The 127,675-nt window shown below is 44.4% G+C and overlaps 3 protein-coding genes across 12 annotated transcripts; 1 reads left to right on the forward strand and 2 right to left on the reverse strand.

Moving 5' to 3' along the window:
- The first annotated feature begins 3,366 nt into the window (after positions 1 to 3,366).
- Positions 3,367 to 12,822, forward strand: eva1bb (eva-1 homolog Bb (C. elegans)). 3 transcript variants are annotated; one of them, XM_041967365.1, is made up of 4 exons: positions 3,367 to 3,669; positions 3,772 to 4,049; positions 10,058 to 10,158; positions 10,332 to 12,822. In XM_041967365.1, the coding sequence occupies exons 3-4, from the start codon at positions 10,092 to 10,094 to the stop codon at positions 10,742 to 10,744; spliced, it is 480 nt and encodes a 159-aa protein (XP_041823299.1). In that variant the 5' UTR covers positions 3,367 to 3,669; positions 3,772 to 4,049; positions 10,058 to 10,091; the 3' UTR covers positions 10,745 to 12,822. The 3 variants fall into 3 exon arrangements, with proteins under 3 accessions (XP_041823299.1, XP_041823300.1, XP_041823301.1); XM_041967366.1 differs by having other exon boundaries at positions 3,775 to 4,049; XM_041967367.1 differs by lacking the exon at positions 3,772 to 4,049.
- Positions 12,823 to 21,580: 8,758 nt separating this feature from the next.
- thrap3b (thyroid hormone receptor associated protein 3b) lies at positions 21,581 to 43,127 on the reverse strand. Of its 2 annotated transcripts, XM_042012036.1 has the most exons (12): positions 43,001 to 43,127; positions 42,747 to 42,874; positions 39,149 to 39,298; positions 29,271 to 30,056; positions 28,555 to 29,163; positions 27,972 to 28,138; positions 27,753 to 27,864; positions 27,601 to 27,676; positions 23,803 to 23,984; positions 23,034 to 23,265; positions 22,644 to 22,790; positions 21,581 to 22,431 (listed from the first exon to the last, which is right to left on the reverse strand). In XM_042012036.1, the coding sequence occupies exons 3-12, from the start codon at positions 39,268 to 39,270 to the stop codon at positions 22,210 to 22,212; spliced, it is 2,655 nt and encodes an 884-aa protein (XP_041867970.1). In that variant the 5' UTR covers positions 39,271 to 39,298; positions 42,747 to 42,874; positions 43,001 to 43,127; the 3' UTR covers positions 21,581 to 22,209. The 2 variants fall into 2 exon arrangements, with proteins under 2 accessions (XP_041867970.1, XP_041867971.1); XM_042012037.1 differs by lacking the exon at positions 42,747 to 42,874 and having other exon boundaries at positions 43,001 to 43,121.
- Positions 43,128 to 54,784: 11,657 nt separating this feature from the next.
- On the reverse strand, positions 54,785 to 121,390 carry LOC121656748 (MAP7 domain-containing protein 1-like). Of its 7 annotated transcripts, none has more exons than XM_042011835.1 (18): positions 120,901 to 121,390; positions 104,234 to 104,422; positions 99,659 to 99,727; positions 99,479 to 99,499; positions 96,322 to 96,485; positions 83,120 to 83,228; positions 81,394 to 81,498; positions 71,412 to 71,531; positions 65,782 to 65,927; positions 65,568 to 65,704; positions 64,762 to 65,012; positions 64,358 to 64,679; positions 62,786 to 62,966; positions 58,005 to 58,109; positions 57,882 to 57,932; positions 57,755 to 57,803; positions 56,101 to 56,328; positions 54,785 to 55,298 (listed from the first exon to the last, which is right to left on the reverse strand). In XM_042011835.1, the coding sequence occupies exons 1-18, from the start codon at positions 120,965 to 120,967 to the stop codon at positions 55,288 to 55,290; spliced, it is 2,325 nt and encodes a 774-aa protein (XP_041867769.1). In that variant the 5' UTR covers positions 120,968 to 121,390; the 3' UTR covers positions 54,785 to 55,287. The 7 variants fall into 7 exon arrangements, with proteins under 7 accessions (XP_041867769.1, XP_041867771.1, XP_041867772.1 ...); XM_042011837.1 differs by having other exon boundaries at positions 65,782 to 65,903; positions 120,901 to 121,388; XM_042011838.1 differs by lacking the exon at positions 120,901 to 121,390 and adding an exon at positions 120,707 to 120,785.
- Between the last annotated feature and the right edge of the window lie 6,285 nt (positions 121,391 to 127,675).

The following is a 127,675-nucleotide window of genomic DNA, read 5'->3' on the forward strand; positions in this document are numbered from 1 at the left end:
CCTGATGAAGAGGACGACCCGGTACTAGAAGGCGGTCCCGATGAAGAGGACGAACCGGTACTAGAAGGCGGTCTTGATGAAGAGGACGGACCGGTACTAGAAGGCGGTCCTGATGAAGAGGACGACCCGGTACTAGAAGGTGGACCTGATGAAGAGGACGACCCGGTACTAGAAGGTGGACCTGATGAAGAGGACGACCCGGTACTAGAAGGCGGTCCTGATGAAGAGGACGACCCGGTACTAGAAGGCGGACCCGATGAAGAGGACGAACCGGTACTAGAAGGCGGACCCGATGAAGAGGACGACCCGGTACTAGAAGGCGGTCCTGATGAAGAGGACGACCCGGTACTAGAAGGCGGACCTGAAGAAGAGGACGACCCGGTACTAGAAGGTGGACCCGATGAAGAGGACGACCCGGTACTAGAAGGCGGTCCCGATGAAGAGGACGAACCGGTACTAGAAGGCGGTCCTGATGAAGAGGACGACCCGGTACTAGAAGGCGGTCCTGATGAAGAGGACGACCCGGTACTAGAAGGCGGACCTGAAGAAGAGGACGACCCGGGTACTAGAAGGTGGACCCGATGAAGAGGACGACCCGGTACTAGAAGGCGGTCCCGATGAAGAGGACGAACCGGTACTAGAAGGTGGACCTGATGAAGAGGACGACCCGGTACTAGAAGGTGGACCCGATGAAGAGGACGACCCGGTACTAGAAGGCGGTCCCGATGAAGAGGACGAACCGGTACTAGAAGGTGGACCTGATGAAGAGGACGACCCGGTACTAGAAGGTGGACCCGATGAAGAGGACGACCCGGTACTAAAAGGCGGTCCTGATGAAGAGGACGAACCGGTACTAGAAGGCGGTCCTGATGAAGAGGACGGACCGGTACTAGAAGGCGGTCTTGATGAAGAGGACGGACCGGTACTAGAAGGTGGACCCGATGAAGAGGACGACCCGGTACTAGAAGGTGGACCCGATGAAGAGGACGACCCGGTACTAGAAGGCGGTCCCGATGAAGAGGACGACCCGGTACTAGAAGGCGGTCCTGATGAAGAGGACGACCCGGTACTAGAAGGTGGACCCGATGAAGAGGACGACCCGGTACTAGAAGGTGGACCCGATGAAGAGGACGACCCGGTACTAGAAGGTGGACCCGATGAAGAGGACGACCCGGTACTAGAAGGCGGTCCTGATGAAGAGGACGGACCGGTACTAGAAGGCGGTCTTGATGAAGAGGACGGACCGGTACTAGAAGGCGGTCTTGATGAAGAGGACGACCCGGTACTAGAAGGCGGTCTTGATGAAGAGGACGACCCGGTACTAGAAGGTGGACCTGATGAAGAGGACGACCCGGTACTAGAAGGTGGACCCGATGAAGAGGACGACCCGGTACTAGAAGGCGGTCCCGATGAAGAGGACGACCCGGTACTAGAAGGCGGTCCTGATGAAGAGGACGACCCGGTACTAGAAGGTGGACCCGATGAAGAGGACGACCCGGTACTAGAAGGTGGACCCGATGAAGAGGACGACCCGGTACTAGAAGGTGGACCCGATGAAGAGGACGACCCGGTACTAGAAGGCGGTCCTGATGAAGAGGACGAACCGGTACTAGAAGGCGGTCTTGATGAAGAGGACGGACCGGTACTAGAAGGCGGTCTTGATGAAGAGGACGACCCGGTACTAGAAGGCGGTCTTGATGAAGAGGACGACCCGGTACTAGAAGGTGGACCTGATGAAGAGGACGACCCGGTACTAGAAGGTGGACCCGATGAAGAGGACGACCCGGTACTAGAAGGTGGACCTGGACTCTGTTTGGTGGGATCAGCTGACAGGAAGGGTGTTTTTAGCAACATGAACCATCTGTGTGTTAGGAACGGCTTATCCGCAGGAAAACACTCATCATGACGGTGGAGGGAAAAACAAGCTGACGTGTTTCCACAGCTTCAACCTCCCAAACAGCTCAGCATCAGCACTCCGCCCTGATTGGTGGAGAAACATCCGGCCGAGCAGCAGCCGTTCAGCCAATGGGAGTGAGCAGAGAGTCTGAAAGGAAGTGAGTGTTTAGTTTGGAAGTGTGCTGTTCCACACACACGGTTGGGAATGTGAGGCATTTAACCAGCGTGTTATTCCAGTGTAGGAAGAGGACGAGCCTGGCAGGCTGCAGATAGACGGGCGTGTGTCCACCAGCAGACGGATTTAACTGAAAACCACTGCAGGAATGTCCCTCGGCTGAGCATCATTGTTTGTCCTCTCCTTGTTTTCCTTCTGAATGACGGCAGCCACATAATGAGCGGTTGGTGCTCGGCTAAAAACATCTCAGAGCCACATCAACACTGCAGCCAGAATAACTGCTCACAGAACCAAACCCTCCGGATGAGTCACAGGCCCGGACGAGACCTGATACCGGATCAATAAAGGTCTTCATCCGAGTTAAAAAACTGATCAGATGTGCTGAAAATCTCTTGTTCCCAGCAGGTGATCATCCAGCAGATCAGCTGATCAATATCAATATAAAAATCACCTCAATGACCGGTTCTCCTCCCAGGACCGGTCCTCCTCCCAGGACCGATTCTCCTGCCAGGACCGGTTCTCCTCCCAGGACCGGTTCTTATCCAGATCTTGTCTCAGAACTATGGTTCCCCCTCACAGTGGGACTCCTACAGATGTTCCAAAACCCGACAGCGTCTGCTGCTCCAGCAACCGAAGGGTCACATGACCTCCACTGGCCACCAAGGTTCTGACCTGAATGAGAGAAAATAAATGTAAAATGTCGGCAGATTTAATTCAACCTTCTCCTCACCTGGAAACCAGGTTCCTTTAAACGTCTGAAGTAACAAAAACAAAAAAAACTCCTGAAATCTTTTTTTTTCATGAACATTTTCTCTGAAGTTCTGCAGGAAGAAGTGAGGTGAAAAAATCTGTAATGAAATGTTAAATGTTTGTAGAATCTAGATGTAAATGTTGGAGAACTGACTGGAACCAGCAGGTGGAGAAGGTGGATGCTTTGGTTCCACATGTGACGTATTTATCTGTGTAGATGTTTGTTCTCAGCTGACGGCGGGGGAGGAGGCTTAGGTTCAAGTCCCTGGCATGCCAACAGAGGTGAACCACTGTGAGCCCTTGAGCAAGGCGCAGAACTCCCCCAGGTGCTGAAACATGGCCGCCCGGCTCTCTGGGACAGCCAGAGATGGAACAAATGCAGAGCTGAATCTCCCAACTGAGACCGATACAGCTGAAATTATTTGTCTTATTATTTTGGCTGCATCTAATGAGGATCCAAATAAAAATAAACTAAAACTTTCCTCCTGCAGCTCAGAGCTGCCCCTTCCCCGAGGCTCAGATTAAAACACAAAGAGCTCCGTTAATCCAGGACCCCGTGGCAGCCGCCCAGCTATTTCCTGTTCCACCCTGCAGCTGAACTGCCCTCAGTGTTGGAGCCTTCATGACGGAGCTGGGCTCCTTCTGCTGGGACGGACCAGGACTCAGCTCCAGTTCCAGGTTTTCATTCTGAAGCCAGATGATGCGGGACTGAGGAGGGAGGAGGATGATCACAGCAGACGAGCTGACCAGCTCTCACATGGACTCTTTTCTCCCAGAACTGCTGACAGACCAGGTCCAAGCCGGGATCTAAAGCTTTCCAAGCAGAGCAGGTCTCATCCAGGACGGAGGTGGGTGAAGGAAATCTTTTTGTGCTGATCCAGCTCTTCTTCCAGACTGAAACCTGGACTGTCCAGAACTCATCACATCTCTGTCTCTGCTTGTGTTGACAGCAGCTTCTTTCTGTAAAAGTCGGTCTCAGGTTTCCTCTTCAGACTTTACAGAACTTTGTGAGGCGGTTCTGGGTTTTATGGACCTCACATAAACAGCCGCTGGCTCAGAGGTTATTGGACTGGTCTGGAAATGTGAGGTGTCAAATCCGTCTGCTGCTGGTGTTTGTGTTCGGCTTCCCCACAAACCCGGAGCGTGGGGAGGAAAACGGAGCTGTGATCTGCCTGGAATTACATCCTAAAATCTCTCAGGGTTTAATTCCACAGCTGAAACTAGAGAGGTGAGTTTTGAAATCTTTTTTCATGTCAACAGGCGGATCACATTTCCTGAATCTGAAGCTCACTTTGAGGCTTTGCAGTAATTAGAGGGAACCAAAGATGATCCAGCAGCTCTCTAACCCAGCTGACATGTCCACTCTGATAAACAGGAATCTAATCAGAGCTAAAATATTTCTTCTGGTTGTAATTTGAAGTCATCGTAAAGTGATTAACAGCTGATTCCGAGACCTGAACATCTGATTGTTTGGATTAACAGTTGAATTTACAGTTTCCTTGAAGCCCCTTTACTGAACTTTGGCAGATTTTCTCAGTGAGTTTCCTCCCAACGACGACTAATTCAGCATCCATCTTCACTCCGTCTCTCTGCGCTCGCTCCAGCCGGTGATGGTGCATTCCCACCAGGGTAGTCCGGCCCACTCGGTTTGTTTTCACACTATACTTTACACAAACGGACCTAACCACCTGGACAATGTCAGGAAATTACAACAACTGATCACTAGGGGGCGATGTCCCCCCGAAACGACCACTAACCAAGAGAAAGATGAAGAAAATCCAGCTCAGTGATTGGGCAGGACTGAAAACGTCTCGTTCACCACAAGTAAACAACGGAGCAACTACAAGTTTCTGCAGTCTGGTTTCTGGTTTAACTTTGGTGTTCAGACCAGGAGGCGTAGTCGTCCTCCACCATTTGCACGAGGCATAGTCGTCCTCCACCGTTTGCAAGGGACGTAGTCGTCCTCCACCGTCCACAGGAGGCGTAGTCATCCTCCACCGTCCACAGGAGGCGTAGTCGTCCTCCACCGTCCGTAGGAGGCGTAGTTGTCCTCCACCGTCCGCAGGGGACGTAGTCGTCCTCCACCGTCCACAGGAGGCGTAGTCGTCCTCCAACGTCTGCAGGGGGCGTAGTCGTCCTCCACCGTTTGCAGGGGGTGTAGTTGTCCTCCACTGTCCACAGGAGGTGTAGTCGTCCTCCACCGTCCACGGGAGGCGTAGTCGTCCTCCGCCATTTGCAGGAGGCGCAGTCGTCCTCCGCCATTTGCAGGGGGCGTAGTCATCCTCCGCCGTTTGCAAGGGACGTAGTTGTCCTCCACTGTCCGCAGGGGGCATAGTCGTCCTCCACCATTTGCAGGGGGCGTAGTCGTCCTCCGCCGTTTGCAAGGGACATAGTCGTCCTCCACCATCCACAGGAGGCGTAGTCGTCCTCCACCGTCCGTAGGAGGCGTAGTCGTCTTTCTGAAAACAACTATATGAAGCAGCCTAAACATCTGAAGGTAAACATGGACCTTATCTTCTTCAGTGTCTTACAGAGAGGAAGTCACGTATGATATTTGAACCAAAAGACAGTATTAACATTTTTGGACAGTATTATAATTGTTAACAGGAACATTTACAAAACCAGTAAACTCTAACTCCCTTTGGTGGCGTTTCCATTTCTCATGGAATGAGGAACATGATCAATAATGCCGATAGATCACTGATGTGTTGCTCCTAGAAATGTTGACCGTAGCGTAGCTAAGATTATTTGTACCTGTCTGGCAGACGTGTCTTAGTTCTTCCAACATAAAAAAAAAAAAAATCCTAGACACTGACCTAGAAATGACAATGTCTGTCTGAAAGCATTTTATGAGGAGCAGAGGCTCCTTGGTGCCCCCTCTTTCCTGTGCCCCTGTTCTTTGGTGAAATCTGCTGATAAATGCTACAAGCTTGATAAATGGTCTGAGTCTGTGGGGGGTGGGGTGGGGGGTGAACGACTTCAACTGGACTAAAAATGTAATTGCCCACTTACGTTGTTCAGGTCTGGGTGCAGCAAATTGAGTCTGTAGGCTGAATCTAACTTCTTCATTGGTTAAAAGTTGAGCAGGGGGAATTCTGGTCACTGGTTCCCATCACAGTCCCCCCCCCCCCCCCCCCCCCCCCCATACAACCCCCGCCCCCAAAACTACAACTATAAGAGCCCTAATATAATCAAAGAGAAAGCCTCTGAGAGGGTTCAGGGTCTGCCAGGAGTCATAGGGATAAAGATCAGGGTGGGAGAGATGCCCTGGCCTCCAATGGCAGCAGCTGGGGGGCTTATGCGTCCTCCCTGGGGAGACGGCAGCAGAAAGAAAAACATTCAGTTCCCACGCACATTTGTTGTTATAATGACAGCGAATGTGAGGGGGTGGGAAATCTCAGCTATCATGTTTTTATAGAGCTTTACTGGAACTGTGGGGCCATCTGGGACGGAGGTTCAGAACAAATCTGACTCTTAAAGGCTTCCTTCATCCAAATAACAAAACATTTCACATATTTTGTAGAAAATAGTTCCAGAGCCGTCAGTCATCACCGCCTTCCTGTTTGTGTCTGGACGGTTTTCATAGGAAAACCCAGAATCATGTGATGAGATTAAAGTCATCAGAAAACCAGAAAAATCACTGAACTGATGAAGATCAATGTTTTCCTCCTAAAAATCTGAACAAAACCTTTGGTTTAAAAAAGCATTACAAAACACATTCCCCGTCTTCCTCACCGGGTCTGCCTTCTAGTTCTGGGTCGTCCTCTTCATCGGGTCCGCCTTCTAGTACCGGGTCCTCCTCTTCATCAGGTCCGCCTTCTAGTACCGGGTCGTCCTCTTCATCGGGACCGCCTTCTAGTACCGGGTCGTCCTCTTCATCAGGTCCGCCTTCTAGTACCGGGTCCTCCTCTTCATCAGGTCCACCTTCTAGTACCGGGTCGTCCTCTTCATCAGGACCGCCTTCTAGTACCGGGTCCTCCTCTTCATCAGGTCCACCTTCTAGTACCGGGTCGTCCTCTTCATCAGGACCGCCTTCTAGTACCGGGTCGTCCTCTTCATCAGGACCGCCTTCTACTACCGGGTCGTCCTCTTCATCAGGACCGCCTTCTAGTACCGGGTGGTCCTCTTCATCAGGACCACCTTCTAGTACCGGGTCGTCCTCTTCATCAGGTCCACCTTCTAGTACCGGGTCGTCCTCTTCATCAGGTCCACCTTCTAGTACCGGGTCGTCCTCTTCATCAGGACCGCCTTCTAGTACCGGGTCGTCCTCTTCATCAGGACCGCCTTCTAGTACCGGGTCGTCCTCTTCATCAGGTCCACCTTCTAGTACCGGATCGTCCTCTTCATCAGGACCGCCTTCTAGTACCGGATCGTCCTCTTCATCGGGTCCACCTTCTAGTACCGGGTCGTCCTCTTCATCGGGTCCACCTTCTAGTACCGGGTCGGAGCTTTTTAATCCTGGTGTGATAGATGAAGCAGGTGGAGGAAACCTTCCTCAGAGGTTTTCTCCATATTAACATGACAGCATCACACAGTTGCTGCAGGTTTGTCGGCTGCATCCATGATGAGAATCTCCCGTTCCACCACATCCCAAAGCTGCTCTACTGGACTGAGATCTGGTGACTGTGGAGGCCGTTGGAGTCCAGTGAACTCATCGTCATGTTCTAGAAAGCAGGTGGAGATGATCTGAGCTTTGTGACATGGTGCATTATCCTGCTGGAAGTAGCATCAGAAGATGCTCCACTGTGGTCATAAAGGGATGGACATGGTCAGCAACAATACTCAGGTAGGCTGTGCTGGTTAAACCAGGCCACGTTGGTACTAAGGGGTCCAAAGTGGGCCAAGAAAATCTTCCCCCACCATTACACCAGCAGCAGCCTGAAGCGTTGATCCAAGGCAGGATGGATCCATGTTTTCATGATGTTTCCAGCAGATTCTGAGCCGAGCATCTGAATGTGGAGCTGAAATGGAGACTCATCAGACCAGCAACGTTTCTCCATCTTCTATTGTCCAGTGTTGGTGAGTGTGTGTGAATTGTAGCCTCAGTTTCCTGTTCTTAGCTGGCAGGAGGCACCCGGTGTGTCTTCTGCTGCATCCTGATCCAGACAACTGCTGCTCTGGATATTTTCTCTTCTTCAGACCATCTCTGGAAACCCTGGAGATGGTTGTGGGTGCAGATCCCAGTAAATACTCAGACCAGCAAACATGCCACGTTCAAAATCTCTTAAATCCTCTTTCTTCCTCATTCAGCTTGAACTTCAGCAGGTCGTCTTTACCACGTCTACATGACCACATGCTGCAATAATAATAAATTTTATTTAAAAGCACCTTTAAAAAATGTAAGGACATTGTACAGCAGGAAGATAAAAAAAAATGAATAAAATCAGCATAAAATAAGAAATGGAGGACAGTGTGCATGGACTTAAAGTCAATAGGCAAGCTTAAACAGACGAGCGAGTCTGGATTTAAAGATGGGGAGAGTGTTGGGTGGTAAGGACAATGTTTGGGCGCAGAGCAGCTGAAAGCTCTGGTCCCCACGGTGCTGAGGCGGGTGGAGGCACGGTGAAGTGGACGGAGGATCTGAGGATGGGCTGGAATGGCGATCTGGACAAGGTCAAAGAGATATGAAGGGGTGAGGTTGTGGATGGCCCTAATGGTGAACAAGAGGAGTTTGTAGTTTATTGTTTGGGTAACTGGGACCTAGCGGAGCTGTTGTAGGACAGGGGAGATGTGATGGGATGATGGGGTTCTTGTAATGATCCGGGCAGCAGAGATATGGACCAGCTAGAGGTTGTGGAGGGACTTCTGAGGGAGACCAAAGAGGAAGGAGTTACAGTAATCAAGGTGTGAGGTGACAAGACTACGGACAAGGATGGAGGCAGAGTGGACAGTGAGGGAGGAGCGCAGGCGTTTGATGCTGTGAAGGTGGAAATTGTCGACCAGGCAACGTTACTGATGTGAGACAGTGTGCCACTGAGGATGACACCCAAACGCCTCACCTGAGGGGAGACTGGTAAGAGAGAAGCTGTCCACTGTGGATAATAATGATTCATGCCAGTAAGGAGGAGCGCGGTTTTTTCACAGAAGTTTTAAGAAGTTTGAGGTGAACCAGGATTTGACTGCGGATTATTAACTCACTTTTAACTATGATCTGATTCTATATTTACAGATAAAAACTTTAAAGCTGAGTATTGACTGCAAACAGATGTATATATGAACTCCCACACTGCACCAAACAGCATGAACATCAAGTAAAAGACTCTGAACTCATCAATGTAGAGAAACATGAAGCATTGAAGATGTAAATAATCTGTACAGGTTTTTTATTTAAAAGGAAGAAATCTCCACCTGTGTTTTGGTGAACTGCTGTTCAGTTTCTGTGGGTGAACATGTGACAACCGATGCTTCACTTCTACTGAATGAAAAACAGCAGCTTGTTTGTGTCGTCAATATAAACATCCTTCTCAAAATGAGAGGCCTCACACAGCTGAGAGGAACAAGGAGTCCTCCAGCCAAGACCTCTGATGGACGTCAGAAAGTGGACTGATGACCTGGACAGGAACTCGGGTCTGGACTTGTTTAAACCTGGACAGGAACTCGGGTCTGGACTTGTTTAAACCTGGACAGGAACTCGGGTCTGGACTTGTTTAAACCTGGACAGGAACTCGGGTTTGAACTTGTTTAAACCTGGACAGGAACTCGGGTCTGGACTTGTTTAAACCTGGACAGGAACTCGGGTCTGGACTTGCTTAAACCTGGACGGGAACTCGGGTTTGGACTTGCTTAAACCTGGACGGGAACTCGGGTTTGAACTTGTTTAAACCTGGACGGGAACTCGGGTTTGGACTTGTTTAAACCTGGACGGGAACTCGGGTTTGGACTTGCTTAAACCTGGACGGGAACTCGGGTTTGAACTTGTTTAAACCTGGACGGGAACTCGGGTCTGGACTTGTTTAAACCTGGACAGGAACTCAGGTTTGGACTTGCTTAAACCTGGACGGGAACTCGGGTTTGGACTTGTTTAAACCTGGACAGGAACTCGGGTCTGGACTTGTTTAAACCTGGACAGGAACTCGGGTTTGGACTTGCTTAAACCTGGACGGGAACTCGGGTCTGAACTTGTTTAAACCTGGACGGGAACTCGGGTTTGGACTTGTTTAAACCTGGACGGGAACTCGGGTTTGGACGGGTTTGTCCTGCAATGCTTGACGTTGCCGTCTCCATGTTTTCCTGCAGGATCTGCAGCTGAAGGTGTCACCTGTGAGACAGAATGGAGCCTGTGAAAAGAGACATGGAGCTGCTCAGTAACGGCATGGCGACCTATGCCCACATCAAAGGTCAGTATCTTCAGCGTTGGGCTTGGGACCCCTGAGCAGGTGAAGCCACGAGTGGAAACGGTGTCCAGCTCTGAACTGATGGTTTTATATTGAATAAGACAGATAGTAAATAAAAGATGGCAGAATCTCCACGGCAACACCAGATAAATACTTTTTTATTCCATGTTTTTCAGCCAATCCGGAGAGCTTTGCCCTCTACTTCATGATGGGGGTCTGCTTCGGGCTGCTCATGGCGCTCTGCCTCCTGGTGGCCGGCATCGCATGCAGGACTCGCCGCCACAGCAGACCTCCTCCATCCCCAGAGAGGAGACAGCTCAAAGACTCCAGTGAGGAGGAGAGTGTTGGGGAGGAGGATGATGATGAAGAGGCAGAGGTTGCCAACGTGACTTTGGGGCCCCTGAGCAACCACAGCAGCCAATCGAACGGCACTCTGAGGAGTGTGAACGTGTTTGCTTCAGCGGAGGAGCTGGAGAAGGCGAGGCGGTTGGAGGAGCGTGAGCGAATCGTCAGGGAGATCTGGAGGAACGGGCAGCCGGACATCCTGGTGTCGGGGACGGGGACGATCGGACGAGTGCATTACCACTAACAGCGAGCCTAAATATTTCAACGTTGACTGTGAGGAGGTGCAAAGACGTCGCCATAGAAACAGAGTAACCGGATCTGTTCATCTCAGCCGGTTTCAGTTAATAAAACTAGCAGGTTTAAAATGAAAGCTGCAGCATCAGGACCAGGTGTTGGTGCAGATCCTCGGCTCCCTCCAGATTTAGTAGCAGTGTTCCTGAACTCATTGTTCCTCATTGAGGAAATTTCCAGGACAGAATATTTCCAACACGGCAGAGTTATGGGCCGACTGCTCTGAGATACAACATTCTACTGAAATCTGAATCATCTTTTTCAGCAGTTTTCACCCAAACTTTCAACTTTTAGATCACAACAAAACGTTAAGGAAGGAAAGTGGTTTTTAAAATCAAATACTATAAAATATTAAATATAACCAGCAGCCACAACATTAAAAACACTAAAATAGTTATGTGATTTTAAACTTTTTCATCATTTACATTTCATATAGTGGATTTATAAATATAAATATAACATTTAGATTTAGATTAGGACATCTAAAGTCAGTTCAGCTTGTGATTTATTTATTCAAATAATGGCTGATGGATCAAGTTGGGGGAAAAAAAGTTAGTAAAACAAACAAATTACAGAGAAGCAGAGAAAATACAAAAGATCGTTTAAATAAATAAATCACAAGCTGCATAAGCTCAGGTGGCTTCTTGCTGTAAATAAAATAAAAATATTTAGGCGAGAAAGATCTGCAGCTGCAAGAGGAGATTTAAATCATTCAGATTTCCAAATACATCGCTGAGATGGACCAGTTTGACCATTAACTGCTCGTCAGACATGCAGTCCTCCTCCAGACACACCTGAAGTTCCTCTCAAAGCACAAACACACCTGATAATGCATCACCTGGCCAGCATCACAGAGCTGAACCGGGAAAAGCCCAGCAAGTGTCAGAAAGGTCAGAAGCCAGTCCAGCTTTCAGGAGGCTAAACCCTGTTCTTACATTATATAATAAACCTTGTCTCACAAAGCTGCATCTTCAACCACCGATTCCTCCACTTTCCTCTGTCTGAACTGCTGTAGGAACCAGTGATGTGATCATACCCAGTCTTCATTAACAAACTGCACAGAAATGGCTAAAAATCTTCAGTTTCTGAGAAATAAATAATTTTTCTGGATGTTGCCACGTTACCGGATGTTGCCACGTTACCGGATGTTGCCACGTTACCGGATGTTACCACGTTACCGGATGTCATCACGTTACCGGATGTTACCACGTTACCGGATGTCACCACGTTACCGGATGTTATCACGTTACCGGATGTTATCACGTTACCGGATGTCATTACGTTACCCGATGTTACCACGTTACCGGATGTTATCACGTTACCGGATGTCATTACGTTACCGGATGTTACCACGTTACCAGATGTCATTACGTTACCGGATGTCATTACGTTACCGGATGTTACCACGTTACCGGATGTTATCACGTTACCGGATGTTACCACGTTACCGGATGTTGCCACGTTACCGGATGTTAGCACATTACCGGATGTCATTACGTTACCGGATGTTACCACGTTACCGGATGTTGCCACGTTACCGGATGTTACCACGTTACCGGATGTTAGCACGTTACCGGATGTTGCCACGTTACCGGATGTTGCCACGTTACCGGATGTTAGCACGTTACCGGATGTTGCCACGTTACCGGATGTTAGCACGTTACCGGATGTTAGCACGTTACCGGATGTTAGCACGTTACCGGATGTTGCCACGTTACCGGATGTTGCCACGTTACCGGATGTTAGCACGTTACCGGATGTTGCCACGTTACCGGATGTTAGCACGTTACCGGATGTTGCCACGTTACCGGATGTTAGCACGTTACCGGATGTTGCCACCTTACCGGATGTTACCACGTTACCGGATGTTGCCACGTTACCGGATGTTACCACGTTACCGGATGTTGCCACGTTACCGGATGTTAGCACGTTACCGGATGTTAGCACGTTACCGGATGTTAGCACGTTACCTGATGTTGCCACGTTACCGGATGTTAGCACGTTACCGGATGTTACCACGTTACCAGATGTCATTATCACACAAACTAAGGTTCTGAAATCAAAGATGGAAAGAAAAACAATTAAAGAAATAACTTTTAATGTTATTAGAAAATTAAAAACATTAAAATGGTTCCCTGAAAGAAATGCACAAATGATCATAACAATATACGATGTAAGAAACTGAATTATCTTGCAGGATTATATTATTGTTTATATACATAGTTTTTTCCGATTTTTATGAGCTATAATTTATTGAATAGTGGACGCATGTTTTAATTTGGGTCTGACAGAATATTCACCTTCATTAAACTGATGTTTGAATAATAAAACCACTTTTTAAATCATCAGATTTCCGATCATCATGAGGAACGAAGATGATCGCTGATGGATCAATTCTTTATTTTAATCATATTAATAAAAAAGACATGAAGTAAAGAAATGCCTTATTAATGTGATAAACAAACCATGTCAGTAAAACTTCAACCAACATCTCATTAACAAAAATTTACAGTAGGAGCATTTCAGAGAGGAAGAGTCTCTCAGATGGAAAGATGGACAGAGGTTCACCAATCTGAGACAAACTGGATCTAAAACTGGAACAATTTCAGAAAAATGTTCCTCAAACTTTGAAGATCCACCATCTACAGTGTAGAACATCAGAAGAGTCAGAGAATCAGAAGGAATCTCTGTATGCATGGCACAAGGCTGGATGCTGGTGATCATCTGCATTAAAAGCAGACATGATTCTCTACTGGAAACCACTGCATGGACTCAGGAAGACTTCCAGAAACCACTGTCTGTGAACACAGTTCACCCTGAAACCCACAAATGCAGGTTAAAGCTCCATCATGCAGAGTAGAAGCCAGATATGAACAGGATCCAGAATCAGCTTCCTCCGTCTTCTCTGGACCAAAGCTCATTTAAAATGGTCTGAGGCAAAGTGGAAACCTGGATGAAGATGTGAACTAGTTTGTGGAAAGCATGGACGGCGTGTCCTGCAGACTAAAGAGGAGAGGGAGCATCCAGCTTGTTATCAGTGGACAGGTGAAAAGCTGCATCTCTGATGGGATGGGGCTGCATTAGTGCCTATGGCGTGGGCAGCTTCCACATCTGTGAAGCTCCATCAATGCTGAAAAGTACATGGAGGTTTTAGAGCAACATCTGCTCCCATCCAGACAACGTCTCTTTCAGGGAAGACCTTGCAGATTTCAGCAAGACGATGCTGAACCACATCCTGCATCCAGCACAGCAGCATGGCTTCACAGGAGAAGAGTCCGGCTGCTGAACTGGTCTGCCTGCAGTCCAGACCTTTCACCAATACACAACATCTGGAGCATCATGGAAGCAGGAATCCAGCAACCAAGGTCCAGAACTGTGGAGCAGCTAGAATCCTGCATCAGACCAGAATGGGACAACATTCCTCTCCTAAAACTCCAGCAACTGGTCTCCTCACTTCCCAGATGTTTCCAGACATGTTAGAAGAAGAGATGCTACACCATGCTGAACACCACCCTGGAACTACGTTTTACACCATGCTGAACACCACCCTGGAACTACTTTTTACACCATGCTGAACATCACCCTGGAACTACGTTTTACACCATGCTGAACACCACCCTGGAACTACTTTTTACACCATGCTGAACATCACCCTGGAACTACGTTTTACACCATGCTGAACATCACCCTGGAACTACTTTTTACACCGTGCTGAACATCACCCTGGAACTACTTTTTACACCATGCCGAACATCACCCTGGAACTACTTTTTACACCATGCTGAACACCACCCTGGAACTACTTTTTACACCATGCTGAACACCACCCTGGAACTACTTTTTACACCGTGCTGAACATCACCCTGGAACTACTTTTTACACCGTGCTGAACATCACCCTGGAACTACTTTTTACACCGTGCTGAACATCACCCTGGAACTACTTTTTACACCACGCTGAACATCACCCTGGAACTACGTTTTACACCGTGCTGAACATCACCCTGGAACTACTTTTTACACCACGCTGAACATCACCCTGGAACTACTTTTTACACTGTGCCGAACATCGCCCTGGAACTACGTTTTACACCGTGCTGAACATCACCCTGGAACTACTTTTTACACCATGCTGAACATCACCCTGGAACTACTTTTTACACCATGCTGAACATCACCCTGGAACTACTTTTTACACCGTGCTGAACGTCACCCTGGAACTACTTTTTACACCGTGCTGAACGTCACCCTGGAACTACTTTTTACACCGTGCTGAACATCACCCTGGAACTACTTTTTACACCATGCTGAACACCACTGTGATGGAACTGGGTTCCGGGTTCCACCCTGTGCCTGCTTCCACAGACACAGTGCAGTGGGCCGAGGCTCTGTCACCAGATGAAAGAAAACGGTGGTCGAAGGCTTGCGTTTACTTGGAGCTTTATTGTGGTGATTGCTCCTTAGGATGCGGTGAAGTGAACCAGCGCTGGTGATATTTACAACGATATTCACACTATTTACAAGTCGACTATGATGTCGTCCGCTCCTCATTCACTGTTTTCACTTTCCCCAGTTTTCACTGTACAATCCATCTAATTCACCACCATCGGCATCATTCTCATCCTTCATCCAACAATCTTCATCCCTTCATTTATATATAACCAAAAAAATCCCTTCAGCCCCCCCTCTTTAAAGGGTGCTTCCCGGGTACAAAAAGGGGTGTGTCTGGCAGGACAACCAATCACATCACATCTCTACTCATGACATTCAGCTGAACACAATCTACTCATCAGGTAAGTAATCACATCAATTACATCATTCCCAAAAACTCACAGGTAGGTGAAAAGGTAAAATACAAAACAAATAGAAACAAAAACCATTCCCCTCCAAACAGGTAGGTATGTTTGTGTGTGTGCCGTAGGTGATTGGAACTACCACTATGGTGACAGCTGACCCTGTCACAACCACCCTGGAACTACTTTTTACACCATGCTGAACATCACCCTGGAACTACGTTTTACACCATGCTGAACACCACCCTGGAACTACTTTTTACACCGTGCTGAACATCACCCTGGAACTACGTTTTACACCATGCTGAACACCACCCTGGAACTACTTTTTACACCATGCTGAACATCACCCTGGAACTACTTTTTACACCGTGCTGAACATCACCCTGGAACTACTTTTTACACCATGCTGAACACCACCCTGGAACTACTTTTTACACCGTGCTGAACATCACCCTGGAACTACGTTTTACACCATGCTGAACATCACCCTGGAACTACGTTTTACACCATGCTGAACATCACCCTGGAACTACTTTTTTACACCGTGCTGAACAGCACCCTGGAACTACTTTTTACACCATGCTGAACATCACCCTGGAACTACTTTTTACACCATGCTGAACATCACCCTGGAACTACTTTTTACACCATGCTGAACACCACCCTGGAACTACTTTTTACACCGTGCTGAACATCACCCTGGAACTACGTTTTACACCATGCTGAACATCACCCTGGAACTACGTTTTACACCATGCTGAACATCACCCTGGAACTACTTTTTACACCATGCTGAACATCACCCTGGAACTACTTTTTACACCATGCTGAACACCACCCTGGAACTACGTTTTACACCATGCTGAACATCACCCTGGAACTACTTTTTACACCGTGCTGAACATCACCCAGGAACTACGTTTTACACCATGCTGAACATCACCCTGGAACTACTTTTTACACCGTGCTGAACGTCACCCTGGAACTACTTTTTACACCGTGCTGAACGTCACCCTGGAACTACTTTTTACACCGTGCTGAACGTCACCCTGGAACTACTTTTTACACCGTGCTGAACGTCACCCTGGAACTACTTTTTACACCGTGCTGGACGTCACCCTGGAACTACTTTTTACACTGTGCTGAACATCACCCTGGAACTACGTTTTACACCGTGCTGAACATCACCCTGGAACTACTTTTTACACCATGCTGAACATCACCCTGGAACTACTTTTTAAACCATGCTGAACATCACCCTGGAACTACTTTTTACACCGTGCTGAACGTCACCCTGGAACTACTTTTTACACCGAGCTGAACATCACCCTGGAACTACTTTTTACAGACGTGTTGCTGCATCAAATAATCAGAACAATGGTCAGCGTCTACCATTGACTGATCTCAGGTCAGTTTTCAGTCTTCATTCTTCTCCCAGATTGTCTTTCACCTGATCACTTCCTGGTTCCCAGCTCCTCCCCTCCCCTGAAGATGTTTGGTTTTACCTGCACATGCTGCAGACAGGACCAACGCTGAGCCCCCTGGACTGGATGAGTGATGCCCCAGGAGACGGCTCACTTTCCGAAAGCTGACTTTTACTCCTGCATCCATGAAAAGAGCGATTGTTCGGAGTCAGGATCCAGCTCGGTGTTGTCAGAGCTGGAAGAAAGTGAGCGTGGAGAGCCAACACTCACAGCCTCAAAGTAAAAATGACCGCAGGAAGAATATTTATTTCTTTACAGATGAAACTTTAGTACTGGTCTGGAAGCTGTGATCACTTCTTTCATCACCCAGGGTTGTGGAATATTTGCAGGAAGGATAAAAGTTGAAATAAACGAGGAGGTTCTCTTCCTATGGTCCAGGTTTGTGGAACCTTTCTGAAACCAGAGGACAGCAGGACGCATCGTTTCCATTAAAAACCCCATTTTACCTCGATGTTTGTTTACATTGATAAGTATTTTAATCAGTGTTTGATTCTGTTTTTAGTTTTATTTTATGCTTCCATTTTTCACTTCATTAATAATTATTTTTACTTTCTCATCTTTAGTTTTCTCTTCCTCAGTTCAGTTCGGGCTGCCGGTGAAGGAGTGGTGGAGGAGATGGGTGGAGGGTGGGAGGGGTTGATGGGCTATTCTTTTTAATGCTTTCTAAAATCTGTAAAGCACTTTGTGCAACATTTTATTATATGAAAAGTGCTTCATAAATAAAGGTTGATTGATTTGAAAGTGCTGTATAAATAACATTGATTACTAAGTGAGGGTGTTGATCTGCCAGGTTTTACACTAGAAGCGACATCTAAAGTAAAACTAAAAAACTGTCTTACAACCCTATATTCAGCTGAGAAGCCTCTATTATCTTGTTTTAAAACTTGTATTAAACTTGTTTCCTGACCTGCCTTCACTCTGCAGCAATGAGCTCTCTGAGGAAAAATACTTGGTGAGATTTCCTGAAATCAGAAAAAATGTGAAACATCTTAAAACAAGTTGTGAATAACTTATTTCATTTATGTCCTTTAAGAAAAGAAAAACATCACAACCAGCCTGTCAATGCTTTTCAGTGTTTGAACGAAAAGATCCTGCCTTGGATCAACGCTTCAGGCTGCTGCTGGTGTAATGGTGGGGGAAGATTTTCTTGGTCCACTTTGGGCCCCTTAGTACCAACATGGCCTGGTTTAACCAGCACAGCCTACCTGAGTATTGTTGCTGACCATGTCCATCCCTTTATGACCACAGTGGAGCATCTTCTGATGCTACTTCCAGCAGGATAATGCACCATGTCACAAAGCTCAGATCATCTCCACCTGCTTTCTAGAACATGACGATGAGTTCACTGTACTCCAACGGCCTCCACAGCCACCAGATCTCAGTCCAGTAGAGCAGCTTTGGGATGTGGTGGAACGGGAGATTCTCATCATGGATGCAGCCGACAAACCTGCAGCAACTGTGTGATGCTGTCATGTTAATATGGAGAAAACCTCCGAGGAAGGTTTCCACCACCTGCTTCATCTATCACACCAGGATTAAAAAGCTCCGACCCGGTACTAGAAGGTGGACCCGATGAAGAGGACGACCCGGTACTAGAAGGTGGACCCGATGAAGAGGACGATCCGGTACTAGAAGGTGGACCTGATGAAGAGGACGACCCGGTACTAGAAGGCGGTCCTGATGAAGAGGACGATCCGGTACTAGAAGGTGGACCTGATGAAGAGGACGACCCGGTACTAGAAGGAGGACCTGATGAAGAGGACGACCCGGTAGTAGAAGGCGGTCCTGATGAAGAGGACGACCCGGTACTAGAAGGTGGACCTGATGAAGAGGACGACCCGGTACTAGAAGGTGGACCTGATGAAGAGGACGACCCGGTACTAGAAGGTGGACCTGATGAAGAGGACCACCCGGTACTAGAAGGCGGTCCTGATGAAGAGGACCACCCGGTACTAGAAGGCGGTCCTGATGAAGAGGACGACCCGGTACTAGAAGGCGGTCCTGATGAAGAGGACGACCCGGTACTAGAAGGCGGTCCTGATGAAGAGGACGACCCGGTACTAGAAGGCGGTCCTGATGAAGAGGACGACCCGGTAGTAGAAGGCGGGCCTGATGAAGAGGACGACCCGGTACTAGAAGGTGGTCCTGGTGAAGAGGACGACCCGGTACTAGAAGGTGGTCCTGGTGAAGAGGACGACCCGGTAGTAGAAGGCGGGCCTGATGAAGAGGACGACCCGGTAGTAGAAGGTGGACCTGATGAAGAGGACGACCCGGTACTAGAAGGCGGTCCTGATGAAGAGGACGACCCGGTACTAGAAGGCGGTCCTGATGAAGAGGACGACCCGGTACTAGAAGGCGGTCCTGATGAAGAGGACGACCCGGTACTAGAAGGCGGTCCTGGTGAAGAGGACGACCCGGTACTAGAAGGCGGTCCTGGTGAAGAGGACGACCCGGTACTAGAAGGCGGACCTGATGAAGAGGACGACCCGGTACTAGAAGGCGGACCTGATGAAGAGGACGACCCGGTAGTAGAAGGTGGGCCTGATGAAGAGGACGACCCGGTACTAGAAGGCGGACCTGGTGAAGAGGACGACCCGGTAGTAGAAGGCGGGCCTGATGAAGAGGACGACCCGGTACTAGAAGGTGGGCCTGATGAAGAGGACGACCCGGTAGTAGAAGGCGGTCCTGATGAAGAGGACGACCCGGTAGTAGAAGGCGGGCCTGATGAAGAGGACGACCCGGTACTAGAAGGCGGACCCGATGAAGAGGACGACCCGGTAGTAGAAGGCGGACCCGATGAAGAGGACGACCCGGTACTAGAAGGTGGTCCTGATGAAGAGGACGACCCGGTAGTAGAAGGTGGGCCTGATGAAGAGGACGACCCGGTACTAGAAGGCGGTCCTGATGAAGAGGACGACCCGGTAGTAGAAGGCGGTCCTGATGAAGAGGACGACCCGGTACTAGAAGGTGGGCCTGATGAAGAGGACGACCCGGTACTAGAAGGTGGGCCTGATGAAGAGGACGACCCGGTACTAGAAGGTGGGCCTGATGAAGAGGACGACCCGGTACTAGAAGGTGGGCCTGATGAAGAGGACGACCCGGTACTAGAAGGTGGACCCGATGAAGAGGACGACCCGGTAGTAGAAGGTGGTCCCGATGAAGAGGACGACCCGGTACTAGAAGGTGGGCCCGATGAAGAGGACGACCCGGATAATAGAAGGTGGACCAGATGAAGAGGACGACCCGGTACTAGAAGGCGGTCCTGGTGAAGAGGACGACCCGGTACTAGAAGGTGGGCCTGATGAAGAGGACGACCCAGTAGTAGAAGGTGGACCTGATGAAGAGGACGACCCGGTAGTAGAAGGCGGTCCTGATGAAGAGGACGACCCGGTACTAGAAGGTGGGCCTGATGAAGAGGACGACCCGGTACTAGAAGGTGGGCCTGATGAAGAGGACGACCCGGTACTAGAAGGTGGGCCCGATGAAGAGGACGACCCGGTACTAGAAGGTGGGCCCGATGAAGAGGACGACCCGGTAGTAGAAGGTGGTCCCGATGAAGAGGACGACCCGGTACTAGAAGGTGGGCCCGATGAAGAGGACGACCCGGTAGTAGAAGGTGGGCCTGATGAAGAGGACGACCCGGTAGTAGAAGGCGGTCCTGATGAAGAGGACGACCCGGTAGTAGAAGGTGGGCCTGATGAAGAGGACGACCCGGTATTAGAAGGTGGGCCTGATGAAGAGGACGACCCGGTAGTAGAAGGTGGACCCGATGAAGAGGACGACCCGGTAGTAGAAGGTGGACCCGATGAAGAGGACGACCCGGTACTAGAAGGCGGTCCTGGTGAAGAGGACGACCCGGTAGTAGAAGGTGGGCCTGATGAAGAGGACGACCCAGTAGTAGAAGGTGGACCTGATGAAGAGGACGACCCGGTAGTAGAAGGTGGACCTGATGAAGAGGACGTAAACTCAACATTTCAATCTTTCAGAAACTAATTTGAACCTTCAGGTCTGTTCTGGCCTCTTCACCCATATTTTTTCTGTAATTTTGGTTGTTCTTACCTTAAGTTGATGATATTCATCATAAATTTGCATGCTGACAAAGAACACTGATCGTTCGTGTCGGTGTGTGATGTGGGTGAACTACAGATGAAAGTTGACTGAGTTAGTGATGACACCGATCTTCCTGGTGCATTGTGGGATACTCCACTGTACAGTCATTCAGACCAGTTTAAATGATTTTTGACAGCATGTTTTCAGAGTGGAACATGTGCCAGGTTTAGTTCTGGTCTAGGTTTTCCCCAATTACATGGTCTTTAAAAACTTTTAGCAGCTTTACCAGCTGAATCAGGCATTCCAGTACCACAGCTTCCTGGTCTCCTTCTGATGTGCAGCCGAGGAGAAATTCCTGCTGTAGCTGCTGGAAACAGGAGTTTTAGTTCCAACCAGCAGTTTGAACAAAGCCACGTGAAAATAAAACAAGTTATGAACTAATGAACTTAGAGAAAATTCCTGAATCAAAGAAAATTTATTGAAAATGAAGACAGGAAGTTGAAAACAGTAAAAAATTTTCAGCTTCAAACAGAAAAACTTCTGACATGCAGTGACGAAGCAGCACGGATTCAAACCGTCAACTCCTCGTACCGACTCATTCCAGCTCTGACCCGATTTGAACTCTAAGTCAACACAAGGAGCTTTTTTTTTCTTCTTCTACAGTTTATTTTTTTTATTGTGGAATTCTGAGCCAGAAATCTGCTGTTGAAGATTTTAAACTGGATTAAAAAGAACACACACACACAAAGACACACTGACGCACACAGGTGAGGTGGCGTTACGTGAACGGCGTACAGGTCGGGTCGTGGCTGCTGATTGGTCCCATGGAGCGAGGTGTGTGTGAATGAGATGAAGGAAAACCAGGAAGACATGCTTCCACGTGACTGTTTCAGCGTTTCTAAGGCACAGATGCTTTTTATTTTAGATTTTGCACAAGTTGAACCTTTGAACCGTTTCTCCTTAAAAAGACATAAAACATAAAAACGCAGGAACAGCTGCTCATCCGATCGCAGCACGTTGAACCATTAAATGATGCAGACACACGTAACCCTTCATCGCCATGGTGACCGTACGCCTCCGTGACGAAGCTCACTGCTTGGAGGCGTCTCCGGCATTCTTGCCGTCTTTGTGCTCCACCTCCATGCCGTCGTCACCCAGCTCGCCCTCCTCCCCTCCCTGGAACATGTCGTGGGTCCACTTCGGGCTGCTGCCCCCCCTCCGGTACAGGAAGCGCCCACGGCGAGTCGGGAACGAGCCCCGCCCCCGACCTCGGTTGTCGATCCAGGTTTTCTCCCCGTCACGATCGTCGTGCTAAAAGGAAATTCAGAATGAGGAGGAGGGGGATGAAGAGGAGGAAGGAGGCAGAAGAAGAGGAGTATGAAGATGAGAAGGTGGAGGAAGTATGAAGAGCAGAATGAAGATGAGGAAGGAGAGGAAGATCCAGCTCAGGTGGGACGATTGTTGTGTCTCTGCCGCCCCCTGCTGGTGGCAGCCGCTCTCTACAGGACTCAGTCTGGACTCACCAGGTAGTACTTCCTGCTCTTGGGGGTGTATTCGGGGTCCCACTCCTCGTCGGGGGGGCGTGCTGCAGGGTTCATGTTGGCAGGGTTCCCGTTACTGTTGCCGGGGTAATTTCCTCTGTTCCAGCCTCGTCCTCTGACTCTGGGGAACTGAAACAGAAACCGGACTCAGATGTTCAGTCGAAGGACATCATCTTCATCAATTCAGCTCAACGTAAACAAAAACACTGAGGGGAACCAGTTACCACTGACTGGAGCTACGTTACCTTCATAAAACCAGACATCATCATCATCGTTGACATTTTGTCCTTTCTCATATGGAGGAAGAACAGAGCAGAGAAGTCTACAGAGAACAGAACATGAGGGAAAACAAGCAGCAGAACAGGAACTTACAAACCCCCGGCCTCTTCCTCTCTCTGCGGCGTGGCCCTCATAATCTCGAGGACCCCTGTCCCCGGGGCCGCCATACTCCCGTGGTGGATAACGTGACTGACTGTAGCCCTCCTCTGAGTGCTCCATCCCCTCCCCCATGTACTCCTTCCCCCTGAAAGACGGAGGATATGGGGATGGAGAGGAGGAGGAGGAAGAGGAGGATGGAGAGCGATCCCTCTTCTTCTTCCCTTTCCTGCGAGCAAAAAGGAAGCATCATCAAAATGGAGGAGAACTTCAGGTGTATGAAAGCTGTTGTCATGGTTACAGGAAAGACGCTGTCACCACAAACTCCTTAAAGATGAGACAACACGTCAAGCTGAGGTTGATCTTCAGGTTTCTGTTGACGCTAATGCAGCAAAACAGACTGATCACATGACCAATCAGCTGTTTCTGTTGCGAGATAAACGGTTATCGATACTCGCTGGTTAGGAACGTCACCATTGCTTGTTTCACAGTAAAAAGAATTAAACGTCATGATCCTGAAGATCCTGACTCTCCATATTGATCACGTGTGAATCATGTGAGGAGGTCAGAACGAATTTAAGTCCAGATATGTGGTCTTATGTCCACAGGAAGAAACGAACTCAGGGATATTAAACCTGGGTCACAGGACTCGGATGGAAACAGCTGATGGGTCACGGATGTGCTTCCTGCTGATGAGCATCAAGTCGTCCTCAGTCAGAAACACCTGGAGGAGAGCAGCATTCTGTGAACGGGGAGGTTGACCTACTTTGACTTCTTGTGGTGCTTTCCAGGTTTCTCTGAGGACCTCTCCCTGCTGGGTCCTCGGGAGCCTCCGGGGCTCCTGCCCCCGTCTCGCTTGTAGTCTCGCTCCCTCCCAGCAAATCTCTTACGCCTTTCAATATCCAGGCGGAGGTCCATCACGTCACCTTTGAACTTTTTACTGGGATCCTGCAGAGACGTGTTTTAGTTAGGACTTGAAACACAAGCAGAGAACAAATGATCAATAAGCAGATCAATAACCTGAAATTTCTGCTGCCAGCAATTACAGGAAAATCAGCAGCCGCCATTTAACCCTTAAAACTCCGCCTGTTTATTTCCTAATCTAAACCAGTGTGTAGCAGCTTTTAATCCCAGTATAAACCAGTCTGTAACAGTTTTTAATCCCAGTATAAACCAGTCTGTAACAGTTTTTAATCCCAGTATAAACCAGTGTGTAACAGTTTCTAATCCCAGTATAAACCAGTCTGTAACAGTTTTTAATCCCAGTATAAACCAGTCTGTAACAGTTTTTAATCCCAGTATAAACCAGTGTGTAGCAGCTTTTAATCCCAGTATAAACCAGTCTGTAACAGTTTTTAATCCCAGTATAAACCAGTGTGTAACAGTTTCTAATCCCAGTATAAACCAGTCTGTAACAGCTTTTAATCCCAGTATAAACCAGTGTGTAACAGTTTTTAATCCCAGTATAAACCAGTGTGTAGCAGCTTTTAATCCCAGTATAAACCAGTCTGTAACAGTTTTTAATCCCAGTATAAACCAGTGTGTAGCAGCTTTTAATCCCAGTATAAACCAGTCTGTAGCAGCTTTTAATCCCAGTATAAACCAGTCTGTAACAGTTTTTAATCCCAGTATAAACCAGTGTGTAACAGTTTCTAATCCCAGTATAAACCAGTCTGTAACAGTTTTTAATCCCAGTATAAACCAGTGTGTAACAGTTTCTAATCCCAGTATAAACCAGTCTGTAACAGTTTTTAATCCCAGTATAAACCAGTCTGTAACAGTTTTTAATCCCAGTATAAACCAGTCTGTAACAGTTTTTAATCCCAGTATAAACCAGTGTGTAACAGTTTCTAATCCCAGTATAAACCAGTCTGTAACAGTTTTTAATCCCAGTATAAACCAGTCTAACAGTTTTTAATCCCAGTATAAACCAGTGTGTAACAGTTTCTAATCCCAGTATAAACCAGTCTGTAACAGTTTTTAATCCCAGTATAAACCAGTCTGTAACAGCTTTTAATCCCAGTATAAACCAGTGTGTAACAGCTTTTAATCCCAGTATAAACCAGTCTGTAACAGCTTTTAATCCCAGGATAAACCAGTCTGTAACAGCTTTTAATCCCAGGATAAACCAGTCTGTAACAGCTTTTAATCCCAGTATAAACCAGTCTGTAACAGCTTTTAATCCCAGGATAAACCAGTCTGTAACAGCTTTTAATCCCAGGATAAACCAGTCTGTAGCTGTTTTTAATCCCAGTATAAACCAGTCTGTAACAGCTTTTAATCCCAGTATAAACCAGTCTGTAACAGCTTTTAATCCCAGTATAAACCAGTCTGTAGCAGCTTTTAATCCCAGTATAAACCAGTCTGTAGCAGCTTTTAATCCCAGTATAAACCAGTCTGTAACAGCTTTTAATCCCAGTATAAACCAGTCTGTAGCAGCTTTTAATCCCAGTATAAACCAGTCTGTAGCAGCTTTTAATCCCAGTATAAACCAGTCTGTAGCAGCTTTTAATCCCAGTATAAACCAGTCTGTAACAGCTTTTAATCCCAGTATAAACCAGTCTGTAACAGCTTTTAATCCCAGTATAAACCAGTCTGTAACAGCTTTTAATCCCAGTATAAACCAGTCTGTAACAGCTTTTAATCCCAGGATAAACCAGTCTGTAACAGCTTTTAATCCCAGTATAAACCAGTGTGTAGCAGCTTTTAATCCCAGTATAAACCAGTCTGTAACAGCTTTTAATCCCAGTATAAACCAGTCTGTAACAGCTTTTAATCCCAGTATAAACCAGTCTGTAACAGCTTTTAATCCCAGGATAAACCAGTCTGTAACAGCTTTTAATCCCAGTATAAACCAGTCTGTAACAGCTTTTAATCCCAGTATAAACCAGTCTGTAACAGCTTTTAATCCCAGTATAAACCAGTCTGTAGCAGCTTTTAATCCCAGTATAAACCAGTCTGTAACAGCTTTTAATCCCAGTATAAACCAGTCTGCAGCTGTTTTTAATCCCAGTATAAACCAGTGTGTAGCAGCTTTTAATCCCAGTATAAACCAGTCTGTAACAGCTTTTAATCCCAGTATAAACCAGTCTGTAACAGCTTTTAATCCCAGGATAAACCAGTCTGTAACAGCTTTTAATCCCAGTATAAACCAGTGTGTAGCAGCTTTTAATCCCAGTATAAACCAGTCTGTAGCAGCTTTTAATCCCAGTATAAACCAGTCTGTAACAGCTTTTAATCCCAGGATAAACCAGTCTGTAACAGCTTTTAATCCCAGTATAAACCAGTGTGTAGCAGCTTTTAATCCCAGTATAAACCAGTCTGTAACAGCTTTTAATCCCAGTATAAACCAGTGTGTAGTAGCTGTCAGACTGGGAGGTAAAATGATGTAAAATGAATGTATGAATAGATGTAGCAGCATAAAGGTCGACCAGAAGAAGAAAACAGAATTTATTACTAACAGAACTTTGTAGAAATAACACACAGACCAACAGTGACCAAACCTTTTCTCATCTCATCGTTCTCTCAAGTCTTTCAGGAGAAAAAATATTGTTATTGAAACAAACACACAACAGAAACTATTTCCATGTTTCCACTTTTTCCTCATTTCCAGTTATTCCTGCTACTATTTACCTGCTATCCTCACTAAACCAACTCCAGCTCAGCTGCTTTGTGGCGCCACCGTGCATCAGAAACGTCTTCTTGGCTTTATTCCAGCCATAGAGGAGCATTATTTTTCTTCTTTTCACACACACATAGAACTTTCTGCTCACTGGTTGATCTTTGGCTGCTCCTGATTGGACGTTACCGTCAATCTAAGCTCTCTGATTGGTGGAAAGTCTGACAGGAAGTGGCTTCATCATCATGTCCAGGTCTAAATAGAGGTCTCTTAGCAACATAGTAGTGATGGTGATGTTTTTATGGTGAAATGTGATAAATAATGCTGTTATCATGGATCATTGTGGATTTACCAGATAGAGTCTCTGAATAAAACTACATTTAGTGGCTGGATTGTAAACCTCCTGGACGGGATAGAAATGCTGGAAAACTTCCGTAGATCAGCTAAAGGGTTAAATATCCATCACATTTACCCCACAGAGATACACACCACCGCTCCTGGTGGAGGAGGTGGACCTCTGGGAGATCTGCTGGAGGTTTAAGGGTTAAATGACGACATATGACAGATAAACTACAGAACATCAGTGTCAAGTGTTCGTGGAAACATGCATGTAGCTCATCAACATAAACTGACGTTCACAGTTTTGTGGCTTGATGGTTTTCTGGTCAGGAAAAATACTTACAAGGTAAAGTCACTGATAAGCGTCCCTTGAGAGGCTTGGACTCTGGATCTTAATTCACTTCCTTTAAGCCTTTGCATGGGTTCGTACATACCCAATCAATAACCATATCTCATAGGCTGGGGCTTGCTTGGCACTTACAAAACACAATTGGGCTCTTTTGATTTAGAAATATGCATCCTTTGAAAGAAAAGCACAAAGCTGAACACTGCTGCTCGGGATTGTCTCAGACTCCAAATACGTCAAATTTCAAAACTGCTCGTCACCTTGTAGCTCGTCTCCTCCAAATCCTCAAACAGGTGAGAGTGCCTCTTAAAGGCACTGGGGGAAACGTCGATTCTCCTGCAGAGGAGGAGAAAGTGTGAGTGTCGAGGAGAAGAGCAGCGTGGGGCGGGATGTGTTGGCGTGATGAGCTTACCTGTGGATTTCTGGGCTCTTCCTTGGCTTCATCATTTCTGCCTCTGCAGCTTTTCTTTGGTACATGGCAAACCGCTCACTTAGAGTCATGTCTGAGGAGTGGAAGTGATGAGCTGCAAACACACAACAGGAGTTATCGCACACACACCAGCTGCTGATGTACAGAATCACAGCGTCGTCCGGTCGTCCTCCACGGTCGGCGGCTCGGCTCAAACTCTACCTTTGATGTAATGAACGATGGAGACGATGTGCTGGGCGAACAGCTCGGACGGGCTGCGGCGAAGCTGCGCCGACTGAATGTGCTGGAAAATGGAGCGAAACTCCGGATCTTTCTTGGAGGAGTTCAGCAGGTCGCGATGCGTGAGGTGATCTTTGGACAGAGAGGAACTGAGAGAGCAGAGCGAAGAGCAGTGATGAAAGCGAGCATGGCAACCTCACAGAGACAACCTAACATCAGAGATGAGCATCAGTGCTGGGATCCTTCCTGGACGGCGTCTCGGACGACAACCACATCCCACACACTGTGTTTCTTGTGAATTTTTTATCTTTTTTCCTTTCTATCCTCTTTTGTCCTGTTTTTTTTTTTCACCTGCACAGATTCACTGTAAAGTCTCACAATTAGGAGAAAAAAGGGAAAGAGGCATTTTCTGTTTGTCAGGTCATCAGTGAATCTGATCAAGTAACCAATATCAGATCGAAACATCAAAATAATGCAGAGAAAACAAACTCCTCCCATCTGATTCTGGAGGAACAAGATTTGAAACAGGAAAGCATCACCTGTGACCAGGTGTGCGTCCACATACCCAGGCAGGTCATCTAAAGAACCGATTTTGAGCTCGAAGTCTTCTCTGGAGGCAGACAGACGGGCAGGCGATGGTTCTCGGGGGGGGTAAGCTCCCGGGAACAGCGGCCGATCCTTCTCTTTGGACATGGAGGGGGGAGACAGGCTCCTCCTGGCCTTCTCCCGCTCTTTCTTCTCCTTCTTCTTGGACTTCTCCTCTTTCTTTGAGTGTTTGCGGCCTCGGTACAGCTCCTCCGGCATGTGATCTTCAGGCTCCTCCTCCTCGGCATCTCTGCGGCTCTTCTCCTTGACGGGCGGGTAAACCGTGGAGTAGCTCGGCTCGTCACCCCACTTCCCGAACATGTCTCGCGCTGTGAGGTTGTGTTTGCCATCGGCGGTGTCCTCCATGTCCCGCTCCTTCAGCCCTTGCGACTTGAGGAACTCCTCTTCGGCATCATCGAAGAAGGGCAGGACCTTGTCTTCCTTGGGCTCGTACGAAGGGGAGGAGATGCTGAAGAGGTCTGCAGACTTGGAGGTTTTCTCCACGTCCCGGTCTGTGGAGACCTGCTCCTTCTCACGGCTGGTCTCCTTCTCAGCTGTCTGCTTTTTGTTTTTATTTTCGGCCAGGAACCTGAAACAGAGAACGGAGGTGACCATCGCAGCACATTTCCAGGTGTACCTGCAGACATGTTTGAACCAGAATCAGGGACAAGGTTGAGGAAAAAGAGGTGGACGTACTTTCTGAAGGCGGCAGAGATCCCCGTCTTATCTTCATCTTTAACATCTTCCTTTGAGAAGAAGCCGAAGCCGCTGAACGAGGCCGTTTGACCAGACTTGGTGGGACTCTTCGGTGGCGGGGTCGTCGAGCCGATGGTTTTCCACATAGGGCCTCCGCTGCCGGGCCCTTTGCTCTCGGCGGCAGAGGGCGGGTCCTCCTTCTTGATATCGGGCGTGCTTCGTTTGGGACTGGCCTCATAGTCAATCCATTTACCTCCAGAAGTTTTCTCGATGACGCCACCGTCTGCAGCCGGTCCCGACTTCTCCGCCTGACTCTCTGATGTCTTGTCTTTAGCATCCTTGGAGGGGGGCCGACCTTTGCTGCTACGACGTCGTGATGAGGACCGGGAACGAGACCGGGATGAGTAGCTGGAACGCCTGGAGCGCCGGGATCGGCCCGAAGATGAACGATCAGAGTAGTGGGAGCGGCTCCGGCTACCTGAGCGCTTCTTGGGGGTTCGGGAGCGGGAGCGCCCCCTCCTAGGACTGTGGTGGTCCTGGTCATGGTGGCGATCGTGCCAACCCCCTCCACCACCCTGCCAGTTAGACTTATAGCCGTAGCCCCCCCCTCCTCCTCCTCTGTTCTGGTAATGGCCGCGGGGATGATACCCCCGACCCCGGCCTCGGTAGTGGTACGGCCGGCGGTAGCCTCGGTTGTAGCCTCTGAAGCCACCTCGGTTGCTCTGATAGTCCCGGGATGGATAGTTTCTGTAGGACGGAGAGTGGGAACGGGACCGGGACCTGGAGCTGGATAAAGGGAGAGAGGAGACAGAGAGAAAAGGGTGTGATGGGAATGTGGAGGGACTGATGGGAATCAAACCGTCTCAGACACGGTAACAGTTACAGATGCTACATGATCACCAGAGATGAGGCTTGAAACCAATCAATTAATCTTCACATTACACCTGATCCAGGTTTCAACCAGCAGCATCTTCTCCTCCAGTCATGTAAACATCATATGACACTCGGCTGTGAAGTCACGTCTTACACCTCATCACGGACTGAGTTTCAATAAATGCCCAGAAAACCATGGAGGACAGGAAACTGTCCAACTGATAAAAATGTCCTGAAGAACTGAATAAAGACATTTTACTGAGCGGAGTCGCTCTAAATCTTCTTAAAGTCCACTTCTCAGATAACGTGTTGACGCTGTTAAAACCTACAGAGAATATTTGTTTTCCAGCCGGCTGGATGCCTTCGAGCATGCGGTGAATCAGCGCAGCTCCACGGACGGGAGGCAGGAGGAGGCAACCAGGAGCAACCTCCACCTTAATTTCCTGACTTCACTGATCATTGACCACACGTTTAAGCCTTCATCTACACACACATCTGAGGTTCAGACGTACTGGAAGTTCATTCATGCAGTAAACTCGACTGCAGGGATTCTAACCAACGACTTATTGCTCTGCAGAGCAAAGAAACGCCAGAAACATGTCAATGTTTCTGCACAGAGAAATGATTTCTGACCACACGGACTTTAAAAGAGACTAAAACATCCATCCTGCAGGCTCCAGACTGGCTTCCTGCACTGGTTGCACTGGGTCGTCTAATGACTGATGTTGTTCCTCAGATTTCCAGGACAGCCTCCAGCTGCAGCTCAAACACTTGGGCTGAGTCTGATGGAGGCTGGTTTCCACTATCTTGTATGTCCTCAGACGAGCATGGTGTCCAGCTGTGGATCAGAGCCAATCAGAGGAGAAGACCCACCTCTTCTTTGACTTTGATTGGCTTTTTATCACAGCGTCATTCCCTGAACTCTGAACCAGAGTACCCAGACAGACGTTCAGGGAGGAAAAGGTTTGGTGCACCAGAGACTGAAAAGTCCATTTTTTGGTCACGATTATTTGATTTGCAAACAAAACAAAGACAATTAAATCTGCAAGCAGCGATGAAGGCCCTCGCACCTCTGGCGCCGCTCCGGCCTATTGCACCACCCCATCAGCCGGCAACCTCCCTCCCCCAGCATGCTTGTTCTCGCTCACAGCCGTATGCCCACTCGTCCCCAGGTTTTCTGCCTTGGGTGGTAATCGTCTCCCTCTGAGGATCCCCTGGTACATCAATGGGCCCAACGATGTATCAGTAGTGTTCATGACCATGTTCTGACCAATCGTGTGAAAGAAATACAAACAAAAGCATGGTTTTAATATCCGCAGATATCAACATGGCCAGTAGGCAGTGCTATAGTGTTTTTCCATGTACTAACATGTTTAGGTTGGGACTTTAATAACAACTGCCAAATATCAGATGCTTTGGTCAAGCAAGTCCAGAGTTATAGCCACTTCCTGTTTGATGGCGAGGAACTGAAACCTCCCAGGCAGCCATTTGAATCATGATGGTGTAAGAAGATTGTTATAGGTGGCGGCTGTAGCTCAGGAAGAAGAGTCTTTCGACCGGAAGGTAGGCGGATCGATTCCAGCCTTCCACTGACTATATGCCAAAGTGTCCTTGGGCAAGACATTTAACCCCACGTTGCCTCCCGATGTGCCTATCGGGGACTGAATGTGTGTGTGAATGGGTGAATGTGATAAGTAGCGTAAAGCGCTTTGAGTGGTCAAACTGACTGGAAAAGCGCTACATAAGTACAAGTACATTTACCATTACCATTTACATTCAATCATGAGTTCATCAAGGATGATATTGATGAGTTTGAGTAGATTTTTATGGTTATGAATGGTAAAAAATGTGGTACTTCCTGTTTCCAGGGGGCGGGGCTATGGCGTTGACAACATCTGGACATGTAGATGAGCTCAGCATGAAAATGACATCATACATGGCCATTTTGGTTGAGATATGTGGTTTTATATGTGAGTTATATCAATTTCGTCTGTCATGGCAAGATATCAAACGTTGAGGCCACGCCCCCACCATGCCCTTTCTCCTTTGAGTAAGTTTTTGATAACTTTTGATCACACATGCGTCTGGAAGCTTCAGAGTGATTTTGAGGTAAATATGATAAAATCTGTAGGAGGAGCTCGTTCAAATGCAAGGCAAAGAAATTTGCAAAAATGACTATAAAAATGACACTTTTTTCAAAATGGCTGACTTCCTGTTGAAATTAGCCTATAGGTCCAATGGGCAATTTTGTACATCCTGGCATGGTAAATCAATGTGGCGAATTTCATGCATGTCGGTCAACGTAGTGGGCGGGGCTGGTCGATTAAATTATTGTAGGGGGCGCTATAGAGCCATTATTAAACTATTTGAGCATATGTCAATTTCACTCAGGTCCACGTCTGACTACGATCCTTCCTGCTGAGATTGGTGAAGATCAATGGTACAACAGGTGAGTGACAAGTACTTCCTGTTTGATGGGGTCGGACCAATATTCGCCATGGTTACGTTTTGCGAAGAAACTTGAGATATTTATTGTGGTATCATGAAAGGGTTTGACCTGTTGTGAACCACTTTCAAGTGTCTGGGGTTCATGCCTGAGGAGAAGGACCCCGGCATCTGAAAAAAAGCACTTCCTGTTGAAAGTGGGCGGGGCTTAGGGCTAGACCAGAAGTGGTCATGTGGGTCTGTTCGTGACCGGACCATGACTAATCCCTGTGAGTTTGACGGTGATTGGGTGAAAATTGAGGGAGTTGTATTGATTTATGATGTCATGGAGTCTTATCGAAGTTCGTCATGGTGACACAGTCTTGCCTTGCAGCATAGAGCAACAGTTTTCACCGGATATCATCACCAACTTGTTTTCAGGTGTTTGACTCAGTTTGACCTCGGTTGTGTTCAAAACGTCAGAGAATTGGGTCTTCGAGTAAAAAACATGACTTCCTGTCGCCAGGAGGCGTGGCCTATTCATAATCCAATAATTAACATGTAGATGTGTTGAGGATGGGACTAGTATCATACGTGGCCATTTTGGTTCAGATATGTTGTTTTATGTGGGAGTTATATCAATTTCATCTTTCATGGCGAGACATCAAAGTTTAAGACCACGCCCTTCTCTACGCCGTTACTCCTTTGAGAAAGTTTTTGATAACTTTTGATCACACATGCCTTCTGAACATCCTGAGCCATTTTGGTGTCACTACGATAATATCTCTAGGAGCAGTTCGTTCAAATGCGAGGTCAGTAAAACGCCAAAATGGCCGACTTCCTGGTTTTTTTTTAGGGCAGTGCTCCAAGAGGATTTTTTGTTCGCCCGAGCATTTTGAACAAGTGTAGCAAATTTCATAAAGATTGATGACATGCAGTGGCGGGGCACCATAAATAGGTGGCGCTCTTGTGCAGGAGAAATGAAATGCATTACAATAGGCCTTCGCACCGCCTTCGGTGCTCGGGCCTAATTACACAGACTGCAGGTAAAGTTATTTATTACCTGTAATTCTGACTCAGCGTTAGGTTAACAGTAAATATTACTGAGCTTTTTCTGCCACGTCCTGGAGCTTGTTAAGAAGAAAAAGTCTACAGATTTATTTACTAAATGACTATGTGCTGTAGTTAAAACCTTCAATATGAGCAGTAAACATGATAAATCTGTGTAAATAACGTCTCCTCTGCTTGTTAAAGATGGGCCGTTCGTATACACAGAATAACTAATAACAGATCAATAAGTTTTAACAAGATTTATATTGTAAGTGCCAGAGGCACAGCTTTTATTATCATGTTAACGTCAACGATTCATGTTTATCTGATAAAAACAAATTAAGCTGCGAACTGCTTCAAATTTCACTTCCTGTTGGAATTATTGATCAGCGACTTTGACTGTCCTGAAAAAGCCTGAAGGAATTTTCTTTATCAGTTTACTCTGCCATGTTGTTTTGTTTACTTTATCCACAAACTAGGTCAAAGTAGCGTGGTTAGATGAACATTTCAACATTCAAGACACTTTGTCATTATACACACGTGCACAACGAAACTGAGGTGCACAGTCAGGATATGGAGTCTTAAAAAAATGTAATAAACAGAATAAAGACAATAAATAATTAAAGCTGCAAGCAGCGATGAAGGCCCTCGCACCTCTGGCGCTGCTCCGGCCTATTGCACCGCCGCATTAGCCCGCAACGTCCCTGCCCCAACATGCTCACTCTTGCTTGCAGCCGTATGCTCACTCGTCCCCATGTTTTCAGCCTTGAGTGGACACTGTCACCCTCTGAGGATCAACTGGTACATCACTGGGCCCAAAAATGCATCAGAAGTGTTCTTGACCATGTTCTGACCAATTGTGTGAAATAAATACAAACAACAGCATGGTTTTAATATCCGCAGATATCAACATGGCCAGTAGGTGGCGCTATAGTGTTTGATCATGTACTAACATATTGATGTCGGGACTTTAATGACAACTGAAAAATATCACATCCTTTGGTCAACCGAGTCCAGAGTTAGAGCCACTTCCTCTTTGATGGTGAGGGACAGAATCCTCCCTGACAGCCATTTTAATCATGATGGTGTAAGTAGATTGTGATATTTTTAATGATGAGGTCTGCAAGAATGATATTGATGAGTTTGATGATGTTTGTAAGGTTTTCAATGGTAAAAAATGTGGTACTTCCTGTTTCCAGGGGGCGGGGCTATGGCGTTGAAGACATCTGAATATGTAGATGTGGTCAGCATGGAAATGACATCATACGTGGCCATTTTGGTCAAGATAAGTTGTTTTATATGTAAGTTATATCAGTTTCGTCTCTCATGGCGAGATATGAAAGTTTGAGGCCACGCCCCCGCCATGCCCTTTCTCCTTTGAGAAAGTTTTTGATAACTTTTGATCACACATTCCTCTGGAAGCTTCAGAGTGATTTTGAGGTAAATACGACAAAATCTGTAGGAGGAGTTGGTTCAAATGCAATACCAAGAAATAGGCAGAAATGCCACTAAAAATGACACTTTTTTCAAAATGGCCGACTTCTTGTTGAAATTAGCCTATAGCTGTAATGGACAGTTTTGTACATCCTGGCATGGTAAATCAATGTGGTGAATTTCATGCCTGCCAGTCCACGTAGTGGGCAGGGCTGGTTGATTGAAATATTGTAGGGGGCGCTATAGAGCCCTATTGCAAGTATTCCAGCATATGTGAATTTGGCTCAGTTCCACGTCTGACTACGATCCATCCTGCCAAGTTTGGTGGAGATCGATGGTGCAATGGGTGAGTTACAAGTACTTCCTGTTTGGTGGCGTCAGACCAATATTCGCCATGTTTACGTATGGCGAAGGCAGTTGAGATTTTTATTGTGGTATCATGAAAGGGTTTGACCTGTTGTGAAGCACTTTCAAGTGTCTGGAGTTCATGCCTGGGGAAAAGGACCCTGGCAACTGCAAAAAAGCACTTCCTGTTGAAAGTGGGCGGGGCTTAAGGCTAGACCGGAAGTGGTCATATGGGTGTGTTCGGGACCGGACCATGAGCATTCCCTGTGAGTTTGATGGTGATTGGGTGAAAAATGAGGAAGTTATACTTATTTATGATGTCATGGCGTCTTATCGAAATTCGCCATGGCGCCACGGTCTTGCCTTGCAGCGTAGAGCAACAGTTTTCACCGAATATCATCACCAACTTGTTTTCAGGTGTCTGACCCAGTTTGACCCTGGTTGTCTTCAAATTGTCAGAGAAGTGGGTCTTTCAGTAAAAAACATGACTTCCTGTCGCCAGGGGGCGTGGCCTATTCATAATCCAATAATGACCACGTATATGTCTTGGGGATGGGACTAGTATCATACGTGACAGTTTTGGTTTAGAAATGTTGTTTTATGTGGGAGTTATATCAATTTTGTCTTTCATGGCGAGACATCAAACTTTGAGGCCACGCCCCCTCTACGCCCTTACTCCTTTGAGAAAGTTTTCGATAACTTTTGATCACACATGCCTTCTGAACATCCTGAGCCATTTTGGTGTCACTACGATAATATCTCTAGGAGCAGTTCGTTCAAATGCGAGGTCAGTAAAACGCCAAAATGGCGACTTTGACCCAAAATGGCCGACTTCCTGTTTTTTTTAGAGCACTACTCCAAGAGGGTTTTTTGTTTGCCCGAGCACTTGGAACAAGTGTCCTGATTTTCATGAAGATTGACGACATGCAGTGGCGGGGCACCATAAATAGGTGGCGTTCTCGTTCAATTCTGCCCGAACAGTCCCGAGCACCTTACCATATGTAAATTTACACATTCCTTTGGGGGGGTAGGCAAAATTTGGTGAGTTTTCGAGCATGGGCAGTACCCCAAAAATGCGTTTGAGTTCGGAGAAGAATAAGAATAAGAAGAAAAAACGCTTGCATTACAATAGGCCTTCGCACCGCCTTCGGTGCTCGGGCCTAACTAAACCAAGTAGATCAGAGACAACATTCTAAAGCATCACACGCTCATATCAGTACCAAACGTACCCAGACAAGTTCAATAGGACCGCCAGTCCAGAGTTCTGTGTGATTCATTGCTCAGTGTGGTTGTGGGGTAAAAGCTGTTCTGGAGTCTAGTGGTGCATGTTTGGATGGAGCTTATTCTCTAGTTATAGAGGTGTTGAGCAGGTTGGGAGGTGTCTTTAATGATGTCATGTGACTTCTGCAGGCAGCGAGAGGTGAGGATGTTGTTCAGAGCTGGTACTTGGGAGTGGGTGACATTTTGTGCAGATTTTATAATCCTCTGCAGAGCGTTTGTGTCCTCACAACACAGGACACACTCTGGACCTGGTCCTAACCTATGTTCGGTCCTCTGGTGTGTCCACTGTTGACGACCTGGCTGTGTCAGACCACTACTGTGTATTTTTTAACATCACCAGGGGGCCCCGGTGACAACTGTGAGGAAATATTATATTACTCCTGAAGTGGCTGCAAATTTTATTGATATTTTAAACCAAACTCCTGCTCACATTTTACCTGCTTTGTGTGATTTTTTTGTAGAAAATTTTAACAGGAAACTGAAGTCAGCCACTGATGCTGCAGCTCCACTTAAAACCAAAACTATACGATCCAAACTTACACCACCATGGAGAAACGAAGAAATCAGGAACCTCAAAAGAAATTCCAGGAGTGCAGAGAGTAAATGGAGGAAAACTAAATTCATTATTCATTTAGGAAAATTTAAAGAACTCAAAACCTACAATAAAACAGTCAGACAGGCCAAAACACTTCATTTTTCCTATCATATTACAGAAAACAAGAATAAACCCAAATTCCTTTTTAAGACAATATATCTTTTAATAAACATGGGGTTTTAACACGTCCTCCATGCCTGCATCAGACGCTGCATACGAGGACTTTGCAGACCACTTCAGAAGTAAAATCAACGCTATTAAATCCAGTCTTTTATCTCAACCACATGTTGATTTTAACATACATGAAGTTTTGTTTTGACCCGAGGGAACACTGGAGGGTTTGTCCTGGTCGAGTTTTCTCCCAACAACCTGCCTCTTAAACCCCATTCCCACATCACTTTAAAACATTTTATGGTTTCTTTGAGCCTGAGCTTTTAGACATGGTAAACTCCCTTCAGACAGGCGTCTTCCCATCTGCCTGTAGAACGGCGGTCTTGATAACTACCGACCTGCAGCCAACTTTCTGTTTTTAAGTAAAATTACTGAAAAACTCATCTTTATGCAATTACATGAGATTTTGAATAAACAGTATTTTAGAAAAATATCAGTCTGGTTTTAGGACAAACCACAGTATCAAGATGCCCTTTTAAAGATTATTAATGATCTTAGACAACTTAGACTCACAGAAACTTTCTGTTCTCAGACTCAGAAGTCTGGTGGGCCACTCATCTCACAGATCGACGATTTTTTTTAAGTAGGGATACATGCGCCTGAAGAATCTATGAAGTATGGGGTTCCACAAGGATCAATTTTAGGCCCCAATACTTTTTATTCTGTCCATGTTGCCTCTTGGGGATGTCATTGACATTCACAGCTATGCTGATGACACACAGCTTTACATCGCTGTGTCTACTAATGACCTGGAGCCAGTTAACGTCCTTTTAAACTGGATTTTAGATATAAAGCCATGGATGGCAGAGAACTGTACAGCTCAACCAGGACAAAACTGAAGTTTTAATTATTGGTCCTGAAGACAAGTGAGAGATCCAAATTTTACCAAAATTGCTCTGTTTGTGCATGTGTGTGTGGATGTCTGCGTGTGAGAAAGACAATAATGAATGTGGTGGTTTTTTTGTTTGCTTTCTTTTGTTTTTTAAATTACTGTTACCTAGGTGTATGAAGGCTTGTTTTTACTTTAATATGCATTAATTATTTTTACCATGTAAAGTGCTTTGTGTTGTCTTTGGCAGGAAAAGTGCCTTATGAATAAAATTAATTTGATTTGATTTTTTTGTCTGCTGCTGAGCGACTCCTGTACCATGTCAGGATGCCATGAGTCACAACACTCTTGATGGTTCAGTGGTAATAGGCCACAAGCAGGTGTTGGGACAGGATGATCTTCCTGAGTTCTCAGGAAGTACAACCGTTGCTGTGCCTTCTTTACCAGCATGTTGGTGTTGACAGTCCACTTCAGATCCTCTGTGATGTGGGTGCCCAAGAATTTGAAACTTGTCACCCTCTCCACTTCCTCCCCATTGATAAACAGTGGCGCATGTGCACCTTTCTTTTTCCGAAGTCAATTATCAGTTCTTTGGTTTTTATTATGTTCAGTGTGAGGTTATTGTCTTTGCACAATCAGGCTTTGCACTTCCTCTCTGTAGGCCAGTGGTTCTCAAACTGTTTCTACTGTGCCCCCCTTTGGAGACATAAACATTCCCAGGCTCGCACTTCTATATACAGAGCGAGGGGACTGATAAATAGAAATATACAGTACTATACCAAACTATATATAGTAAACATCAGAAACATCTGACCGTTTAATGTTTTACATGAATCAGGTCCTAATCATTGCACAGCTGCACTGGGCTGGACTCACCTGTAGCGACGTTTCCGGGATCTTGAGCGAGAGTGGCTCCTAGATCGTGATCTGGAGTAGGATCTAGATCTGGATCTGGACCTGGACCTGGGTCGTGATGGAGATTCTGGAGCCTTTGACATATTTGCACAACGACTGGCGCAGATTTTCCTTAAAGACCAAAAAAAAAAAAAAAGTTCTGTAAACATCCACTGTACACAGAGACCTTCAGTTAAGCAGAAACCGCAAGTTTTGACAGGTCCAACAGAACCCTGAACCAGAACCTAACTATGACCTGCATCCTGAACACCAACCAGGACTCGACTACAAACCAGGACCCGAACACAAACCAGGAACCGACCACAAATCAGGACCCGACCACGAATCAGAACAACCAACAACCATGAACCAGGACCTGCAGGTCCAAACCACCCTGAACTGTCAGGAGTATTAAAGGAAGCTTTATGAAACATCAACCAGGTGTTTCCAGGTCATTAAACTAAAGTTTCTTCAGAAGAGTTGACATGAAGTCCCTGAGCACGATTTCATCCTGAACTCCGGCCTCCGTTTCCTCCGCCCTGAGCGCAGTTTCATCCTGAACTCCGGCCTCCGTTTCCTCCACCCTGAGCACGGTTTCATCCTGAACTCCGGCCTCCGTTTCCTCCACCCTGAGCGCAGTTTCATCCTGAACTCCGGCCTCCGTCTCCTCCGCCCTGAGCGCAGTTTCACCCTGAACTCCGGCCTCCGTCTCCTCCGCCCTGAGCGCAGTTTCACCCTGAACTCCGGCCTCCGTCTCCTCCGCCCTGAGCACGGTTTCATCCTGAACTCCGGCCTCCGTCTCCTCCGCCCTGAGCGCAGTTTCATCCTGAACTCCGGCCTCCGTTTCCTCCACCCTGAGCGCAGTTTCATCCTGAACTCCGGCCTCCGTCTCCTCCGCCCTGAGCGCAGTTTCACCCTGAACTCCGGCCTCCGTCTCCTCCGCCCTGAGCGCGGTTTCACCCTGAACTCCGGCCTCCGTCTCCTCCGCCCTGAGCACGGTTTCATCCTGAACTCCGGCCTCCGTCTCCTCCAACCTGAGCACGGTTTCACCCTGAACTCCGGCCTCCGTCACCTTCGCCCTGAGCACGGTTTCACCCTGAACTCCGGCCTCCGTCTCCTCCGCCCTGAGCACGGTTTCATCCTGAACTCCGGCCTCCGTCTCCTCCGCCCTGAGCACGGTTTCATCCTGAACTCCGGCCTCCGTCTCCTCCGCCCTGAGCACGGTTTCATCCTGAACTCCGGCCTCCGTCTCCTCCGCCCTGAGCACGGTTTCATCCTGAACTCCGGCCTCCGTCTCCTCCGCCCTGAGCACGGTTTCATCCTGAACTCCGGCCTCCGTCTCCTCCGCCCTGAGCACGGTTTCATCCTGAACTCCGGCCTCCGTCTCCTCCGCCCTGAGCACGGTTTCATCCTGAACTCCGACCTCCATCTCCTCCGTTGTCTGCAGCTCGTCTGTAGCTCGTCTGTAACAGCCTTTACGTTTATAACTTCTTCAGCAGGTTTGCTGCTGTGCGTTTTCCTTCCCTACAGCAGGAACCAAGCAGGATGTTGAAGAGGCCGACTTCCTGCTGATAATGACATTTAACTGCTGCTTCCCTGCATCAACTCAAGACTTTTTATGGGCACCAATAAAGGATGGTCTTTTCACTGGAAGCTGTGGCTGGTTTTCTTTCAGGTCTGAATGACAACAGTTGCTGTGTGCCAAACAAATGTTATTTACCCAGAATCCCCTCTGCTTGTTCAAACACAGAGGCCACTCAGGGTAATTTAAACGTTCAAAGTAAAAAAAAAAAAAAAAAAAAAAAAAAGTCCCAATTTATCCACCAAACCTCGCATCTGTTTCTCAGGTACCTGAACTTCTGTTCCTCTCATGATGCTTCATCAGCAGCCATCTCTCGGGATCATTTAATATTGGGGCCGCTGTGGAGGCGAGTTGGAGGTTTGAACATCAACATCCACAAAGGAAATGCTTCACAGTCAGTAAGTAGGTCCTCTGATTCCAAAATTAAATCACGGTTTAAGAACAGCAAACACAGCAAAAATGATGCAACAACAGGAAGAAAAACCTGCTTATTTAAAACTCAGATCCACCAGCTGGGCAGATAAACCTCATCAAACATTAGTGGTTCAATCAAAGCAAGTGGAGGTAAGGATGTTGGTTAAATTCTGCAGGAATCCAGTGAACTAACGATAGAAAGTAGCTTTACTATAATGTTGCATATTAACTTTAATTTTTTATTTAATCTTTATTTAACCAGGGAAGTCCTGTTAAGATTACAAAATCTCTTTTTCAAGGGAGCCCTGGCCAAGACAGCAGCAGTCCAAAAAAAAATTAAGTTTATTAATCTGTGCTGTATTTAATTTAAAACAAACTGAAAAAATAAATGGAGTGTATTTTTGCAAACAGCAAAAATACAGCCAAACGTTAGACCCAGGTTCTGTAAGGCGTTCCTATCCTCTGAATAATAATCACGTTATCTACTGTGAGCCATAAACACCTTGCTCAATGCCCCAACAACCAAAAAGGAAGTGAAAATGTACATATATATATATATATTTATTTATCTATTTTCTTGCCGCTCAGTGTCTGAAAGCTTCACCAACTCCCCACTGAACTCTGAAATCTGCAGGTCAAAAAGACCTTCAGTGCCAGGAGAACAAATATAAGTCTGCAGCCTTCATCTGGGTCATCTTGTTCTGTCTGGCAGTACGGAGCTTCAACAGCCCGAGCAAACTGAAACCGCTGTCTGGTCTGTACTCGTTTCAAATATCACACAATGCATGCGCTGGTGCAGGAAATAATGCATAACTGGTTCTAGTAGTCTGGGCCAAGTAGCAGAGCTGGTTGCAATGTTTGGCTGCAGCATGCAGTCAAAGCCAGACAAACACCTACAACACCTGAAAGGACAACTCTGATCCCAGTGTTTTATAGCTCCATAAAATATCTGAGTGATCTACCGTCTCTTGGTTTCTCTGCAGGTTTTATCGCACAGGTGCAGAATCTGTAATCACACCTGAGCCTGGTGTGCTCGGCCATATAAAATCTCTGTGCACGTGTAGACTCACTTGTCCGTGGAAAGACTCAGCCTGTTCATGCCGCCTGTACTAATACTAATGTTAATATAAATATTAAATACTGAAACACATTTTTATACTTCAGACAACAACAAATATTAACCTGCAGCTTGAACCTGGTGCGCTCTGTCCTGGTAAACCCAACTGTTGCCATTCAATTTAGTCTAGACTGAAAACTATAATAAATGTGTCTCCTTTTCCTGAGATTTCTTCTTTTTCTCTAAGAAAACTCAGTTACGTTGTCACGTGTCGTTGATACATAGGTCCACGTTTCAGCAGAAAAATGTTAAAACAAACATCAACGAGCTAAACAACGTGAATAAAAACAAAAATAAAAACACAGACTCATCTGTACATAAAGAGTTCTGTTGAATGAGCAACACCACATCGTAGCCTCAACTCGGAACAAGTAAAACCGATCACAAGCATCGATAAAGCTCCACATTTCCACCGCATCCAAACGCTAACTTTAACTACATGTAGCTAGCATATAAAACCAAGTTACCTCTTCTGTTAGCACACAGGTGAACGGGCTCGGTTTGTAGGAATTAAATGTTCGGATGAGCAGTTGAGTCTTGAGGCCGAACCGCCTGCAGGTCTTCCGCCTCCTTCCTGGTTCCTCTGCACCGAAACCTGCGGATGTTAGCAGGCTAGCTTGTTAGCAGCTACACCGATAACAACATGGAGGACAAAACAGGCGCACCGCGCCTTTACAGGATCGCGTATTCCACTCTAAATCATAAATCACGACACACGTACCTGGCGAAGCTCAGTAAATCCTCTAACCGAACAAAATGTCTCTTTTAGACTGCGGCGATAAACGGTTGCTAAGATCGACGTCTTGTTAACAACGCTCACGGACGTGTCGTTCAACTCACGCGAGACTTGTGTGACCAAGCGAGGACGCGAACAGGCTCCACGATTATTTTATTTTATTTACCTTATAATTACAAAAAAGGTGAAGTTAATAAGCAAGTAAACAATAATGAGATTAAACAAAACTAGCACATTTATAAAGTCATAAAATACACAGCTTTTACATAAAAAGGGATGAAAAACTAAAACTGCACAAAAATACTTTTTCACAAATTTTCTTTTACAAAAATATTTGTTAAAAAAATCGTTTTTTCCATTAAGAAATTTATAAATGTGAACAAATTGATATTTCTGTTGATTCTGTGATTCTCAACCGTTTTAACTGAACTCTGTTTGAACTGCCTTTTTTATTTGCTATTACATTTTTAGTTGTATTTATCTTTTCAGTTAGTACTTTTTTGTCTTCCTTAAGAAGGATAGAAAAGTAAATAAAAGAAGGGTCACATATCTTTACTGCTGTATATGATGCAACCATTTCATAAAATATATAACTATTGGAAATTAACACATTTAAGGTATGTCAAGAATTTTTTTTAGCTTTCATTTAATTTAAATCTAATTTTTAGTGTTGTACAGTAGCAATTCAGGCTTTTATTGATCAAAGAAAAACATGAAATCTCATATTTTCTTTTTAACAACAGTAGATGGATCAGCTGAAGGTCCAAATGCATCTCTTGGGTCCTGGTTCAGGTCTTTGCTGGATTTGTTCCCATTTTATTCGGGACATGGCTTCAGGTTCAGTTGCTGTAGATAGCTTTTTGTCCTTTTTCTCTTTTGTCCTCTTCCTGTCCAGTTTCTGCCTCCATGCCAACAGAAGCCAAGTTTCCAGCTACCAGCTACCTTGTTGCTGCTGAAATCCTGTTTTCGTTCTGATCTTTGCTGATTTTACAGATGAAACTAAAGAAATGGAAACAAATTATGCATCTTTGGGATAAAGAGTCTAAAGATCCAGTTTAAACCGGTTCTGTTATGTGTGGCCTTAACTCTGGTTCATTGAGTTAGGAGCCTTTTTTTCTGCCTTAATCATTCATAGTTCAGAGTTAAGTGGCTTAACAAAGAAAAACATGTATTTATCTGAAACTGTTTGTGGTTTCTGGGTTTCAGGTGAACAAAGCTAAAAACTTCAACTGAGAGATTGCTGTTTGAGTCCCATCATGTAAAAAACAATGGCTAAAACGCATCACATAACGTTTCAGAGCAACAAAGACTTGCATTAAACCAAGGGAGACATGAGATCCCACCACCAAGAGGAGCAGCAACTCAGATGAGCTGAAATGTGTCAAAGCAGAGACCCAAAGCAAGACCGAGTCCCTCCGACTGTCCCAGAAACCCACCACAACACGAATACCGAATATTTTATTGGTGAAAAAATTTAACAACTGAGGAACTAATACAACAAAATGTTATGGTTATGAACAGATATTTACAGATAAATTCTAGGCATGAACAGGTACATGCAGAAAAACATGCAGTTCTTACTTATAGTGAGACTTTGAGTCAGTGAGTTAAATTCCTTTCTACCTGTTTCTATAACGGAAAAGAATTAGGTGGGAAAAATGTGTAAATTATTAAAATAAAAAAGATGCAACAACTCAGTACAGCTCAAAGAAAAAAAGACAGTTTGATTCAGTTTTTAGGGCTGAAGCTGAGCCTGACATGCTGAAATGATCCCATGATATTCCAAGATATTTAAACTGTGTTGGAGCTGGGTGAGCGTTCCAGCTGAGCCACACCGACCCCATGGCTGGGTTATCCAGCACCTGTCGAGCTCGGGGAACTCATAATCCCACATGGTGATGAGGAAAACAGACCCAAACACCCAGACAGGACCTGGTCTCTGTCCGGATTCCTTTCAGATGGTTTATTTATGAGGCTTTTAGCAAGAAGACAGCAGCCATGAGTGTTGTCCTTGTGGTATTCAGTTAGAAAAAAACGTTTAAAAAGGTTTTTAAAGAATACAACAGGAATATCTTGTAAATATGTCACCTTTAAACTGCCATACAAACTACTCTGAAGACAATATAATCATGAAAAACACATCTTTGTTTTAAGAAGACCTCTCCGCCGCTCACGGCTCAATAACTCAAAAGACTGATTGTTGAGGGGGGACTTCCTGGGGCCTCTTCTGTTAAAGTCAATGTAATTCTTTCAGCACTTTTGTGTGCAGACCCCCCTCCCCCACATTCATTAGGACCTGCTCCATCACCATAGCAACCAGTAAACAGAAACCTCTTTCCGGAAGCTATGGAGCTAAAACAGTGACGTAAGTTGTGTAACTTGTACCTGTCCATCTGTAGGCCAAACAGAGCAAACCCACAAGTACGGGTTCATTCTGCAAATCAGAAATACAAGTCAGTTTTACTAGTAAAGCATTTTTGGCACATTTTACACACTTACTTGAGAACAAGGATGTCATTTTTACAGATTTTCTTGTTACGATTATTGTCAAAGAAATAATTACCATTTTACAGTTATCAGAAATATCATCCGTTAATTAATTTCCCAACACTAAATGTGTAAAATAAAATGCTGGGATAGGCTCCAGCTTACCCATAACAAAGCAGTTCAAAGAACAAATGATGAATGAACGAATGAACAGACAAACGAATGAATGAATGAACGAATGAACGAACGAACGAACAAACAAACAAACAAATGAATGAATGAACGAATGAACAGACGAACGAATGAATGAACGAATGAACAGACGAACGAATGAATGAACGAATGAACAGACGAACGAACGAACGAACGAATGAATGTGTAAAATCACAAGATTTTTCTTTTTTTTAATGCAGGGGTCTCAAACTCCCGCCCCCGGGCCACATGCCGCCCTCCCCCTCCATCCAGCCTGTCCAGCACTACCGCGCTTGTTTTCTGAAAGGTGTGCAGGTGTCTTTGCTTAGCAGTTTGTTTTGCAGCAAAAAACAAAGAGTTTCTTCCCAAGCAGGAAAGAAAGTGAACACAGATTATTTCAGGAACGATGGATATTCCAGTATTTTTATGGAGTTCAGTGGAAGTCCAACATGCCTGAAATCCAAGAAAAAAGTTGTGGTTTTGAAGATAAACAATCTTCAATGCCAATCCTCGACTAAACACGAGGAGCAGTATCAGAAATACGCAGGAGATGAGAGGGATGAAAGCGACACACCGAGCATTAACTTCTCAAAGTCTTTTCCAGAAGACCCAGAAGGACCTGATGCTGCTGTTGATGCGAGTTGCGTGGTTAGTGAGTTAAAGGCCATATAAGTTACGGACACGCAGACGGACGGCCGGTTCGTCGGTTACACGAGTAATTCGGTATGTTTTCAAGGAGCTTAGCTATCAGTTGCTTGACACAGAAGATGGAGAAACACTACCAGAAACCACGGGAGAAGAATAGCTGACATGTGACCAGCGAAAGAAACAAACCAGAGAAGAAGAAGAGGATCAGTAAGGGAACAAAAAAGCAGAAGAATGAAGACGAGGACAACAACTGTAGAAATTGCGTGAGCTTTAGATTAAAGACTATGTGAGTGTTCAGGGCGTGTTGGGTGGTTGGAAACAACCTCATAGTGACGCGTTCCCACTGCGAAACGGTGTCTGAAACGGCCGTCAGCTCGAAGGAGTGAACTCTGAACTCAGCACTGCCCCCTGGTGGAGGAACCGACTAAACACGTATGAGGACGGCAACGTATGACAGCGTTTCTATTTACGTACATACGGGAGCAGAAATTGATTTTTTGTTATTTCATTTTTAGTGCAAGATTTTTGGCAACTTTTATTTAGTGTCAAAGCAAAGGAAAAAGCTCCTGCACAGTTCAGTATAGACTCTCTCCATGCACTTAGATGTGACTGCTGTCACTGCAGAGTTGTCTCACTCTTACTCAGGATAATGAAAACCAGGCTTATGTAGACAGACAGAGGAAGAACAATGTGTAGACATCTGAGGGCATAATTACCATCTAGCCTTTCCACCACGGAAGCATCTCACTGGGCTTTAGCTGCACTGAGACCCAGCAAAACCCCTTCAGAAACGTTTTTAGTTCCTGATGTTGTTTTTTTGTTGTGTTCAGGTGCTGCTCTGTAAGGTCGAGTTCCCTAGAAAAGGACATTTTTAATGCTTGTGTAATTGATGGCTAACACCTCTCCTCAGGAGGAGGAGGGTCCATCTCTCAGACCCGGTCTGCATTCTCACACCTCGGCCCGGTTTGCTTTGATCCACTCAGCCCTTGTTGACCTTCTACAGAGTCACGCACACGAAGCTGCGCTCTGTGGGTCAGCGTCCTCTGCAGCGCAGGTGTTGGGCTGTCAGGCGTGCAGAGGTTAAATTTAACCCCTGACAAATCCCAATGTTACGAGCTGTTTATGGAGGGCAGCTTTGACCAGGGAGCTCAGGAGATTCATGTGAAATAAAGTAAGATGAAGGATCAGAGCTCGCTGACTGCAGCGTTGACACCCAGCCAGCTGAAAAATAGACGTTTTCCCTGGAACATCTGTCTCACTTTTCCCTCCACAGATTCCAGAATCCCTCCGCGAGCATCCTCGTCTTCTTTTAACCTCGAAGCTGAATCAATTAGAAACTAGAGCTGCTTTTATAAACAGTAAAACAGACATGAGACAAGCACAGAGGACAGGGTGCAAGCATGTGAAAGTAAAACAGAGAGGAAGACTCGCAGATGAAGAAACCTCTGTGAAGGTGTGAAGAAGGAGCTCAGCCTCTTCAATGCAGCTGCCTCGCAGCCACTTGGTAAATTCACATCTGAATTATAAATAGTTTAGACTCTGGCAGCGTTTTAAATAAAGTCCTGATGATCTCAGATTTTCTCTGTTTGCCTCCAAACATCACGTCTGCTCCTGGTTGCTCCAGCAGCTGAAGAGACAGATCAGACGTGGTTTCTACGTGTTGATGAGCTCACTTCGTTGGTCGTGCAGGACCAACGTGTTGTAGCAGCTGCAGCTCAGAGAGGCCGTCAGGTCGACCTGTCTGGTCCAGCAGAACCCCAGTGTCAGCATCAGGTCTGTTTACAGGACAGAGTCCAAGCAGAACCAGTCCAGAAGTCCAGAGTCAGTGTGAGTTAGAGGACGAGCTGCCATGTTGGGAGACATGAGTCTTCAGAGAGGAAAGGTCTGGCTCTGATAGTATTTGGTAACTTAATCCACCACAATGAGAACAGTCTGGACTAAGATAGGCAAAACCAAAAGTAGACAATGTTCCTGAGAGGAACTTGGTGGTCCAGAAGGACCAGAACCTTCAGGACTGAGTTTAAACAGCTGCTGCAGAAGTCTCTCTGAGTTTGATTCAGGCAGACATGGACAGCCAGCAGAGGTCCACGAGGAGTCGAGCGTCATGTGACCTGTGGGTTGATGGAACCACCATCTGTAGGAGGTCCACTGTGAGGGAGAACCATGGTTCTGGACCAGGATCTGGAGCAGAACTGGGTCAGAGACAAACTGGATTTATTATGTTAGACAGAGACAGACGCAGCATGGACAGAGGAGGAGAACCGGTCGTCAGGAGGAGGAGAACCGGTAGTCAGGAGGAGGAGAACTGTTCGTCAGGAGGAGGAGAACCATCATCAGAAGGAGGAAAACCGGTCGTCAGGAGGAGGAGAACCATCATCAGGAGGAGGAGAACCGGTCGTCAGGAGGAGGGGGAGAACCAGTCGTCAGGAGGAGGAGAACAAGCATCATGAGGAGGAGAACCATCATCAGGAGGAGGAGAACCATCATCAGGAGGAGGAGAACAGGTCGTCAGGAGGAGGGGGAGAACCAGTCGTCAGGAGGAGGAGAACAAGCATCATGAGGAGGAGAACCATCATCAGGAGGAGGAGAACCATCATCAGGAGGAGGAGAACCGGTCGTCAGGAGGAGGGGGAGAACCAGTCGTTAGGAGGAGGAGAACCATCATCATGAGGAGGAGAACCAGTCGTCAGGAGGAGGAGAACCATCATTAGGAGGAGGAGAACCGGTTGTCAGGAGGAGGGGGAGAACCAGTCGTTAGGAGGAGGAGAACCATTATCAGGAGGAGGAGAACCAGTCGTCAGGAGGAGGGGGAGAACCAGTCGTTAGGAGGAGGAGAACCATCATCAGGAGGAGGAGAACCGGTCGTCAGGAGGAGGGGGAGAACCAGTCGTTAGGAGGAGGAGAACCATCATCAGGAGGAGGAGAACCGGTCGTCAGGAGGGGGAGAACCAGTCGTTAGGAGGAGGAGAACCATCATCAGGAGGAGGAGAACCAGTCGTCAGGAGGAGGGGGAGAACCAGTCGTTAGGAGGAGGAGAACCAGTCGTCAGGAGGAGGGGGAGAACCAGTCGTTAGGAGGAGGAGAACCATCATCAGGAGGAGGAGAACCGGTCGTCAGGAGGAGGGGGAGAACCAGTCGTTAGGAGGAGGAGAACCATCATCATGAGGAGGAGAACCAGTCGTCAGGAGGAGGAGAACCATCATCAGGAGGAGGAGAACCGGTTGTCAGGAGGAGGGGGAGAACCAGTCGTTAGGAGGAGGAGAACCATCATCAGGAGGAGGAGAACCAGTCGTCAGGAGGAGGGGGAGAACCAGTCGTTAGGAGGAGGAGAACCATCATCAGGAGGAGGAGAACCGGTCGTCAGGAGGAGGGGGAGAACCAGTCGTTAGGAGGAGGAGAACCATCATCAGGAGGAGGAGAACCGGTCGTCAGGAGGAGGGGGAGAACCAGTCGTTAGGAGGAGGAGAACCATCATCAGGAGGAGGAGAACCGGTCGTCAGGAGGAGGGGGAGAACCAGTCGTTAGGAGGAGGAGAACCATCATCAGGAGGAGGAGAACCAGTCGTCAGGAGGAGGGGGAGAACCAGTCGTTAGGAGGAGGAGAACCATCATCAGGAGGAGGAGAACCGGTCGTCAGGAGGAGGGGGAGAACCAGTCGTTAGGAGGAGGAGAACCATCATCAGGAGGAGGAGAACCGGTCGTCAGGAGGAGGGGGAGAACCAGTCGTTAGGAGGAGGAGAACAAGCATCAGGAGGAGGTGAACCAGTCATCAGGAGGAGGAGGAGAACCGGTCATCAGGAGGAGGAGAACCATCATCAGGAGGAGGAGAACCAGTCGTCAGGAGGAGGAAGAGAATCGGTCATCAGGAGGAGGAGAACCAGTCATCAGGAGGAGGAGGAAAACCAGTAGTTAGGAGGAGGAGAACCATCATCATGAGGAGGAGAACCAGTCGTCAGGAGGAGGAGGAGAACCAGTCGTTAGAAGGAGGAGAACCATCATCAGGAGGAGGAGAACCGGTCATCAGGAGGAGGAGGAGAACCGGTCGTCAGGAGGAGGAGAACCAGTCATCAGGAGGAGGAGGTGAACCGGTCATCAGGAGGAGGAGGAGAACCAGTCGTTAGGAGGAGAACCGGTCATCAGGAGGAGGAGAACCGGTCGTCAGGAGGAGGAGGAGAACCAGTCGTTAAGAGGAGAACCGGTCATCAGGAGGAGGAGAACCGGTCATCAGGAGGAGGAGGAGAACCGGTCGTCAGGAGGAGGAGAACCAGTCATCAGGAGGAGGAGGTGAACCGGTCATCAGGAGGGGGAGGAGAACCAGTCGTTAGGAGGAGAACCGGTCATCAGGAGGAGGAGAACCGGTCGTCAGGAGGAGGAGGAGAACCAGTCGTCAGGAGGAGAACTGGTTATCAGGAGGTGAGGAACTGGTCATTGGGAGGAGGAGAAAAAGAACTGGTCAGACTTTTGGGGGACTCCTGTGGAGGAGGGCATGTGGACAGATGTCCTTCGTGGTACTTTTAAAGAGCTCGGCTTCAAAGTGAGACTGGAGCTCTGTGCAGGTCTAGATGATGGGGCTCATCTCTGTGTTCTTCTGTACCAGCCGGTGTTGATATGAAACCCAGCAGGATGTTTCTGCTGCAGCGAAGCATCACGTGTTTGTCTCAGAGCTGATCTCTGAGACATCAGCAACACCCTCCCCTTGTGGGTTTTACAAAGACACCATGGCAGCAGGACTAAACTCACCTGGACTTCATACTGTTAGAAGTTTGCGCGTTTCACTCACATCAAACGCAGATGGGTTGATGCAGGATTTCCTGTGAGTTTCTTATCAGTGTTTTAATCATTAAAAGAGTTCTGGCTCATCTGGAAGTTTGTTCTCTTCTGAGTCTGAAAAACATTTTTCAACTTGTAACCTTGTAAATAAGATTAATGACTTGTGTCAGACAAAAGTTTTATTTAACGTTGGTTGAGTTATTATTAGTGAAAAAACTGCAGATGTTTTCTATTTCACAAGGCGAGTCAGTGTTTTTACTCATGTGGACATAGAGACGAGATAAAGTTGTTAAATTTACATAAAGACTCAGATGGAGCAGAGTCCAGTTTGAGTGGACAGAAACCAGTTAAATCCGGCCGTGTTTGACCAGTAGTTCAGTTCAGGTTTCACCATAGACCAGAAAAAAGGTCAGATTCAGTTACACAGTTTATTTATTTAGACCTTAACTTAACAGTTTGTATGTATTTGTATATATATATATATATATATATATACACACATACACAAACCTGTACACTGCCTGGATTGATTACCAGAAAGCCTCTGACTCAACTCAATACCACATACATGATCCTGGAATACCTGAAGCTGTACAAGATCAACAACTCTCTAAGAGCCTTTGTTGCAAACTCCCTGAGGCTGTGGCAGACCACCCTGAAGGCCAACTCTGAGCCAGTTGCACAAGTCTCCATCAAATGTGGAATATACCAAGCAGATACTCTGTCCCCACTGCTGTCCTGCATAGGCCTGAACCCCTTCAGCCAATTAATCAAGGCTGGCTATGGATACCGACTCAGGAGTGGGGCCACCATCAGTCCACCTCCTCTACATGGATGACATCAAGCTGTACGCTAAGAGTGAGTGAGACTCACTGATCCACACCACCAGGATCTACAGCAGGGACATCGGAGTGTCATTCAGACTGGAGAAATGTGGCCGGATGGTAAAAAAGAGAGGGAAGGTGGTTCACACAGAAGGCAGAATAGCAGATGTTGAGGAGAGCTACAAGGACCTTGGCGTACCACAAGCAAACAGCAACCATGAAGAAGCCACAAGGAAAGCTGCTACAGCCACATATCTGCAACGAGTCAGGCAAGTCCTGAGAAGTCAGCTCAATGGAAAGCTCAAGATCCGGGTAACTAACAGCTATGCCCTACGGCTGCAACTAATGACTATTCTGATGGTCGGTTAGTCACGACTATTAAAACGACCTGTTGACCAATCGGATTATGTATCTCATGATTATTATAAATGGATCTTATTTCACTTTCAACTTGGAAATTTTGCATGAGGTTGTTATGTAAGTCCGACGTTCCTCCTCTTTACGTGTTCGAGCATTGCAGATGTACTTCCGTGGTACACAAGGTCCGCTTTACAAACTTCACGTTTTTAATTTATTTTATAAGTTTATCGTGAAGTTATCCCAGACTTTTGACATCCTCTGCCACCGTTTTACTCCCTACTCCACCGCCATATGTTTCCCCTGGCGGACTTTATTGCGGATGTGCAACTCTCAGCAGAGATAAAAAAAAAAGAAGACGATGTCTCACTCTGTAGGTTTTTTTTTTTTGGCCGACAATAGTCGACGGCTAAATTCGTTGTGGACTATTTTTATTGTTGAGTATTGTCGACAACGTTGATTAATCGTTGCAGCCCTACTATGCCCTGCCAGTGATCAGATACCCTGCTGGGATAATAGCTGGTCAAAGGAGGAAGTTCAGACCACAGATATTAAATTACGGAAGCTGTTCACCATGCATGGAGGGTTCCACCCCAAATCCAGCATCCAGAGGCTGTACACTGAGCACAATGAGGGAGGCCGAGGACTAGTGAGCATCAGGGCCGCTATTCAAGATGAAACATCCAAGCTCCATGAATACATCAGGAAGATGGACCCAAGGGATGAAGCACTGAGTGTCTCAGGCAACGGAACCTGGAGGAGAATGAAATGGAGGAACCAACATGGAGGACAAGCCCTGCATGGGATGTACCACCGAGTGGTGGATATGAACAAGTCCTACCGATGGCTAGAGAGGACTGGACTAAAGGACAGCACAGGAGCAAGCCTTGAGTACCAGGGTAATGGAGGCCCAGGTCTACCACACCAGGCAGGACCCCAGACCTACCACACCAGGCAGGACCATGGATCTACCGCACCAGGCAGGACCCCAGACCTACCACACCAGGCAGGACTTCAGACCTACCGCACCAGGCAGGACCACGGGTCTACCACACCAGGCAGGACCACGGATCTACCGCACCAGGCAGGACCCCAGACCTACCACACCAGGCAGGACTTCAGACCTACCGCACCAGGCAGGGCCACGGGTCTACCGCACCAGGCAGGACTGTGTGAAGTAAAACAAGCGCACCCTGAAGAAGGCTGTGATGAGAGAGCAGAAGTTTTGAGAGCAGAGAAAGTGTCTGAGTGTGAGGGAAAGAGACAGAAAGGAAGAACAATATATTTACTTACTGAGTGTGAGAGCAGAGTTTTGAGAGAAAGCAAGATGATATTTGAGAGTGAAAACCAGAAATCTTGCTCTCAAAGCAAACGACTATGCTCTTGATTAAAGACAGGAAAATACCCCCATAGTAGAGGACCTGAGCTGGAGATGAACAGCCACCCAGCCGCCCTGGTGGGAGATGGAAGCCTTTTTTATGTTTTTTTTAATTGTATAAAATTTATTATTTTTCATTTAATCATAATAGTAATATGATGTAGCTTGGGGGTCAAAATATGGCAGCTGGGTAATAATAATAATAATAATTATAATTTTTAAATAAAATACAAGCCTATCGAGCATTTAGCAGGTGAGAGGCAGGTACACCTGGACAGGTAACCAGTCCATCGCAGGGCCAACACATAGAGTCAAAGAACCACACACACTCACTCCTAGGGAGACTTTAGAGTCACGAGTCAACCTAACATCGTGTCTTTGGGAAGTGGGACGAAGCCTGAGAACCCGAAGAGAACCCACACACACACGGGGAGAACATGCAAACTCCACAGAAAGGCTGCCGCCCCCCAGGTTCAAACCTCCCCCCAGCCGAGGCTCGAACCTCCCCCCAGCCGAGGATCGAGCCTCCCCCCAGCCGAGGTTCGAACCTCCCCCCAGCCGAGGCTCGAACCTCCCCCCAGCCGAGGTTCGAACCTCCCCCCAGCCGAGGTTCGAACCTCCCCCCAGCCGAGGCTCGAACCTCCCCCCAGCCGAGGATCGAGCCTCCCCCCAGCCGAGGTTCGAACCTCCCCCCAGCCGAGGATCGAGCCTCCCCCCAGCCGAGGTTCGAACCTCCCCCCAGCCGAGGCTCAAACCTCCCCCCAGCAGAGGATCGAGGCTCGAACCAGCGACCTTCTTGTTGTGAGGCTGCGGTGCGGTTATTAAATATTTATCTATAAATTTATTCCAAATGTAATACTTTATTTCATTCCAGTCTTTTTATTTTACCCCCTTATTTTCCAGGGTATTTATTTTATGTAAATAAATTGAGGCATTAAGGGGTTAATGAGCTGGATAAGTAGCAACTATAGAGGAGAAAATGGAAGTAAATCTGAGTTTTTCCCTCAGATTAGTTTCTGTGATCTGTTGCCCAGAAATATTTAGTTAGCAGATATTTGACAGTGAGGTTATTTCCTTTATGGTCAGTGAAGCCACCCGGACACAGATCCGTCCGTCCCTTTCATAAAGCTTTATTTCACAGATCTCCTGCATTTACATTAACATCCTCCGTCTGATGCTGCTGCGGTAAATAACTCAACAGTTCAAGACAAGTACAGCAAACACACACCAAGTTCAACTTAAGGAACAAGGACAACATCAGAACCACAGTAATAATAATAATAGTAAGAAGAAGAACCACGGTCACATGATGCTCCGGGTCAGAGTGGCTTCTCCACGCCTACAGTCAGTCGTCTTTAAGGTGCATCATGTGACACGTCAGTAAAACAGATGCTGCACCGTTAACACGCAGTGAGGACACAGAATACGTTTTTCATGTTTCAGATGAGTTTCCAACAGAGGTCAGCTCCTCCTCTTCCTCCTCTTCCTCCTCTGTGGATGAGTCGAGTGCAGTTGAAGGCTGGTTGTTTGGCACGCTGCAGAAGCCGCTGTGTGTGTGTGTGTGTGTGTGTGGCATCAGTCTGGTAGCAGAGATGCGAGGCGTGTCTCCATGGCAACTCAGAGGACCTCTGGAAAGACAGGAAGGCAGCGGTTAGAGAAAACATGAACCAGGAGTGGGAAGAAGAATCATCCTTCATGCACCTGAACTGAAGATGAAATACCATGACAACGGAGTTGTTTACAAAACAAAACTCTGAAAAACAAAGAGTAAAAAAAAAAAAACAAAACTCAAAGTTCATCTAATGAAGCCTGAATGTCCATATGGAGCTAAAGCAGGGACACAAGTTTTCTAAAATGGTAAATGGTCTATTTATACAGCACTTTTCTGTACCTGGAAAGATACCAAAGCGCTTTACATCACACACACATTCACACACACATTCACCCATTCATACACTGATGGCAGAAGCTGCCATGCAAGGCACACAACCACGACCCATTAGGAACAATTTAGGGTTTGGTGCCTTGCTCAGGGACACCTCAACATGAGCTCAACAGGCCAAGGATCGAACCAGCAACCCTCAGGCTACAAGACGACCACTCTACCCACTGAGCTGTACTAACAAGTACAGGTACGGATCCCACCTACGGGTAGACATTAATTCTGCAAATAAATATAAAAAATACAACTAAATTCTACAAGTACAGCCATTTGTCCCACATGAACCAATCAGATTCCTCGAGCCAGAGTGAGGCTCTCCTCACATTTCCATCCATGTCCGAACCTGAAACTATCAGACGTGTGAGGCTGAAGGTAAAAAACTGGTGGAGATTTTTGTTTGTGCATTTTTGTAATTTGTGCGTGTAGATGTATGTGTGTGACTTCTAGATATGTGGGTGTGTGTGTGTGTGGGGGGGGGGGGGTCGTACCTGCCACATGCTGAGGCTTCATGGGGCTGGTCTTCATCAGGAAAGGCTCCGCCCCCTCAAAGCCCAGCAGGGACTCTCCGACCCGCCCGCCCTGCTGGCCGCTCAGCTCCACCATCCCCTCCAGGTCTCCGTTTTGGTGCGGGGCGGGCTGCACGCCGTTCACGACCACGGCGCCGGTCTGTGAGGGGCCGAGTGGCCCTACAGCGGAGCCCTGCAGGCTCCCAGCAGCTGCACAGAGATCAGGGGACATTTTCAGAAATCTGAAACACTCACAGCTGCTCACACTCTTCACCTGGAGTCTGCTGGACCCACCTGGACCAGTTCCAGGTCTTGGGTGAGTCCAGTTTAATGGCAACTGCTGGAATTTCTGTTTTTCTGTCTCTTTCAGCTCCTTCTGTCTCTGTTTGTAACCAGAAATCTGTTTTTGTTTATTTGTCTCTGAGCTGGACTCTTTACTCTGAGGTCAGGCCAGAGTCCTGTCGGCAGGCAGATGACAAACCTGTTGCCAGGTAACCTGGTTAGTTGTCCATTGCTCCTCCAGGTGTTTCTGGTTTGTACCAGGTACTTTTCCAGCCTTTCGTTGCTCCTGGTCCAACTTTTTCCAGACGTGTTGCTGCATCAGATTCACTATCAGCTCATATTTTCATCACGTGGTGAAACGTCTCCGTTTCATCCTCTGGTGTGTTGGTGATCTGCTACGGGGAATAAAAGATGGCCTGAGGCGATTCTGGTTTTATTCACTTTTCAAACAGAGACCCAGCTTTTATGGAAATGTTGTAAATATGAGTTTGATCAAAATAATCCTGACTCATGAGGTCATGTCTCTTGTGTTTGCTGGAGGTTAAAACTCAGCTCACGTATCGGCTTTGACACCAACCAGTGGAATGTGATTATAAGGCAGGTTTTTTCCTTCTGTGACCACGGCTTTCATGCATCATGGTCAGGGCTCTGACCGGTGCTGCTCTGGTTCTAAAGGGTTTCTGGAACGTAGTGATTGTGAAAAACGGGATAATAATACATTTTCTTTAAAGTGCCTTTCAGGAAATCCAGCAAATCAAAGTAACAGAAAGCAGTCTAAGAGCAGTAGAACAGGAGAGGAATAAAGCTGGAGACACAGATGAACTGGGAAAGGGTTAAAGGCCAGTTTGAACAGGTCGGTTTCCAGAAGGTTTAAACAGACGGTGAATCAACATTATGGAGGTCGGGAGGAAGAGACTTCCAGAGTTTGGGAGAAGAGCAGCTGACAGCCCTGGTCCCCATGGTAACCAGGTGATGGAAAGGGACAGTGGGATGAAGGGAGGAAGATCTAAGGGAACGGGAGGGGATGGAAGTGTGGAGGAGGAGGAGGAGCGAGATGATGGATGGCCTTAAAAGTGAAAAGGAGGATACAAGAATGTATGGGTGGCCAGTGGTCAGGGAGGGGTGAGGGAGGGGCAACGAAAGGGTGAGGGAGGGACGAGGGACAGGCAAAGAAGGGGTGAGGAAGGAGTCAGGGAGGGGCAAAGGAGAGGTGATGGGGGTATGGGAGGGGTAAGGAAGGGGTGAGGAAGGGGCGAAGGCGGTGGATGGACGTATGCAGACCGGGTTCTGTTACTGATGTGGGCTTGTATGGAGGATGGGGGCTGTGGAGGTGTGGGTGTGTGGAGACGGTTACCCTGATGTAGCTCGGATCCGTTGACCTGCGCAGACGCTCTGACGTCCTTCTGTGATTAAAGAACAGTTTAAGTTAGCGTACGAACACCGGCGGAGCATCGGGATGGGTTTCCAGGCATCACACAGACCTTCTCTCCCGCATCGCTCTTCCTGGTCCTCTTCATGATCTCCTCCAGGCGCTGAGCAGATCAGATCAGAGCGTTAGCTGCTGATGGAGAAACTCCACACCTGAACCCTGAAACGGTCCTCACCTTCTTTCTCTCCAGGCGCTCCTGCTCCTCCTTCTGGAAGTGTTTCTCCCTCTCAATGCGCTGACGCTCCGCCTCTTCCCGAGCTTTGGCTTCAGCCTCCTCCCTCTGAAAAACAAACAGACTTCATCAGAACTGAAGACTTTATTCAAGCTGAAAATCAAGTTTTTCTTTCTGAAAGCGCCGCCCGTCAGTGGAGGTTTAAATAGTTTATCACCATCTGTTCTGTAGAAACACGAAACTAAATCCAGGATCTGAGTCAGAACCAGATCCGGTTCTAGGGATCTTAGAGTGAGTATTTGTATTCTTCATCCCAGATTGAATCCTCTTAGAGAAGCTTTCTGTCATTTCTTTCAGTCGTCTCCAGGACCTGAAGACCTGCCTTTTCTCTGTCCAGATGATCCCACACTGCTTCAGTAATGTTGAGGTCCGGGTTCTGGGGAGGATCCGTCCCTCCATCAGACCTGCTGATCTTCAGTCCAGTTCTTGGGTCATGTGACCTACCTCAGCCTTTTCTGGCTTCTTGACAGCCACGTTTCTATGGAGACCATTTCTAATGAGGCTTCAGCCAACAGTAGATGGATCAGCTGAAGGTCCAGATGCATCTCTCAGGTCCTGGTTCAGGTCTTTGGGAATCTTGCTGCTGCTAAAATCCTGTTTTCTGTCTGTCAAACTGTCTGATCTCATACTGATGAAACTAAAGAAACGGGAAGAGACGATGAGTATTTGGGACGAAGAGCCTAAAGATCCAGTTTAAACCGGTTCTTTGCTGAGTCGTCTGTTACATGTGGACACAACGCTGGTTCATGCCTCGAGTTAGGAGCCTTTTTTCAGTCTGAAGGTTTCAGAGGTCAGAGTTAAGATCCTCTGGAACTGGTCCAGTATCAGGACCAGACTGGAACTGGTCCGGCACCAGGACTGGACTGGAAATTAGGAAATAAGCAGAAAAACTCTGTAGGACCATCAGAGTAATGGGGAACTGTTGATGAAGACCTCTTAGAAGATTAAAAAAAAGTCAGACATGAAGACATGAGCACTGGATCAGGACTCTAGATCAGGACTCTGGATCTTGAACTGTATTCATGTCAAATTAAACCTAAAAGAAAGAAATCTCTAACAGTGAAAGGGCCTGCGTCGTTTCTAGTCCAGTCTCATGATGTAGTGTAGATGACCTCCAGCAGGGGGCAGCAGACACTCAGTGTCTGTTTCACTCTGCAGAAACCAAACACACGTTTGAATGTCAGCTAGGAAAAATCCTGCTGAGGAAAGTAAACACAGCACATCTAAACTCCTAAATGTTTATGTACTACGAATAAACAAACAAACAAATAAAAAAAGAATAATTCTGAAACTTGATGGAAACAGAAAACTGGAGCATCTGATGAAAAAGCTTCGATTTCAGTGGCATGTGTGCGATGCATTCAAGGATTATCAGAAAATGGAATTTCGTTATTTTCTTGCTTGTTATCGTAGCTAATGGGCAGGATGAATAGTAAAATGAAATTTTCTTTCATTCAAAGGATAAAATCTGAAAAAAGTAACATGAAAACAATCCTACGCCTCAGGATGGACTAGAAATGATTAGTCGCCATGACGATGAGCCTGATGGCAGAATTTCAGTTTCTGCAGAGCACCTGGAGGTATTTTCAGAAAAAGCTGTAAGATGTGCCGTTTTTCTGACTGTAGACCAGGGATCCTCAATCCTAGTCCTCCAGGGCCGGTGTCCTGCATGTTTTAGAAGTTTCCCTGCTGCAGCACACCTGACTCGTTCCTAGGACTACTTTACTCGTTCCTAGGACTACTTTACTCAATCCTAGGATTACGTTAGTCATTCCTAGGACTACTTTACTCGTTCCTAGGACTACTTTACTTGTTCCTAGGACTACTTTACTCGTTCCTAGGACTACTTTACTTGTTCCTAGGACTACTTTACTCGTTCCTAGGACTACTTTACTTGTTCCTAGGACTACTTTACTCATTCCTAGGATTACGTTAGTCATTCCTAGGACTACTTTACTCGTTCCTAGGACTACTTTACTCGTTCCTAGGACTACTTTACTCGTTCCTAGGACTACTTTACTTGTTCCTAGGACTACTTTACTCATTCCTAGGATTACGTTAGTCATTCCTAGGACTACTTTACTCGTTCCTAGGACTACTTTACTTGTTCCTAGGACTACTTTACTCGTTCCTAGGACTACTTTACTTGTTCCTAGGACTACTTTATTCATTCCTAGGATTACGTTAGTCATTCCTAGAACTACTTTACCCATTCCTAGGACTCCATTACTTATTCCTAGGACTACTTTACTTGTTCCTAGGACTACTTTACTTGTTCCTAGGACTACTTTACTCATTCCTAGGACTACTTTACTTGTTCCTAGGACTACTTTACTCGTTCCTAGGACTACTTTACTTGTTCCTAGGACTACTTTACTCATTCCTAGGACTACTTTACTTGTTCCTAGGACTACTTTACTTATTCCTAGGACTACTTTACTCGTTCCTAGGACTACTTTACTTGTTCCTAGGACTACTTTACTTGTTCCTAGGACTACTTTACTCATTCCTAGGATTACGTTAGTCATTCCTAGAACTACTTTACTCATTCCTAGGACTCCATTACTTATTCCTAGAACTACTTTACTCATTCCTAGGACTCCATTGCTTATTCCTAGGACTACTTTACTCGTTCCTAGGACTACTTTACTTGTTCTTAGGACTACTTTACTCATTCCTAGGACTACTTTACTTGTTCCTAGGACTACTTTACTCGTTCCTTGGACTCCATTACTTATTCCTAGGACTACTTTACTCGTTCCTAGGACTACTTTACTTGTTCCTAGGACTACTTACTCATTCCTAGGATTACGTTAGTCATTCCTAGAACTACTTTACTCATTCCCAGGATTACTTTACTCGTTGCCATGATTACTTTGCTTGTCCTTAGATGAATTGGGCTGCAATGCTCTGGTTTTCCTTTAGGAGGAGAAACCATTTCCATGTTCTACTGTGTTCCAGGTGAATTTACTCCGACTCATTCACACATATCGTGACCCGCCTGTAGTAATCTCAGGTGTCTCAGCTTTCTGTAGAGACCAGGATTACACTGCAGCCCTGGTAGTTGTAAAGATAAACTTGTTTATTTTAGGGATGTCATTTTAGACGGGAGGCAGAAATAACAGACATCGTGATGAAGAGGTTAAACTCAACATCTGATTCCTGATTCTGTCGCCATCAGGGATCAACGTTGACGTGAAAGTCCAGCATGCTGGGAGCTCCGCCGCCCCAGGGCTCATTGCTGTTATGGAGGTCACCAGCTGGCATCTGCTGGGACAGACGGGGTCTCGGACCACGCCAGCTGTAATTTGCCGTTGGGGTGTGGGGCTCAGAAGTCGGGGTTTGTCTGCTTTAATCAGGGCAGATGCTTAATGAGCTTACAGCATGTGGAATCGCTGAGACTCATGTTGTTAATGCAAACTGAAGCTGCTCATGGATTGCTTACAGTTAACCAGCAGGAGGTCGGAGCTGCTGATGCTTTCATTCCCAGATTACTGGAAATGCACTCAAAGAGTAAAAGGATCATTGCGGCTTATTTCTGCTGTGTTTCTATTGATGTGTGTCACTTCTCCACCTCTGCCTCAGCTTTTATCCCGACATCTCCAAACAAACATGAAGTCATGTCACAGTTCATCCATTTTGTGTACGGCTCAGTCCAATTCAGGGTGGAGGGGAAGCTGGAGCCTCTTAGCAGGTGATGTGAGGGTACACCTGGACTGGTCTCATGTCCATTACGAGACCAATGCACTCACTCCTAGGGAGAATTTAGAGTGACCAGTTAACCAAACATGCGTGACTTTGGATGGTGGGAGGAAGCCGACGTGCTTGAGAGAACATGCAAACTCCACACAGAAAGGCCACTGTTTGAACTCCCCCCAGCCGAGGCTCGAACCAGCGACTTTCCTGCTGTGAGGCTGCGGTGCTGACCACCACACCGCCGTGCAGACACGGTTCAGGATCAGATTTTCCTTTTTTTTTTTTTGCTCCCATTACTGAATTTTCACCACTCCATTAATTCGACAGTGTCTGAATGCATCACCAACATCCTTCTACTGTCCAGTGTTGGTGAGTGTGTGTGAATTGTAGCCTCAGTTTCCTGTTCTTAGCTGCAGGAGGCACCTGGTGTGTCTTCTGCTGCATCCTGGTCCAGACAACTGCTGCTCTGGATGTTTTCTCTTCTTCAGACCATCTCTGGAAACCCTGGAGATGGTTGTAGGTGCAAATCCCAGTAAATACTCAGACCAACAAACATGCCACGTTCAAAGTCTCTTTAATCCTCTTTCTTCCTCATTCTGATGCTCAGCTTGAATTTCAGCAGGTCGTCTTCACCACGTCTACATGACCACATGCTATCCTTTAATTGGCTGGTTAAATATTAGTGTAAACAGGAAATAGAAGAGGTGATGAAGAGGACGATGGGGGTAAATGATGAAGTATCTGATCAGTTTATATATCAGGGGAAATGAGTGATTTGTTTCCACAGCTGATGTTGGTTAGAGCCACTCTTCTCTTTGAGGGTCTGCTGTATGAAGGTGAACAAAACTGAGCTGCAGCGTCTTGATAACAGATCAGTATTTTCAGCTGCTCCATCCTCCGCTTGTTTAACATACCTGGATGCTGATGAGGCGGTTACGCCTCCCGCCTGATGTGATCAGACTTCCACAGAGCGAGAATTCAGACGGAATCCTGCAGAATAAAACAGCTCCTGGTCCGGTTCTTCTCACCTGCTTCTGCAGCCTCTCGTTCTCCTCCCGCTCGGCTTTCACTCTCTCCTCCGCCTCCTTCTCTTCTTCAGCTCGCTGGGCTTCGTCTCTCAGACGCTGCTGATCCGCCATGAAGCGAGCCTCCTCCTCTCGCTGCTTCCTCTCCTCCGCTTCACGAGCCATCGCCTCCTCCCGCAGGATCCTGAGCAAAGCGTTCACATTTTCATCATCAATAACAGTTACCAGCTCAGAGTCACATTCACCTCCAAGTGGATGATCACTGACCTTTGGCAGGTTTAACTTTAAAAATCTGAATCTTTCTTTTTCTATTTTTGGTCCAACTGTTTTTATTTCTTATGTAAAACCAGTCTGTAGCAGCTTTTAATGCCAGTATAAACCAGTCTGTAGCAGCTTTTAATGCCAGTATAAACCAGTCTGTAGCAGCTTTTAATCCCAGTATAAACCAGTCTGTAGCAGCTTTTAATCCCAGTATAAACCAGTGTGTAGCAGCTTTTAATCCCAGTATAAACCAGTCTGTAGCAGCTTTTAATCCCAGTATAAACCAGTCTGTAGCATGTTTTAATCCCAGTATAAACCAGTCTGTAACAGCTTTTAATCCCAGTATAAACCAGTCTGTAACAGCTTTTAATCCCAGTATAAACCAGTCTGTAGCAGCTTTTAATCCCAGTATAAACCAGTCTGTAGCAGCTTTTAATCCCAGTATAAACCAGTCTGTAGCAGCTTTTAATCCCAGTATAAACCAGTCTGTAGCAGCTTTTAATCCCAGTATAAACCAGTGTGTAGCAGCTTTTAATCCCAGTATAAACCAGTCTGTAGCAGCTTTTAATCCCAGTATAAACCAGTCTGTAGCATGTTTTAATCCCAGTATAAACCAGTCTGTAACAGCTTTTAATCCCAGTATAAACCAGTCTGTAACAGCTTTTAATCCCAGTATAAACCAGTCTGTAGCAGCTTTTAATCCCAGTATAAACCAGTGTGTAGCAGCTTTTAATCCCAGTATAAACCAGTCTGTAGCAGCTTTTAATCCCAGTATAAACCAGTCTGTAGCAGCTTTTAATCCCAGTATAAACCAGTCTGTAGCAGCTTTTAATCCCAGTATAAACCAGTGTGTAGCAGCTTTTAATCCCAGTATAAACCAGTCTGTAGCATGTTTTAATCCCAGTATAAACCAGTCTGTAACAGCTTTTAATCCCAGTATAAACCAGTCTGTAACAGCTTTTAATCCCAGTATAAACCAGTCTGTAGCAGCTTTTAATCCCAGTATAAACCAGTCTGTAACAGCTTTTAATCCCAGTATAAACCAGTGTGTAGCAGCTTTTAATCCCAGTATAAACCAGTCTGTAGCAGCTTTTAATCCCAGTATAAACCAGTCTGTAGCAGCTTTTAATCCCAGTATAAACCAGTGTGTAGCAGCTTTTAATCCCAGTATAAACCATAAACTTCCGTAGATCAGCTAAAGGGTAGCTTTCCATCACATTTACCCCACAGACATACACCCCACCGCTCCTGGTGGTGGAGGAGGTAGACATAGGGGAGATCTGCTGGAGTTTTAAGGGTTAAACCCAAACTGACCTGTTGCGGTGCTCTGCCACCAGACGCTCCTGCTCCTCCTTCTCCCGCTGCTCTCGGGCTTGCCTCCGTTTCTCCGCCAGGACTCGAGCCGCCTCCTCCGGATCGTTGGTGCCGGCCAACGGTTTGCTGGCTGCATTGGCAGGTGGAGCTGCAAGAGCTACAGGAGCTGCCATTGGATCCAAGCCTGGTGCAGATGGAGTCGGTCCCGATATGACCGGCGGGCTGAGAGATGGCGGAGTGACCGGAACTGACGACACCATGATGGCGGGAACGTTGCTGCAGGCTGATGGAGACTCAGAGGAGACAGGTCGGGATTCTGGTTCTGAAAAGACAGTCAGGAAGAATAAAACCGATGAAGACACATCTACTCAACATCACTGTTACTATGGTAACCTCACACTCACTCTTTTTCTCGACTGGAGCGTCGGCCTGCTGAGGCTCCTGTCTAGTTTCCACAGTGACCGCAGCAACTGCCTGAGGCTGAACTCTGGCAGGCGTCTGGGCCCGTTTGGGTCGGGTCTTGGTGGCAGTCAGACCAGGAGGAGGAGTCTTTTTACCCGTGGGGGTCTTGGAGGAGGCAGCAGGAACCAGAGGGGAGAGAGGTCTGCTTTTTGGAGCCGCAGGGGAAGGAGGTCTGTTCCTGGACCGAGGGGCGCTGAGGAGGAGCAGGAAGGAGAAACATGAGAAGGAGGAGTAGAGAGGAGGAAGAAGAGAAGAACCATCAGTAGAACCCGGCTGAACCTGGTTCTGTCTGGGAACCAACTGCCATCTGAACAGCAAATTACAGAACCAGATCAGTTGCAGTGATAAAGAACCTGAACTTCATCTTCCGCCACCGGGCCGCCACTGGGGTCAAAACTGGATCCAATACTGTGGCTGATACTGGGCCAACGCCAGCCTGATACTGGGCCAACGTTGGCTTGACACCAGGACCGACATTGGGGCAGTTGCCAGTCTGACACTGGGCCAACATCAGCCTGACAATGGGCCAACTTTGGCCTGACACCAGGGCAAACACCAGCCCAACATTGGGCCAACACTGGCATGTTACCAGGGCTGACACCGGGCCAACATCAGCCTGACATTGGGCCAACGCTGGCTTGACACCAGGGCCAACATTGGGGCAGATGCCAGTCTGACACTGGGTCAACATCAGCCTGACAATGGGCCAACGCTGGTCTGACATCGGGCTCTGTAGCTGATTCAGTACCTGGTCTCCGCCCTGGATCTGGTGGCAGTTGGTGACACCGTCTGTCTCTTTTTCTGCACCCTCTCTTTTGTCAGAGCATTCTTCTCTTTCTCATTTTCTCGCTCCTTGTCTTTCTTCTCTTTCTTCCTTTTCTCCACCTGAAAGAACCATGTGACACAGTTACAGGTGATGACATCATCATGCCAGCTGATGTTGTTGGGAACGAACGGCTCACCGGAGTGGAGTTCCGTCGGCGCTGCCGCTGCGTGATGTCTGGCGTGCTGGCGGAGGAAACCCTCCAGCGCTCAGCGGTGCTCTGGTGTTGATGGGAGCAGGCGGCGAGCGGGCTGGCCGAGGCTGAACGGGAGCAGTGGTGAGAGTCTGAGTAACACACACACATGAAAAGAGGACACACACTCACGCCATGCAGGGAGACGACACACCAGGTGGTGAACTGAAAACTATCAATCACTATCTCAACCTTAATTTAAACGGTCATGAGGACATAGAAAAAACTTTCAGCATCTTCACTGTGTTCAGAAACAATCAAGGAATCTCAATCTTTTCCCAAGATTCTGCTCTGTAGATGCGGGAAGTCCAAAGCTCTTTACTATCTGTAATTAAGAAATATCTGTTAAACTGATCATTTTGTTGATGGAGTTTCGACCAAAGTGGTGAACAAGTCCATCCTGGTTGAAAAGACGTAACATCTTGTTAATGTAGTTGTACTTATCACGTTTTCATTATTTACAGGTTATTATGATGTTTACTGCTCGGTGTTCTGGCTGTATTTATAGGTTTATCTGCTGATTTGTGCTACCCCGTCAGAAAAGAATGAATTTTTTAGTGCTGTTAAAAACTGTTAATTAGTTAGTTAGATCATTAAACTGCATATTAATAATGATTAATGTGTTTTTTTTAGTGTTGGGCACGTTAATGTGTAAATCGTGCGTTAATGCAACGATTAATTAACGCTGTTAATTTTTTAATCGCTGGGCTCTAGCTTTGAAATATTGAAATCATAGAAACATGGCGTCCATGTCTCCCTTCCCTGCTGCAGCGGTGCGTCTGATGTAATCAGGAGAGAGCGGGTTTATTAACATGAAGAGACATTTTCTATCTTAAGAAAGAAGAAGAAGAACCAACGTTTCTCTTTGTCTAAACCATGCAGATGGAAGAACATCGTAATTTTTGGATGGGAAACTTTTTATTTATTATTATTATTTTTAATAAACGTGGTTTTAATTTAGGCAAGACAGCAAAGGTAAGACATGTTTTCTGACTTTTAGAAGCGTGCAGCATAAATCAGGTCTTCTTCTGCCTCTGGTTCGGTGAATCTTGGTCATATTAAGATGAAACTTCCAGCTGTGGAATCTGTGAGATGTGAGCTTTCAGTAGAGATGCACCGGTCAATCGGCCGCCGATCAAAAAGGCCGGTTTTCTATCCAATCGGCCCAATCGGTGACCGGCCGGTCACTGTCGTCATTTCCGGTTTTTGGCCGGTCACGCTGACACGCATGCGCAGCAGCTCAACGCGGACAGCTCAAAACTGAACCAAAGTTTTTTTCCTATATTGACCTGTAAACTGGACTGAATGTTATGGTCAGTGTTCTAAATAAATCTGCTCAGGGGGCACTGTTGAAACTCACTATATCTTATTTTTGATGTTTTATTCTCAAGCCAAGTAAATATGGTGTCTATTGTATGATTATAATGATTTCTTAGATAGAAAATCGGTATCGGTAAAACCGGTTTTGGCAGGTCAGACCCCCTCAAAAACCGGAAATCGGTATCGGCCAAGAATTTTGCAATCGGTGCATCTCTAGCTTTCAGTAGAGGAGCCGTTTGTTCGTGTTCATGGGGAAACATCATCTGTGTTTATGTATTTTCAGACTTTGTGTACCTGGTCTTTGAGTTGTTTGTTGTCTTAACTGTGTTTGTTGCTGATAGAAATGACTTTGCTGAGCTGGTAGCTGAGATTCTGGACTTTCTGTGGATACCACACATTTATTGTTGCACATCTGATGTAACTAACTAACTCCAGGTAGCGGAGGCTGCAGGTGAGTCAAGCTAAGAATGAAAGTTTAGAGAATTTATAGTCCAAAAATCTGGATAATGAAGCAGTGAAGGTGCATGGATGGAAGTTATTGTGCATATTGTGAATATTTCTCTCTCCTCACCATCTAGAAGCTGTGAGATTCTCATCCTGCTTTCTGTCTGTTCACCTGATTCACTTAATATATATATTTTTAATGAAGAGCCACCATATGATATTTGTTATTTTTGAAGAACCACATTTTTATTTCCATTTTTAAGTTTTAAAATAAAGAAAAACATAAAACCCCAAGGTTCCATTCTGGGGCTTCTTCTGTTTAACATCTACATGCTCCCACTGGCACAGGTCATGAGGAAAAACAAAATTAGTTACCATAGCTACGCAGATGACACACAGGTATATATTACAATGTCACCAGGAGACCGAGGCCTCGTACAGGCTCTTGGTAAATGCATTGAGGAGATTAATGACTGGATGTGTCTGAACTTTCTCCAGTTAAACAAAAACAAAACTGAAGTGATTTTATTTGGAGCGAAAGAGAAACGATTAAAGGTCACCACAGAACTTCAGTCTATACACCTAAAAACCACCAACCAGACCAGAAATCTGGGTGTAGTGATGGACTCAGACCTTAACTTTGAGAAACACATTAAGGGAACCACAAAGTCAGCCTACTATCAGCTTAAGAACATATCAAGGGTAAAAGATGTGATGTCTCAGCAGGACCTGGAAAAACTAGTCCAGCTTCCATCTTTAGTCGGCTTGATTATTGTAACAGTGTTTTTACAGGTTCTACCTAAAACATCAGTCAGACTCCTGCAGCTGATCCAGAACTCTGCTGCTCCAGTCCTCACTAAGACCAAGAAAGTGGACCACATCAGTCCAGCTCTGAGGTTTTTACTCTGGCTGCTGGTCCGTCAGAGGATAGACTTTAAAGTTCTGCTGCTGGTCTAGAAAGCTCTGAATGGTTTAGGACCAACATACATCAGAGACCTCTTGACCCAGTATGAACCTACCAGAACCCTCAGGTCATCTGGATCCAGTTTCTTATCAGTTCCAGAGTCAGAACCAGACATGGAGAAGCTGCATTCAGCTTCTATGCTCCACATGTCTGGAACAAACTCCCAGAAAGCCTCAGATCAGCTGAAACACTCAGTTTATTTAGATTCAGGTTAAAGACCCACCTGTTCTCTGCTGCATGGACTACTTTTTATTTAGAAGTCAAAATCTACATCTGGTTCTTTTAAGCTGGAATCATGTTTTAATATTGTCTTTAACATTATTTCTTGCATTATATCTATTTTATTTTAGCATATTCATTCTGCTTTTATTTCATTAATTGCATTTCTTTTAATCTTTTTTAATGCACTTGTATTGCTTTCTGCACCCTGCTGTAATGTTTTATGTAAAAAGCACTTTGTCTTGTACATGAAATGTGCTACACAAATAAATTTGCCTTGCCTACTCCTGAAGTGGCTGCAAATTTTATTGATATTTTAAACCAAACTCCTGCTCACATTTTACCTGCTTTGTGTGATTTTTTTGTAGAAAATTTTAACAGGAAACTGAAGTCAGCCACTGATGCTGCAGCTCCACTTAAAACCAAAACTATACGATCCAAACTTACACCACCATGGAGAAACGAAGAAATCAGGAACCTCAAAAGAAATTCCAGGAGAGCAGAGAGGAAATGGAGGAAAACTAAATTCATTATTCATTTAGAAATTTTTAAGGAACAACTCAAATTTTAAAATAAAACAGTTAAACAGGCCAGAACAAGCCACTTTTGTCATTTCAGACAATAAAAATAACCCCAAGTTCCTTTTTAAGACAATATATCTTTTAATAAATGTGGGGTTTTAACACGTCCTCCATGCCTGCATGCAAGGACTTCACAGACCTGTTCAGAAATAAGATCAGTGTTATTAGATTCAGCCTTTTATCTCAACCACATGTTGATTTTAACATACATGAAGCTTTGTTTTGAGCCGAGGAAACACTGGAGAGTTTGTCTTGTTGATTGTCCTGGTTTATGTAAAGCACTGTGCTATACAAATAAATTTGCCTTGCCTTGATGCAAAGATGCTGGTTGAGTTTTCTCCCAACAACCTGCCTTTTAGACCCCATTCCCACATCACTTTAAAACATTTTATTGTTTCTTTGAGTCTGAGCTTTTAAACATGGTAAACTCTCTTCAGACGGGCGTACCAACCTGTGTCCAACTCACTGTTTTTAAGTAAACTTATAGGAAAAGTTGTTTTTATTCAGTTACACAAGTTTTTGAATAAACACAAAATTTTAGAAAATAATAATCTGGTTTTAGGACAAACCACAGTATCGAGACGCCCTTTTAAAGATGATGGTCTAAGTTAAGTCTAAAAAGACCTTAGATTTGATTTAGACTTACAGAAACCTACGGGATCTAAGCGCCACCTTTGATACAGTCGATCACCAGATTTTATTAGACAGACTCAGAAGTCTGGCGGGCCTCGCAGGTACTGTTCTTAAATGGTTTTACTTCTATCTCACACATCAATGGTTTTATGTAAGTATGGATACCTGCTCCTCAGGAATTCATTAAACAAAATGTGGGGTTCCCCAAGGACCAGATTCTAGGCCCACTTCTTTTTAAACTGTCCATGTTGCCTCTTGGGGACGTCATCAGGAGACACAGCATTGGTTTCCACAGCTATGCTGATGATACGCCGCTTTACATAGCGGTGTCTCCCGATGACCTGGAGCCAGTTAACGCCCTTTTAAACTGGACTTTAGATATTAGTCATGGATGGCAGAGAACTTCTTACAGCTCAACCAGGACCAAACGCAAGTTTTAATTATCGGTCCTGAAGACATGAGAGATCATTTTACCAGAATTACATTTAATCCCTCTCAGTGTGGGAGAAATCTGGACGTTCTTTTTGACTCTGAGCTGGATTTTATTCCACACATTAGAAATGTCACAAAGACAGGATTTTATCATCTTAAAAACATCGCCACAGTCGCCCATTCCTCTCTCTGCCAGCACGGAAGTGCTGATGCTCTTATTACAGCTCATCTAGAACAACTTTCCTTCACTCGGGCCACCCTTGTCTGCCTCTAGCCTCTGTAGAGGCGTGGTCACATCTGCAGGATCACACTCGTCTCTGATCCTCCTCATTCCTCATCCTCTGCATGCTGACTCAGCACTGAGGTGTCCGGTGGGTTTACACACTAAGAGATGCTTTGGTTCTGGTGTTTCTGGTTCTTTGGTTGTTGTTGTGATACATGTTGTTGTTGTGGTCTAGGTCATTTTTTTTAGGAACTCCTGATGATTGTCTGCTTAGTTTACCTGTAAAAGCTGTAGGAAATTCTCTGCTGTGTTTCTGTACAGGTGTAGCAGCTGCTTGTCTGCTGTTGGAAGCAACGAGCTTCAGTCCAACCTATCTGCTGGATCTTTGTCTCCTCTTCCTTTTTCTACTTTCTTTTCTACTTCCCATTATTCACTTTTTATTTCTGTCCCCTTCCGTCAGCTCCAGCAAGATTACATAAACTCCATAATTCAAAATAAATAATAATAAAAAACAAATAAACAAAAAATAAACAGATTATCAAGAGGAGCCTTATACCCATAAAGCTCCTTTTGGCAAAGCAAATTTGTTTGGCACAACACAGCAGCCAGACCATCATTCTGCCGCCACCATGCTGGACAAGACAGGGTAAAAAAAAAAAAAAAAAGAAAGCGAACAGACGTGTTCTACAGAGGATCAGACTTCCTGTTTTCACAGCTGTGCACGTTAACAGCGTGCACGTGGAAGAGGAGTCACACTCACGAGATTCGCTGTTGTTGAGGAGGGTGGCGGCGCTGCGGCTCCGGGCGAGGAAGGACAGCGTCGGCGTCATGAGCCGCTCCACGATCCGGCTCTCCCATGGGCTCAGGCGCAGGCTGCGGGCTGACACAAGAGGGCGCCATCAGCGTCGCGTCACAGCATGTTACAAACACACATGCGCACGCACACACACACACTGCATTCATGTGCTGCTGAGTCAAAACACATGAACGGACTGAAGGATGATGAAGTTGGACACCTGGTTGCCACAGTAACATCTGTAAGGCTGCAGGTACACACCGCTCTGCGTGAACATCAGCAGGCAGTAAAACTGGTGGTTTCAGAGGTTAGATGGTGTAAGCATGAACGTTGGCTTGATGTTTACGACTGAATCTCAGTAAAAATGACATGTTGACAAAGTTGTAATCATCCCCTTTCTGACAGTAAAGTGAATTTTAAAAACCCAAATCTTTCTGCTTTTTAAAGACGGTTTTTATTAAAGATCTGAGTCTGTCTTCCAAACTGCGTCCTCTTAAAGATGCAAACCTTAAAAAACAGTCTGAAATATAAATATATCTTTAGGAAAAGGATATAAGCACAAATCTGAGCACCTGTAAGGAACTATTTACAGCAGCGAATGAATACACATGTTTAGGATGCTAAGGAACTCTTATTGTTGATACTTTTAAGACAACATGGCCGACACATTTAAAGAACGCAAAGTGGATCAGAGCCAGAATTTCTCCTGTTCGTGTTTCCGGTCTCCTCTGAACTTCTGGGTTTTAAACACACACCTAAGTAAAGATCATAGACAGAATACCCAGGAGCGGGTCTAGGAAGTTTTTGATGGGGGCTGGGCACAGATCGGGAAACGAGTGGAGCATGCAGACGACCCGTGAAACCTTTAAAAAGAAAGATCTAGTTTTTAGGATTTAATTGACTGCTTAACGTGATTAGTGTTCATTTCAGGTAGAATTAAAGGCATAATACATGAAACCAGTCATCCAGTGATGCGTTTTCAGGATTATCCCGTTTGACTGGAGATACTTCACTGGTAATAGGAAAAACCAACGTTCTGAGCCCGATCAGAGGTTTTATCAGAGTTCGTTCAGCTTGCCTGGAAAATTAACCTCAAATTACAGAGCTGACTGAAGCGACAGACGCCAGATGAAGCACACTGAGGAGCTGTCCGACCCGACGCTCATCACACCGGTGCCGGCGTGGCCCTTTACAGGACCGGGCCAAGAACGCTGGTTTCTGACCAGCTCAGCATCGCTGCTGCTTCTCGGACCTGTGTGCGTGTTACCGTTAATGAGGGTCATGTGATGACAAGTCAGCACATCTGATGACAGCAGGACTCGATCCGATGAGTTAGAAGAATGAAAGACAAACATCTCAGACACCAACTCAAACCATCCACAGCAGAACAGAGAGGTTCTTCTAAACCTGAATTTTATATAGTCAAATACAACCTAAACTCTGTGTAACCCTTAAAACTTCAAGCCACTGTTTTATATTTTTGGTTCACCTGTTTATTCTATAATATATAGCAGCTGAAGCTTTTAATCCCAGTCACGGTGCAGACATGATGTTTCCAGGACAGCCTCAGTTGTCATTTCCACTTTTTCCTCATTTCCAGTTATTCCTGCTACTATTTACCTGCTATCCTCACTAAACCAACTCCAGCTCAGCTGCTTTGTGGCGCCACCGTGCATCAGAAACGTCTTCTTGGCTTTATTCCAGCCATAGAGGAGCATTATTTTTCTTCTCTTCACACACACATAGAACTTTCTGCTCACTGGTTGATCTTTGGCTGCTCCTGATTGGACGTTACCATCAATCTAAGCTCTCTGATTGGTGGAAAGTCTGACAGGAAGTGGCTTCATCATCATGTCCAGGTCTAAATAGAGGTCTCTTAGCAACATAGTAGTGATGGTGATGTTTTTATGGTGAAATGTGATAAATAATGCTGTTATCATGGATCATTGTGGATTTACCAGATAGAGTCTCTGAATAAAACTACATTTAGTGGCTGGATTGTAAACCTCCTGGACGGGATAGAAATGCTGGAAAACCTCTGTAGATCAGCTAAAGGGTAAAATATCCATCACATTTACCCCACAGAGACACACACTGAGATCCTGAGATACTGATAGAAGTGATAGAACGTGGGGGATCTGCTGGAGTTTTAAGGATCAATGATAATTTTCTGCTATCAAATAATTCCACTGAACCCTGCTGACTGAGCGCCTGTGCAAGCAGGTTGTTTAAAAAAGATCAGCCCACATCTCTGGACATCAGCTGATGGATCAGCTGTTTTCTCTGCACACACTCAGCTGGTAGATACACAATGTTCAGTTTAACTGCATCATCCTGCCTTCTCCTCTTCCTCATCCACCCACCTCCATCTGACTAATAATGAAATATCTGTAAATAGCAAAAAACACCTGAAGGAAAAAGTGGAAACATGGAAATAGTTTCTGTTGTGTGTTTGTTTCAATAACAATATTTTTTCTCCTGAAAGCCAAGACTTGAGAGAACGATGAGATGAGAAAAGGTTTGGTCACTGTTGATCTGTGTGTTATTTCTACAAAGTTCTGTTAGTAATAAATTCTGCTTTCTTCTTCTGGTCGACCTTTATGCTGCTACATCTATTCATACATTCATTTTACATTATTTTACCTCCCAGTCTGACAGCTGCTACACACTGGTTTATACTGGGATTAAAAGCTGCTACAGACTGGTTTATACTGGGATTAAAAGCTGCTACAGACTGGTTTATACTGGGATTTAAAGGTGCCACAGACTGGTTTATACTGGGATTAAAAGCTGTTACACACTGGTTTATACTGGGATTAAAAACTGTTACACACTGGTTTATACTGGGATTAAAAGCTGTTACACACTGGTTTATACTGGGATTAAAAGCTGTTACACACTGGTTTATACTGGGATTAAAAGCTGTTACACACTGGTTTATACTGGGATTAAAAGCTGTTACACACTGGTTTATACTGGGATTAAAAGCTGCTACAGACTGGTTTATACTGGGATTAAAAGCTGCTACAGACTGGTTTATACTGGGATTAAAAGATGCTACAGACTGGTTTATACTGGGATTAAAAGCTGTTACAGACTGGTTTATACTGGGATTAAAAGCTGTTACAGACTGGTTTATACTGGGATTAAAAGCTACTACACACTGGTTTATACTGGGATTAAAAGCTGTTACACACTGGTTTATACTGGGATTAAAAGCTGTTACAGACTGGTTTATACTGGGATTAAAAGCTACTACACACTGGTTTATACTGGGATTAAAAGCTGTTACACACTGGTTTATACTGGGATTAAAAGCTGTTACACACTGGTTTATACTGGGATTAAAAGCTGTTACAGACTGGTTTATACTGGGATTAAAAGCTGTTACACACTGGTTTATACTGGGATTAAAAGCTGCTACAGACTGGTTTATACTGGGATTAAAAGCTGTTACACACTGGTTTATACTGGGATTAAAAGCTGTTACACACTGGTTTATACTGGGATTAAAAGCTGCTACAGACTGGTTTATACTGGGATTAAAAGCTGCTACAGACTGGTTTATACTGGGATTAAAAGATGCTACAGACTGGTTTATACTGGGATTAAAAGCTGTTACACACTGGTTTATACTGGGATTAAAAGCTGCTACAGACTGGTTTATACTGGGATTAAAAGCTGTTACACACTGGTTTATACTGGGATTAAAAGCTGCTACAGACTGGTTTATACTGGGATTAAAAGCTGCTACAGACTGGTTTATACTGGGATTAAAAGATGCTACACACTGGTTTATACTGGGATTAGAAGCTGTTACAGACTGGTTTATACTGGGATTAAAAGCTGCTACAGACTGGTTTATACTGGGATTAAAAGCTGCTACAGACTGGTTTATACTGGGATTAAAAGATGCTACACACTGGTTTATCCTGGGATTAAAAGCTGCTACAGACTGGTTTATACTGGGATTAAAAGCTGCTACAGACTGGTTTATACTGGGATTAGAAGCTGTTACAGACTGGTTTATACTGGGATTAGAAGCTGTTACAGACTGGTTTATACTGGGATTAAAAGCTGTTACACACTGGTTTATACTGGGATTAAAAGCTGTTACACACTGGTTTATACTGGGATTAAAAGCTGCTACAGACTGGTTTATACTGGGATTAAAAGCTGTTACAGACTGGTTTATACTGGGATTAAAAGCTGTTACAGACTGGTTTATACTGGGATTAAAAGCTGTTACAGACTGGTTTATACTGGGATTAAAAGCTACTACACACTGGTTTATACTGGGATTAAAAGCTGTTACACACTGGTTTATATTGGGATTAAAAGCTGTTACACACTGGTTTATACTGGGATTAAAAGCTGTTACACACTGGTTTATACTGGGATTAAAAGCTGTTACACACTGGTTTATACTGGGATTAAAAGCTGTTACACACTGGTTTATACTGGGATTAAAAGCTGCTACAGACTGGTTTATACTGGGATTAAAAGCTGCTACAGACTGGTTTATACTGGGATTAAAAGCTGTTACAGACTGGTTTATACTGGGATTAAAAGCTGTTACAGACTGGTTTATACTGGGATTAAAAGCTGTTACACACTGGTTTATACTGGGATTAAAAGCTGCTACAGACTGGTTTATACTGGGATTAAAAGCTGTTACACACTGGTTTATACTGGGATTAAAAGCTGCTACAGACTGGTTTATACTGGGATTAAAAGCTGCTACAGACTGGTTTATACTGGGATTAAAAGATGCTACACACTGGTTTATACTGGGATTAGAAGCTGTTACAGACTGGTTTATACTGGGATTAAAAGCTGCTACACACTGGTTTATACTGGGATTAAAAGCTGCTACAGACTGGTTTATACTGGGATTAAAAGCTGCTACAGACTGGTTTATACTGGGATTAAAAGCTGCTACACACTAGTTTATACTGGGATTAAAAGCTGTTACAGACTGGTTTATACTGGGATTAAAAGCTGCTACAGACTGGTTTATACTGGGATTAAAAGCTGCTACACACTGGTTTATACTGGGATTAAAAGCTGTTACAGACTGGTTTATACTGGGATTAAAAGCTGTTACAGACTGGTTTATACTGGGATTAAAAGCTGCTACAGACTGGTTTATACTGGGATTAAAAGCTGTTACAGACTAGTTCATACTGGGATTAAAAGCTGCTACAGACTGGTTTATACTGGGATTAAAAGCTGTTACAGACTGGTTTATACTGGGATTAAAAGCTGCTACAGACTGGTTTATACTGGGATTAAAAGCTGTTACAGACTAGTTCATACTGGGATTAAAAGCTGCTACAGACTGGTTTATAATGGGATTAAAAGCTGTTACAGACTGGTTTATACTGGGATTAAAAGCTGTTACACACTGGTTTATACTGGGATTAAAAGCTGCTACAGACTGGTTTATACTGGGATTAAAAGCTGTTACAGACTAGTTCATACTGGGATTAAAAGCTGCTACAGACTGGTTTATACTGGGATTAAAAGCTGTTACAGACTGGTTTATACTGGGATTAAAAGCTGTTACACACTGGTTTATACTGGGATTAAAAGCTGCTACAGACTGGTTTATACTGGGATTAAAAGCTGTTACAGACTAGTTCATACTGGGATTAAAAGCTGCTACAGACTGGTTTATACTGGGATTAAAAGCTGTTACACACTGGTTTATACTGGGATTAAAAGCTGCTACAGACTGGTTTATACTGGGATTAAAAGCTGTTACAGACTAGTTCATACTGGGATTTAAAGCTGCTACAGACTGGTTTATACTGGGATTAAAAGCTGTTACAGACTGGTTTATACTGGGATTAAAAGCTGTTACAGACTGGTTTATACTGGGATTAAAAGCTGTTACAGACTGGTTTATACTGGGATTAAAAGCTGCTACAGACTGGTTTATACTGGGATTAAAAGCTGCTACAGACTGGTTTATACTGGGATTAAAAGCTGTTACAGACTGGTTTATACTGGGATTAAAAGCTGCTACAGACTGGTTTATACTGGGATTAAAAGCTGCTACAGACTGGTTTATACTGGGATTAAAAGCTGCTACAGACTGGTTTATACTGGGATTAAAAGCTGCTACAGACTGGTTTATACTGGGATTAAAACTGTTACAGACTGGTTTATACTGGGATTAAAAGCTGCTACAGACTGGTTTATACTGGGATTAAAAGCTGCTACAGACTGGTTTATACTGGGATTAAAAGCTGCTACAGACTGGTTTATACTGGGATTAAAAGCTGTTACACACTGGTTCATACTGGGATTAAAAGCTGTTACAGACTGGTTTATACTGGGATTAAAAGCTGCTACAGACTGGTTTATACTGGGATTAAAAGCTGCTACAGACTGGTTTATACTGGGATTAAAAGCTGTTACAGACTGGTTTATACTGGGATTAAAAGCTGCTACAGACTGGTTTATACTGGGATTAAAAGCTGCTACAGACTGGTTTATACTGTTTTTTTAAGGGTTTAAGGGTTTTTTAAGTTTTAAGGGTTAATGTCTTGTCCTGCAGAAAAGAGACGAGTGGTTGGGAGACGGCGGCACACAGATGGACATGTTGTCACTTCAACACGAGACCTCGTAAGTCGACTTTGTGTCCATCTTATAACATTGTGCATGAGCTGAGCTTCTTTTCAGGGCATCAGTCTTGATGTACACCTGGACAACATCTGCACGACACCTTCAGACACATACATCACACACTCACATGAGGACAGTGCAATCACAGGAGTGCTGCTACAAGGAGTTCTTGCTTTAACATGAAGGCAGCCACCTCAGCTGCATGCTGGCCCATCAACATGTTTTATGACTAACTGATAACCTCACTACCTCTGTTGCTAGGCAACAGTGGTTTCCCTCCTCCTCTTCCTTCTATAATGCGGCAAGACCAGGCTGAGCCTGTTCCTGCTGATGGACTGTTCACCTGGATGCAGAGTGATGCCTGTAGCTGAACACATCGGACGCCCCTGTCCCTCCTGAAAACTATTTCTAGAACACTGAGCAGAATATCTCAGAAAGACAGCAGCCCTGGCATCCAGTCTGTACGTATGTAGGGGTCCTTTCATGTGCCTGCAGCATGCCAGTATTTATAGTAGCGATGATCAAAGACAAAATCTGAATGTACATTGTAGCAGCAGCAGCAGAGTGCAAACTGCTGATTGTACCTGATGCGACAGCATCAACGGTGAGACGTCGTAAAGCAAATCTGAGATGAACATCAAGTTTCTGACGCGTGAAAGTGACAACTCAGGAGTCCGATGAATTGAGTCTGACTAAAAGTTTTATCTAAATTCACAAGGGCATTACTGCTCCCCTATCAACAACATAAACAGGTAATCTCAGTTTATTAGAAATTCAGCACGTTTATTTTTAATCTATAATTGTAATTTTCATTAACCCCCTGACCCTCCTTTAAAAATCTATTTTTATCCTCTTTTTGGTCCCTGGGTCATATGTAAAACATTTTTCCTTGGAAAAGAAATTTGGGCTTTAACTTAAGTCCTTGTCATGCATAGCAAATGCAAATTTATTTAGATCATTTTAACTATTTAAATGCCAGTTTATTTTTAGAAAGTGACTAATTATTTACACAAAAATGACTTATTTTCTGTTTCATGAATGTGAGGTGGATTTTTGTGTGTGCATGCATTATCAGTCTGTCATATGTCAAAGATAGCAAGCAACACTTGTTTTGATGAAAAATATTTTTTTTCCTGTTAAGGGTCTTTTTGGTCCCTGGGTTATATTAAAAACATAAATGAAGCTTTCTTTGCTATGTTGGCATTAACCCCAGTCCGGATCACATAGAAAATGTGAATTGATTTTCATAATTCTACAAAAGGGATTTAACAGAATTTCACATTTTTGTATTGCAGTAGCAGTATGATTTGATCATTGTTTTTACTGAACTTTTATTTAACCATGAAGGTTACACGAGAACCAGTTCTCATTTGCATTTGCAGTAGAATGAAAATAAGTGGTTTTAATGACCGAAAAGGTCCTCTGGAGGTAGAATGGGAATTTTTTTAATAGTAGAAAACACTTTTTTTCTGTGTTGATGTCTAAATTGAAAAATTATTTGTATATCTTTGTCAAATACTATTATCTTAGTAAAATATGCAGTCAAAATTACAGCAAAGGTACAAGTGAAGATACCTAAAGAGACCCAAGAAGGGCATGAGGGTTAATCACTAAAGTAGTCTATTCATTTTCTGCAAGAAACATCAATATTAAAAAAAAAAAAAATTTACTACAAAAAACAAATCATGCAAATATTTCAACTAACTAACTCCATAGCTGATGCACCTGTAGCCCAGAGAAGCATTTTGATTTTCCACTCCTACCACTATGAGCTTCATGTTTAGGCTTTTTAAAACATTTTAATTATTACTGAGTGGAATATGACACATTTCTGACAGAAAATTTGGTAATCGTGAATGAAGTGCTGAGATCATAAGAAGTATAAAATAACTCAGAATCAAGAAATGTTTGGCCCAACAGACCAGGGGAAATAACTCAGTGAATACAACAGTATTTCCACATTATCTAAGCTCTAATTTCATGTTATCAGTCTTTTTATTATTTGTATTTTCATCTTTTCCTGCAACATGAATTAACTTTGCACATAAATAAAGACTGGATTAAGTTTAGAGGTTATCTGCAGTCTAACAGTTTGCTTAATCTAACTTAACATAGCAACAACACTGATCCATTAGCTAAAGAAAAAATATTTATTTTCATATTTCAAATCAAGAATTTATACTGATGCTTGTTATTTTACATTTCTGTAACCAGGAGATATCTGACACACTGATGACATTGCCTTCTTTTCTGTAGCTAGCAGTTAAGTGGCTGACCTTAGCTAGCATTCTCATGGTTAGTTGTTGTACAGTTACCGCCAGCTACTGGTGTGCTATATAATTGAGCATTAAACATTGTTCTTAAACCAAACTCAGCTGTACTGTGTGTTTTGAGTAGTAAAAAATGTCAACATGCTCAAACATGGTGAACATGCTAAATTTCAACACGTTAGCTTGTTCATTACGGCTAGCCTGTTAGCATGCTAAGTTAGCATCTGGCTTAACACACTTTTGTGTGTACAAACAAAGCTGCTAGCATGCTGAGTTGGTTTAATTATAAACTAATGGTCATTTTATAAAGAGAGACGCTTGTTTTTTTTAACCTTTTATAAAGTTTCATGGAAATCTGTGTGATATTAGGGACTTATCCATGAAAATGCATAGATTACGGATGTGGGCAAGTAACATTAAAATTACATGTCACTAAAACTCCCTTTTTATGATGTAAAAAATATAGGATATGTTGAATATAAATAGCTAAGAGATACTGTTGTGATCTTAATAGTCTTTTTTCACAATCTAAAACATTAAAGCTTAAAAATACAGTGCTTGTACATCTTACTGTAGGCTATGCTTGATTCACTTCTAACAGTCATACTACAATATCCACCACCACAGTAGCAAACCACCAACAGTACAGTGGAGGGGGACATCCAAAAATAAGGTGTGGTGATAAGATATGAACTTATAATCCATGAAACACACACACCAAAATCATATAGGACAGACTATGGCTCAGTGATGACGAGGTGAAGGGGAGGCAGAGAAGACTGCATAGAAAACACAAATCAAAACAAACTACCAACTAAAATTAAAACCCACGATGCACACGAGGCCGAGGGCGGGACAGGAGGAGGGAGGAGGTGGTAAATGACCAGTCACCAAGCACAGGCAGGCAGGCAGGCCACCAGAGACCACAGTTATAATAATAATAACCAAACAAAACCAGATTAAGGTGTGAGGAGAGGGGGATGAAGAGGAAAGGAGAGGGAGAAGAGGAGGCCTGGTGGACACTGACGTTGGCTCGTCCTTACTTCTGTTGGGGGAGTTCCAGAGCGTGGCAGAGGACTTGGACAGCCTGTTGTTAATGACAGGGTCCACCTGTCTCGGCAAGTTGACCGTGGAGGCTGAGCATCTGCCTGCACCGGAGAGAACGCAACAGACAACAACTGTTCACAAGGCGGCCGGGGAATAGCTGGCCGGCCCGGCTGAGGCGCTGTCGACTCCCCCAGTCCGGATCATGCAGCTGTCAACAGACACTCACCACTCTCCGAGGATAAACCACTCATTCTGCACACTCTGGGGGAAAAGGAAGGAACTGAGGAAAGTATGGGAAGGATGTTGACTCTGATTGCTCCTGTTGCAAGAGTTAGGCATTTAAATACCCTACAACAGGGCCGCTGCTAGCCATTTGGGGCCACTATAAGCACAACTGCTTTGTGGGGCCCCCAACACACCCCCTCTCAAAAAGAAAAAAAAAATCCATATTTACCAGTCCACCCTCAGCCGTCAGTTTAATTTACCACCCTTCAGTTAAAAGATTCCACTTCCAAAGAAAACTACAAAACTTTACAGATTCAAACTTTTTCTGATTGTTTTCGCAAAAATTTCTAGAATGTTTTCAACCATGCTCAAACTACAACACATTCAAAGAATTTTAGGTATTTTAACCTATAAAAGACAGTTTGATGACTAGATGTCCCTACTGTTGTTTTCCTCGCTTTTTAGGACAAATTGTCACATTAAATCACATTAGTCCCAAACTTTTAAAAGCTATTATAAAACATAATTATGCATTCTATCATTTTAGGTTTTCTTTATCTAGATAAATAATAATTTTACTGTTCACCACTAAAATCAGCTCCATTAAAGGCCTCAGCATAAAATACTGCTAGAAAAATTAAAAATTGAAATATAAAATTAGTGAGGAGACTTTCTTATGAAGAATTGTTCCAAATGCACTTACATGATTACAATAACGGTCAGATTTAGAGATAAAAATGATCTCAAATGGACAAAAATGTCCATAATGATTAATGTTTTTATACAGATCAACATCACTAGCAGTTTCACTGTAAGATGAGAAAATAAAATCTTAAGATATAAAGAAACTTCTAGTTTAACAGTGCTATCAAAGAGTAAATGAATAATCAAATTTACCACCACCGTGATGAACCAGAACCATTCTAAAATTTACAGAGCGTCATTGAACATGCCAGAAGCTCAGAAATCACAAACCCGTCAATCAAAGTGAAAGATGATGCGTCTCATCTAAGATCTGTGATTGGCTGGAAGTTATGGGGGCAGTTCTGATCCGGTTTTCATTGTGTTCGTGGAAAGAGGAGGAGAGTCTTACGGAGCTGATGTTAGCAAAGCTTTGTTTGGGTTTTTTCTGGCGTGGTTGCAGACAGCAGCAGTCTCCATTCAGAAGGCTGGAACATCTAGAACTTTCACTATGACATGACTATGATGACCTTTCTCATTCTGAACATTCGTATGACCTAGAGTCGTCACATCTCTCTGAGAAACTCCTCACACCTTGAATCTAATGAAGCGTGTCCACGACACCCGCCTCTTTTTTCTGGGTTTAGATCAGGGCGGGAGTAGCGAGCTGTGGGTCATCTGCCTGGTACCCCGCCCGTGTGACAAGCTCTTTCCTGGAATTGCATCAGCTCAAGCAGTGAGTCACAGTCTGTTCAGCACAAAGACTCAAGTTACAGCCAGGATGTCATGCTTTCTGTCAGCTCTCCCTATACTCACTTTCTCTGCGTGAGGTCTGGTTGAGTCCACCAGCCCAGGACCACCTCTGCTGGCGGATCTCAGCCCAGGTCTTCTTGGTGGACCTCTTGATAGCGGCCTCATATCGCTCCTGTAGGAAAACACAGTCAATGTTTAGTTCAGAGATTCGTAAAAGAAACAAGGTAACCTTTCTGAAAGTTTTAACCATTAAAACAATAAGAAGTTTTTACTTTTTCAAATGTTTTATCAAGTAAACCAGACTGTAGCAGCTTTTATTTCCAGTATAAACCAGTCTGTAGCAGCTTTTATTTCCAGTATAAACCAGTCTGTAGCAGCTTTTATTTCCAGTATAAACCAGTCTGTAGCAGCTTTTATTTCCAGTATAAACCAGTCTGTAGCAGCTTTAATTTCCAGTTTAAACCAGTCTGTAACAGCTTATAATCCCAGTATAAACCAGTGTGTAACAGATTTTAATCCCAGTATAAACCAGTCTGTAGCAGCTTTTATTTCCAGTATAAACCAGTCTGTAGCAGCTTTTATTTCCAGTATAAACCAGTCTGTAGCAGCTTTTATTTCCAGTATAAACCAGTCTGTAGCAGCTTTTATTTCCAGTATAAACCAGTCTGTAGCAGCTTTAATTTCCAGTATAAACCAGTCTGTAGCAGCTTTTATTTCCAGTATAAACCAGTCTGTAGCAGCTTTAATTTCCAGTATAAACCAGTCTGTAGCAGCTTTTATTTCCAGTATAAACCAGTCTGTAGCAGCTTTTATTTCCAGTATAAACCAGTCTGTAACAGCTTTTAATCCCAGTATGAACCAGTGTGTAACAGATTTTAATCCCAGTATAAACCAGTCTGTAGCAGCTTTTATTTCCAGTATAAACCAGTCTGTAGCAGCTTTTATTTCCAGTATAAACCAGTCTGTAGCAGCTTTTATTTCCAGTATAAACCAGTCTGTAGCAGCTTTTATTTCCAGTATAAACCAGTCTGTAGCAGCTTTTATTTCCAATATAAACAAGTCTGTAGCAGCTTTTATTTCCAGTATAAACCAGTCTGTAACAGCTTTTAATCCCAGTATAAACCAGTCTGTAACAGCTTTTAATCCCAGTATAAACCAGTCTGTAACAGTTTTTAATCCCAGTATAAACCAGTCTGTAGCAGCTTTTATTTCCAGTATAAACCAGTCTGTAGCAGCTTTTATTTCCAGTATAAACCAGTCTGTAGCAGCTTTTATTTCCAGTATAAACCAGTCTGTAGCAGCTTTTATTTCCAGTATAAACCAGTCTGTAGCAGCTTTTATTTCCAGTATAAACCAGTCTGTAGCAGCTTTTATTTCCAGTATAAACCAGTCTGTAACAGCTTTTAATCCCAGTATAAACCAGTCTGTAACAGCTTTTAATCCCAGTATAAACCAGTCTGTAACAGCTTTTAATCCCAGTATAAACCAGTGTGTAGCAGCTTTTAATCCCAGTATAAACCAGTCTGTAGCAGCTTTTAATCCCAGTATAAACCAGTCTGTAACAGCTTTTAATCCCAGTATAAACCAGCCTGTAGCAGCTTTTAATCCCAGTATAAACCAGTATGTAGCAGCTTTTAATCCCAGTATAAACCAGTCTGTAACAGCTTTTAATCCCAGTATAAACCAGTCTGTAGCAGCTTTTAATCCCAGTATAAACCAGTCTGTAACAGCTTTTAATCCAAGTATAAACCAGTCTGTAACAGCTTTTAATCCCAGTATAAACCAGTGTGTAGCAGCTTTTAATCCCAGTATAAACCAGTCTGTAGCAGCTTTTAATCCCAGTATAAACCAGTCTGTAGCAGCTTTTAATCCCAGTATAAACCAGTCTGTAGCAGCTTTTAATCCCAGTATAAACCATTCTGTAGCAGCTTTTAATCCCAGTATAAACCAGTCTGTAGCAGCTTTTAATCCCAGTATAAACCAGTGTGTAGCAGCTTTTAATCCCAGTATAAACCAGTCTGTAGCAGCTTTTAATCCCAGTATAAACCAGTCTGTAGCAGCTTTTAATCCCAGTATAAACCAGTCTGTAGCAGCTTTTAATCCCAGTATAAACCAGTCTGTAGCAGCTTTTAATCCCAGTATAAACCAGTCTGTAGCAGCTTTTAATCCCAGTATAAACCAGTGTGTAGCAGCTTTTAATCCCAGTATAAACCAGTCTGTAGCAGCTTTTAATCCCAGTATAAACCATTCTGTAGCAGCTTTTAATCCCAGTATAAACCAGTCTGTAGCAGCTTTTATTCCCAGTATAAACCAGTCTGTAGCAGCTTTTATTTCCAGTATAAACCAGTCTGTAGCAGCTTTAATTTCCAGTATAAACCAGTCTGTAGCAGCTTTTATTTCCAGTATAAACCAGTCTGTAGCAGCTTTTATTTCCAGTATAAACCAGTCTGTAACAGCTTTTAATCCCAGTATGAACCAGTGTGTAACAGATTTTAATCCCAGTATAAACCAGTCTGTAGCAGCTTTTATTTCCAGTATAAACCAGTCTGTAGCAGCTTTAATTTCCAGTATAAACCAGTCTGTAGCAGCTTTTAATCCCAGTATAAACCAGTCTGTAGCAGCTTTTAATCCCAGTATAAACCAGTCTGTAGCAGCTTTTAATCCCAGTATAAACCACTGTGTAGCAGCTTTTAATTCCAGTATAAACCAGTCTGTAGCAGCATTTAATCCCAGTATAAACCAGTCTGTAACAGCTCTTAATCCCAGTATAAACCAGTCTGTAGCAGCTTTTAATCCCAGTATAAACCAGTCTGTAGCAGCTTTGAATCCCAGTATAAACCAGTCTGTAGCAGCTTTTAATCCCAGTATAAACCAGTCTGTAGCAGCTTTTAATCCCAGTATAAACCAGTCTGTAGCAGCTTTTAATCCCAGTATAAACCAGTCTGTAGCAGCTTTTAATCCCAGTATAAACCAGTCTGTAGCAGCTTTTAATCCCAGTATAAACCAGTCTGTAGCAGCTTTTAATCCCAGTATAAACCAGTCTGTAGCAGCTTTTAATCCCAGTATAAACCAGTGTGTAGCAGCTTTTAATCCCAGTATAAACCAGTGTGTAGCAGCTTTTAATCCCAGTATAAACCAGTCTGTAGCACCTTTAAATCCCAGTATAAACCAGTGTGTAGCAGCTTTTAATCCCAGTATAAACCAGTCTGTAGCAGCTTTTAATCCCAGTATAAACCAGTGTGTAGCAGCTTTTAATCCCAGTATAAACCAGTCTGTAGCAGCTTTTAATCCCAGTATAAACCAGTCTGTAGCAGCTTTTAATCCCAGTATAAACCAGTCTGTAGCAGCTTTTAATCCCAGTATAAACCAGTCTGTAGCAGCTTTTAATCCCAGTATAAACCAGTCTGTAGCACCTTTAAATCCCAGTATAAACCAGTGTGTAGCAGCTTTTAATCCCAGTATAAACCAGTCTGTAGCAGCTTTTAATCCCAGTATAAACCAGTCTGTAGCAGCTTTTAATCCCAGTATAAACCAGTGTGTAGCAGCTTTTAATCCCAGTATAAACCAGTCTGTAGCAGCTTTTAATCCCAGTATAAACCAGTCTGTAACAGCTTTTAATCCCAGTATAAACCAGTCTGTAGCAGCTTTTAATCCCAGTATAAACCAGTCTGTAGCAGCTTTTAATCCCAGTATAAACCAGTCTGTAGCAGCTTTTAATCCCAGTATAAACCAGTCTGTAGCAGCTTTTAATCCCAGTATAAACCAGTCTGTAGCAGCTTTTAATCCCAGTATAAACCAGTCTGTAACAGCTTTTAATCCCAGTATAAACCAGTCTGTAGCAGCTTTTATTCCCAGTATAAACCAGTCTGTAGCAGCTTTTATTTCCAGTATAAACCAGTCTGTAGCAGCTTTAATTTCCAGTATAAACCAGTCTGTAGCAGCTTTTATTTCCAGTATAAACCAGTCTGTAGCAGCTTTTATTTCCAGTATAAACCAGTCTGTAACAGCTTTTAATCCCAGTATAAACCAGTCTGTAACAGCTTTTAATCCCAGTATGAACCAGTGTGTAACAGATTTTAATCCCAGTATAAACCAGTCTGTAGCAGCTTTTATTTCCAGTATAAACCAGTCTGTAGCAGCTTTAATTTCCAGTATAAACCAGTCTGTAGCAGCTTTTAATCCCAGTATAAACCAGTCTGTAGCAGCTTTTAATCCCAGTATAAACCAGTCTGTAGCAGCTTTTAATCCCAGTATAAACAAGTCTGTAGCACCTTTAAATCCCAGTATAAACCAGTGTGTAGCAGCTTTTAATCCCAGTATAAACCAGTCTGTTGCAGCTTTTAATCCCAGTATAAACCAGTCTGTAGCAGCTTTTAATCCCAGTATAAACCAGTGTGTAGCAGCTTTTAATCCCAGTATGAACCAGTGTGTAACAGATTTTAATCCCAGTATAAACCAGTCTGTAGCAGCTTTTATTTCCAGTATAAACCAGTCTGTAGCAGCTTTAATTTCCAGTATAAACCAGTCTGTAGCAGCTTTTAATCCCAGTATAAACCAGTCTGTAGCAGCTTTTAATCCCAGTATAAACCAGTCTGTAGCAGCTTTTAATCCCAGTATAAACAAGTCTGTAGCACCTTTAAATCCCAGTATAAACCAGTGTGTAGCAGCTTTTAATCCCAGTATAAACCAGTCTGTTGCAGCTTTTAATCCCAGTATAAACCAGTCTGTAGCAGCTTTTAATCCCAGTATAAACCAGTGTGTAGCAGCTTTTAATCCCAGTATAAACCAGTCTGTAGCAGCTTTTAATCCCAGTATAAACCAGTGTGTAACAGCTTTTAATCCCAGTATAAACCAGTGTGTAACAGCTTTTAATCCCAGTATAAACCAGTCTGTAACAGCTTTTAATCCCAGTATAAACCAGTCTGTAGCAGCTTTTATTCCCAGTATAAACCAGTCTGTAGCAGCTTTTATTTCCAGTATAAACCAGTCTGTAGCAGCTTTAATTTCCAGTATAAACCAGTCTGTAGCAGCTTTTAATCCCAGTATAAACCAGTCTGTAGCAGCATTTAATCCCAGTATAAACCAGTCTGTAGCAGCTTTTAATCCCAGTATAAACCAGTGTGTAGCAGCTTTTAATCCCAGTATAAACCAGTCTGTAGCAGCTTTTAATCCCAGTATAAACCAGTCTGTAACAGCTTTTAATCCCAGTATAAACCAGTGTGTAGCAGCTTTTAATCCCAGTATAAACCAGTCTGTAGCAGCTTTTAATCCCAGTATAAACCAGTCTGTAGCAGCTTTTAATCCCAGTATAAACCAGTCTGTAGCAGCTTTTAATCCCAGTATAAACCAGTCTGTAGCAGCTTTTAATCCCAGTATAAACCAGTGTGTAGCAGCTTTTAATCCCAGTATAAACCAGTGTGTAGCAGCTTTTAATCCCAGTATAAACCAGTGTGTAGCAGCTTTTAATCCCAGTATAAACCAGTCTGTAACAGCTTTTAATCCCAGTATAAACCAGTCTGTAGCAGCTTTTATTTCCAGTATAACCAGTCTGTAACAGCTTTTATTTCCAGTATAAACCAGTCTGTAGCAGCTTTTATTTCCAGTATAAACCAGTCTGTAGCAGCTTTTATTTCCAGTATAAACCAGTCCGTAACAGCTTTTAATCCCAGTATGAACCAGTGTGTAACAGATTTTAATCCCAGTATAAACCAGTCTGTAGCAGCTTTTATTTCCAGTATAAACCAGTCTGTAGCAGCTTTTAATCCCAGTATAAACCAGTGTGTAGCAGCTTTTAATCCCAGTATAAACCAGTCTGTAGCAGCTTTTAATCCCAGTATAAACCAGTCTGTAACAGCTTTTAATCCCAGTATAAACCAGTGTGTAGCAGCTTTTAATCCCAGTATAAACCAGTCTGTAACAGCTTTTAATCCCAGTATAAACCAGTCTGTAGCAGCTTTTATTCCCAGTATAAACCAGTCTGTAGCAGCTTTTATTTCCAGTATAAACCAGTCTGTAGCAGCTTTTATTTCCAGTATAAACCAGTCTGTAGCAGCTTTTATTTCCAGTATAAACCAGTCCGTAACAGCTTTTAATCCCAGTATGAACCAGTGTGTAACAGATTTTAATCCAGTATAAACCAGTCTGTAGCAGCTTTTATTTCCAGTATAAACCAGTCTGTAGCAGCTTTTATTTCCAGTATAAACCAGTCTGTAGCAGCTTTTAATCCCAGTATAAACCAGTCTGCAGCAGCTTTTAATCCCAGTACAAACCAGTCTGCAGCAGCTTTTAATCCCAGTATAAACCAGTCTGTAGCAGCTTTTAATCCCAGTATAAACCAGTCTGTAGCACCTTTAAATCCCAGTATAAACCAGTGTGTAGCAGCTTTTAATCCCAGTATAAACCAGTCTGTAGCAGCTTTTAATCCCAGTATAAACCAGTCTGTAGCAGCTTTTAATCCCAGTATAAACCAGTGTGTAGCAGCTTTTAATCCCAGTATAAACCAGTCTGTAGCAGCTTTTAATCCAGTATAAACCAGTGTGTAGCAGCTTTTAATCCCAGTATAAACCAGTGTGTAGCAGCTTTTAATCCCAGTATAAACCAGTGTGTAGCAGCTTTTAATCCCAGTATAAACCAGTCTGTAACAGCTTTTAATCCCAGTATAAACCAGTCTGTAGCAGCTTTTATTTCCAGTATAAACCAGTCTGTAGCAGCTTTTATTTCCAGTATAAACCAGTCTGTAGCAGCTTTTATTTCCAGTATAAACCAGTCTGTAGCAGCTTTTATTTCCAGTATAAACCAGTCCGTAACAGCTTTTAATCCCAGTATGAACCAGTGTGTAACAGATTTTAATCCCAGTATAAACCAGTCTGTAGCAGCTTTTATTTCCAGTATAAACCAGTCTGTAGCAGCTTTTATTTCCAGTATAAACCAGTGTGTAGCAGCTTTTAATCCCAGTATAAACCAGTCTGTAGCAGCTTTAAATCCCAGTATAAACCAGTCTGTAGCAGCTTTTAATCCCAGTATAAACCAGTGTGTAGCAGCTTTTAATCCCAGTATAAACCAGTCTGTAGCAGCTTTTAATCCCAGTATAAACCAGTCTGTAGCACCTTTAAATCCCAGTATAAACCAGTGTGTAGCAGCTTTTAATCCCAGTATAAACCAGTCTGTAGCAGCTTTTAATCCCAGTATAAACCAGTCTGTAGCACCTTTAAATCCCAGTATAAACCAGTGTGTAGCAGCTTTTAATCCCAGTATAAACCAGTCTGTAGCAGCTTTTAATCCCAGTATAAACCAGTCTGTAGCAGCTTTTAATCCCAGTATAAACCAGTGTGTAGCAGCTTTTAATCCCAGTATAAACCAGTGTGTAGCAGTTTTTAATCCCAGTATAAACCAGTCTGTAGCAGCTTTTAATCCAGTATAAACCAGTCTGTAACAGCTTTTAATCCCAGTATAAACCAGTGTGTAGCAGCTTTTAATCCCAGTATAAACCAGTGTGTAGCAGCTTTTAATCCCAGTATAAACCAGTCTGTAGCAGCTTTTAATCCCAGTATAAACCAGTCTGTAGCAGCTTTTAATCCCAGTATAAACCAGTGTGTAGCAGCTTTTAATCCCAGTATAAACCAGTGTGTAGCAGCTTTTAATCCCAGTATAAACCAGTCTGTAGCAGCTTTTAATCCCAGTATAAACCAGTCTGTAGCAGCTTTTAATCCCAGTATAAACCAGTCTGTAGCAGCTTTTAATCCCAGTATAAACCAGTCTGTAGCAGCTTTTATTTCCAGTATAAACCAGTCTGTAGCAGCTTTTATTTCCAGTATAAACCAGTCTGTAGCAGCTTTTATTTCCAGTATAAACCAGTCCGTAACAGCTTTTAATCCCAGTATGAACCAGTGTGTAACAGATTTTAATCCCAGTATAAACCAGTCTGTAGCAGCTTTTATTTCCAGTATAAACCAGTCTGTAGCAGCTTTTATTTCCAGTATAAACCAGTGTGTAGCAGCTTTTAATCCCAGTATAAACCAGTCTGTAGCACCTTTAAATCCCAGTATAAACCAGTCTGTAGCAGCTTTTAATCCCAGTATAAACCAGTGTGTAGCAGCTTTTAATCCCAGTATAAACCAGTCTGTAGCAGCTTTTAATCCCAGTATAAACCAGTCTGTAGCACCTTTAAATCCCAGTATAAACCAGTGTGTAGCAGCTTTTAATCCCAGTATAAACCAGTCTGTAGCAGCTTTTAATCCCAGTATAAACCAGTCTGTAGCACCTTTAAATCCCAGTATAAACCAGTGTGTAGCAGCTTTTAATCCCAGTATAAACCAGTCTGTAGCAGCTTTTAATCCCAGTATAAACCAGTCTGTAGCAGCTTTTAATCCCAGTATAAACCAGTGTGTAGCAGCTTTTAATCCCAGTATAAACCAGTGTGTAGCAGTTTTTAATCCCAGTATAAACCAGTCTGTAGCAGCTTTTAATCCCAGTATAAACCAGTCTGTAACAGCTTTTAATCCCAGTATAAACCAGTGTGTAGCAGCTTTTAATCCCAGTATAAACCAGTGTGTAGCAGCTTTTATTTCCAGTATAAACCAGTCTGTAACAGCTTTTATTTCCAGTATAAACCAGTCTGTAGCAGCTTTTATTTCCAGTATAAACCAGTCTGTAGCAGCTTTTATTTCCAGTATAAACCAGTCCGTAACAGCTTTTAATCCCAGTATGAACCAGTGTGTAACAGATTTTAATCCCAGTATAAACCAGTCTGTAGCAGCTTTTATTTCCAGTATAAACCAGTCTGTAGCAGCTTTTAATCCCAGTATAAACCAGTGTGTAGCAGCTTTTAATCCCAGTATAAACCAGTCTGTAGCAGCTTTTAATCCCAGTATAAACCAGTCTGTAACAGCTTTTAATCCCAGTATAAACCAGTGTGTAGCAGCTTTTAATCCCAGTATAAACCAGTCTGTAACAGCTTTTAATCCCAGTATAAACCAGTCTGTAGCAGCTTTTATTCCCAGTATAAACCAGTCTGTAGCAGCTTTTATTTCCAGTATAAACCAGTCTGTAGCAGCTTTTATTTCCAGTATAAACCAGTCTGTAGCAGCTTTTATTTCCAGTATAAACCAGTCTGTAACAGCTTTTAATCCCAGTATGAACCAGTGTGTAACAGATTTTAATCCCAGTATAAACCAGTCTGTAGCAGCTTTTATTTCCAGTATAAACCAGTCTGTAGCAGCTTTTATTTCCAGTATAAACCAGTCTGTAGCAGCTTTTAATCCCAGTATAAACCAGTCTGTAGCAGCTTTTAATCCCAGTATAAACCAGTCTGCAGCAGCTTTTAATCCCAGTATAAACCAGTCTGTAGCAGCTTTTAATCCCAGTATAAACCAGTCTGTAGCACCTTTAAATCCCAGTATAAACCAGTGTGTAGCAGCTTTTAATCCCAGTATAAACCAGTCTGTAGCAGCTTTTAATCCCAGTATAAACCAGTCTGTAGCAGCTTTTAATCCCAGTATAAACCAGTGTGTAGCAGCTTTTAATCCCAGTATAAACCAGTCTGTAGCAGCTTTTAATCCCAGTATAAACCAGTGTGTAGCAGCTTTTAATCCCAGTATAAACCAGTGTGTAGCAGCTTTTAATCCCAGTATAAACCAGTGTGTAGCAGCTTTTAATCCCAGTATAAACCAGTCTGTAACAGCTTTTAATCCCAGTATAAACCAGTCTGTAGCAGCTTTTATTTCCAGTATAAACCAGTCTGTAGCAGCTTTTATTTCCAGTATAAACCAGTCTGTAGCAGCTTTTATTTCCAGTATAAACCAGTCTGTAGCAGCTTTTATTTCCAGTATAAACCAGTCCGTAACAGCTTTTAATCCCAGTATGAACCAGTGTGTAACAGATTTTAATCCCAGTATAAACCAGTCTGTAGCAGCTTTTATTTCCAGTATAAACAAGTCTGTAGCAGCTTTTATTTCCAGTATAAACCAGTGTGTAGCAGCTTTTAATCCCAGTATAAACCAGTCTGTAGCACCTTTAAATCCCAGTATAAACCAGTCTGTAGCAGCTTTTAATCCCAGTATAAACCAGTCCGTAACAGCTTTTAATCCCAGTATGAACCAGTGTGTAACAGATTTTAATCCCAGTATAAACCAGTCTGTAGCAGCTTTTATTTCCAGTATAAACCAGTCTGTAGCAGCTTTTAATCCCAGTATAAACCAGTGTGTAGCAGCTTTTAATCCCAGTATAAACCAGTCTGTAGCAGCTTTTAATCCCAGTATAAACCAGTCTGTAACAGCTTTTAATCCCAGTATAAACCAGTGTGTAGCAGCTTTTAATCCCAGTATAAACCAGTCTGTAACAGCTTTTAATCCCAGTATAAACCAGTCTGTAGCAGCTTTTATTCCCAGTATAAACCAGTCTGTAGCAGCTTTTATTTCCAGTATAAACCAGTCTGTAGCAGCTTTTATTTCCAGTATAAACCAGTCTGTAGCAGCTTTTATTTCCAGTATAAACCAGTCTGTAACAGCTTTTAATCCCAGTATGAACCAGTGTGTAACAGATTTTAATCCCAGTATAAACCAGTCTGTAGCAGCTTTTATTTCCAGTATAAACCAGTCTGTAGCAGCTTTTATTTCCAGTATAAACCAGTCTGTAGCAGCTTTTAATCCCAGTATAAACCAGTCTGTAGCAGCTTTTAATCCCAGTATAAACCAGTCTGCAGCAGCTTTTAATCCCAGTATAAACCAGTCTGTAGCAGCTTTTAATCCCAGTATAAACCAGTCTGTAGCACCTTTAAATCCCAGTATAAACCAGTGTGTAGCAGCTTTTAATCCCAGTATAAACCAGTCTGTAGCAGTTTTTAATCCCAGTATAAACCAGTCTGTAGCAGCTTTTAATCCCAGTATAAACCAGTGTGTAGCAGCTTTTAATCCCAGTATAAACCAGTCTGTAGCAGCTTTTAATCCCAGTATAAACCAGTGTGTAGCAGCTTTTAATCCCAGTATAAACCAGTGTGTAGCAGCTTTTAATCCCAGTATAAACCAGTGTGTAGCAGCTTTTAATCCCAGTATAAACCAGTCTGTAACAGCTTTTAATCCCAGTATAAACCAGTCTGTAGCAGCTTTTATTTCCAGTATAAACCAGTCTGTAGCAGCTTTTATTTCCAGTATAAACCAGTCTGTAGCAGCTTTTATTTCCAGTATAAACCAGTCTGTAGCAGCTTTTATTTCCAGTATAAACCAGTCCGTAACAGCTTTTAATCCCAGTATGAACCAGTGTGTAACAGATTTTAATCCCAGTATAAACCAGTCTGTAGCAGCTTTTATTTCCAGTATAAACCAGTCCTGTAGCAGCTTTTATTTCCAGTATAAACCAGTGTGTAGCAGCTTTTAATCCCAGTATAAACCAGTCTGTAGCACCTTTAAATCCCAGTATAAACCAGTCTGTAGCAGCTTTTAATCCCAGTATAAACCAGTGTGTAGCAGCTTTTAATCCCAGTATAAACCAGTCTGTAGCAGCTTTTAATCCCAGTATAAACCAGTCTGTAGCACCTTTAAATCCCAGTATAAACCAGTGTGTAGCAGCTTTTAATCCCAGTATAAACCAGTCTGTAGCAGCTTTTAATCCCAGTATAAACCAGTCTGTAGCACCTTTAAATCCCAGTATAAACCAGTGTGTAGCAGCTTTTAATCCCAGTATAAACCAGTCTGTAGCAGCTTTTAATCCCAGTATAAACCAGTCTGTAGCAGCTTTTAATCCCAGTATAAACCAGTGTGTAGCAGCTTTTAATCCCAGTATAAACCAGTGTGTAGCAGTTTTTAATCCCAGTATAAACCAGTCTGTAGCAGCTTTTAATCCCAGTATAAACCAGTCTGTAACAGCTTTTAATCCCAGTATAAACCAGTGTGTAGCAGCTTTTAATCCCAGTATAAACCAGTGTGTAGCAGCTTTTAATCCCAGTATAAACCAGTCTGTAGCAGCTTTTAATCCCAGTATAAACCAGTCTGTAGCAGCTTTTAATCCCAGTATAAACCAGTCTGTAGCAGCTTTTAATCCCAGTATAAACCAGTCTGTAGCAGCTTTTAATCCCAGTATAAACCAGTCTGTAGCAGCTTTTAATCCCAGTATAAACCAGTCTGTAGCAGCTTTTAATCCCAGTATAAACCAGTCTGTAGCAGCTTTTATTTCCAGTATAAACCAGTCTGTAGCAGCTTTTATTTCCAGTATAAACCAGTCTGTAGCAGCTTTTATTTCCAGTATAAACCAGTCCGTAACAGCTTTTAATCCCAGTATGAACCAGTGTGTAACAGATTTTAATCCCAGTATAAACCAGTCTGTAGCAGCTTTTATTTCCAGTATAAACCAGTCTGTAGCAGCTTTTATTTCCAGTATAAACCAGTGTGTAGCAGCTTTTAATCCCAGTATAAACCAGTCTGTAGCACCTTTAAATCCCAGTATAAACCAGTCTGTAGCAGCTTTTAATCCCAGTATAAACCAGTGTGTAGCAGCTTTTAATCCCAGTATAAACCAGTCTGTAGCAGCTTTTAATCCCAGTATAAACCAGTCTGTAGCACCTTTAAATCCCAGTATAAACCAGTGTGTAGCAGCTTTTAATCCCAGTATAAACCAGTCTGTAGCAGCTTTTAATCCCAGTATAAACCAGTCTGTAGCACCTTTAAATCCCAGTATAAACCAGTGTGTAGCAGCTTTTAATCCCAGTATAAACCAGTCTGTAGCAGCTTTTAATCCCAGTATAAACCAGTCTGTAGCAGCTTTTAATCCCAGTATAAACCAGTGTGTAGCAGCTTTTAATCCCAGTATAAACCAGTGTGTAGCAGTTTTTAATCCCAGTATAAACCAGTCTGTAGCAGCTTTTAATCCCAGTATAAACCAGTCTGTAACAGCTTTTAATCCCAGTATAAACCAGTGTGTAGCAGCTTTTAATCCCAGTATAAACCAGTGTGTAGCAGCTTTTAATCCCAGTATAAACCAGTCTGTAGCAGCTTTTAATCCCAGTATAAACCAGTCTGTAGCAGCTTTTAATCCCAGTATAAACCAGTCTGTAGCAGCTTTTAATCCCAGTATAAACCAGTCTGTAACAGCTTTTAATCCCAGTATAAACCAGTCTGCTGAAAAGCAGACTATCTCTGCACCAGCATCCTACACTCAAAATGCCATAAAATATAAATTAATTTGAGCTGTGACAATCATTTATTCAGATTTCACAGTCTGAACTATTAATCATGCTGCTGTCTTTCAAACCAACCAAGCAACATTTTCTTTCCTACCTTGTTCTTTTCTAGTTTCTGTCTCTGCTTCTCCTCCAGCAGCGCTCGACGTTTCTCGGCCTTCAGCCTCTGGTCCTCCAGCTTCCTCCTGCGGTCCTCCAGCTGGTTTTCCCTCAGGCGTCGAGCCTTCTCCTCCTTCTCCAGCCACTGGGCCTTCTTTGCTGCTGCAGACCACCACAGAAACACAGAAAATGATGAGAAACCTTCAGACACGTCTGACGCAACTAGCGCTGCTGAGTTGGACAGTCCTCCTTATTTCTTTGAGACTTCTTAAATGTTTGAACATGCTATGCAGGCATTGTTGGAGTACGGTGTGCCACAGGGGTCAGTCATTTTTATTTTCTTTGTACATGCTTCCCCCTGGGGCACATCATTAAAAGACATTATACTCGGTTTAATTTCTATACTGATGACACACTGCTGTACTTCCTAGTTAAAGCCACTGACCCTGCAAAGTTAAAAGCTTAACATGACTGTTTGCTAGATGTTAAAGACAAGATGTCTGCAAAATTCATTCTTTCTTACTGTCCTAAATGCTCCATGTAGATGGAATGGCTGCAGCAACAGATCACATGGATGGTGATGGTTGAAATTAGCGACAGGAGCAACGAAAATGTGGATGCAGGAAAACTCTTGGCTAAAAAAAAAACAGCATGCTGGCTGTTTGGAAATATTTCAGTTACAATAGAGATGATGCACTACAAACAAGAACTCTGCAAGACATGCTGGATAATTGTGGCAACCACCAGGAGAAACATGGCGAATCTCTGCTGCCACCTACAGGCAACCACAGGGAAGCTTGTTAGGTTCTATGCAGTGCTAGCTGCATTAGAGTTTGAGTAGAACTCCATATGAGAAACATCAAATCTTATTTATCTGAACTCATATCGTCATTGCAACCTTCAATGCCGTTATCACGTTTCGCAGGTTTTCCTGACATCGTGCAGCCTGAGTTACATGGTTTTGTTTTTTGCTGTTGTTGATTTAGTTTGTTTTGAGCTGCTGTTTTTTATGATTTGAAAAGCAGTTTGTATCATTTGTTTTGTGCTATAGAAATAAATATTATTATTATCATTAGAAGCAACATTTCATTGGCTTTTACTTGGTGTAGTACTTAAAGCAGAACTTGGTAATCTGGAAGTAAGCAGTGCTGTGCTTCAGCTTTATCTGCTTTCCTCAGCTTTGGGAGCAACATGCAGTTAGCTGCTTCCAGTCCACAGAATATGACTTTACAACCCCCCCTAGACCCAATAAGGCAATGGATGGCAAGGAGATTTTTTCCATGCAAATAACAGTGAAAAAGTCTTTCTGCCAGCATTATAGCTAAAAACATATTTATGTTTCCAACATAAAGTACTAGTACTTCTGAGTTGCTGGGTTTTCTGTAACGAACACAACTAAAACTAAACTGTGTGTTGGGGTTTCTCTCTGTCTGCCCTGATGAGACACTGTCAGGGGGAATAAGCTCAACACTCACCCTGAGCCACTGATACTGGTGAGCTGCAATATGAGTTCATATGAGGAAAACTTTTTGTTGTGTATATCATGATGACAATAGTAGAAAGGAAGAACTCTGTTCTTGGTTTATTCAACTCCGACCTTCTGAGAATCATTCCCACATCATTTTACCTCCTCAGCCTCTAAGCTACATTGTGGCGTCCCACAGGGCTCAAGCCTCGGCCCACTTCTGATTTTCATTTTCCAGCTGTCTGTTGAACAGCTTATTAAAAGTCCTAATGTGGGTTACATGCACATGAAGGTATCACAGCTCATCTTTCTGGCTTTGAAAACTGGATGGCGTTCATTTCTGTAAACTTAATCATGATAAGTCATCCTGATTGGTTTTATCAGTTTAGTTGGAGCCGATTTAGCCAAATAATATCAGTAATACCATCCGATGAGCAACATCTGTTCAGACAATCCATTAAAAAAGGAAAGCTTCAGTCTGCTGTTGGAGCAGAAACAGTGAATCATACATCACACATCTATCCAGTGAGGACCATTAACATCAGTATCAATCCCATCGAGCGGTTAAAGGGCCATCGTTTCCTGAGATGCTGTGACTTTAAAACTTCTCACATCAGCCAGTAGTTAAGCCATCTCTGTGTGAAAGCTGTCGACATGCCTGCAGCAACAGATGGAAGTCGGTGTTCATTACAGCGTAATTCAGAAAACCGTGCATATGCAGCAGTTTCCTGCTGATTTCTCTGCAGCAGATGTCTGTTTGTCTTTCCTGCTGCTGATAATTAACCAGCAATCAGTCCCTTAAATAAAAGCTCCTTCACAGCTTTCCAGCTACTTCTGCAGAGTACAACCAGGATGGCGGACAGGATAAACCCTGCGATGGTCAGCTGATACGGGTTTGTTGTGATATTTGTGACTGTGTTAGAGATACCTATTAGCGATGTAGCAGTGATGACAGGATGTTCTGGATTTAATTCATCATTGCTTCATCATCACTGAATCGTTTCTGCTCCTCCAGAAATCAGATCAGTGTCTCATGTTACAAAGTGATGTTTAATCATTCAGATATCATGTGTGCATCTACATGTAATTATAATGCTTACATTAATAAAAACAGACTTAACAATATTCTCTTTAACTGCATGGAGAAGCAGACGGGGATAGACTGATCCCAGAGCAGCTGCAGATGAGTGCAGCTCAGATAATATCTGCAGCAGTTGACCGCGGGCCCTGGGACTAACGACGGCGGTAATTACATCTAATCTGTCTGTGAAGCCTGGTTTCACTTCATGGTAATGACTTCTCATTTTTCAGGCCAAGCGCCTCGAGCTCTGTGCGACGTCTAAGCTCTGCTCTGAATGGTTGGTCACACTCTGACCTCATGTGTCTTTAACAATATTTATAAGGAGGGGTTGGACTCTGCAGACACAAAGTAAAAAGAAAGAAAAGTAGGTGTGGAACATGCACGCTGGGTGGGAAAGCAGAACTCAAAGTCAAAGCAAACAAAGATGACAGAAGCAGAAATTCAAAAGTGAGGCTGCAGATGACCAAGTTTTCAGCAGATGATGGGAAGAAGCTAAAGCATCATCGATTCATGGAGGGAGGAAGAAAGGAAACGACTGGCAGGAAGTGGCTGATTATTCCCACATGGCATGACTGCAGCGGATGCTGAGGTTTTAGTGAAGCGCCTTACCTTGAAGCTGAGTTTGCTCTTCTGAGAGCCGTGCAAGAAGAAACAATAAGAGACATAAGTGAGCATCAGAGCCTTGACAGCAGGAGGATACAGGATGTCCACACTGAGCTGTTAAAGAAGTTCCTGCTTCATGCATCAGGAGCGTTTGGAGTTAAACGGGAGACCTGTGCAGTTTCTTACCGATGTATCGGGCTCTCTCCTCTCTCCGCTCCCTGGCCAGTTTCTGTCGTTGCTCTGAGCTCATCGAGTCTGGAAGAGAAAAGATTTTTAACATCAAACTGAATTCACTTGTTGATGTTGTTTTGCAGCAAATCTGAACCTGTTACAGCAGAGCAGCCAGTTATCAGGATTTACACTCAACATCCACCTGTTCTGCTGTTAATACAAGTATCCAACCAGCCAATCACATGGCAGCATGTGGGCATGTAGACGTGGTGAAGACGAAAGAGGACTTTGAACATGGCATGGTTGTTGGTCTGAGTATTTACTGAGTATTTACTCCAGGGTTTCCAGAGATGGTCTGAAGAAGAGAAAACATCCAGAGCAGCAGTTGTCTGGACCAGGATGCAGCAGAAGACACACCGGGTCTCCCATGGTCCTGACCTTGGTTCTGGGTATGTGGCGGTGGTTTGAGAGAGTGAAGCGGAGGGGACGTGTTGTGTTTTTTGGGCTGAGGAGTTCTTTGAGGTGTGGGGGCATGTCCATGGATACATTGATGTGTGAGGAGGACAGGAAGCCAGTGGACTGAGTAGAGGATAGGGATAATACAGCCATGGTTCTCATCAGGACCCTGGTGATGACCCTGAGACTTTTGATTTGATTTGATTTGATCTGAAGCAGTTTAGTTGTTGGGAGATCCACATGTTAGAGGAGTACTTTCTGTGGGGGGACTGGAAAGGACAAAATGAATGTGTTCAATCCTGGAGGTGAAAAACCCCATGAAGTGGTTGCATTGTTCTGTTGTACTGCCAGTAGGTGGGTGTGTGTGTGTGGGGGTGAGAAAACGGTTGAAGTGGAGAAAAGGTGGAGAAAAGGTGTTTGTAATTTCCTGGACTGTTTCTGATGGCATCGGAGTAGAACTGTGACCTTGTCTCTCTAAGAGACTAAGAAATAAATCAGCTAAAGTTGGGTAGGCTTTGGCTGATTTATTTCTTATGTTATCAGACATCATCTGATAACATAAGAAATAAATCTGCTATAAAAAATTATAGAAACTATGAACTCTATTGGATTGTCCCGGTACGCTTGTTTATGGAGGTTTTATAAGACTGCTCAAGGACCTGTCCTGCTGGCTTCATCTTCCGAAGCCCATCTGTGAACCGGGGCGATGAACGTTAGGTTACCGTTCTGGTCTTAAGAAGGACATGGTGGTCCAGGAGGCTACTCAGATGGCTGTTGTAGTAGGATTGTGGTTGTAGTTCCGTAGAAATGACTTTGTGGTCAGAGACAAGAGACACCTAGGTAATGCACCTGCAGGTTGGCAGAAGAGCAGTTTGTGATGACCAGGTCTAAGGTGTGCCCTCTGGTTTGGGGTTTCTGGAAGTAGCTATATCCTGAGGGACAGCTCTCGTTCAAAGAGAAAAGTGTAACGGCATGGTTCCAGGTCTCAGTACGAGACATAAATCCAGACAGTTATCCTGTATGTGGTCGTGTGTGAGGCAGGATGTCTTTGTAATCGATTGTGCATTTAGAAGTTTAATTTTGCTGCAGGATGGAGCAACGCGTCTTGACGTAGCAAAGGACGTAGCAGACATTCAGATGGTAGGCTCAGAATCTGGTGGAAACAGCATAAAGGCATGGATCCAGTATTGTTCAGTGAGTATTGTTGCTGACCATGTCCATCCCTTTATGACCACAGTGGAGCATCTTCTGATGCTACTTCCAGCAGGATAATGCACCATGTCACAAAGCTCAGATCATCTCCAGCTGCTTTCTAGAACATGACGATGAGTTCACTGGACTCCAACGGCCTCCACAGCCACCAGATCTCAGTCCAGTAGAGCAGCTTTGGGATGTGGTGGAACGGGAGATTCTCATCATGGATGCAGCCGACAAACCTGCAGCAACTGTGTGATGCTGTCATGTCAATGTGGAGAAAACCTCTGAGGAAGGTTTCCACCACCTGCTTCATCTATTACACCAGGATTAAAAAGGTCCGACCCGGTACTAGAAGGTGGTCCTGATGAAGAGGACGACCCGGTACTAGAAGGCGGTCCTGATGAAGAGGACGGGGTTGCAGCTGTGAGGTTAGGCCTGTAGCTGGTTTGTAGCTGTCAGAGAATCATTTCATATCTTTTTTTTGTTATCAAATCGTCCAACTTTATTTCTTCAGCTTCCCTCTCAGGCGGCATCACCTGTGTGGGCTGTTTCATAGAAACAGCCAAAAAGCTTTGGTTCTTGAAGCAGAAAAGTCAGTTTGCTTTGGTGATCTGGTTGCAGGGCTGGTCCAGACCACTTGCATGCCTTCTGGTTCTAACATGTTGAAGCTCCCTCAGGTTCTGACCCACTTAGACGGCTACAAATGTCACAAAGAAACACTTCTGTGTTTAAAAAAATCTGAATTTTACTCTTTAAATTCAGAGTATGAGAAGAAGTTTGGATCGATGATCTCTTCTCTTTTTCCTTTTTTTTCGGATTCTAATTTCAATTAACTGAACCATCAGATTCAGAGTTTTTACTTTCGTCTTTAGAAGAAACTAAATCTGTTAACTCTCCTCTGTGAGATTCTCTGGATGTTAAACAACAGAAATGAAGAGTCCAACTTGCTGCTGGACACCAGAACCACCTTCTGATCTGGCTCCTCTACAATGATGTGTAATGTCAATGCTGCATGTTCACAGCCAATCACAGAGGACCTGCAACATTTCTCAGCACCGTCTCCATGGCAACCTGAATTCCCTCCCTCCATATCTTGCAGAAAGCATCCTACACAGCTGATACAGAGACGCTGCGAAGCCTCTCAGACATCTGCGGTGGAGAAACCTCCATCAGGGCAGAAAGTGCACGGTCACATGCACAGAAATGAAGCTCTGATTTCACTCAGCTTTGATCCGACGACCACGTTCTGATGATGGCAGGAGGAGCAAATCCTGAACCAGTTTCAGAAACTGCTGATCTGCAGGGATTTTCACTCACAACCATCTCCAGGGTTTACAGGGAAAATATCTATTTTTCCTACATTACCCACGATGCAACACATCCAGCCAGTTAAGAGGCCTCCAGCAGAGGATGTGGAGTCTCACCCCTCATTACCATCAGCTTCTCAGGCACATCTGAAGACATCAAAACCTGTTCTCACTTGGCAGCGGCGTTCCTCAGTGGAAGTTGCTGGAATTTCCTCTTCATGTAGCCGACATGCTCAGAACCGCAGATATGTAGAAATAAACACGCAGAGATCCTTCAGAACCTGAACCAGGTGGATTTAAACTTCCAGGGATTAAAAAACTGTTCTGAGTTTTAATTTAACCCTGAACGTTTATTTCTCTTTATTAATATTTTTTATTTACATTTTAAACAGTTTAAAATGTCTTCGATGCCTCATTTGGTTCTCTGTGATTTGACCAGGAGCTCAGAAAGATCCAGAACCAGAGACGCTGCACAACTTTCCTAACTGTAACTCACCAGTCCCGGAAATTTCCACGTCCTCCTTGAAAAACACAGCAGGGGTTCTCCTCTCCTCTAAACTAACATTCAGGGAACGTTCACACCAGGTTAACCTCTTCATCGCAAAGCCTCCCGTCTAAAACAACATCCCCAGAATAAATAAGTTTATCTTCACAACTACCAGGGCTGCAGTGTAATCCTGGTCTCTACAGAAAGCTGAGACACCTGAGATTACTACAGGCGGGTCAGAATCACGATATGTGTAACTGTGTCGGAGTAAATTCACCTGGAACACAGTAGAATATGGAAATCTGATCTCCTCCTAAAAGAAAAAGAAATCCAAGGAACAAGTAAAGAATCAAACTTTTCTCCACAAACAGCAGCAGTAAGACCTGGTTTCTGGTTCTGGCTTTTAGCTCCAGAGTTTCTGTCCCACCGTGGAGAGACAGACGTCTCTGGAAGCAGCAGCGTCTCTGCTGTCATGTGACTCCTGGTTTGTGTGGAGAAATGATCAGAAGCTCTGAAGTGGACAGAGATGTCACCTCCTGGTTTTCTTATAGAACTGCTGGGGTCTGAACTGTGTTTGGTTTGGATGCTGATGCTTGGTGGAGTCTTTTAGCTGAGTTTCTCCGGTCATGTTACTATGCTACATGTTAGCATTGCTACATGTTAGCATTGCTACATGTTAGCATAGCTGCTTCTAGATCCTTGTCCAGACATCTGCTGGACTGAAGGATCTCGTGCTGACTCCTGTACAAGGAGAACTAGTTAAGAAGCGGTTAAACAACAGCCTTCCCAGAACATACAGGTTAAAGTGACAGAACATCACAAGTTTATTTCATTATTTAGGATGACAACATGATATTTAACCGGACTGCAGCTTCTTCAGGTGTCCAAAGAGCAGAAAAAACATCCAACCAAACAGGAACAAACGGGAAAGACTTTCAGTTCTGGAGAACCAGAATTAAAAACTGACATAAGTACAGACGCACTGATGCACCATAAAAACGGCAAAAACTTCAGGAAAACCAAGATCCTGGATCATGTGGTTTCATGATGACCGGGACCTCACGTTATAAAGCCTGAAGTTGATGCTGCAGCGCTGAGCAGCTACAGGTGGAAACTCCTCATCCTCCTGATCCTTCAGCTTACCTTTCTTGGGCTGAGGACTGCTGCTGGAGCCAGGGGTGGAGGGCCTGGCCTCAGTCCTGGAGGAGGAGGCATCTGTCTTGCTGTTGGAGTCTGTTTTAGGAGAGAGATCTGAGACAGCAGAGTCGTCCGGAGTCAGAAGGTCTTTCCCTGAAGATTTGTCCCCATTCTGGAAGGACTGCAGAGGCAGAGCTGCAGGACAGAGAGCAAAGCCCGGTTAATAATCCAGCATGAGGAGATCTGTAACCACCCAAGATCATCCTGCAGCTACCAGCTGCTGCACGCAGTCACACCTTCACCAGCCTCATCAACACCCCGGCATCATTAGGAATAATTAAGACTTTCACACACATCAGTAGACTTCCTGTCAGCACCTGCAGCAGGTGAGACCTTCACCATCTTTAACCCTGTGCTACAGGTCTATTTTCTGCCCTTTTGGGTCATTGGTTGACAAAAATACATTACAGTTAATAGGGCTGGGCAATTAATCAAATTTTAATCGCAATTACGATCTGGGTTTTGAACGATCATAAAAATTAAATGGTCCAATTATTTTTTGTCCTTCGATTTGTGCTGTTTTCAAATCGAGCGCAGCTGTCATTGCAGCGCTTTGCTGCAGACTCCTCCCACTGCTGCAGACTCCTCCTACTGCTGCAGACTCCTCCCACTGCTGCAGACTCCTCCCACAGCTGCAGACTCCTCCCACTGCTGCAGACTCCTCCTACTGCTGCAGACTCCTCCTACTGCTGCAGACTCCTCCCACAGCTGCAGACTCCTCCCACAGCCCCGACCGCTTTAGTTTTATTCAGAACGAGTTGCAGACACCTGGACACACGGGAGGCGGCGTCGCTCCTTCTCCATCATTTTCTATGTAAACTTGTGCGAGGAAGTGAAAATCGCTGCCCTCCTCCAGCCAAGCGACAGTCGTGCATGTAAAATGTTGCGTTCGTGCACACAGACGTGCACACAGGGGCTTGCGGCGCAACACAAAAAAATAAAAAAATGTTCAATTTTTGTGAGTTGCAACTAAATAATCCACCAGCTCCCAGAGTCACAGAGAGACAAACGTTATAAACAAACAGAAATTTTTTCTCAATTAACACAGTGAACAATCCGGGATTTAAGAAACTCATCAACACTTTGGACAAACGGCATCACTGCCGTCTCACCACCATGTTAGTGGACTGTCTCTCTCTTCCCTGTATGATGAGTGTAGTGAGGGTGTGTGAAAGACATGGTGACAGTCCGATGTTTCGCCACCGCTACGGACCTGTGGTAAAGCCGCACCAGAGCCGTATAGAAATGTCGTGCTACATTTTATTAAAGCGGATTTCAACGTGAAAACGAAACGTCTCCAGACTATTTTTTTCCAGATCACACCAGGCGGAACATAGCTGCTGGTCTGAGACAAACAACAGCTATGGGGACCTGGTGGAAAGAAACTAGTCGGCATTACCACAGTAAACACTTCAAATGTTAACCTCTTATCTCTAATCGTGTTAAATAATCGAGATCTCAATTTCAATCAAAATAATCGTGATTATCATTTTTCCCATAATCGAGCAGTCCTAACAGTTAATGTTTTCTTTTTTTTTCTTCTTGAAACTTTAAATCTACCAGAAATGTGATTAGTGCTTTAATCCTTCATTTGGTTCCATAATGTTTCTGTTTTATGAAATAATCCACATGAAAGGAGTTATTTTCCATATGATCCATGTTGGGGAGCTGGGAAATAATTCTTTAAATATCCTAAAAACCAGCTGATTTTGATTCATTTTTAGTGGTTTTGACAGCGTCAGATTTAATATTTTCTACCCTTTCCGATCCTTAAAGCAGCCTTTCTTTCCACCAAAAACCACTTCATCCTCCTTATTTATGAAGATTCTGACGGTTTTCCAGCCTCACATCGAGGCTGCTGCAGGACGATGGATGTTTCATGTCCTGAGACGTCCTCCACCACCACACCTGCCTCGTGTTCATCCCACCAGGAGGATTTATTCCGTTAGTTTGGAGGCAAAACTCTGCTTTTGCTGTACTTTCCATCAGAACACGGAAGCAGTAACACACGCATGTTGTTTACCTTCCTGATCTGATCACATGATCCCACATGGAGAGTCAGGATGTTCAGGATATTTAGGATTAATTAATGCTGGTGATTAATGCTGAATCGTGATGTAGTTTCAGTCAGAAACCGAGCGACATCAGAGTCTGAAGGGTTCATCCTCCAGTCTAAGAAACATTCCAATAAAACCCGGGTCAGTTTGGATCAGCTGGTTCTGCTCAGTGTTTCCAGATGAGTAGAGTCAGGCTGAGCTGCAGAGAGGTTTCATTTGGTTTCCATCCATCCCATGGGGCCTGAACGCAGCACCAGACGAAGCACGTCAGCATCTCAAACAAAACACTGGCGGCGGTCCAACAAGCTGAGGAGAACCACTGTCAGCATCTGGATGTCACCCGTTTGAAACCTTCACATCTCCACAGACACCATCCTGAGGCCAAACCTCCTGACCTCTGACCCCAGACGGATTGTGTTATGACACTGATGTCAGCACGCCACCGCCATGGAGATGGAGGCAAGCTGCAGTCTGTTTGATAAGCACAGAGGAGGAAGAGGATAAAGTGATGGAGACGGTAAGAGCTGGCATAGAGCTGCAGAAACGACGAGGCTCAGCCAGCAACCGGCAGATGGAGCGTGACGCTCTCCTCAGGCCGTCCGACCGCTCAGCCAACCATTTAACCACAGATTAACACCGGACTCCTCCCCAGCTCCTCCTCCCCAGCTCCTCCACCGTGGAGCTCAGAGCGCCGCTGAATGCTGATGGAGGCATTACAAGGTGTGACTTAAGACCCCGCGGGAGCAGAATCTGAAGAGGGATCATGTTCCAGCAGGAGTCACTCCTACCTCATGTAGACAAAAGTACCTATAAAAAAAGAGGATGATGATGGCCCTGCTTCCTGTCAGACATCAGTCGTTCATGAGTTCCACAACTTTTTATGTAAATAATTCATCATCATCTGGACTTGACTTTAAATACCTTCAGATACCTTCAGTTTCAGAGACCTGCAGCTTCAGATCTGCAGCTTCAGACCTGCAGCTTCAGAGACCTGCAGCTTCAGATCTGCAGCTTCAGACCTGCAGCTTCAGAGACCTGCAGCTTCAGATCTGCAGCTTCAGAGACCTGCAGCTTCAGACCTGCAGCTTCAGAGACCTTTAGCTTCAGACCTGCAGCTTCAGAGACCTGCAGCTTCAGACCTGCAGCTTCAGAGACCTTTAGCTTCAGACCTGCAGCTTCAGAGACCTGCGGCTTCAGACCTGCAGCTTCAGAGACCTGCAGCTTCAGAGACCTGCAGCTTCAGACCTGCAGCTTCAGAGACCTTTAGCTTCAGACCTGCAGCTTCAGAGACCTGCGGCTTCAGACCTGCAGCTTCAGAGACCTGCAGCTTCAGAGACCTGCAGCTTCAGACCTGCAGCTTCAGACCTGCAGCTTCAGACCTGCTGTACTGACTGATAGTGATTAATGAGAGCAGCAATTGAGGCTTTTTAATATATTTTAAACTCTTAAGAAACAAAAGCTTCACAACCATTTTCTTAGAACTTCTTAACATCTGCAGCTACTGAACTCCACTGTTCATGTGAAAAAGTGCTGATTGGCCCTTATCTTTTATATTTTGCTTGCAAGGAGCCAGACTGTATTATAAACTAACATGAGGCATCATTCCAAAAATAAGGGATCGTCCTGCTGAAATAACCACAGACTTCCTGGAGAACTGAGGTCCACAGAACTCCATGTTTGACCTGAGCATCAAAACTAAGGTTAGAATCAGGTTAGAAAAAAACACCATTTATATCATGTTTGTAAACAAGAGGTGGCATGTAAATAGAAGAGAAGAGGCCCAAGGACTGAGCCCTGTGGAACACCACAGCTGAACTAACTTCTTACAGCTGCATAGTTTATCTAAATTAAATCAAAGTAGTTTCAAACAGGTTTAAACATCATGTAAATCGCTGAACCAGAAGCCTTACTCTGTAAACCCTGAGGGAAACTGATGGATCTGTCTGTGGATCCCTCAGCCTGCAGCAGGAACACGCTTCAGCTTTAAGCCACCACTCATGACCGGCCCCATGTAACACAAAAACCCAGATTCAGCAGCACGTCCAGCAACGGCCTCCACCCATCACAGCCGTCTCAGCTCTCTGTGACACACACCGGGTTATTATTAGCTGTAAGCACCATACTGAGAATGTGGGCCATAAAAGGGGCAGCCTGGGATGGAGCACTGACCACAAACACCATGAGCTGCTCCACATTTACTCAAACACGCCACAGGAAACATCAGTATGTTTGTACACAGCAAAAAAATCTATTAAAAGCTTAAACTGTGAGGAATGATGGCAGCAACCTGATGAACAGACAGAAACTCCATTTCCCAGAATTCCTGTCTGAGCAACTTCAGTATGCACATGACAGAAAACATGGAGACAAAACTCCTGAAAAATAAAGTCATTGGATTGTAATAAAGGTTTGGACTCACTTGCAGTTTTCTTTGTCTTCCAAAGAAAAACACATTTTCATGCAATGCACAATTTCATCAATTTCACACAAACAATTAAAATCAATCAGATGAATTTCCAAGAATGAGCTAATGAATCTGCATCAGTCTCCTGGTATGGCTGCTAATCCACGATACTGATTCTACCAGGCTCATTGATGATTAGAAAACCATGTTTCAGGTGTGCTGCACAGGTGTGCTAACAGAAAGCGTGGCCTCCTTTATTCATCAGCAGCTGGTTGTTTACATGCTGAAAATATCCAGAAGAAGTTGTGTAGAGACTCGTCAGTCTATTGTTGTGCTTCGAAAGGAACGCTGTTACGTAGGCCTCTCAAAGAACAGTAAAACTGGCTTTAACATGACAGAAGAAGGAGAGGGAGGCCCTGATGCACAACTGAATAGACAAAAATTCATCCTACACCAGCACGAGGGCCCAAAACACACCACCAAAACATGCCAGCAATGTTCAAAGAAGAAGCGTTCGGACGGTAGCGGAGGAGCCAGCACAATCTCCAGATCTGAGCCCGTCTAGATGTTTGATCGTGTGACACGGAGGAAGACTCCATCAAGCCAGTCCATCTGAAATACTCCAGGAAGCATGGAGGTAAATCTCATCCGAATCTCCATGCAGCTGGAATGCCGGAGGTCTGCCGGGCCAGGAAGGAAAGACAAATCATTTCCACTAAAATCATTATTTCTAGCTCAGACCATGTCGTTATATTTACTGTTCCGACTCATTTCAAACGTGTTTCCATGGAAATTTAAAGTGATCCCAAACTGCGCAGTGATCTAAATATTTCCCAAATATTTTTCTCTGAAAGGATGCTATCAGATGGCAGCAGTGAGACGGGACCAGGGCTTTAACCAGTCTGCTCGTCCAGAAGCCTGAATCCACGACCAGCTTCTTCATGTTGGGATCTTCTGGGAAATCTGGACAGTCTCTCTTTTCTGCTGCTTGGCTCAGTTTGCTGCCCTGCTGCAGTTTGTTCTCCCAAACGAACTGGGGTTAGACAGCAATCCGTCTGTAGCTGCACCCCCATACACTGCAGCCTCCTAATAATCACATCTGATATATTTCAGGTCCTTTAACAGTAGATTTTGTGTTTGGGTCATAAAACATTAGTAAAGGAGGTTTGTTTTAACCTGTAAACCCCCAGCAGCCTCTCGCCGCCATGAGAAGCAGGTCAGTCCATTGTAGTCCGGATGAGCCGATGTGTGGAAGGACATGCATGCTGTGTACGTTTTTCTGAGGAGAACATGTTGGATCTAGGTCAGGCCAATCTCAGGAATCTCAGGCATGCACACTTCCCGTGTAACAAATGTGTGTCTTCTGTGTGTGCCGAGGAGTTAAAAACCATGTCCACTGGAAACAAAGGCAGATTTAATACTGAAAGGTAGGATCATGTCTCTGTTTTCACCTAAAAACAGAGTTGACGTGTCCTTGACGGACGCCTGCGTCTCTTCTTCCTTTACAGATTTAAAAAAGAGAAAAATCCGGAAACACTTGTGGTCAACAAGCGTCCACGCCCGAGGGAGCAGCAGAGGAAACACATTCCTGTGACCCGAACAGACCTCCAGTCCGAGTCAGGACTTCACTTCCTTCTTTCAAATACAGAAAGAAAGAAGAAGAAAAAGATTCGGAACAACCTGATTTCCTCTGGGAGAAGCTTTAAAACCCGTCACAACACAAGAAGTCTGAAAACGCTTCAATGAAAGAGAAAACATTCAGGTTTCTGCACAGATCATCCTCGCTGTTAGAGAAATGTCTCTTTCCTTTAGTACACAACGTACATCAACGAAAGATTTATAGAAATATTACTAGTTTAACTATTACAACAAGAAATTAATTCAGAGGTGGAATATTTATTCATTTATGTTTGTTTGTTTGTTTGTTTGTTTGTTTGTTTGTTTTTCTGGCCTAACTGCGGTTGTAGCGATGAGCTAATGGAACCTAACGCTCATGCCCAAAGATCCCTTTTCGATCTGGGATTAAAGTTCAGATTTGTGTATTAAATGGAGATAAAACTCCTCCGGTTTCATATGAAGCTCAGATTATGTTGATGCTGACGACATAAAGCAACAAACTGCTTCTGCAATAAATAATCTGATTTATGGAAACTGTAGCTAATGTAAGCTAACAGCTAAGCTACTTAGCTACACATGCTAACATGCTAACATGCAGTTTAGCTCTGGCTTTAAGAAATTCCAACATTTATTTATTATAAGAATAATATACATACATGTGTATATGTATGTATGTATTTTAGGACTGTCAAAAATAACGCATTTACTGTGTAACTAATTTATGTAATTAACTGCATGACAAGCCCCACACATCCGTCATTTCTCTGTTATGAGGGCGGGACGGGGAGATAACTTAGACTTGCTCATAAAAGGAAATGCAAAGTTTTGTTTAAAGGAATATATCTCTCCAAACTTTTCTCAAACTTTTAAAACAGATTTTCTGATAGAAATAAAATTATACTTATCTTTAAAGTTTCTACAATAATCTGTAATGATATATTATCTGATTAATAACTATCGTCATTATTAACATTATTATTATTGCTATTGTTGTTATTATTCCTATAATAGAATGAAATGATGATAAACTGAAGTTGCCTCATATAGTAAATATAATTCTGGAGGGGATTTTCTTGTTATATCACCATGAATGCAGGAGAAGGAAACTCAGAAGTGGTTTTTTAAAGACTGTGTTTGGATGTGGGCAGCAGTAGACAGGATGCTACGCCTCTGCAACCTGAAGCCATCTGCAGACGCTTTTAGCCACAAAGAAGTGGGTTACTCAGTCACAAAGACACACAAGTGAGCCGAGCATAAATCATACATGAATCATCCCTTTTTCCTGCTCCTCTACTCACCAAGTTCATATGAGAAACGAGGTCAGAGGCTGGAGCAGAAACAGAAGCAAACATGTCCATCTCCTGGTTTCTAGACTGTAGTTTCATTTCCTCATTATGACTTTATCATTACATCATCCGGCACATCATGTTTTCCTCAGAGGGAAGCGAGTGTAGGCAGGTGGTGGATTCACATTTGTTATTTTCTGCAGAATTTGTCAGAATAAAACTTGACACCTGAGTATCTGCGCAAGTCTGACAGGCGTCAGTTTGTTTCAGAATGAATGTGGATTAAATTCATCAAACCAGCTTGTATAACTGAGACTATGTTCCTCCATGTCCATGAAGCCAAACTGGAAACCAAAAGTGTCAAAAGTTTCTGGGAACTATTTGTGCTAAGACCAGTCTAATATTCCTGAAAACTAATATACCAGAAAAGAAACAGTTGATATTAATTCAAAGCATAAGTTCCAGAAAGAAGCAGTGAAATAAAACGGAGCTCTGCGGGAAGGAAGCGCTGCAGCTGATCTACGTTCGCTTTATTTCAGCCTGCATCAAATGCTGCAACAAACCAGCAAATCTTCCCATCACACCTCTGAGCCTAAACCTCCTGCAGGTCCCTTCACACCTTTTTCTGAAACGTCTGCTGTGTTGATCTTCTTGTGATGGAAACATCAGGTCAACAGCAGCATATTTAGACCCCAGCTGATGAAGTAGGGCATAGCTCCGAGGAACCCGGTCTGGCAGCGCTGGAGGTGTGAAAACCGACTCGGCTTAATGTCAGCTGAGACGACGAGCTGTGACGGACATCACGGAGTCAGCTGGGCCGACTAAAGGACTCTTCTCCGTCTGTGTGAGGGGATCGTTTCTGACTACATGTTTAAGAAGGAAAGATTTTAGATTAAATCAAGACTGACTGACACAGCTCTGACTGGAAGAAAAAGTGTCCTCTGATAATCTGAATAAATTTGACTTTTATGTTTCTTGGAACATGTCTGCGATCTGGGCAGTGTTCTTTTGGGCTGAGGTCCAGATTCCTGCAGGTCATTCCATCCTCTTTATTCCCAAATCCTGGATGAACTCTGATCCTGGCTCTGTGGAGGAGAGCGTCAGGGTTTACCTCCACGTTTAGCTGTGTTGCTCATTCCACAGAAACACCATCCTTCCCAGTTCTACATGATTGTAAAGGTGATTAATCCGGCTTTCCATCCATGTTTTCGTGCATCGCCAGCTGGGATAACTAAAGAACAGACAGAATCCACCAAACACTAACGTCCTTACTTTCTGTTTAAAATAATGAATGTGGCTGAAGTCGTATCTTCCAGCTGTTTGTTTCGTCACATTTTCCCGTTAATGCACTTTTAGCATCCTGTAACCGAAGTTTGACCCATGAAATTTTTTTCCTTCATTCCATAAAAGGCTTTAAAATATTTCACAGAAAGTTAGAGCACCTTTGGATGCTGCAGTCTTTTACCTCGAAAACATCAGCTGTTCAACCGTTTCTGAGAAAAGGAGCCGGCCAGCAGACACAGATGATGCATCCCTGAGGTCATCCAGCCTGAATGTGATTTGCTGCAGCTGTGTGTCAAACCAGAGGCAGATGAAGAAATAAACCTGGTCTGCTGCTGTCTGATGCAGAGCTTCTGTCAGACAACAGGAAGAGAGCTGCACGCCGCTTTGTGCCTGAAATGATGTGGCGTTGCCATGGGAGACAGCAGAGGACATGGATGGAGCTGCAGCAGCAGAAAACAGCCATGTGATGACGTCCGAGAGCAGGGAGACACGTGCAAGGAAGGAGGAACGACGAAACATCTGATAAAGCACATGATGACGGCAGCTGCTTATGAAACCACAACCAGGATGGCGGCTCCTGTACGAGCGGTGCTGCTCATGCAGGAGCCGCCACTTTGTCTGCTTGCTAATACTAGAGCCTGTACACGGCCGTACCCAGACCAACGTGGGCATGAACATCAGACGTAGCTACAACAGGACGGTTATTTACACACTCACACTTCAAAGCAGGAGAGCAGGGCTGCATCTGTTTGTGATTCCCTGGAGGTCCAAGTCCCACACCAACAAAAACATCCCCGACATGCTGCAAGGCAGCGTGGGTAACGGGGAGACATGCAGGACGGGAAGCAGCTGCTGCAAACATCCACCAAGCAGCTCCAGTTTCAGAGAAGCTGCTTTGATTCGTCAGGAATGGATGGAATGAGGTCTCGTTTGCAGCCGAAATGAACCCCAGTGAATATGAATGAATCTAACTAACGCTGCCTGGGAAGGTAAAACTGTGAGCAACAGAATAAAAACCTGATGCTCCTCTGGGCTGGAAGGATCAAAGATCCTGAGGTGCAGAACCACCTCAAACCTTCAGGTGTGGTTACAAACCAGTAAAACCTGCTTTGGGAGGAAATCCTGCTGGTTTCTTCAACCAGAACCAGTTTGGGTTTTATCAGCGATGCGATGTTCACATATGAGCCGACTCCATGAGACAATTCTTTGAACGAGAAGAGTGGACTCCCACCACAAGCCAAAACCTCAGAAAGGGCAGAATTTTCTTCTTATGGGTACACCATGCGGCCAATCACAAGTAAGGACGGACTAGGAATATTTCATTACGTTAAACACTTCCAAGTCTATTTTCCTTGAGGACCCCCTTCATGCAACTACCAAAAAGCCGTGAACCTTTATTATCTCAGATGCTGCTGTACAGGGGACATTTAGCTGCTGACATACAATAACTTTAAATAAACACTTTAAAAAGAGTGAATGCACGCCCGACGATATAAACTGCTCCTGGTTTCTCTTTTTTCTCTGCACCATCATCTCCAAGCTGCGGCAACACAACTCTGATCTCTAAAATGTGTCATGCTCCTTTTATAACTGAACTCTAAAAGGATTAGCTTGCAAACAGGATTATTAATATAAATGAGCCTTTAGTGAATTCAGCTTTCTAAATCCTGGTTTGAAGGGAAATCTGACTAATCTGTGCATTAGCTCTCAGGAAGCTGCGTCCTCCTCATCCTCAGCAGCAGGATGGAGCGTTTCCTCTGCTTTGACAGCATGATTTCCAGAAAACACTGAGGTTTAGAGCAGGAGAGGATCCAAGACACCACCCGACCTTCCGCTCATCGTCCAGGGTCTGTCTCGTCCCGCGTCTCCTCCCACATCTACAAGCATTCAGCCTGCAGGCCTCACACCGGCCACAGCTGGCAGGATGTCTGAAAACCAAAAACATTTCATTTTGTCCTCCAGTAACAGAAACACGATCAACAACTCATATTAGGAAAATTAACTGTAAGTCACAGCTGCTTAGAAAAGAGCTCATAAGACGATAATTAGCAGTTTTAGAAAATAACGTGATTATTCAGTGGAAAGAAGCCAGAAGTTTAAGCAGTAATCCGTCACAGAGCCACAGCTAACGATGCTACGCTGGAGAGATCCGTCACAGAGCCACAGCTAGAGATGCTACGTTGGAGAGATCCGTCACAGAGCCACAGCTAGAGATGCTACGTTGGAGAGATCCGTCACAGAGCCACAGCTAGAGATGCTACGTTAGAGAGATCCGTCACAGAGCCACAGCTAGAGATGCTACGTTAGAGAGATCCGTCACAGAGCCACAGCTAGAGATGCTACGTTGGAGAGATCCGTCACAGAGCCACAGCTAGAGATGCTACGTTGGAGAGATCCGTCACAGAGCCACAGCTAGAGATGCTACGTTGGAGAGATCCGTCACAGAGCCACAGCTAGAGATGCTACGTTGGAGAGATCCGTCACAGAGCCACAGCTAGAGATGCTACGTTGGAGAGATCCGTCACAGAGCCACAGCTAGCGATGCTACGTTGGAGAGATCAGTCACAGAGCCACAGCTAGAGATGCTACGTTGGAGAGATCTGTCACAGAGCCACAGCTAGAGATGCTACGTTGGAGAGATCTGTCACAGAGCCACAGCTAGAGATGCTACGTTGGAGAGATCCGTCACAGAGCCACAGCTAGAGATGCTACGTTAGAGAGATCCGTCACAGAGCCACAGCTAGAGATGCTACGTTAGAGAGATCCGTCACAGAGCCACAGCTAGAGATGCTACGTTGGAGAGATCCGTCACAGAGCCACAGCTAGAGATGCTACGTTGGAGAGATCCGTCACAGAGCCACAGCTAGAGATGCTACGTTGGAGAGATCCGTCACAGAGCCACAGCTAGAGATGCTACGTTGGAGAGATCCGTCACAGAGCCACAGCTAGAGATGCTACGTTGGAGAGATCCGTCACAGAGCCACAGCTAGCGATGCTACGTTGGAGAGATCAGTCACAGAGCCACAGCTAGAGATGCTACGTTGGAGAGATCTGTCACAGAGCCACAGCTAGAGATGCTACGTTGGAGAGATCTGTCACAGAGCCACAGCTAGAGATGCTACGTTGGAGAGATCCGTCACAGAGCCACAGCTAGCGATGCTACGTTGGAGAGATCAGTCACAGAGCCACAGCTAGAGATGCTACGTTGGAGAGATCTGTCACAGAGCCACAGCTAGAGATGCTACGTTGGAGAGATCCGTCACAGAGCCACAGCTAGCGATGCTACGTTGGAGAGATCAGTCACAGAGCCACAGCTAGAGATGCTACGTTGGAGAGATCTGTCACAGAGCCACAGCTAACGATGCTACGTTAGAGAGATCTGTCACAGAGCCACAGCTAGAGATGCTACGTTGGAGAGATCCGTCACAGAGCCACAGCTAGAGATGCTACGTTGGAGAGATCCGTCACAGAGCCACAGCTAGCGATGCTACGTTGGAGAGATCCGTCACAGAGCCACAGCTAGAGATGCTACGTTGGAGAGATCCGTCACAGAGCCACAGCTAGCGATGCTACGTTGGAGAGATCCGTCACAGAGCCACAGCTAGAGATGCTACGTTAGAGAGATCCGTCACAGAGCCACAGCTAGAGATGCTACGTTGGAGAGATCCGTCACAGAGCCACAGCTAGAGATGCTACGTTGGAGAGATCCGTCACAGAGCCACAGCTAGAGATGCTACGTTGGAGAGATCCGTCACAGAGCCACAGCTAGAGATGCTACGTTGGAGAGATCCGTCACAGAGCCACAGCTAGAGATGCTACGTTGGAGAGATCCGTCACAGAGCCACAGCTAGAGATGCTACGTTGGAGAGATCCGTCACAGAGCCACAGCTAGCGATGCTACGTTGGAGAGATCAGTCACAGAGCCACAGCTAGAGATGCTACGTTGGAGAGATCTGTCACAGAGCCACAGCTAGAGATGCTACGTTGGAGAGATCTGTCACAGAGCCACAGCTAGAGATGCTACGTTGGAGAGATCCGTCACAGAGCCACAGCTAGCGATGCTACGTTGGAGAGATCAGTCACAGAGCCACAGCTAGAGATGCTACGTTGGAGAGATCTGTCACAGAGCCACAGCTAGAGATGCTACGTTGGAGAGATCCGTCACAGAGCCACAGCTAGCGATGCTACGTTGGAGAGATCCGTCACAGAGCCACAGCTAGAGATGCTACGTTGGAGAGATCTGTCACAGAGCCACAGCTAACGATGCTACGTTAGAGAGATCTGTCACAGAGCCACAGCTAGAGATGCTACGTTGGAGAGATCCGTCACAGAGCCACAGCTAGAGATGCTACGTTGGAGAGATCCGTCACAGAGCCACAGCTAGCGATGCTACGTTGGAGAGATCCGTCACAGAGCCACAGCTAGAGATGCTACGTTGGAGAGATCCGTCACAGAGCCACAGCTAGCGATGCTACGTTGGAGAGATCCGTCACAGAGCCACAGCTAGAGATGCTACGTTGGAGAGATCTGTCACAGAGCCACAGCTAGCGATGCTACGTTGGAGAGATCTGTCACAGAGCCACAGTTAGAGATGCTACGTTGGAGAGATCTGTCACAGAGCCACAGCTAGCGATGCTACGTTGGAGAGATCCGTCACAGAGCCACAGCTAGCGATGCTACGTTGGAGAGATCCGTCACAGAGCCACAGCTAGAGATGCTACGTTGGAGAGATCTGTCACAGAGCCACAGCTAGAGATGCTACGTTGGAGAGATCCGTCACAGAGCCACAGCTAGAGATGCTATGTTGGAGAGATCCGTCACAGAGCCACAGCTAGAGATGCTACGTTGGAGAGATCCGTCACAGAGCCACAGCTAGCGATGCTATGTTGGCTTTATTTGTGTTTTTATTGAAGACATAATGTGTTTAGTTGCATTATCATTTATTTGAAGTTGAGACAAGATGCTGAGACAAATAGAGAATTATTTTATTTTCGGTCAAATAGCTATTTCTTGAAATAATAACTAACTGAATTGATGTTATAATATTGCTGTAATCATACAGCAAATTTTTAAATTTTAAAATCCTTGAAGTCCGTCTCTGTTGTGTTGTGCTCCAGGAACATGTCAGCATGGCTGTGGAGGCTCACAGGGCCGAGGGGAGTCCATGTCTCATGATTACTTCCACAGAGGAGTATTGACGTGCAAACCGAGCTGCTGACTGCAGGGCAGTCGGGCTGCAGATATGGGGACATAGACGGTTTCATCTGTCTGGGAAGGACTTTTAACATACAGTTGAACTTCTGCAGAGACGCTGCACAAACAGAGGATTGTCTCCGTGAAGGAAGCCGGGGCCGCTCCCATTGTGAGCTGAGAACAGAGAGTCTTTGAACATGTCGTGTCTTGGAGAGGTTTGGTTTGACTGAGTTTCCCATCCCCAAACCAGGACAAACCCATCTCTGATGTAGCGCCACTGTGTCCCTGATTGGCTGGATTCAGATGAGGGATGACGGCTCAGGTGAGGAGCTCTGTTTGGATACGGGATCATGATCTGAGCTGACGGCCTGCTGGAGAACCAGGCCGCCATACAGCTGAAGGAGAACTGGAATGTTTCTGTTTATCTAATGGCCCGGCCTGTTTTGCAGTCTACATTCCTGATATCGTCACATGTTGGTGGACCTGCTGTGTGCTGCAGCTCTCAGCAGAACCAAAACACTCTTTGTTTTCCAGCTGATGGACCATTCAGCAACAGAACAATGCCGGCCTGTTCCCCAGGTTAAAAACGTTCTGATGATTTCAATAAAAACAGCTGATTCATATCAGTTACATCATTTTTATAAGAAGTAAATCAGCCCATAATGTTGCATCTTTACTGTGTCTGATGTTTTATTCCCTGACTGGAAAATGGAAAAACAGGTCAACGGTAACGTCCTGGGTTTATGGGGTCGATGCATGACGGAGGACTCATGGTCCTCTCTGTTGCATTTCAACAACCTGAACCGGGTCAACGCGACTCCCGGGTCTGATGGATCAAATTTACAGAACTAACCTGTTTGAAGGGTTTTTGATTTATGTTTGCAAAGCAGCATCAAATCTTTGTCTGATATCAGACGAGGATCATTGTGCCTCCAAAAACCAGCCAAACCATCAACACTGAAAACAAAAAGGCTGAAAAGCTTTTGCCGGAGGCAGGTAGACCTGGACCGGGCTCCGGTCTGTGGCATGGATTTCCTGGGTCCTGCACACTCTTCCTGAAACGTCACCAGACCGCATCAGAAATGTCAAAGATCTGTAGACGGCGTGTTGCTCGCTGTTCATCAGTCGAACAACACCCAAACACTCGTTCTAACAACAACACGCCATCGAAATCTGTACAGACTGTTTCACCGTTAACAGAGACAGAGGAGGTCTGGAGGGTCTCCTTTCTCTCTATTCCAACTTCTTCTTCTAAACACTCAGCAGTTGATCAGTTTGGTGTCTGGAGAGATGATATCCAAGAAGAATCAGGCTGGTTTACAGGCGCAGAGCCGTAAACTCCTGGTTTAAATTACTGCAGAACGAGAGACTGGTGAGGACGTCTGTCCAGCGATGTTCCAGATTTCTGCACGAAATATTTACAGGAAAACCTTCACCGGGAACACCCAAGATATCAAGCGTTTGTTGGAGCTGTTCAATGTTAAAATCCTTCTAAATACTCAACTTTGTGTGCTTGGAGTTTCCAGAAAAAGATTCATTACTGGACTTTGGACTCCTTTAAGCCAGGAGCTGCTGTTGTCTCTTATAAGACAAACTAACAGAAACTAGGAAATAATGCCAAATATGAAGTATTTTCAAATCTCTGGGAAACACAAATCAGAGTGATAGAAACTGGAACCAGGGCTCATCTGTAGAGGTTTAATGTGATTATATGTGAGCAGCTGTAACCTTGAGACGTTTGTGTTTATGTAACAAATAAAATCCAGTAAAAAAATATTTGAAAAGAAAAGTTGATTGTTGTGAAGGTGGAGGAAGATCTGAGTTTTAGCCCCGCTGGCTGAAAGGAAACCGAACAAACAGTTTTCTCTGGTGCTGGATGGAATCTAAGGCCGACGTCCATCAGAGGCTTGCTGTGAGTCTTACCTGCTCAGGTGATGTAAGCAGCAGAAGGAAACAACAAGAAGAATAAAACTTCCTCAGATGAAATGCAGACACAGATTCACTTCTACGGGTTTAATTTCTATAAAATGCCGGTAGGAAGCAGCGAGAGGCGAACAATGGCTGAGTCTCTGCACCGCCACCATTTTTATCATCATCGTGTCTTTCTTCATCCTGCCTGGACGACACCCCACATGCAGCGAAGCAGCATCTCAGCCTTCCTCTGCAGTGATGAATAGCTGCAGCAGCCGTCCCTCCCTCCACATCCAGAGGAAGGTGGGGGGGCTGACCGCCAGAGTCACCTTCCACCAGCCAGCCATTGCCAAGGAGACATGGAGGTTGGCAACAAGATGCTGGACGTCCTCAGAAAGACTGGACTTTAGGTCAGAGCTCAGGACAACAACTAACAAACCAAAAACCATCAAACGTTTCAGGGATTTCTCCTGCAAGTTCGTTTCCAGGACCAATCAATAAACCAACCAATCAATTAAACAGTTGGTGTAAATGAGGAGCAGAGAGGAGCTGCATTAACAGCATTTCACCAGGTCTCAGAGAGCAGAGCTCTGCCGCAGCTGCACTCTCCCAAGTGCTCTTGAGCAGCTGGATCCTGCTGCAGCTTCGAACCATCACCTGGATTCACCTGCATCCACGTGCATCCCTGACAGGTTAACGCAGCTCAGCTTGTAGAGGTGGGAATCTGATTGGCTGCATTCCTGCAGGTGATGGACGTGATTGATCAACCTGACAGGAAACTGGCCTCATTATGGATGAGCTGGACTTCATATGTGCAGGAGAACATGTCTGGCTTTCACATGACGGCTGTCAGATACTCACTCTGGTCCGTTAGTGTCAGCTTCTTCTCCAGATGTCGTCCCAGCTCCTTATAATCCATCGTCTCCATTCAGGCGGATCCGAGTCGGTTTCATTCCTCAGAGTCGGCCCAGTCCGGGAGATAAACTCCGGTCCAGATCTCCCAAACACGCCCTGTGGATCCTCCCGGAATGAAAAACAAATGTCGGCAAAAAAAAAAAAGAAAAAAAAAAAAAAAAAAGAAAGAAAGAAAAAGAAAGAAAACGCGACTGTAAAAACTGGATCCGGATTAAAACAACGCGATATTTTAAAAACGTATCAGTTATATATTTTCTAAAATGTTGCTGTTTTTAAAGCCAGAGGTTCGGTTCAGTCCGAGGTCTTCAGCGGAGGACCCACGGTGTGAGAATAAAAAGCTTCAAGAGGAACTGAGTCAAGCCCCAGAAACAAGAACACACACTTCCGGTTACTGCCTTCAACAGAAAACTACCATCCAGTCACAAACACATCGTTGTTCCAATTTCTTTAGTTTCATCTGTAAAACCAGCAAAGATCAGACAGTCTGACAGACAGAAAACAGGGTTTTAGTAGCACCAAGGTGATTCCCAAAGACCTGGACCAGGACCTGAGAGATGCATTCTGGATCTTCAGCTGATCCATCTGCTGTTGGCCAAAATGGTCTCTATGGAAACGTGGCTGTCAAGAAGCCATGAGGAAGAGAAACCGGGAAAAAACTGATGATAACACAGATAAAGAAGTACCAGCATCTTTTCTGCTCACTCTGCAGGACAGTTTTTCAGATGGGAGAAGATAGCAGAGCAAAGAACGTTTCTTTGAAAACCCCAGAAGAATCGAGGGAGGAGGAGCTTCTGGAAACCTGCAACATGAAGGGATCTGATGTTTTTCTGACCCCTTTCTGTGGAACCAGCTTCCAGTTTGGCTCCAGGGAGCAGAAGCTTCAGTCAATTCAATTCAATTCAATTCAATTCAATTCAATTCAATTCAATTCAGTTCAGTTCAGTTCAATTCAGTTCAATTCAATTTAGTTCAATTCAGTTCAGTTCAATTCAATTTTATTGAGCAGTTTCAATCCGGTTTCCGTCCCCTTCACAGTACCAAAACAGCACTCCTCAAAATCACCAACGACCTTCTCATAGCTTCAGATTCAGGTTTATTATCCATTCTCATCCTTCTTGACCTCACCGCAGCATTTGACACCATCTCTCACAGCATTCTCCTTCACAGACTGTCATCCATCTGCATCACTCACACCGCCCTCGCCTGGTTCACTTCTTACCTTTCTGGCCGCACACAAATCATTCGACTAAAATCCCATGAATCAAACTCTTTCCTGTCTCTGCTGGTGTGCCCCAGGGCTCAGTCCTGGGGCCCCTCCTTTTCATTATCTATATTCTTCCACTTGGTTACATCCTTCGCTGACACAATATCAATTTTCATTGTTACGTGGATGAAACCCAGCTCTACCTCTCTACCAAACCATCCTCTTCACTTCTACCAACCTCCCTCACCACCACCTGTCTACAAGAAATTCATTTTTGGTTTTCATCCAACTTCCTCAAACTCAACAGTTCTAAAACAAAAGTCCTCCTGGTAGCACGCCCCCCACTCTCTCCAAATCTAACAGTTATCCAATTTCCATAAACAATTCAACTATCCTTCCCTCCCCTCAGGTAAAGAGTCTGGTGTCGTCCTCGACAGCACACTCTCTTTTCACTCCCACATTAACAGTATCACCCGGTCTGCATATTTTTACTTAAGAAACATTTCTCGTCTCCGTCCCTCCCTCACCCCCCACACCACTGCCATCCTCGTCCACAGTCTTGTTACTTCCCCGATTGACTACTGCAACTCTCTTCTCTTTGGTCTCCCTAATAAATCCCTCCAGAAACTGCAGCTCCTCCAAAACTCTGCAGCACGCATCATCACGCGGACCCCATCTACTCACCACATCACCCTCATCTTACAACAACTTCACTGGCTCCCCGTAAAACAAAGAATTAACTTTAAAATTCTCCTCATTACATTCAAAGCACTCCACACTCTGGCCCCTCCATATATATCTGATCTCCTGCACATTGCTACTCCGATCCGTTCACTTCGCTCCTCCTCCTCTCTCCAGCTTCTTGTCCCCCCTGCCCGTCTCGCCACCATGGGGAGCCGAGCATTCAGCCGCTCTGCTCCCCATCTCTGGAACTCTCTTCCCCCTGACATCCGTACCATAGACTCTCTTCCTCTCTTCAAATCACAACTCAAAACACATTTGTTCAGACAGTCCTACGTCATCGAGTCACTCACCATCTTTATGTTGTCCTCCGTTCTGCTTAGTTTTGTACTTATTGTTTTTAACTGTTTTAATGTTCATTTTGTACAGTGTCCTTGGGTGTTTTGAAAGGCGCTTTTAAATAAAATGTATTATTATTATTATTATTATTAATTCAATTTAAACCAGTTCAATTCAGTTCAGTTTAATCCAATTCAATTAAATTAAGTTTAATCCAGTTTAATTTTATTTAATTCAATTCAATTAATTTCAGATCAGATCAGATCAGTTCAATTCAATTCAATACAATTCCGTTTATTTCAATTCAGTTCAGTTTAATTCAATTCAATTTAGTTTAATTCAGTTCAATTCAATTCAGTTCAATTCAATTCAGTTCAATTCAATTCAATTTAGTTTAATTCAGTTCAGTTCAATTCAATTCAATTCAATTTAGTTTAATTCAGTTCAATTCAATTCAGTTCAATTCAATTCAATTTAGTTTAATTCAGTTCAGTTCAATTCAGTTCAGTTCAATTCAATTCAATTTAATTTAATTCAGTTCAGTTCAGTTCAGTTCAGTTCAATTCAGTTCAATTCAATTCAATTCAATTCAATTTTACTGAATTTAATTCAATTTAAACCAGTTCAGTTCAATTAAATTAAGTTTAATCCAGTTCAATTTTATTGAATTCAATTCAATTCATTTCAGATCAGATCAGATCAGATCAGTTCAATTCAATTCAGTTCAATTCAATTCAATACAATTCCGTTTATTTCAATTCAGTTCAGTTTAATTCAATTCAATTCAGTCACTTCACCACTGAGTCCAATCCAGGAACGCAGGAAGTCAGGTACTCCGGCTTCCTCCCCCTGACCACTTTATTGATGATCGTTTGCAGAAAAATTTCCAATTATTTAATCAGTCTGTTAAAATTCAGTAGCTTCTTCTGATTATTGATCATCTTGTTTTGTGCTCCATGTTGTTTAACAGTACATTATTTTATTCTGAAAGCTGCGGGCTTCATTTCCGGTTCTACTTCCTTCTTCTTTCTAACTTGACGTCGCTGATCGAAGTGAAGCGCCGCATGCCGGACAAACGGGCGGAACCATCTGCTCTGTGAGGAAGAAAACTTCTCTAACAGCCGCAAACATCCAAGAAAAGAGGCGGAACTGAAACTTTTATTCGGCAGCGGAACTTCATGAGCGGATTTATCCGCTGAGGCGGGACGTTGGGGTCGGTCTGAACCCGGTCGGACCCCCGTGGACCCCGGGATGGTTTGACCCATCAGATGATTTCCAGCAGCTGAACGCCGCCTGCAGCGATCTGACATGACAAACCAGCAGCTGAAACAGGAACATTTCAGCAAATCTGACCTTTAAACGTATTTAATTCACATAGAAAAAACATGGACTCTGTGGGCTGAATGTTTAAACTCAACTTTATTTAAACAAGTTTAACAAAGAGTAACAATTAAAAACAGAGAACATGAAGGGGCTTAATTAAAACAAAGATTAAAAATTCATACTACTTAAAGCAAATTGCAAATAGACCTAATAATAAGAATTTGATTATAATGATTTGAGTTGTTTTTGTTTTTTAGTTGTATAAACTGATTTCATGTTGTTTTTATGTTTGTGATATTGGGTTGTATTTAATTGCTTTTATTTATATTTTTCTTTATATCGTGTGTATATGGTCTCATGACTGCTCTCATTTTATTTTCTGTTGCACTTTGTGGTTGTTTTAAAGATGCGCTATAACTTTGTGATTGTAAATCTCCATGTTTCTGACTTGTTTAATGGAAGAGTGACATCTAATTTGTGCATGTCCGTCACTGTGCAGCGGCGTGCCAAAGCTGAGAAACCTTTCAGGATATCGATGGGCGTTGCAGTCGGTATCAACCAGCGGCTGTCTAAAACATGGCTGACTCAGCAAAGAAACGCAAGACATTATCAGAGGAAGAGAGGAAAAGAAAGATAGAAAGGGGCGGAGCAACAGATAAGAATCAGGATAGGACTGACTTTTACTGGCTGGAGAAATCTCAGAAAAGAGACGGGATGAAGGTGATGCCATACTGGCCCGGCCTGGACCCATAGGTGGAACAGCTGATGTAACGCAGAAAACAAAAGAGAACAAAACCAACGAACAGTGCAAAGCAACACCTGCACTTTTATTTCAGAATACAGTGTGACTGTGTAATTAAATCCAATCAAAACCAGTTGCACTGCTTTGTAAATTCAGTTCTTTATCTAAAGAAAACTAAATGTAGGGTTTAGAGTATGTATAATTCTATATATCGTGATATCTGATGCAGGTTACCACATATGTGTGTCTGTATGCATCCATCACATGGACTACAGTCCAGACACTCTCAAGTTGGGAAGGTTTCCAGTCTAGTGGAAAGAATCTTTGCTTCATATCTTGTCCTGTTGGATCCAGAAGATACGGGGTGGTTTGCAGGATGCAGGTCTGAAGATGGCCTGGTCGCTCCTGTAGGCATAGAGAAGCTGTCTCAGGTGGAGTTTAAGTCCCTCCAGGTGTAGGAGCCGGAGGACTCGAATAGCATCGGTTTCTGGAGGTTTCGGCCTGTCAGGATCTGAGCTGTAAGATGAAGCTGCTGGATGTTCACCGGCTCATGAGCTGTGGGCAGCGAAGCCTCCAGAGTATTTGTGTTGGTGTTTCGTCCTTGTTCGGTCATCAGCTGATGTTCTGGATCATGTTTGGCCTGAATTCTCTGGACAGATCACATCTTTGCTTTGGTTTGTTCATTTTACAGCAGACTCGAAGTGGCGAGAGATGAAGAACGATTGATGAAGAAAACCCTACATCTCTCCATGCTGGAAAAGGTCTCAAACACAGGTCAAACAGACGGAAACTTCCGTCTCTGGCTGCAATGATCATGTGAAACAACGTTTTCAGTCTTATTTGTTTTTGTGTGATTCATCTTCTTCACTCGGACTAAATCAAGGCAGGAATTTAACCAGTGAAGGTTCATTCATAAACCTCTGCTCCTCACCAAAAGCCAACGTGTCCACACTCGCCTGCACCTGACTGGAGGTTCAGAGCCTCTGCAACCCCCATCCCACCCCACCCTGCTGCAGCTTGGCCTCAGCATGTGTGGATCCTCCCTGTGTTTGGTGAGGGGAGCGGCTCGTTTCTTATAAACTGCTCCTCGTTCTGCACAATGAGGCGGTTTTACAGGGCGAGTGCACATATTTGGAGCGCTGAAGTCAGAGTCTGGATATAACCACAGCTGCTGCAGTTGGTGCATCTATCAGCTGCAGAGCCACAAAGAATCTCCAGCTTCAGCTCCCACCTTCTGATAATGAGAACAGCGGCTTTCCATGTTGTTTCTGAGCTTCACGAACCAGATTTCCACAGCAACAGCTGCTGAACACAAAATGCCACATCAGGGTGAGGCGGGGAAAAGACGTAGAGAAGCAGCAGAGTTCACCCTCAGAGACAGCTGGACCTCCTCCGGAGTCATAAATAAACCTGGTTCCAGCTTTTGTGCTGAGTTCAGTTAACAGAAAGAAATTAATTTTTAATTAAAAATCTGCTGAGGGAAACTGTTAACCTGCAGCCACCAGCAGCAGTGATGTGTTTAAGGTCCCCACCAAATGTCTGCTGGAGACAGATATTTATTTAGCGGGTCATGTGTGCTCCTGGACATTAGGGAGGGCGACCCCCTCCAGAAAATCCCCAGTCTGCTATGATTGGTTGTTTGCGGGCAGCTGGTCAAGCCCCACCCACTCATCTGAATTACTTTATATAAACGTTAAATTGAAGAGTTTCATTGAACACACGAGTCTCCAACATGTTTTATTGTTTTCAGGAGTGTTTAATAGTTTCTGAGACCTTTTGCATCATGTTATGGTAAAAACTGCTCAAAACCCCGTAGTACACCATCTGATGCTTCTTGTCTGCCCCCCAATGGACACTTTTTGCACTGCAGCAATTTTGACATCACAGGAAAAAATAATTAACAAAAACGGTAAAAATACAAAAATTATTTTAAATTTTTTTTACGTTTTGTTAAAGGATCAAATAAAGACTCCAGATAAAAAAAAATTTAATTTATCCCCATTTGGGGAGGGGGGGGCTTTAAAGGATTAAATGTGTAATACATACTTTTCTGAGCTCTGTGTATCTCATTGATATCACAGTAAGATGTATTCTTCTTTTTCTTCCAGGATGCTGCTGGACGCTGAGTCGAAAGACGGGATGAAGATGATGCTGGATTAGCCGCCATTACGGGAGATCTCAACAACCTCTGACTCCTCCACGTTCTTCTCCTTCTTCTTCTTCTGTATTAATAATTACTTTATTCTGAGGTCATAAAAACATAATTTATTCAACAATATAATCTTTTTTCTATCAGAACTTTGTTTTTTATCAGACTTTGTTATATAGGTTGAGCCAGTGATGAGTCCAGGACAGCAACAGATTCAGATGATGGATCCATCATTTCATCCCGACACAGCGACACTCGATAAGCTGATTGATGAGCAGCCTCG

Source organism: Melanotaenia boesemani, chromosome 17, assembly GCF_017639745.1.
Source record: "Melanotaenia boesemani isolate fMelBoe1 chromosome 17, fMelBoe1.pri, whole genome shotgun sequence".
Classification (NCBI taxonomy): Eukaryota; Metazoa; Chordata; class Actinopteri; order Atheriniformes; family Melanotaeniidae; genus Melanotaenia; species Melanotaenia boesemani.

What these genes read in the sequence shown, in the direction of transcription:
- eva1bb (XM_041967365.1), top strand. Translation starts at nt 10,092, where the DNA reads ATGGAGCCTGTGAAAAGAGACATGGAGCTGCTCAGTAACGGCATGGCG. An exon ending in GACCTATGCCCACATCAAAG is followed by an intron (nt 10,159 to 10,331) that starts GTCAGTATCTTC and finishes CATGTTTTTCAG; the next exon opens with CCAATCCGGAGAGCTTTGCC.
- thrap3b (XM_042012036.1), bottom strand. Translation starts at nt 39,270, where the DNA reads ATGTCAAAGGCTCCAGAATCTCCATCACGACCCAGGTCCAGGTCCAGA. An exon ending in AAGAGCCCAGAAATCCACAG is followed by an intron (nt 27,677 to 27,752) that starts GTAAGCTCATCA and finishes CCTCCTCTGCAG; the next exon opens with GAGAATCGACGTTTCCCCCA. An exon ending in TGGAGGAGACGAGCTACAAG is followed by an intron (nt 23,985 to 27,600) that starts GTGACGAGCAGT and finishes ACGTCTCTGCAG; the next exon opens with GATCCCAGTAAAAAGTTCAA.
- LOC121656748 (XM_042011835.1), bottom strand. Translation starts at nt 120,967, where the DNA reads ATGGAGACGATGGATTATAAGGAGCTGGGACGACATCTGGAGAAGAAG. An exon ending in CTGGAACTCCCCCAACAGAA is followed by an intron (nt 71,532 to 81,393) that starts GTAAGGACGAGC and finishes CTCTTGTGTCAG; the next exon opens with CCCGCAGCCTGCGCCTGAGC. An exon ending in AGCGCCTGGAGAGAAAGAAG is followed by an intron (nt 57,933 to 58,004) that starts GTGAGGACCGTT and finishes TGATCTGCTCAG; the next exon opens with CGCCTGGAGGAGATCATGAA.